Here is a 129,388-nt window from a genome sequence, read left to right on the forward strand (position 1 = left end):
AACAACAAAACTGCAAAAAGAAAACATATACATTTGTTAACAAAACAATCAATTTACTAGAAACGACATGTATAATGGAATAAATTATGCATACTGTTTGTTAAACTTCATAATGTGTTAGAAGACAAACATAATGTTAGTTCGAATCACAAGGTCACTGTTATGTGAAAAAATATGTATAATGTGCAATAAATTACATATAATTTTTGGAACATTTATTGTACTATAAATGACAACTGTTTTGTGAAAAAAGTACGCGTAAAGTACATGTACTTTATATCCAGAGAAAACAATGAATCTGAATATAGGTATGTTTGAGTCCGTCAGTGAAGATGAATCTGATCTGAAAAAAACTTCAGTAATGATTGAACGAAAATCTTAAGATACATACCACGAAAATTGAAAGATATAGAACATACCTAGATTCAATAAAACATTAAATATGATATAAAGATCAAAGATTTCATTATTGATATTAAAATTTTAGAGAGAGAGAGAGAAGTTTAGACTTCAATTTCAGATCTATCAAAGATGGAAATATATATTATGAGAAAGATCTACAATTGCATCGTTTTTTCAGAAATAATACATAACAATTTGATACAGTTTAAAAAATTAATTATTAGATCTTAAAAATGAATCTAAATACAAAACAGTAATATCAAATACATGAAAACAAAACGAAATCTTACAAATGAATGTTCTCATTATGATTTTAGCAAAAATAATTACCTTCAAGAATTGATCTTCGATAAGTTTAATGGAGATGAATGTAGAGTTCTGATGTTAATAGTGGTTAAACAACTAGGTTAATGTTCTTGAAAATGAGATATACTATATTACGGTTACATATTAGATTTGTTAATATTTCTTTCATTATAATTCTGATTGGAGAGAGAAAGATGGAGACAATTAAGGAAATGATATATACATGATTATTTTGACAAAAACGGTTACAAAATATATGGAAAGGTTATAATAGGTATTAATAAGGATTAAATATTATAGAGATTTGATATTTCTCTCGAGATGAATACAAATGGACTAGATCTCTTTTATGATGATTAATTTGGTTTTTAAATCCTTTTTAGGATTATAGAGGATTAAATCTCCTATTAGGACCCTATTTTTGGTCTATAGACTCAAAAATTATTAATTTTGATATATTTGATATGTGATTTCCTACTATCTTTGACTTTATCAAAATTAATTTGGGGATGCACATTTTCTAAGCATTTCCAAATGATGCTATATTTTTCATAAAATTTAAATTATATTTAATTTTTGTTTTCCAGTTGCTTTGGTTTTTTATTTGTACTCGTAGTGGTAATTTTGGCTCGGGTTTATACTTGAGACTTGTTTGAGCGAGACTTGGATCGAGTTTCTAATATAAATTATCACGACAAACTCTCACTAGGAACACGAGGCGTTTTGTCCATTACCCTTAACATTTTGTCGGTCTTCTTCTTCCCTTCCCACTACAACTACCAACTCCGACACCACCACCCGCTCCATCTCCTTTTGCCATCATCATTTTTTTCCTCTTTCTTCCTCTTATCTCTCTCTCAGCTCCTCTATCTCTCTTCTCTCTTGTCTAATCCAGTGAAAGAGTAGTCCTGAGAGCATCTCCAAATGCAACAGTCAAACTCTAAATCTTAGAGCATCTCCAATGCAACACTCAAACTCTAAATCTTAGAGTGCCACATAGGATTTTTTTTGAGTTTTTCTCTAAAATCCATCTCCAATGCAAAACTTAACATGAATCTCTAAAGTGATGTGTCAAGATTCATTTTAGAGATCCTTAAGAGGACACTCTAAACTTAGAGTGCCCTCTTGAGTTTCTCTAAGTGCCACATAAGCAAATCAATTAGTTTTAAACTAAAATATAGGTTTTTAGAGTTTCTTTTGAGTGTTGCATTGGAGATGGTTTTGGAATAGAGTGTCTCTAAATGACCAAATAGGAAAGAGACCATTTAGAGATACATTTTTCACACTTGACACATAGGATTTTTAGAGTTTTTCTTGAGTCTTGCATTGGAGATGCTCTTAGAGTGTCAAATAAGATTTTTTTAGAGTTTTTCTTTAAAATCCATCTTCAATGCAAAACTCAACATGAATCTCTAAAGTGATGTGTCAAGATTTATTTTAGAGATCCTTAAGAAGACAATCTAAATTTAGAGTGTCTTCTTGAGGATCTCTAAGTGCCACATAAGCAAATCAATTAGTTTTAAACTAAAATATAGGTTTCTAGAGTTTCTCTTGAGTGTTGCATAGATTTTGCAATAGAGTGTCTCTAAATGGTCAAGTAAGAAAGCGACCATTTAGAGATCCATTTTTCACACTTGACACATAGGATTTTTAGAGTTTTTCTTGAGTCTTGCATTGGAGATGCTCTAAATGGTCGTTTCCGCGATAAAATAATATGGGGAAAACTAGATTTTTCCACCCAAATGGTCTTGCTACCCGGATAATAGGAGTAGTTTTGTTTTTCGAAACCCCCACCATCTTTTTTACATCGAAGACATTGATAAATTGATACGATGTGATAGACACGATAACTGTCGAATTACTACTCGCTTAAAACCCAACGAAATTAAATGGGTGAAGACGAAGTTAAATGGCTAAAGCTCACTTTTGGATCTCGAACACATAGATCACAAGATCTTTATATTTTATGCTATTTCGAGCTTTACTTGATACCTACTTCTTTTATATTTGGTAAATTCCCTCTACCACCAGAAACTCTCTCTCTCTCTCTCTCATCACTTCGGCTTCCGGTGGATCTCTCATCTCTCTCTCTCACCACTTCTAGACAAACTCTGGTCTGAAAGAATATTCATAGAAGGTAAAATTCATCTCTCGAACTCCGATTTAATATGTTATTGAAGTTAATTCTACTTAAATTTGTATCAATGCACAAAGTTCTTACTATATGTTTTCTTATTTGAAGAAGAAATCTAGTTTCTAGGGTTTATTTAAGCGTATACTCTCTTAATTTCTACGTTTACTACTTTATTGAGTTCATTGCATGATATTGATTGTTAGATGCTTTTGTGTTACTTGAATTTTAAATTTTTACTTCCTTTTTCGTTATTGGAAAAGATTGAATTAAACCAAAGGCGGCAACCCAATTTTGAATTAGGTCACTCATACAAAACCAGAATGATATGGCAGAGAATGGTTAGGTGGTATTTGTTAATAGTGCAGTTTATTTGATGCAATTGGAAACCCTAGATCTTACTTTCTAGTTTCCCTTCGTAATGGATGGAAAGGGTTGTTGTACAAATATTCCAATTTGGCAAATCTGTACATCTTAAATGATGTTCATAGAAGGTAAAAAGTTACTGATTTATGGGGTCAACTATCAGACTTCAATATAATAAGGAATTCCCTGATGTCAAGGTTTTAGTAGATCATGCCATCCATTCTCCAAGTCGGTGCGCCATTATTTATATGTTGCATTTCTGTTACCAGTATAAATCTTTCTTTCAATAAGGATTGAAGTATTGAACAGGAATCAGGATATTGATTGAGTGATGGATTATCGTTATCAAGTGATTCAATCCTTATCAAGGCGTCAAAAGTACTTAACAATCAACTAGACATTCAAACTTGAACCATGAATGCAACATCTTTGTCATCTTTAGCTTCTATTCAGTTTATTTACAAATTTTTAAACAGCACACCTCTTGTCCTTGTTATGTAAGTTGATCAGAGTGGTTTGAAGCATGATATTAATGGTGTATTACGATATTTACTCCTTCTGATTTCTGTACCTCAATTATGTTACAGGTGAATATTTGTTGGACGTTGCTTCACTTGACGGCAGTTGGACTTGCTGATGCAAGATTGTTTATTCACTTAAATATGGTTCCTGGAGATTTTATTGATCTCAATGCATCTACTTGCTCTGGCAGTGGAAATGAGGATAATGAATTGGGTAATTTAAAATGTGATCCAAGGGAACTTGAACCTCAACCTAGCGATTCTCGAGATAAAGCAAACTCCATTGACGATGAGAAACCGGCAGAAGGCAATGATGGAGGGGTTATAGAGGATCTTCAGGTACAGGAAATGGAACTTGAGGAGGATGACGAACCACTCATTTTACCAAAGAGTATTAAATTAGATGAAATTGTGATTGCCTCAGAGAAGATTGACAAAGACAACTCTTTTATGAATTGTGAAAACGGCGCTGCTGCAGCCCAGAATGAAAGTGAGATCAATGACCATACCGTGCATAACAAACGTATCCTGTTTAAATCCATGTTCGCCCTGTTGACTACTTTTTTGTTGTATCAGGGACATATCATTTTTTGCCGGCTGGTTTGAAATTGTTCTTTTTAAACATTAGTATGGGCTCTTTGGCGTTTTTAAATCTATATATGTAATTTGCTTTCTGGTTTTTAGTAGTACAACATTTAAAAAAACATGGGTTTCTATGTTTTCTTTTGGCGTGTTTTCCATGATCAAGTACAATCTAGCTATATCAGGTATTAAACGTGCTAGAATTGCTTATGATGATAAAGAACCTTCTGTGCGTGTCATATATAATTCCTTGACAAGGTCTGTAGCAAAATCATCTTTTATTTGTTATGCAACAGTAACTTGTATATTTATAGCTCGTTCAGATCCAATTGTCGCGACAAGAATTGCTTTGGTTTTTCCCTTATACGTAAAATTTATCATCTTACTTGATTTCTTACTGTATTTTTCAGTGCTAGCAAAAAGAAACTTAGTGAACTTTTGCAGCAGTGGTCTGAGTGGAATACTCAACATGATTCCTCAATTGAGGTAAGCCTCAATCTGAAGTTCATTTTCATTCTTTACTTAAAGATAGTAGGTGAACTATTACCATTTCATAGAGCGGTTAGTTCAGTTAACGTACATGACTAAGTTCTTTGCTTTCGTCCTATCAGAAGCCGCAGGAAGCCCTGGTATCTGGTGAGGAAACTTACTTTCCAGCATTACTTGTTGGCCTAAAGAGCTCTTCAACAGTGGTAAGTCTTTTTTGTGTGCTTACTGCACCCATACTTACATATTGGATTAAACAATGTGATACTCAAAATTTCTTTTTGTCTCTGTTAAACTACGGGTACTCCTTTTCTGCATTTCTGGTTGCCGCGGAAATTGGATACTCTTGTCGGACACCCGTAGTCACGTCAACAGTATTATGCCGTATTTTGAATGTACATTTGTGTACTTGCATACAATCTTGTCAAAATCATAAATTACTACTCAAGATTAATGTCTTCATTAATAATATTATAATATAATGGTTGGTCGAAAAGTAAAAAATAAATACGTAAAGTTAAAGCAGTAAATGTACACGTGGTGGTCTGTATTTACGATTCAGCCTTTTTGAAACACCGTAGTGATGTCTGATATTGATACCCTTACGTGCATTATAGCTTGCATTTGCATTGATTTCTACTTTTTGGTGTTTCTGTTCTTACTTGCAAATTGGTGGCCAGTTGAGCATTTACATTTATTTGGGTAGACTGTCTTATAGTATTTAGTGATATTCATAGATGTAGGCACTCCTTCATTTTATATATGCTTGGCTTCTTTAATTTTCTGGAATTGTTATTTTATAGTATCTTCACATTTTTCTTGTGGTTATAGCATTTAAACATACCGTGAAGCTCTTGAGATACTTCGATACTTATATACCTTTACTTACTACTTACTAAATCCTTTTCAAATTGAAGTCCTTTTGGATGGATAATGAAACAAGAAAAGAGCAAACTAAGGAGATCATTCAATTTGATGGTGAATCCGCTCCTCGTTATGATCGTGAATATACATTGGGTTTGACTTCTGCGGAAGGTTCAACTAATGTAGAGAGGTACTTGCTTTCAGTACCTTATTAATGTGCAATTTCTTCTACTTACAAAACGGACTTTAGTCTGTACCATGTACTGTGCCTTTCATAGATCATTTTAATACTTTTGCTTTGTACCTATAATTCTCATTCTCTGTTGTATCCTTAATACTCGTGTCTTTGTTATCGAAGAAGCTCATGATAACTGAATAGATGCTCCCACTAAAAGAAATTGTAAAGTTCTTGTTCATACTTATCTGTTGAAAACTTGGAACCATCTTTACAGAGCATGTGAATCTATTACTTTCTTCACCTCCATTGCCACCTCACTTGCATTACCCTTAATGCTGATCTATAACCACTATAACAGGGATACCCATTATTGCACTTTTACCATGATATGACTTCTTTCCCTTCAAAAAAGGCAAGAGACATGAAAACTATTAACATGTTAAGAAAAGAGGCATAAGAATCGTGTTCAAAACCTGATTGTTTTGAACTTGAGCTATTAGGAGGCATAGCATCAAAAAGTTCCTGCTTATTTGGCAGATAATGGAGCACAGGCTGAAGAATTGTTGACAAATCTTTCCTTTTATGATTGTTTAGCTAATAATTGCATTATTCTCTCCTCTTAGAGTCAGAGATCCATCCAAATTTTATACTTTACCGTCATTTTAATATTAAATTTCATTTTACTAATTTGGTACTACCTCCAATGAATCTCTTTTTTTTATTTGCTTTTTACAGGGGGCTTGAGATAGAAGCTTCACGTTGTTTCAATTGTGCTTCGTACAACCATGCACTGAAGGAGTGCCCCAAGCCTCGTGATCATGTAGCCGTAAATAATGCTCGCAAACAACACAACTCAAAAAAGCCCCAAAATGCTGGTCCCCAGAAGCAAACAAGGTATTATCAGAATTCATCTGGTGGAAAGTACGAGGGCCTGAAACCAGGCTTTCTTGGTCCAGAAACAAGACAAATTCTCGGTATTGGGGTAACGTCTCTCTCTCTCTCTCTCTTTCACATACACTTACCCAAACACACACAGATGTACTTCTTTTAGCCTTATGGTTGAGACACGTTTCATGTTTCTAAGTACTGTTTAGAGTAAGATCTTTTTTTGTTTTACCCAGGAGTTTGACCCACCACCGTGGCTGCACAGAATGCGTGAAATTGGGTATCCACCAGGATATCTTGGTAATTGCCATAGCTCAGAATTTCTAAAAATAATCTTCTAGAAAATTGTCTAATAAATTATAATCATTACAAATTCTTAGATGTCGATGACGATGGCACGACCTCTGGAATTAAAATATACACGGATGATGAGACTACGAATAAAAAGACGAAGGAAGACCAGGAGGATGGAGAACTTTCAGAAACAGAAGAGCCAGAACCTGAACCTGAACCTAAGAAGAGGATGAGTGTTGAATTTCCAGGAATTAATGCTCCAATACCCGAAAATGCCGATGAAAAACAATGGGCATCTTCACGAGGAACTTCTAATTTTGATCCATACAGACTTCGGTTTAACCCGAATTCAAACCGTTCGTCTGACACCATCAACAGAGAGCACTATAGTGACAATAGGCGATCTCGGACCTACAAAGATGATGCCCCGCCAGGTTGTGACACCCCATCTTACAGTGGTTCCGGCACTCAGAGCTCTAGAAATCCAAGTTTAGGTAGATATGTATCTAATAGAAGTAGGACGAATCATGAAGGTTCACCTCATCAGAGTCCTTATAACACTTTACCATACTCAAATTCAGATGATCGGTACTCACCAAAAAAATACAGCTCCGACATTTATGAAACTCGGGATTATAATAGGAATCCTAGTACGAATTCAGAGTCTTCATCAAAGAATGAAAGGCACAGTTACCATCATCGTCATACTAGGAGGTAAACAGCACAGGAATACATAACTCTCCATCCAGGTATTTTATGTCAGCTATATTGATTTTCTCATTATCATCAATGGATGCTAAACCAGATATAGAGATGGGTTCCTGAAGTGATGTATGCCCGTCTGTTTTCTTTATGTTGTATTCAAACTTCTAACTTCACATGAAGGTTTCGTTGTTGTCTAATAGTTATGTAGGCAGACATTAGCATATTTTCGAACAGTTTCGCATTGGATAGTTAAACAGACGTTCTATTTATTTTAATTTTCTGTAGGAATTGATTAATGAATTTGCATTTGAACAATGATTTCTAATATTTGTGCTGATTTTGATACTTCGTATGAGTGAGAATTCACCCATACTTGCGATAGGTACCGTTTTTTGTTCAAGTCAGATCTGAGGTCTGAGTTGATTGGAGTAGGATTTTTGAAATCTTTTTGTAGGACTCGATTATTTGGCAGTCTGCTTGTTTGAGCTAATTTTGAAGTAGGAACACTACCTAAAATCCACCTTATGTTATTTAAAACTTATACGAGAGAAATTCTTTTATATATATGCTGGAAGCACTTGTGTATTTTTTCACTGGGCAGAATCACTTAGCAGGTATATTCATATTTCATACTGATGATTAGTAGATGTTAGTTTATAAGTAGGTTCTTATTAGGACCCATCATGGGATTAGGTTTTCTACTTTACTTTCTAGTACAACAAACAAACTAATCTGCTTGGAGGGGGAACAAGAATTAGGGTTTCTCTGTTACCAAAACCTGGTGGTTGTGGTGGTGTGGTGGACCTGGTGGTAGATAACTATTTTTTTTGTTGAACTATGGTGGTAGATAACTAGGTACAATATTTTTTGCTAGTTTCTCAACCGCATAACTACAAACGATTTTCTCGTTTTGGTTCCACATATTTTTTGCTAGTTTCTCAACCGGAATGGTCACTAGTTTCTGGTGAGGCTCCCGCCTTATCCGTTAACGGTTAGGAAGTGAAATTAGCTCGTTGACGTAAGTAGATCGGGAACGGAAAAGAACCAAATTTAGACACCTCTAAGTATTAAAACATTGGTTCCAATCCGGTTATTGAACTACTTAGGAACCGGAATTCTGAAAAAATAGTACAAGAATCATGAAATTAGGTTTTTATTGAGTTGTGAAATTAAACTGACAGCCTTTAACACCTCACTAGTGCTAGTAGTAATTGGGGTAGTTGGGGTAGATATAGCTTTACCAGCAGCTTATAACTGTATTTGTTTCCATTACCCAATTGGACCCCACTTCACGAGAATAGAAATGAAATCGCAGTGTATTGTTCTCTAGATCTCTCTCTCTCTCTCTAGATCTCTCTCTCTCTCTCTCTAGATCTCTCTCTCTCTAAATCTCTCTCTCTCTCTCTCTCTCTCTCTCTCTCTAGATCTCTCTTGCTCTCTCCTTGTCTTGTCTGGTAGTATTAATTAGGTGGGGTTGCTCATCTTCCTTGCATTTCTCTCACTGGTACAGATGGTTGACAAAATGTGGTATTAGTACATGTTAAATGAGAACCACATTTGTCCATTCACAAGAGAAGAAGATAACACACACCCACACTCCCTCTCTCTCTCTACTCTCTAGATTTCTATCCCCATTACCCATCTTCAACAAGTTCCTATATTCTCTCTGAAGATGAATTCAATAATGGCCAAAACTCCCCATGACTCATCCTTCTCCTTCTCTAGTAGACACTTTTGTTGGGTGGTGAAGACAGAAGAGGATGAAAACAACGACGAAGAAATTTTGTCATCCTTCCCTTCGTCACGGATTCAATATATGGATAAGGAAACCGAAGTCGGAAATGATAAGTCTTTAGTTGTATTACCGAAGACGAAGAAGAAAAAACTCCAATTCATCTCAGTTCCAAAACTCAGATCATTCTTTGCTCTTTTCGGAAGGCAAAATTCATACTCTCATGTTGGTAACAAACTAATTGGTACTTTATTCGGGTATCGTCGAGGTAACGTAAATTTAGCATTTCAACAAGACCCAAAATCATATCCAGTGTTTCTTATTGAACTTGCTATGCCAACAAGTGAATTGATTCAAGAAATGGCATCTGGGTTGGTTAGAATAGCATTAGAATGTGATAAGAAAGTGAATCAAAAGAGTCCAAGATTGTTGGAGGAACCACTCTGGAGAAGCTATTGTAATGGAAGGAAATGCGGGCTCGCAATGATGTTCGATTGTGGGCCCGATGAATTGAAAGTTTTGAAAGCGGTCGAACCGATATCGGTGGGTGCTGGAGTTTTACCCGGAAGTGGAGATGGATCAGAAGGTGAACTTATGTATATGAGAGCTAGGTTTGAAAGAGTTGTTGGGTCTAAAGACTCTGAAGCATTTGATATGATGAACCCTAATGGTAATGGAGGTCCTCAACTTAGTATTTATATGATTAGGGTTTGATTTTTTTCTTCTTTACTATTTAGTTGCTTTTGATCTTAAGCTACAAGGTGGAAGTGGTTAGGAGTTGCTCTGTTCATTTCCTTCCTGAGTTATTCATGTTGTGTTGGTTTTGTAGTTCTCCACTTGCTTTTGTTGTTCAAGAAGTTGTAAATTAGTATTTCTTTTTGTTGTTGGGGTTTAGATTATTTTTATGTCGTGTCGCAAAAAGAAGTGATTAAGGTCTTAATATTTCTCTATGTCTCTTTCAACTTGAATATCATGTATATATAAAATTTATCTCATTTGGCCAAAACTAAATTTGTTTGTTCAGATGGTTTAACCTTGGTTAGTAAGTCCATAGATTTTCACTTTCATTATCTCTCAGATAAGGAAGTGAGTGTCTAACCACTACACTAAGTAATAGTTGACAGTTTTATATGACACATGTTTATCCTTTTGGCTTCTGCTATATTATATTCTTCCCCTTACAGATTACAAATATTATCATGTCACCATTAGTTTTGAGAGCAAAATTAGATCCTTTAGGATCAAGTGTCTTTTGACCCAAACGCCTATTGCCACCCGGGTATAAAGGATGTGGATCAGCCATCTGAAAGCTAAAGCGGAGGCTCGGACTCGCACCTGTCTAAGGGGTTTTTCAGACTGACTAGTCTGAAAGTTCTCGTACTAGCCCAATCTGAGCCCTTGATTTGACTTTCGGATTGGACAGTCCCGAGACCAGTTTGAGGGTATTTTAAATTCTTTTGTTTTGTTGAATTGTCACCAAAACTTCAACCACAAAATCAAATAGAATCAAGGTTGACTTGGAATTAAGGTTTGGAATCAAAGTGCTTGCCATCATAGTTGTACTCTCTTTCTCTCTTTCTCTTCCTAAAAACAGGTTCCTTCTCTCTCTAACTCTTTGGGGATCGATGATGATGGTTTGGAAATAAGGTTGTTTCCACGATGACGTGATGATGATGATAGACAGGGAAGAAGAAGAGACTAAGAAGAGAATGAAACAGAAAAGAATTAACGCAAGTGAAGAGGAGGCGCTCGAGTACCTCCCCCACTAGGCACCCCGCCGTACTAGGTTCTAATAGGTACCCGACATGAATACGCCCACTGCGGGACCCAAATTTTAATTGGCCAAGGCACCCAAGACCTTTGGTTGACCACGTATCATTTTTTTAAATTTTTATTTTATATGCTAGATTAGTACACATTAGTACACATTTCTAGAAATCACAATATACTATGTCAATTTTATTACAAAAAATATAATATGTTTGCAAATCACCCGTAAAATTTTTATGCAGTTTGTATACATTGATGTAGACTCCCAAACTAAACAAATATAGGCACGTTCATTTAACCAAGAGCAATTGAATATTGGATTTTTCGAACCAACAGCTTTCATTTATTAAGATAACGAGTTTGTGGACCTTGTGAAAATGAAATTAATGAAACTCATAAATAAACACTTTAAATCGGCTTAAATACATCTTATGTGATGTCTAAATCATATACTGCATATAATGTCAATATCCAAATCTATGTATCCCTCAAATAGGGCTTATAGATAATGAAGGTCTATCAATAACTGAAATTTTGTCTCCCTAAACATGGAATGGTATCGGCAACATCAAATTTTAAAATCAAAAAATATGTTGATTTAAATAAAAATTTAAAAGACAGGAGATTTGATGAGTTAATTGTTAAATCATTAATATATTTGTATTGTTAAATCATTGTTTTTAATAAGTCCACTATTAGCGGATTCACCAATGTTCTTCTTATCAAGTTCTACTAATGCTCATTTCATCAAAAAAAAGTTCTACTAATGCTCTCTGTAAAATATCTCCAAATACTCGAGGACAAACATTATTGATATTCCTAGTCAACCCACTTAACTAAGCAATTCGATTTTCATATAAAAACTTCAAATTAAAGTTCTAATGACTCAAAACAAGTGAAGTCTTTGAGAGTTCATTAGTGAATATGGGTGGTTGTTGGGAAGTCATGAAGTTCATAATGAAAATAGCTTTATTTTCCAAACTGTTAATAAACATATTGGCCAGAAATTTCATCCTCATGACAATACTGGGGAACTTATTTCTTCTAAGGCAAATCATAATGCCATAACGTTGAGGCGCACTCGAATGGGTTCCTAAGTAGAACAAAAACCAACCGGGAGTACAGCTACCCATCTTCGATGTGGAAATCGGGAAGATCGTCGACGGTAACTGGGTTGTTGACGATTTGATCCTTAGGGGGTCCATTGAGTGTAATATCGTTGTTTTAGACCTTGAAGACTAGAACCAACTAAAAAGAAGGCCAAAAACTAATTTACTAAAAATTGAGGGCTAAAAAAAATGATCACATTTATTAGGGGCTGAAAAGGATTAGCCCAAAAAGTAATACAAAAATAGGGATCTTTCCGCCATATTTAGTGGTTAGGGTTGATTTTAGGGAGAAAAAAAAGGAGGGACCAATTTAAATAAAATGGTATTCCTTAGAGCATCTCCAATGCAAAACTCAATCTTAGAAACTCTGAGTGCAACATAGGATTTTCTGAGTTTTTAAGAAAAACTCATCTCCAATGCAAAACTCAACTACGATCTCAAAGATGATGTGTCGAGAGTGGAATAGAGATATCTCAAGAGGACACTCTGAAAATAGAGTGTCCTCTTGAGATATCTCTAATTGTCCAACTCATCAATATTTAGATTTCAACCAATAGGAATCAAGTCTTCGTATATTTCCAAAATAACAAATTATTTTTTTACAAAAAAAACCATAACAAATAACTAAAATAGAAGAGTTTAGAGTGTTGCATTGGAGACATACAAAAATTGAGGATCTCTATTTTCGACACCTAGGAGTGAGAATCTCAATTGGAACTTGACAAATAGGATGAATAGAGATTTTTTTGAGTTTTGCATTGGAGATGCTTTTATCTGAGTGAGTTAGTTAGTAATAACCCAAGTTCATATAGAACTCGTAATAATAATAATAATAATAATAATAATAATAATAATAATAATAATAGTCATCTTGATCAAGTTAAGTTGTTAATATAAATCTTAATTAGGGTTTATTTTCACAATGTCAAACAAAAATTTCTAACCCTTTTTTTTCAGTAACACCGCACCTTGGTGAAGCAGAAAATGTGAGTTTTAATCTTTTTCATCTTCCTTTTATTTAATGTTCATGTTGAGTTTTTGATCGAATTCTTTTTCGCTGTTATTCAAAATTAAGCTCTCTTAATTATCTGAAGTTGGAAACAGAGTTGACTAGATTGTCAAGTATATTGGAGACACTATGGGCAAATCACTCTATTTCACTGGTAAAATTTTGATATTCTGTTTTTGAAATTTTAGGTTAAAACTGAATTTTGTATTATTTTCTTTGTGGGGTAGGAGAATTATATGAATTTAGAAGAATTAGATGATTTCTTGGAATGCGTGATCGACCGCTTTCTTGCTTTCGAAACAACATCCTTTCTTCTTTCTGGTCTGCAACCACCAGTAGACAATGGAAACCAATTTTATGGTGGTGATCTTTCGTGTTTTGGATCATTCCGTGTTCCGGTCGGCGTGGTAAGTTTGTTTCTCTTTTGATTCTTTTGCTAAGGATTTTTAGGTTAAAGATTGTTAATTCACCTTACCTTTTAAGATAACATAATCCGTAATCGCATGATGGTAATGTGAATTACCAATCTTTGGTGGATTTAACTAACGAAGAATTCACGGAGTAACCACCTATCTTAGCATTATCCCACTTTATCTGGGCATTAGAATTTGCGAAGTACATAAGTCTTTGGGTCAATCCTTTCATTGCAAGCTAGTTTTCAAGGAGAGTTAGATCCAATAGGCTCTAACATGGTGCCAGGGCTAGTGTGTTAGGGATGGGCCGGGATTTAATAACCTTAGCCCTGAGTGGAGGGACAGTGTCGAGTAACACCATCCAAGGCGTTGAGGGAGGTATTAGCATTATCCCACATCGCCTGAGCATTAGAATATGCGAAGTAAATAAGCCTCGGACAACCTTTCCACGGAAGCCAGGTTTCAAGGAGAGTTAGGGGCTCTAACAACCTTAAAAAATAGTTTTGTTATGAATCTAATGATTGTCGATTTCTATCTCATTATTTGTATATTTTTCGTCCCACGATCTCTGCCTCATGCTTATGTCCAATCATTGTCGAACCCTGCTTCTCCGAATGGAAATAACACAACTTCGAATGATGTAGATGACGCTAATCCTTCTGCTTCCAATCAGTTTACATTAATGGGTGGAAATAATTATGCACATAATACTTATTTTGGTCCTTCTACTTATACTCGTACAGAAACGTCGATATCGCATAATAATATTATTAGTCACCAACAACTGCAGTCTTCCCAACCAGGAGATGGTGATTCTCTGAATCAAATCTCAGTGGATTTACCGCCGTTTCCTGATGACTTGACGTTTACGAGTATGAGAGACAATGGACTAGAATACCAACCACAGACAGAACAACATCATCAGTTGGAAATACAATATGTATCAACACCAAGTAACGATCAGAGGTTCGTATCAGAGACTATCCGGAGGCAAAGTGAGGTTGCTTTAGAACAAAACAATGGTACAAGAACCACTAGATCTTTGCGAAGTCTCTCGCATAACAATGGTTCATGTGCCAACTCTGAGAAGGAAGTGCCTGAAAAAGTATGTACTATTTGTGCTGAATTTCCACATCTCTTTGGGTTTTTTGCGAAGCGAATTCTTCAACCGTTCAGAGAAACATATTGTGAGAGGCAGTTTCAAATAGGAGAGGCGGTTGGTATAGGCGGTTTTTTGGTTTCCATTATAGGCGGTTTAGATGGGCATTAGGCGGTTTAGATGGTTTCTAATTTCCTAAATCCTACTAGTCGGTGGAACCAATTGCCTAATTGAGTCGGCTTATATTATTATATAAATAGGGGTATTGAGAGCCTACATCAATACACCAACACAAGCAACAACAACTCTTCTTTAGAGAGAGCTAAAGAGAGAGAGCAAGTGAGAGAGAAATTTTTTGTTCATAGTTTTGAGCGGTGTTAAATTTCTCGGTCGTCGAAGATTTAGTATAGAAGGTTAATTTCTATACGGTACCATCTTGGGACGAACTTGCGGGTTGTGTTAGTCGTCTTCATATATCCTTCAATAAAGATTTCTTGTTCGCCCAAGGACGTAGGCTTTAAAGCCGAACCTCGTTAAATTCTGTTCGCATATTAGATTTTGACTTAGCTTTTCGATTAATCTTCATAATCGGATCAATTTCTGGGTAGGTTCGATAGCTTCCGCGACTTTTAGTTCTAACAATTGGTACCAGAGCCTTGTTGAGATTGAACGAAGAGAAGATGGGATCGAGAAGTGGTACGGTCAAAGCAGGGAAATATGAGATAGAGAAGTTCAATGGGAAAAACGATTTTTCTTATTGGCGGATGCAGATGAAGAATCTGTTAATCTCGCAGAAATTACACAAGACGTTGACGGGAAAGAAACCAGGAGATATGTCAGATGAGGATTGGGAGGAGTTAGATCTCGAAGCACGGGCTACCATTATGTTGTGTCTTGAGAGGGACGTGGCGTTCCTAGTAGACGGAGAAACAACAGCGGCGGGTGTGTGGTTAAAGCTAGAAAGCAGTTTCATGACGAAAACTTTAACGAATCGGGTCTACTTAAATCCAAATTATTCACATGTAGAATGGAAGAGGGTTCTTCTATTCAGAATATGTGAATAGGTTTGACAGGATTATCTCAGATTTGAAGGATATTGATGTTAAGGTTGAGGATGAGGACCAAGCCCTCATATTGTTACTTTCATTGCCTAAATCCTATGAGAACCTTGTTCAAACTTTGATGCTTGTTGGTGATAGCCTAAGCATGGAAGAGACGAGAAATTTGCTATTAGCGGATGACCTTCGTAAGGTTGCTACTAGCAGTATGGCGTCGGGTGGAGTAGACAAAGAACAAGCACAAGGGTTGTTTGTAACGAGGGGGAGGAGTAATGAAAGGGGAAAGGGAAAGGGCGGGAAATCTAGATCCAAATCTAGAGGCTCTTTCAAGAAAACGTGCTTTAGTTGTGGTGAGCTTGGCCACTTTAAAGCGGCTTGTCCAAAGAGAAAGTTGAAGCAAAAGAACGAAGGCTACAAGGAGAAACAAGAGATGCAAGAGGCGAGATATGTGTCAGAAGAGGCGGATGAATGTTTCTCGGTGACAGATGTGTCTGAGAAAATCTTCGATAAGTGGATGCTTGATTCAGGGGCGTCACACCATATGTGTCCAAATAGGGAGTTGTTTACTACCTATAGGAGTATAGATGGTGGTACAGTTATACTGGGTGATGATAGTATATGTAAAACTGTGGGACTCGGAACAATACGTATCAAGATGCACGATGGAGTGGTGAGAACATTGACGGACGTAAGACACATACCCGATTTGCAGAAAAATCTAATTTCCCTTGGTGTGTTGGAGCGGAACGGCTGTAAGATAATTATAGAGAATGGCTCCATAAAAGTCGTTAAGGGTTCTTTGGTGGTAATGAGAGGTACTCGTTACGGTAATTTATACAAACTTTTGGGGACAACAATTACAGGAGATGTAGCAGTAGGAATCAGTGGAAGGGATCCAACGGCTAGTACGAGGCTTTGGCATATGCGCCTTGGGCATATGTCAGAAAAGGGTCTATCTTTGATGTGCGGGAAAGGCTTGTTGAAGGACATGAAGAAGCCTTGCATGGAGTTTTGTGAGCATTGTGTGTTCGGGAAGGCACACAGGGTGACGTTCTCCACAAGCAAGCACAGGAGCAAAAAGGTGTTAGACTACGTACACACCGATGTCTGGGACCGGCAAAGTTACCTTCCAAGGGTGGTTCCAGGTATTTTGTTACATTCGTTGATGATCATTCGAGATTTGTCTGGCTTTATTTTCTGAAGCATAAGAATGAGGTATTCAACACATTCCTGGTGTGGAAAGCAATGGTTGAGAACAAAACTGGTCGAAAGCTGAAGACGTTAAGGTCGGATAATGGGACCGAGTACACGGATGGGGCATTCAAGGAGTTTTGTAATCAGGAAGGCATTGTGAGGCACTGGACAGTAGTAAACACACCTCAACAGAATGGAGTCGCAGAGAGATTGAACCGTACACTACTTGAGAAGGCTAGATGTATGCGCTCCAATTCGGGATTAGGCGTAGAATGGTGGGCAGAATCTGTTGCTACAACTTGTTATATTGTGAACAGGTCTCCACATTCTTCTTTAGATGGCGGCATACCTTACGAGGTGTGGTCAGGTGAACATGCAGATTACGGGAGACTTAAGGTTTTCGGTTGTACGGCCTATTACCATGTTAAAGGTAACAAACTTGACAATAGAGCAAAGAAGGCAATTTTCTTAGGATATGCTACAGGAGTCAAGGGTTATCGGCTATGGTGTACGGAAGACAAGAAGTTTGTAATCAGCAGAGATGTGGTGTTTGATGAGTCATCTATTGTAGCTATGGCGAAAGCTACGGTGCCTAGTTGTGGTGATGTTGGGTCTACTAAAGCTCAAGTAGTGGAAGTAGAAGCCGAAGACCAACGGGTTTCTAGGAATCATGATCAGGTGGAGCATCAGGATAATACTCAGGATGAGGAAATTGATGAACCCGATCATGAGGAGGTTCAAGGGGAAGGTACACAAGTTTTACAACAACAACAGCAGGATGTTTCGGTACACACTAGGCCGAAACGGTTATATAAGCCGGTACAGAGGTTAGGGTCAGACAAACCTCTTAGGCATTACGGGCAGGAAAATGTGGTTGAATATGCACTCTCGGTGGAAGACGACGAGCCGGTCACCTTCAAACAAGCTATTACCACGGCGGAAAGAGAGAGTTGGTTGGTTGCTATGCAAGAAGAGATGGATTCTCTTCACAAGAACAAGACATGGGAGGTTGTCCCATTGCCCGAAGGTAAGTCTGTTATTGGTTGTAAATGGGTGTACAAGAAGAAAGAGGATTCTTCCGAAATCAAGGGTACAAGGTATAAGGCAAGACTAGTGGCCAAGGGTTATGCACAGAAAGAAGGGGTCGACTACAATGAGATTTTCTCACCAGTCGTGAAACATACTTCTATTCGGGTGCTATTGAGTATTGTTGCTCACAGTGATCTTGAGCTGGAACAACTCGATGTTAAAACCGCCTTCTTGCACGGTGATTTGGAAGAAGAAATTTATATGGCTCAACCTGAGGGATATAAGGTTGAGGGTAAAGAAAATCAAGTATGTCGTTTGAGGAAGTCTCTTTACGGATTGAAACAATCCCCTCGCCAATGGTACAAACGATTTGATTTTTTCATGCTAAAGCATGGTTTTCGCAGAAGTGACTATGATTGTTGTGTATACATCAAGAAGCTTCGCGAAGGTGACTTTATTTATCTCCTTTTGTATGTGGATGACATGCTTATTGCTTCTAGAAGCATGGTGGAGATAGATAAGTTGAAATCTCAACTCAGTCAAGAGTTTGAGATGAAAAACATGGGCGCTGCAAAGAAGATACTGAGAATGGAGATTAAGAGAGAGCGGTCAAGTAAGAAACTTTACTGGAATCAAAAAGGTTACATCGAACGAGTAGTTTCTCGATTCGGGATGCAGAATGCGAAGGCGGTGTCAACACCTTTGGCACCACACTTCAGGCTCTCGGGAAAACAATCTCCCACTACTACGGTGGAGAAGGATCATATGGATCGTGTACCGTATGCTAGTGCAGTTGGCAGTTTGATGTACGCTATGGTGTGTACTCGTCCGGATATTTCACAAGCAGTCAGTGTGGTTAGTAGGTTTATGGCAAACCCGGGGAGGACACATTGGGAAGCTGTGAAATGGGTGTTGAGGTACTTGAAGGGTACCGTTGATACGGGTTTGTGCTTTGGTGGAGACACATGTCAGGTAAGCGGTTATGTTGACTCAGATTATGCTGGCGATCTAGATAGAAGACGATCTACTACTGGTTATGTATTTAGGGTACATGGTGCTCCAGTTAGTTGGCGATCAATGTTACAATCTACAGTTGCGTTATCTACTAAGGAGGCCGAGTATATGGCTATGGCCGAGGGTGTGAAGGAAGCATTGTGGTTGTGGGGTCTTCTGGATGATCTAGGGGTTAAGCAGGAGTGCGTAGATGTATGGTGTGATAGTCAAAGTGCGATCCACTTGGCGAAGAATCAGGTTCATCATGCTCGTACTAAGCATATCGATGTCAGGTATCACTTTGTACGAGATGTCATAGAGGAAGGTGATGTTTCTCTCATGAAGGTACACACAGATGAGAATCCCGCGGACATGTTGACTAAAGTGGTGACGTGTAGCAAGTTTCAGCATTGTCTGGAATTGCTGCAAATCGGCTCGTGTTAAGTTGCCCGAAAGGGCGTAATGATTACAAGATAATCTTTATGTGAAGGGTTGGTAGAACTACGGTAGGCTTGATCCTGTAAAAGGGTACGTAGGCAGCCATGGTCATATGGTGCAGTCGGATGAAGCTACAAGAAGCAGATATATCTTACAAGGAGTATCCCGGTGTTCGTCCAAAATTTGAAGTATATCAAATTGTGTACGAGGTGGAGAATTGTGAGAGGCAGTTTCAAATAGGAGAGGCGGTTGGTATAGGCGGTTTTTTGGTTTCCATTATAGGCGGTTTAGATGGGCATTAGGCGGTTTAGATGGTTTCTAATTTCCTAAATCCTACTAGTCGGTGGAACCAATTGCCTAATTGAGTCGGCTTATATTATTATATAAATAGGGGTATTGAGAGCCTACATCAATACACCAACACAAGCAACATCAATACACCAACACAAGCAACAACAACTCTTCTTTAGAGAGAGCTAAAGAGAGAGAGCAAGTGAGAGAGAAATTTTTTGTTCATAGTTTTGAGCGGTGTTAAATTTCTCGGTCGTCGAAGATTTAGTATAGAAGGTTAATTTCTATACGGTACCATCTTGGGACGAACTTGCGGGTTGTGTTAGTTGTCTTCATATATCCTTCAATAAAGATTTCTTGTTCGCCCGAGGACGTAGGCTTTAAAGCCGAACCTCGTTAAATTCTGTTCGCATATTAGATTTTGACTTAGCTTTTCGATTAATCTTCATAATCGGATCAATTTCTGGGTAGGTTCGATAGCTTCCGCGACTTTTAGTTCTAACACATATCCAGTCTTGTCTAGGAAATTAGATGCTTTAAATTTTCGTCTATCGAAGAACTATGCTTCTGAATGTTCTGTTTACAACAGCGCATTTTATCAGCATTTCCTAGCCTCTCTTCGACTTGCTACTTCTCAGAATTCTGTCTCTGGTTCATCCAAATTACCAACTGCCGTCTATAACGTTCACGACCCAGTACCATTAGATTTTTGTAAAATTTGTCACTTGTAATATATCGTGGATTGATGGTCGAGTACAGACTCCATCGGTGAACTATCAAGCAAGTAAAGACTCAAATTGATCGATTTTCTTCCTAAGAAAGTTCTCTTCAAGTATCAGCTAAAGTTTTGACATGATTCATCCGGAATTAGCTTCTTAAGTCAGCAGTTGAATTAGGAATTATGACATGGCAAAAGGAGATATCATCTTTTCTTCTTTTTTTTTCACAGTTTGTGAACATCAAAATATTGCTTCTAAAACAATATTAATTACTATAGTGTTAAATCACTTGGCTTGTGTTCATTTCATTTACGTTGTTTGTCTCTGCATAAACGCTTTAATGAAATTTTATCATCAATCTGAATTCCATAGTATTCGTACACTATATGGTAGTGTATTTTTTTTCTAAGTCATAATTGAAATCTGACTTGAGGTCTGAATTGACTCGAGTCAGATTTTTCAAAATGTTTCTTTTTGTCTAATTCATTTGAATGGCATATTTGTGTTGATTTTGGGTCCGTTTTAGTCGGGCGATTCAGATTCAGACAAAGATAAAAAGTACAAACACCACCTATGCTTCCATGCTTGCACTTCTCATTTGAGCAGTTTACACTCCAATAAACTACCCGAACTTCGATTTCTCGAAAAGAATTAGTGTTTTCGATCAGACTTTGACTACTAATGAATTGTTCAAGAAAGTTTTTCATTTTTTTCCTTCAATATGGTTATTGTCTTCTGTTTAGGGTGCCTCTATAAGCGCCCCGTCTTTTTGCTCTTGGGGTGCCCCTCTCTTCACACTCTCCGTTGGTTTGGATTGAGCTGAGTCTGTGTTGTTCAAATATAACACGGATTAGGCCCAGTCCATGGTGGTGCTAAGAGTGAAGCTAGCCAAGAATAAAAAAGAGGGTCACCTATAGACGCAACCTTCTTGTAATGTTGGTTTGTCTTTTCCCTATTTTCATCACTGCATCAGTGCATCTATAGACTTGTGTTTAGATTTGTGCAGAATGAGTTAAAACCAAAATACAATTTAATGTCAAATTCTTGGTTAATTATGATCCGAATATTGCAATAACCAAGATTTGATTCTCTGTTATTATCAGTTGCAAAACAGTACCCAATATTCTCTGTGACAATGAATGACAATAATACTTCGAGAATGTAAGAAATGTTTGATATGAATCCATCAATTGATCAAGCCACAATTGGTGATAACAATTTTCGAATACGGTCGATTAAATCCTCTTTCTGCAACAACGGCTCGCTTATCCCCAATCAATTTAGCTACCCTGAGTTCACCAAAAACATGAAGTATCAAGCATTTACTCAATTGGTTTTAACTATATTCTATATATTTTTTGTACCCAAGTCCCATAAAGTAGTTATTATCATATATCGGACAGACCCGTCGGCACCCGTTGCGGGTGAACCATGGCTATATTGGTTGAGTTCATGTTCGACCCAGATGGAACCGAATCAAGGCTGACCCGGATCATGTCACTACTTATCGACACAACGAAAATAATGAGACAAAAAAGAACACCAAAGTCATAGAAGTTATACCTAAAATATGGGGAACTTGTGTTCTCCTGCACAGTCTTCACCTTTGAAATCTTCTCCGCCACGTCCATTCCTTCCAAAACCTTTCCAACTACAAGCGCTGAAGAATCCAGTTCTGGTGAACCTTTAGTACTAATCACGAACTCGGTTCCATTTGGATCAATTCCAACTTCCTCTTCGTCGATCTCCAATTTCCCTTTTCGAGCCACCAGTTTCAACTTTGGTGGTGGTTTTAATGGATTTCTTACAACTAAACTTACAGAACCTGCAAAATTCTTTATCTCTGAACATCTTTCATTCAACTTCTCCCATTCTGAAATTAGCTTATCGACAACTAATTTACTTCCTGTTTGCTTTGCTAGATCAGAATCCACACCAAATGATCTCACTCCTCCATGTTGTATATAAGTTGGCATGATTTTTATAAACTCTTTTCTTCTGTAACTAGTTCCTGCAACTCCACTAAGTAGGCTCGAAAATCTAGCAGAACCAACTGGTACATCAGTTCCATATAACCCGATTATAATTCGACCCGCTGGTTCTCCATTTATGGAGATATCTAGAAAAGCCTTGTCTGTTATAGTGTTATCAATGCAGTTTTTCGAACCTGAAATTTTCTCTTCTGCTTCAATTTTATCTATTGTTTGAGTATTCTCTTCTGCTCGAGCAGACGAGAGATGAAATGGGTTTCCGTATAAAAGGAGCGAAGGACCAATGACGATTGAGAGGTCTCGACGAGAGATCTTAAAACTGGATTTGAAAATGAGAGGAGTTTGATTGGTGTTGGTGGTTGGTAATGGAGAAGAACATGAAGGTTTAGGTATTTGAGAAGAAAAATGCAAGTTTTTAATGGTAAAACTCATTTTGAATATGAATGTTGAGATCTTTCTGTATCATAGAATTGAAGTTTATAAGTCTGTTTTTGTCAAGAGAGATTGTGGATAAGAAAAGTGGAAAACTAATCCATTCATTTTAAGGCCCCTATCTTTCAACAAGATATAAATGTTTATGTCCCATAATGAGACTTTTGTCCCTTTTTTAGGGTTTGAAGAAGAGCATCAGAGCTTAAGTGGTTCTAGTTGAGTACTATTTAACATAGACACTAATACGGATACGAGTATTCGACTTTGCTCGAGCCTCGAGGTGCTGAATTGTTGATGGTTGGAAAACGTCAACATGGAACACAATCGTTCACATCTATATTATTGTTGTTGTTGTTAGGGTTATGAGCTTAAAATTGATAAATTACGGATGAATATATGTAATCTCCTTCTGAACCAAGATTAGCCCCAAAAATTGTGTAATAGCCAACACCTCTTAGCTCCATTCCTTCTAGTTGATCCGCACCACTATCTTTACCTAACCCACCTGCATATTATCAAAGAATATTCTGTAATGTGGGATGCCGTAGGACCATACATCATATAGCTATATGATCGGTGAGAATCCGTGTGGTGAGGGGTGCGAGCCGTGCGCCCGCACAGGGCCTCCCACCACACGGGGCCCATTTTTAGCTTTGAGAGGTGTAGGGAGAAGTAATAAGTAAAAAGAGTGTCATGTTATAAGCATCTAAATGCAAGCAGCTCAGTTGGTTTGATGCTTTATTATCAAAGCGGGAAGTCTCGGGTTCAAGTCACACGGATGACAATTTCAATTTTTTTTTTTATGACGTGTGTTTTATTGCTTCTTTTTAAGAGCAAACCACTTCTTTGCTTTGTTAGTTGTTTCGTATAGTTTTTGTTCACGAAATAAGGATTAGAGACTGTAAATCTCAAATCACTCTTCATCAGTCTCTAACGTATACCTTTCTTAAAAATGTGTCTTTCTCTTGTTCACGGACCTCGCTTCACTTTTAAATTTGTTCTAAGTTAAAATCATAATCAACAGTCACACATTGACAAGATCAATAATTTAATTTTTCTAAAATTTTAGTAGACACCAACATTTGATTATTTTAAGGAAAAAGTTGTTTTGTTATCAAGGAAAAGCAGCAAACACGCCTAAATGTTAATTTTTATTTCCATAGTTTAGTGTTTATTTTTTAAATTTCAAACTAATGTTTTATAAAAATAAGACTCTCGTCAAACCAGAGAAGTTTTACATAAAACGTGTCACGACAATCATATAGTAACATTATACATTGAGTTTGGATTTGTTAATGATTCAATCTTAAGTTTATAGTTAAATCATTTGAAAACAAAAAAGTTCAGATAAAAGAAACTCTCTTGTTTTTTTATATAAAGGGGCCCACTTCAAATTTAGCACCGGGCCCCTAAATTGTCAGGCACGGCCCTGGGTGAGATTCAATAACCAAATGACCATGAAATCATCTATCAAACGAAGTATTTATCTACCAAGAATCATATCGAGTCAAATATTAAACTAGATTAATGGTATGTTTGGATGGCGGAATAATGAATCCGCGGATTCATGAGTCCTTCGAATTCATGATTCCACGGATTCATGAATCCAAGTAATATTTTTTGGTTTGTTTGGCAACTAATAGGAATCCTAGGATTTATTATTATTTGAATATTTTCAAACACTTCTTTCAAAAAAATATTGAATCAACCTTGTTTTCGAAACTCGTTTTTTCAAATATCATTTCATTCGAGAACTCTCCTTTTTCTTCGTAAATTTTTTTCGAGAACCGTTTTTTTAACTTTTTCGTGAACAAATTTTTGTTTTTCAATTTTCAAAAATAGTTTTTTCCGAAAGGCGTTTTTTTCTCAGAAAAAAATTCCCCCAAATTTTTTTTCAAAAACTATTTTTTGCGGTAACCGATATTTTTTTTTTACGAAAATCATTTTTAAAAAACATGTTTGGAGGAAAAACTGTTTTCAAAGAAAAATATGTTTTCAAAGAAAAATATGTTTTCTGGAAAAAATTGGTTCTCGGAAAAAAAAAATTGGGGAAGATCGGTTTTCGGGAAAAAGATGGTTGTCGAAAAAATCGGATTTTGCGAAAAAAAACAATTTTTAGAGAAAAACGATTTTTTGAAGAAAAAAATGATTTTCGGGGAAAAAATTACTTTCGGAGAAAAAATGATTTTCTGGAAAAGAAAAACTGATTTTTGAAGAAAATAACATTTTTAAAATAATTATTTTGTATAAGGAAATATTTTTTTGTTGCTTTAAGTTTATTAATTCAAAATCTTAGCAAATCCTAGGGTGTAGGGTGGGATTTTGCTCTAATACAAATTTTGAAATTAGGAATCCTTAGGATTCAAGAGTCCTAGGATTCTTGGTAGCCAAACAGACCGAGGATTCATGATTTCTACCAAATCTCACTTTTGATAGGAATCCTACTTAAGAATCCTGCAACCAAACACACCATAAAGTACAATTTGAAAATTCTGGGAAAACAATTAAGAAATACTAAAGAGAGTGACTGTTACCCATCTGGACCAATCACAATTCAGTCTTACACGCTTTACAAAACTAGTTATGAAATCACTAATAATTTTAGTCTCTAGTTTCTTTCCAGATATAAAATAGATCTCCAAACCGAAAACAACATCAATCAAAATATTCCAAAAATGTCCATGAGAAACTAGAAGTCTATATAGATTAAGACGAATTCTGCCAATTATGTACCAGGAGGAACCAAAAATCTAGACAAAGATGCCTAATATTCCAACCAGTTATGGGATCACTAAAAAGGTTTTTGAAACAAATGTTTGTTGGGAGGAGCTAAAGGCCCCGCCTAAAATGTTGTAGGCCCCTGGATTGCACATGGGACCCTCGCAATTTGTGTTGGGCTGGAAAAAAAGTCCGCAAATCCGAAACCCGTCACGGGTATCCGAGTCCGTTAGAGCCCGCGGGTACCCGAAACCCGAAGGCGGGTTTAGCCCGACCGATCCGATGAAATCAACGGGTCGGGTACGGGTTTTGAAATTTGTAGTGCTACCGGGCATCGCGCCCGAGCTTGCACGATAATCTTTACCCCGACATAACCCGCTTAATAACGTCATCCATTTATAAGATAATACCTATGCACATTATATGTATGCTTGCTTGTATATATTTATGTATACATGTATAACATATATATATATAGATATATTTTTAAAGTATTTGAAGTGTATAATATAGATATATATATATGCATATATTTTTGTCCAAGTGCGGAATGCCCTTGACACAACATTGTTAAGAGAAACTTAATTAAATTTTAGTTTCGATAGAAATTTCGGTACCATCGAAATAGAAATATTTCTGTCATTTCGACCGAGATATTTTGAAACTTTGGTGAAAACTCGATACTTGACCGTCCGATACCCGAGAAACCCGAAAAGTTTGACGGACTTGGACAGGTTTTGGACACTAGGATTTTTTAAATAACCCGCCCGATTAAACCCGAAAGCTCGAATGAACAGAGAGTTTCAAAGCCCGACCGCCCCGACCCGATAAATGACATGAATCCGACCGGCCCGATCCGGACTGATTTCCACCCCTAAATTTGTGCCTAATCTGGGGTCTACAACATTTTGGGCGGGGGCCATAATATTCCAACCATGACACTGCAGATAAGCATTAGAAAAAATTTTAATACTATATAAATACTTGTCCTGTAGAGGGAAAATTTTTCACAACTCTCTCTCTCTCTCTCTCTCTCTCTCTCCAAACTAGAGGCCAAGTTGTTATGCTCTAACTGCTGAGAAACCATGGCAGCAGAAACCTCGAGATCTACTGGTAGTTCTGCCGATTCTTACGTCGGAAGTTTAATTAGTTTGACATCAAAGTATGAAATTCGTTACGAAGGAGTTTTATATAACATCAACACTGAAGAATCCAGTATTGGATTGAGAAATGGTTCGTTTTAATTTTAGGGTTTTCTCTTCTTCAGTTGTCTTCTATATATATATACTCCTAAGCTTGTAGGATTTGAACTTTTTGATTCATGAGTTTTGGGATCTTGATTGCTGTTATTTTCTCTGGGTTTGCTTTTACAGAATGCATTAAAGTGGAATTTTGGGTTTTTTTTTGTTTCATGTTTGCTTTAGATCTCTATAACAAAAAAAATTAGTACTTTTATTTGATTTTGAATTTAGGACATTGGGTTTTGGGCAACCATGCTTCAATTATATGAACTTTGGGTGTGGCAACAATGGATTTTGCTTCTCGTGCTTGATTGATGTTCCCACTTATGCACTCTTGCATTTGTTGAACCCTAATTTACAAATCTCTTAGTTTGATAGTTTAAATTGGGGTCTTAATTGAGTCTTACACAAAATGTTTGTTCTTTGCTCCTCTTGTGGCAAAAAGAAGTTGCTTTTTTTTTTTGCTGGAAGTCATATGAGCAAACAACTCTTTTTAATCCATATTCATTTAATTGTATTTAAGTGGTAGTACTAATTTCTTACTGAATTTAGCCATTTTCTGTATATTTGTTCTTGCCACTGTGTTGAAATCTTTGGGAGCTTATCCAATTTTAGTTATAATCCATTTCTTATTGTCTCCGCAGTACGATCATTTGGAACGGAAGGACGGAAGAAGGATGGCCCTCAAGTTCTGCCAAGTGACAAAGTATATGAGTACATACTTTTCCGTGGGAGTGACATCAAGGTAGCACTTCATACATGAATACGCCCTATTGGGAATTAAGTTTTCAGTTCATAGTATTGAAAAGTGAAAACTTGCATCAGTCAACTACTGATGAATCAGGGTTGTAAAGTATATGGTAATTGTAATCGAGTTCAAGTCACACTGACTGCCTGTGTTTGTCGAAAACTGATTTAGAGCTGTATTGCTTGTCCATTGAATCATTCTGAGTGCTGACTTGACAAGTTGACATCGACAATGCTATTTGGTCACGGCTTAGCAGCGCGTTTGGGTTTACTGGATTGCTCAAGTCTACTCCGTGACTAAGTCTTGAGAACAAACATCTGTGTGTGTTATTTAGTCCTGAAACTTTGATATATACCCAAGCCAGAGAGAGTTAAGTACAATGAGCCGATATTCAAGATTTGTTGTTATGGAGTTCTGTTGCATCTTCCTCCCCTTTATTTTTTGTGCAACAATCTTGTACGGTTGTACCCTTATCTTATCCTTGAGGGTCTGCAACAAATTAATCCAAGTTGCATCAATTTATATGTATGTGGGAGTTATTCCTGACTGTAATTACTCAAGTGATATAAGAGAAGGATGCTCATCAGTCACCAACACATACTGACACAAAGTTTGCCAGAAGCTTCAATTTTCTAAGGAACTGATCCTTTCACATGAGATGCTGGAAGTTGCTTACTTCAAAAGTTTAACCTCTACATTCGATTTTGGCATTAAATTTTTCTTCTACTATTTCAACTTGAAAGACTTAAAATCATTTGTCATGTGGTTATTCAGGATTTGCAGGTTAAATCTTCCCCACCACCGGTGCAAACAACACCACCTATTCACAATGATCCTGCTATTATACAGGTGCTGCATACCTCACCCTCCAACGTCTTATGTATTGTATCAGTCTTGCTCTATAATTTGACTGATTTTTGTGTTATTTTACTTTTGCGTAGTCCCATTATTCTCGCCCACCTCCTATGCCTACAAGCTTTCCTCCAGCTGGGAGCGGGACTGTCCCAGATCTTAGTTCCCATGCAACACAGATGGGACACCCCAGGTCAACATTCCAAGGCGGTCTTCCTTTGTATCAACCTGGTGGAAGTTTAGGGCCTTGGGGCACACCTCCTCCTCCAAGTCCAAGTGGCAGTGGACTTGCTATGCCTATGTACTGGCAAGGATTCTATGGACCGGCCAATGGATTTCCTCCTGCACAGCAACCTTTTCTTCGACCACCTGGCTTGGCATTGCCACCTTCCATGCAACAGCCAATGCAACACCCAGGCATGAATTTATCTTTAACGACTATGCCTTCGAACCAACCTCCTTCAAGTATGCAACCTCCAAATGTTTCAGAATTGCCGTCTCCTCTGCTACCACCTGTTGCTAGTGGCGCCCTAAATTTGACTTCCAGTTCTATAACACCTACTTTGCCCTCAACCATTGCTGCTGCCCATTCTGCTGCATTATCTTCTGAAACGTCACCAAGTCTGATCACTTCAATGACAATTAGGGCTCCTACTGCTTCTATTCCTACATCATCACTCAGTGGCAGCTTGTCGTTAGTTTCTAATTTGACTACATCAAGTATGGATATAAATTCCAGTGTTCCTCCCATCTCAGACAAGCCTAAGACTATGCCTGGCCCATCCTTGGCATATCAATCTTTATCTCAGTCTGTATCCTCCATTCTCGCGACATCCAGTTCAATTAACCCTGAAAAGTCAGCACCTTCTTTAGTAACACCAGGCCAACTATTGCAGCGGCCTGATTCTGCTGCAAGCTCTTCATCCCACTCTTCACAATCAACACATAAAGATGTAGAAGTGGTGCAAGCACCTTCATCATCTAAACGACCACCATCACCTCCAAAAGAAATTCAGGCACCATTGTTGCCATTGCCTTCACCTTTACCTGTAGCTTCTGATCAAAAGGTATGTTGTTATAGCCTTTAAGTGATATTAATTGCGGAGAAATTTGTCATTGTTACATAGGGATTTTAAGGGAATCCCTGGATACTATTTTCTTGAATTTTAACTCCAAAAGAGAAACCATAGATTACTTACTCAATTTTAACATAGAAATATGGAATATTGAAAATAGAGAAGCAGAAATGTAGGATAAGGATAAATTTTGTTCATTATTGTAGATGGACTTATAGACATTGACCATGTGCTGTCTTTGCTTTACTTGCCTTGATCAACACTGTATTAGTTGTATGGTAATGTCATTATTTGTCACAGTTGGCGGTTTATACTTTTCGACTTAGTCTGATAGTGACTTCGAATCTCCTCTATAAACTACCATGGTGAACCGTAACTTGGAATTCGGGACGTCATAGTTATGTGCTGGTCCTGGATTGCATCCTAAATGATATACTTATCTTCGGGTCCATACCATGTTGAACTCACAAATGTTTTGTCTAGCACATGCCTCGGAAACTGTGAACTAGTAAACAAAACATATTTGCATCGTTAGTGCCATTTAGAAATTTAATACAAACGGCAGAATGTGCTTTTGTTTTTGAAAATTTGAATGAATATATATGTAGAAAAGAGGTGATTACAATAATGGTACTTGCTACGATTTGAATAATGTGCTTTTGTTCTTTATGCTTTCCTTTAGGATATGGCCTCAATACCACATTGTGAAATTGCAGTTTAGTTGTTCTTGTCTCTATCTGATTGTTGTTTTACGTAATTATGCTATTGAAAGCATTAAAGTAATTAAGTAGTTGTAAGAGCTTTACAGGAAATTAAATTTGCAGACATTTCTTTGTTTCTTCTCAATGACACATGAGACATGTATTTCACTTGTTTCTTCATCGAGTTTCTACCTAAGGTATTATAGGTCATCTATATTCTAGACATAAGGTGCTAATGTCGAAGTTCTGTTTCCAATCTTGCTATTTTAATTACTACAGTTCCAATTTGTCATTTAAACATGAGCTCCCCAGATTCCAACACCTGCTGTATCAGTACATCAATAATATCATTCAGCACTGCTTCATGGATCTAACAAAACTTCTCAAAGGTGGTCCCTATGTTGCTTTGCCTATTAATATTTGTTCTTGTTTCCTTCTTATTCTTCCAGCAGAGTGGAGCTGCTCAACAAACTCGTAAAACTCACACTCAGAGTCACAGTCACAATAATGGTCGCAATTACAATCATAGTTACAGGGGTCGCGGAAGAGGAAGAGGAAATGGGGTAATTCTTACTTTCTTTTTATGCTATCTGTAGTTTACTAACTTGAAAATCTACAAACCAAGTACCATTTCCTGTTCTCTTCATAAAAAATGCACTGCAAATATTGCACTAGCGATTAGCTGATTTTCTCCCCTTATTCTTACTTCGCCGCTTCGATTTTTTATCCTTCGGAAGTTGAATATTTTTCATGTTATTGTTAGTTTTGTTGGAAGTCTATGCCAAAATTGTGATACTGACATGAGATAACTGGGAACTTAGTTCTTTTCTCCACTGGCCACTGCAAACATTTATGATATTGAAATTAAATCAACATTAGGATATCTGGGCGTATTTTGCAGTCTTGTCATAGTAGTTGGTGCTGGGAACTTAACATTCATTTACCTTTGTCTTTGTGTAGTACTCACGCCCCATTACCAAATTTACTGAGGACTTCGATTTTGAAGCAATGAATGAGAAGTTCAATAAGGACGAAGTATGGGGTCATCTTGGTAAAACTAATAAATCTCAATTAGGGGACAAAGCAGGAAAAGGGGAAGAAGATGATGGAAATTATTCAAATGATGAAGATGAAGCGGGATCACTTGAGGTCGAGGTTAAGGTGATATTTTACTGTTACAGTATGGTCGTAACAATGAATCTGAAAGTATTACTCGTTTATTCACAAATCATCTCTCAATATGGATCTCTTTTTATTCTTTTGCTGCTTATAGCCCCTTTATGTCAAGGACGACTTTTTCGATTCTCTCTCTTGCAATGCACTTGATCGAGGTGCGCCTAATGGGAGAACCAAGTTCTCCGAGCAATTGAAAATAGATACCGAGGTAACGATCTTCATTTCTTACCCATCAGAGGCTCCGAAAAGATCATTCTTTTCCTTGTTAAATATTCCGAACTTACTGGTTCATTGAGATTCTGCTTTTAATGGGTCTGTGCAGACTTTTGGTGATTTTCCAAGGCATCGTGGTGGTCGAGGTGGACGTGGGCCAGGTAGAGGAGGCCGTTCACGAGGTTCCTATCATGGAAGGGGGTATGGGTATGTTGGAAGGGGTCGAGGACAGACCCACTCTACTTCGGGTCGAGGACAAACCCACTCTACTTCGGGTCGAGGACATGCCAACTCCATGTCGGGTCGTGGAAACTAGTCTATTAGGGTCCCATGATGATAGAAATCGTGGGGCGTATACCTAAATGAGTGTTGAATTATATGCAAATATCAGTAGGAGAAGATAAAGAACTTCAAGTGAGTGTTGAAATATATGCAAATAGCAGTAGGAGAAGAGAAAGAACTTCAAGTGAGAGATGGCTATTATGGTAAGAGTGTCTCTATGATGATAGGTTTATGTCTTGATTGTGGTGCCTTGCAGATAAGCCAAAACTCAAGACTTGGAAGAATTAAAGAGATAATCTCTTGTGTTGGGTATTTTAAAAAGGTTAGGGTTTGTTTTTCAGTTGAATGTGGTTGGTGGTGGGGTCAATAGAAAGTTGTTTGTGTGAAGTTATTTGAGTATTTGTTGATTTGGTTATTATTACCAAACAAAAACTCTATTTTCTGTTTGCAGAGATGGAATATTAAGTTTTTTTTTTGTTGAACTAGATGGAATATTAAGTTCTCTTAACAAAAAAAAAAATAGATGGAATATTAAGTTGGGAACAAAAAAATGCATTACTCTAGTATGCTTTTTTAGCATGTGGCTCGACTTTTGTTCTGTTTTTATGTAGACCATGGGTTCCACCAGAATCGAACATAGGACTTCCAAGGTTTTGGAGTTTATGTCAACACTATCAACCACTTTGATGACCAAGCGTTGGCCAAACTTGATGCACCCGAAAAGGTTACACACCCAAGCGGAGGTATCAAGTAGTAATCCGGCAAAGCCGGGATCGATCCAAGGATAGGAAGGTAGTTTGGATATCGAAGGGTCTTATCCCCCGGTCCATGTATCAAATGCTAACTTAGACTAAATAGGAAAGAAAACAAAGATAAATGGGGGTTTTAGATTGAATAAGTAATAAGAGAAGAAAGCAAACAAGTAAAATAAACAAAACTAAACAATAAAAGTAAACGGGCGAGAGAGATTCGAGAGAAGAGTCGGAGGAACAAGAGTCGGGAGACGGTAAGACTCGATTCGGGCAACAAATAAGTGAGAGAGGTGTCGAAGTCCGGGAATCCATAATGATAAACCTACGACTATGTGTAGTCCGATTTAATATGTCAAGGTAAAATCGATATTCGACTCCTAAAGTAGATGTCTCTAAGTACTACGTATATCCGGAGATCATATTTAGTCAAACAAACGTCTAAATCGGTTAATCCCGAGCCATCGAAAGTGTCGTCTAGTCGCCTAACTATGTGAAGTGCATGACAAGACACATGAAAATATGACTTAGACTATGGTCGATATCGAATACTTCGTTTCGTCTATTAACTATGCGAAGTGTTTGACAAGACACATGAAAATACGATCAAAACGATAATCGAATTAAATGAACATCAATTCATAATCAAAACATCAAATCATATTAAACATAATCACGAATTCATCACATTTCATCTCATATAATCGACACACTAAAGTTAGCTAACATGGCGATTGAAAAAGAAATGGAAAGGAAATGGTGTGAGAATCCCCCTTTTTCGATGTGGTTCGAGGCTAAGATCGTCGGAAAATATGAGTCTTTAAGGTTCAGCCGATCTCCCCTTAGCAAATTCTGGGTTCCCCATAGCGAGCACCATCATCTTCTCCATTTAGAACACAACCTCCATTAAAGCTAACCCTAGCTTTCTCTCTCTAGAAATTTCTTGTCCAAAATCAAATCAAACTACATGGGAAGCTAGCCAAGATGATGGGGAACAAAAGCCCTAAGGTTTCGGATCAAGAAGGTTGCCGGAAAACTCATAAAAATCCGGTCAAAGAGTGAAGAAATCCGGCCAAAAATCAAGATCCGGCCAAATGAGTGCTGTCCGAGCCTTGTGCGCGCCTGCAGATGCGTCCCGGAGCATGTGAAGCTTCCCGTGGACGCGTCCTTGCTGCTGTGGAAGCTTCCCGTGGACGCGTCCTTGCTCCGGTCGCTGTTGCAGGTCACTCCGGTAGCTGCTGCAGGTCGCGGCTGCTGCTGCTCCGTGGACGCGTCCCGTGCTCCACCTTCTAAGATGCAGCTCGGGCTGTTGATGAGTGCTGTCCCGAGCTGCTGTCCCATGCCTATCCTTCCATGGCTGCCCGAGCTCTTGTAGTGCCGGCCTTGCTTGGTCGGCCTAGCTTGGCCGGCCAAGCTAAGGCCGGCTACTCCTACCTCCTTCTTCTCTCTTTCTTCTCTCTAGCAAACCCTCCTTGATGATGAAGAACCCTAACCCTCTTGCCTCTTTCTCTCTCCTTTCAAACTCTCACCCTCACCCTAATGTTTGATTTGGTGAAAAAGATGAAGAACTCTCCCTTTCTCTCTCTTCCTCCCAAGTTTTTGTATTCTCAAAAAATGAAGAAGATGAATAGTGTCTTGGCCCTCTCTTTTGACTCAAACCCTAGCTTAGTCAAGACTTGACTTTGACTCAAACTTGAATCCATAAAAAGGGTGCCTCCAAAATCTCTTCCTTCTTTCATCTTCTTTGGGCTTGGGTTTTGTTCCTTCATATCTAGGCTCTTGGGTTTTAGACTTGGGCTTTAATCTTCACTTGGAAATCAAGGAGGGTGCCTTCATAGAATCTTTGTTTTAAGACCGAACCTCGACTTCTTTCTTCCACAACTTCCCCATCCGAACTCGGAATTGACTTCCGTTTTCATTGTTAGACTCGTCTTTGACTCCTCTTGTCATATGATTTGCTTGAAATCTTTTTCTTTCGTTTTCGGCACATGAAATGATAGTGACAATTCGTTCCCTTTATTCCGGTTTACACGCTTAACTCCAAAATAAGTACCTAACATGAAAACACATAAAATATTATTGATAACACTCGAAAATGACTAATTAGTCTAAGTTAGGCTCTCCAAATGTGACATTTTCGTGTCACATCAGTTTGCATGCATAGAGTCCTTAACCACATCATTACTCTTAACTCTCAAACACGCTAAACCTCTCATGGATATCTCCGGTTCATCTTCTAATCAAGATACTCCGTCACTTTCAAAGTCAGTAACACCCAAATCACCTCAACCTCTACCATTATCTCTCAATTAGCTAACCAAATGGAGAATCATCTAAACATCCCTCCTAATCAAGAACCGGTAGTCTATCTTCAGAAAAAGCTTACCCAATTTACAGACATTATGAACATCAATAAGAAGCTTGTAGGAAGAATTTGTAGCCACCATTTTATACCCATTTACAAAATCCTTAATCAGTTAAAAAGAAAATGGGAAGTCTCTTTCTCATTCACTATAGAACCCATTCCTAACAGAATGAATTGTTTAATCTTTGAGTTCCATGGGGAAGAAGATAGAAACAGAGTCCTCATTAACAAGCCTTATGTGGTGTTAGATTACTTCCTAGTCTTGCATGCTATGGATGTGAACATTGATCCTGCTACCATCCCTCTTCATTTTGACATTTTTACTGTGGTAATGTTGATGCAGGCGCATCCCAAACGGCCCCACAAGGCCACATGAACATGTCCTAGTCGGCCAAAGATTAGCAGTTTAATAAGAGTCCTAATTTAAGTATGATTCATAATGAATCTAGGTTTAGGAAGTTTCATTATTTTTAGTGTTTCTATTATTTAGGAAAGTCCAGTTTGTGTCTATCTAGGAAAGTCTAGTAATCTATAAAAGGGAGTCCAGTCTTTGTTTATGACATATTGAAGAGAAAACCAAATCAAAGTTTATAGTTTCTTAAGTTTATTCAGTTATTTTACCGTTCTTCGTTTACTTTATTTATCGTTTTTATATTTCCGCTGCGTCTACATCAAATGTCCTCTATCCCACCCTGTCTTCATTCTGAATCGGACATTAAAGTCATAGCTAGCCCTTTGGGACATGTTCTTAGATTTAATCCTTCTGAATGGACTACACTACCAGGTAACAAAGTTAAAGTAGAAGTTGTTTGGAACGTTACTAAACCTTGCCCCACAGGTACTACAGTTCAATTAGAAGGTGCCACTGCTAGAATCGATTATAGGTTTTTTCCCTTTCCTAAATCCACCTGTCTGTACTGTAGGATTATTGATCATTCACCTTTGCCTGTTACCCTTGAATCTTTCGTAGGTTTTAAACCTAGAGGAGAAGGGAAACTCCCCAGAAATCAATTCAAACCTTTAATCCCAACCACTGTTACTATAGGCACCCAATTGGCTAGTAGTTCAATTCTTATAGGCACCACAAAATCTACCAATCTAACCCCCCTCACTCAAGTTTTCGAACTTCCTCTTATTATTCACACCATCAAAGCAGTATCTAAACCTCAGTCAATGAAGTCAGTAACTGCTAATTGGACCAAACAGTTCTTGAAAAACCCACATATCGAAACTAACAATACTTCTCAATCCAAAGGAATAATAATCAATAAACCAATTGTCCCTAGCCTAATACAAAAAGAACCTGTTTTGGATCCTAAGGATAAAGGAAAGGGTAAGATGGATGCTATAGTTAAAGGGAAGGATGTAAGAAATACATAATCAGATCTGAATACTACAGATATAAGCAGAAGGGATAAGAGAAAACAATTCCTTGATGATGAAAATTCAGTTAAATGTACTATTTTTGATGACTCAGACTCCTTGGTTGAGGGTCTTGAACATTTCTGGAAAAGGTATAAGGAAGATAAACACTTGGGCTGCTCACATGTATGGGATGAAGACTTCTGTCAACATCTTTCTGCTCCTCTTACTTCCCCTATGATAAATGTCAACTCTCTCCCAAACATACCCACTACTTTCTCAGAGAATATAAATTTTGATTCTATCTTTGGTCCTTCTGAGTCCCATAAAGGCCAACAGCGAAATAGGATACAGAGAAACTTCAAGCTAAAAACTCAAGTTAAGGAGACTGCCAACAAAGAGGGTATAGCTAACAAAGAGGGTAAAGTCAAAAATGTGAATTTTTCAAATCAGACAAATCAAAATTCAAGTAATAACCAGATTATGGGAGGAGCTACTCAAACTGTAATTCTTCAAGTACTATCTGCCAATGGACAAGCCGATTCCCCACCACAACAAACCAATAAGGTATATCTTTCTATTCATACCTTAAGTTCTACTTTTGTTATATCTATTATGTTTTCAAATTATCCTATTACTGTCTTCAGCTGGAACTGTCAAGGTCTGGGTACTAAAACTACTAGATATCATTTGAAACAGCTTATAAACAAGCATAAACCAGATCTCTGTTTCCTTACTGAAACTAAACAATAAGATAATTATGTTAGATTTATTATGAATCAAAACCATTATGATCAATGTGTTATTCAATCCCCTTTGGGTCTTGGTGGTGGGCTTAGTGGTAGCCTCAAATAATATTTTTTCTTTGGAGATTATATCTCAAAACAACAGATGGATTCACCTCAACATCACAAACCCAACTGTTGAAACAGACTGCTCCATCATCTTCACTTATGGTGAGCCAGATGGAAACAAAAAAGATAGCTTCTGGGACTCTTTTCAGGCTTATTGTGATTTGAACATTGATACCTCTAAACCTTTTCTCATCATAGGAGACTTAAACATCATTCTTCACTCTTATGAAAAGGTGGGAGGAACTCCAGCTGATATTTCTAAACTTAAGTTAAGGAACAATCTTATACATAACATAGGTTTACTTGAAGTTCCATATCAAGGATCACCTTTTACTTGGACAAACAACAAAAATCAAAATCTCCTTGTCCAACAATTGCTTGGCAGAGCTTTAGCTTCACATTCTTGGTTACAGAACTTTCCTTTCACCTCTGTTACTCATCTCCCTAGATTAGGCTCTGATCACAATCCTATTATTATGAGCACAACTAGAAATTCTAGCTATGCTAGAAAGCCTTTCAAGTATAACCCAACCTGGTATAAGGATGGGGAACGTTCAAACATTATAGACAAGCACTGGAATAAGATTAGCTATGATCACCCTTCAATTCTGGTCCATAATAAGCTCTTGGGGTCTGCAACCTCTTCTCTCCCATTGGAATAGAAATCATTATAACCAACTCCTTACCCAGATTTGTCAAACATCTAACATGATAGAAAATTTTCATGACAGTTCTCAATACTCCTCTCTGTTGAAAACCCTTAACCACCTGTTGGAGGAACAGGAGAAATACTGGAAGCTTAAATCTAGAGACCAGGCGATATCTATTGGGGACAAAAACACTAAATTCTTTCATGCCTTAGCTTCTTCTAGACAAAGAAACAACTATATAAAAGGTCTCAAAAATAATTCAGGGGAATGGATTGTGAACCAGAATGAGATGGGAGACTTACTTCAAGATCATTTTAGAAGCCTCCTCTCCACTTCATCACCCCCAGAACCAACCTTTCTAGATGATATTTTCCACCAGGTTATTGATATAACTACAAATAATAAGCTCATTTCCATCCCCACTGCTGATGAAATAGCCCTTGTAGTCCATTAGTTTAAGAGTGATAAATCTCCAGGACCTGATGGGTTTTCTCCTTCCTTTTATCATCAGAATTGGGAGACAGTAGCTGGTGACATAACTTACATGGTCCAGGATTTTTTTTTCTTAACCATCAGACAGGTCATCCCATAAACCAAACTCTCATTGCTCTGATTCCAAAATCCAAATCCCCAACTACTCCATCTGACTTTAGACTCATAAGTTTATGCAACACCACTTATAAGATCATCTCAAAAATCCTTGCAAATAGATTGAAGTCTCTTCTAGATAATATCATCAACCCTTACCAGAATGCTTTTATCCCTGGTAGGAAAGGAACAAACAATATCATTATAGCAACAGAAATAACTCATACCATGAAACATATGAAAGGGAATAAAAAATACTTTGGTTTAAAGCTTGACATGTCAAAGGCTTTTGATAGAATTGAATGGAGCTTCTTAATAAGCATTCTTCTAAAGCTGGGATTTTCAGAGATCTTCTATGATCTCATTAAGCAATGCATTTCAACAACAACTACATATGTTCTCCTTAATGGACATCCTGGTAATTTTTTCACTCCCTCAAGAGGACTTAAACAGGGAGATCCCTTATCTCCTTATCTTTTTATCCTGTGAATGGAGGCATTAAGCAGATTATTACATAAAGCTAACTCCAATGGTCTTATACAAGGTTCAAGTTTCCAAACTCTTCAGAAATATTAACTCATCTGTTCTTTGCTGATGATTGTTTGCTCTTTCTTAAGATGGATATCCCTGTAGTCATCACCTTGTGGATATTCTGAAACTCTTTGGTGATGCTTCTGGACAAGCTATCAACTTCCATAAAAGTGGAATTTTTTCCACTAAAAATGCCCCTAGAAAGTTTTGCAGAATAGTGTCTAGAATTTTGAAAGTCAGGGACATAAACAAGGACAACCAATACCTGGGAGTTAATATCTTCATAGGTAGATCTAAGATCAAGCATTTTCATGTTGGGATTTACACCCTTCTACTAGTGTTTATAGCGGAAATAAGACATCTAATGTCTACACTAGTATTCCCAGGATCACATGCAAAACTAGTAATTAAACTAACGGAGATAGTAGATTACCTTAATCGCGTTTCCCTCGAACTAGTTGAATTGATTGAAGAAGACCAAGAGCTTCAAGTGTAGCTCCTCTACTTGGGACACGAGCAATCAATTTGATCTCCCACCTTGTTGTATAGCTAGCACACCAATGGTGGTTGGATAGAAGAACACCTTCTTCTTTGACTAGATAGATAGTTAATGGGAATTAGCTCACTTTCTCCTCTCTACTTGATGTGGTAGAGTAAGAAAGCTTGGAGAGAAATTCCACACCTTATTCTCTGCCCTAAGAGTGTTTATATAGAACCCTAATGAGAATCCACCTCCTTTTAGGTTTCCTAAAACACCCTTTAGAATAAGATTTAGGGAAATAGTCGAAAATAGCAACTATTGGTATTTTCTCAATTACCTAAGGAGATGACGTCCAAACCCAGCCAAAATTGGCATATTTAATGTTCATAACATAAGGAAACGTCCCTTCAAAAATCAGCCCAATCCGAGCCCTAAAAGTGTCCGAATCGGCCTAGGCCCAAAAACCCTGTTTTTGGCCCTTTTGTACTATCTTTGCCTAATTCCTTTTTAGGCCTATGATATATGTTTATGGGACACTCCCATGATTATATCTCACTCCCACTAGTCATATCCTAGATCAATTTGTCACTCTTATGTGTAACCCGTTGTAGGATCCGATCGAAGTTAGCCGCGAATTACTTCGTAATTCGACGATCGTAGTTGGTCTCTAGCTACAACTCTACGATCCCTAAATCAACCGGACTTGATGATCTTCCACATCAATTGTCCTATCCGACAAATTTTTCGCATTGTCACCTTGGTCGAAGGACATCTCCTTCAACTCCTTCAGACTCCCACTTGGACTTAGAACAAGTGCAATGCCTCGATTCTCATGTCAATTTAGTATCCCATCTGATACGTCACGTCATTCAGACTTTCTTGATATCCGAGTACAACTGTAAAAGACAAACGATTAACTTTTAATCCGTTTGAGCGCGGCCACGCATTTTCAGTTGCTACTCATCAAGTGGCCTTGAGACACTTTGTACCTAATGTGATTAGGGTGACACAATCCATTCTTGCGCTCCCACTTAACTTCATGTCTATCCTGTCCTTCCCAGTATCCGTCTTTATAACCTCCTTTTACGGCGCGGCGTTTAACGGAACCAAAGTCGGGCATTCCTTACATAAGATGAGTGGAGCACTCATGTTTTGAGGAATCTCTCCAATTGTCTTTATGAGAAGTATTGACGTTCATCACGAGTGATGTACTTCTCATTTGAGGGTTATCCAGTGTATAAACCTTTTACACACCCACGTAGTCGAATAGAATATACCATTCCTATAGCCCATGAAACTGCGCTATCCCATCGACTCCCGTGCTAGTCTTCGTGAGTCATTGTTGTCCATGCAATGACCTGGACCAGGGATTTGATAATAAATATTCCAAGTTCACTTAATAGGGTTTCATTCATCAGATCACGTATCTGACAAACCTATTCGGAATGTTTTATTATCGATGGACTGTCGTTTAAATACTAAACCAAATTTAGACAACTGGTGAAATAACTCTATTATTTCTGATAACGAGAGTTGTAAATCTGAGCCTCTTCCGTAAAACTCTTTTTACCCACTCAGTTTTACTCGTCGAGGTTTAAAATTATACCTCATGCCTTAGACTGTGTATGAATCTCATACTATGTCTTAGGTGACAGTTCAGTTTGACTACCGTGGTAGTCGGTTTTAAACTTTGCTAATTATCAATTAATTTGAAGACGGTTATCTTCAACCTTGATAATTTCTAGTAATCTTTTACTAGAGTTAAGGCCTTTAATTCTTTGTGTAGTATTTGCAACAGTTCCCGGCTTAAACACTTTTAGCCTACTTTCCTTCCATGTCTGAAAGTTTGCTACGATGACATGTTCAATTTTTGTACTACTTCATCCTTTAGCCTTCTAGGATGTACTAAGTAGTGTTTCGGTTTTCTAATCCGAATTCGAATGTTTAAATGCTAATCATGTCCAACATGATTGACTTTATGTTTTCGAACATAAATGTCCCTCTCATGCGTGCTAGCTCATCGGTGTCTTTTCAGACTCCGAGTTTTGCAACGCCCTCTGTCATGAGTTTTTGGGTCGAAATTCTTTTAGACTTTCCGAGTCTTAGATTTTCTGTTTCGGATCTCAAGCATCTCAGCGTACTGAGTCTCTCTAATCCTATCATCCTTTTGATCTATGCTTATAGATCTTCAGATGCCCAAAATGGCATTTTATCCTTTTGTGTGTGGTCCTTTATTGAGTCAGTTCGTTACTGTTATACAACATCTTATGTCGTACTCAATCTTTTGTATGTACTCAGCATACGGACCCGGAAGGTTTGTTTCTCCCACTTACCTTCTTGAAACTCGTGATTCAAGATTTTCTTCATTCCTCAGGAATCAAACTTCTTTGATTGCCTTTTGAATCGAAGATTCTAACTCTTGCGTGCTTTTAATCCGTTGATAGATTTTTGAAGCATGCTTATGGACATAACTTGATTGGAAGAATCTTATTCTTCTTGTCTAGTTTCGGGAAACATGAATGTTTCCATCCTTCTCAGTTTTCTACTTTGGAAAACCAATTTAGGTCTTCCGTTGACTTAAATTATCAAGCTTCATGTCTTGACGAGATATGGATTCCATGATGATTTTGGATTCTAGCCAAAATCTAGAGTCAGTTTCCGTTTCTGCGCAGGTCTTTTATCTCTTCAGAAATAACCTTTATTTTCTGAGTCTTTGAGATTTTACCTTTTAGGGCTTTTGAACAACAACTTGGAGTTATCTCCACTACTTTGAGATATTCCTTTAGAGACACTTTCACTCTCTTTGAGAGTTCTCCTGCGAATGACATTCGCTTTTGTGCGGTGGGTTTACAAAATCATATCTTTAACCTTTCCTTTTCCGAGGAGCCGCAGTTTGTTGCTTTTGGTCGAATTTAATCGTCTTGTACAAGTTTTCATGATTGTTCTTCATGACTCTTCATGATTTTTCTCATGATCGAATTAAATCGACTTGTACTTTTCTCCCACTTATTCTTGTAATAATTAGTGCTTTTCTCCCAGACTACTAGGTGTGCTAATTATTAGGAGAATACTATCATGAGCAACAAACACTTTGTTCTCTTGATTGCTTGTGGAAAAAGCCCAAATTTCTTCTAAAGAAATTGCGTCAGACTTTAGCTAATTTTGTAATGCTTTTACAAGCTTAGCTGTTAGACGGACTTTGGTAAGTGTGAAAAAAAACGTTTATAGAATAAGTCCCAAAATATTCGGAAGACTGGCTTAAACCCATCTTTGATCGAATTATGCATAGCAATGTTCGATTACTCCCACTGAATCCACCATCCCTCAGATGTGTTCCATGGAGCGAGTTGGGAAACGGTTTCTCAACTCCTTTGATGGTTATCAAGTATTTGACTCAAGTTTTTACCACTCCAATCTAATCGGATGACTTAAACTCTCTTGTCAAAATGATTCTTTTACTTCGGTTTGTACTTTGTTTGAACCTTTCAAACATTTCGACTTATACTTTATGATTTGTACGTTTCCATACTTTATGAAGTTGTCAGAGTACGTATTTAAAGTTTCTCTCGTTAGCTTCTGCAAGTAAACTTATAGGTCTACATAACACTGTATGAGTCCTAATAGATTACCAGTCTCTATGCCTTTTGAAAAGGGTGACTTTGTCAATTCAGTCCTTAAGACCTAATTGACAATGTTGAAGTTTAATGAGTTTGAATCTCTTGATTTTATCCATTATCAATGTTAACCTTCAGTTAATTTTACCACTGGTTTAAAACGTCATATATTTCTAGAAGAACAAAATAATCACTATTAAGTTCTAAGCTAGATCAGTGTCTAAAAGAAGACTTTGATCCCTTTCAGCATCCCCAGCATTACTGCTTCTGCTCCCTCTTGGATCTTTACTTCTTTCAGTCAAGTATGTAATTCCCTTAAGCTCCCACTGAGCCGCTCATCTAGTCTTAAATACCTGATGAAGGAATTTTACGATACTTGTTTTTAACTTTGTTAGCAAGGATACGGAACCGGAATTCATAATTCCATTCCTTTTGTCCTCCAGGTGCTAAAGGTAGTTTCCTTTTAAATGGTCTAGCCATTGTTTTAGAAACATTCACAGTAATGAGGAATACTCTTGATCATGTACTCGGCAACTGCTTTTCTTTGATCAAATGTTTGTCTCACTTGACTGATCCTTTTGCCCTTTTGAATCTCAAGATCTCTTTTTTAGATTCTTTGTACCAATTCTCAAGAACCTTTCTTAGACTGGATATTCCCGTATGTTCTCCTCAGTTTGTTTGTAACAACCTGAATGACTCATCTAAGGTCTTTATCAATCTTTGTTCAATCGATATTGAATTGGGTGATAGATGTATTCTGTTGTCTTCCCTTAGCATGACTTTCAGATTGCCTTGGAGGTCTCGTACCTCTCCATTTATGACTTCTGTAGGAATTTCTTCCTTAGTTTGTCTTAATGGTTATGCTAGCATTCATTACTCTTCCAAAGAGAATGTTATACGATTGCTTGCAAATGGCTTTTGACCTTCTCTTGTATGAGTCAACATTGGGATTGGGTATTCTAGTGACCTTCCTTTTGAATCTGAGAACTATTCTCGGATTCATTCTTCCATTCTAGGAAGTGGATCAGCACCTCCCCTAGGTGTGATTCAATGTTGAAATCGTTTGTGTCATCTTAAAACTACATAAAGAAATGGCAAAGTTTTAAAACTCGTTATCGTTTTTGAAAAACTTAGTTTTCCCACATTATTCAATAAAAATCGTCCCCGATTGAATAAGTGATTCCAAGACCCCAGTTCTTCGGAGTAAAGCGGACGAAGGCCCTACCCTTTGACTCCGTCGTTCCGGGTGAGTGAACTACTTCACTGATCATACCTTATGACTCTTGGTTGATAGATTTCATTAATGAATGACTAATCTATCCTTTTGCCTCGAGTATCCAAGACTCTCTTGCTGATCTCGTTGAGTAGAACCATTTAGACGTGTAGGCCTCTTCTATACACCTACCCGCATTGTCCCAAGGTAGAGGAGGTACTCTGCGAAGGCCGACCCACCTTCCTCGAACAAGGGCGCAACGAGTGTCTTAATCTGGATAGGCGATTACTCAAGATTACGTTTTGGGGACTTTTACGCTAGTCTGGCGTTTGTTATAGTGAACTATTTAGCCTAACTAACATCCACGACATAAAGCGTAAATAAGTAAGTAAATGCGCGCGAGAAAGTAAATCAAGCAGACATGGATCCTAGTATGGCCCCTAACCTAGAAGATCTAATCTCCTTTGGTTTTCTTCTTGTTTCGCCTTTTGGTTCGTCTAGATCTCCATCTTTGAACCTCCATTGATTTCTCCCACTCGCCTTTGGATTCCATCCTCGAGTTTCTTCAATGGACTCATTGACCCTAAACTCTAATTACAAGACTCTAACGATTCGCAGATCGTATAAACTTGAAATTAAAATTAATTACAAAGCATGCACCCATCCGTGCTTAAAACAAGAATAAAGAAATAAATCTATGGCCATACTAGTTTCCCGCATTCACATCACATGCAATCATATAATATATCAAGGCTAAGAATTATATATGCATGATTATCTTGGGAGATACTTTTGTTGACATCACATATCACATTACGGACCTTAAGTTTAAATTCGAAGAATTCAACTAATGGTGCGTTCCGGTTTTATCTTTTATGATTTCTAAAATCATCTTTAAGAAAAACTCCGTTTTGGGCTCGAGAAAGCCCGGGTCAATTTCGGAAAAAATATTGGTTCGATTCTTAATGATTTCATAAATCGATTTAAAGAGAAATCCGTTTTGGGCCCTTGGATGGCCCGGATTGATTTTGGAATTATTTGGTTGGAATCGGAAGAAATTTTGGCAAAAAATCCCACTCGAATGATGGTCCCTTTTCGTGGTCCGAAAAGCCTCGGAAAAGCCCGGGACAAGTCCTAGACAAGTCCCGGCCCAAGCCCAAAAAGGGCTCGGACAAGGTCCGGACATAGCACGGCCCATAGGGCCGGCATGTCCTGGCCGAGGCCTACCAAGGCCTGGTCTCGTCCTGGCCCGGAGCCAGGACGCTAGTCCATGCACCGGACGCGTCCTAGACGTGTCTGGTGCTGGACCGGACCAGCACTAGGTGTCTCGGACTAGTCCGAGACACCCAGAACCTCCCAGACGCGTCTCCAAGACGCGTCTGGTCGAGTGCTCTGGACGCGTCTGGCGTCCAGGAAGCTCCCTCCGCAGCTGCTGGTCGCGTCTCCAAGACGCGTCCCAACAGCTGCTCTGGACGCGTCTTCAAGACGCGTCCAGAAGCTTCTGTTGCAGCTGCTGGTCGCGTCCTAGACGCGTCTCAGCAGCTGCTCTGGACGCGTCCAGAGGACGCATCCAGGAGCTTCTGGTCCGGCCAGGAAGCTTCCTGGCCGGACACTAGGGTTTTTCAAAACCCTAGTTTCCAAAAAAAAAAAATTTTTGTTGTGCAAATCTTATTTGCTAACTTCCAATTTTAAAACTTTTCTAAATTTTGAAATCTTTTAGAACACTTCTAAAATTTTTACAAAACTTGTAGAAACTTTTAAAATTTCCAAATTTTGTTTTGAGAGTTTCCTAAAACTCAAAACACTTCTTTTAGAACACTTCTAAAATTCCAAATTTTTGTTTTTCAAAAGTTTCCAAAACTTAAAAACAACTCTTAATCAAACCAATTTTGGATCAAAGTCTAGGTTTTTGAAATTTTTCAAAGAACAATTTTGAAATCTATTTGAAAAATTCTTGAATCCCATTCAAAATCAATCAAATTCTTATGTTTAAAACTCTTTTAAACATAACTATCAACTTAATCAAGCATGGATTAGTCCGAAATTCAATCAAATTGAGACTTTTAAAAGACTTTTAATCATCAATTTGATTCTCAATTTGAAATTCATTGAGTCCCATTCAATAATATCAAATTGTGAGTTTAAATAATTTTAAAACACTTTTAAAATACTTTTATAAACTTAATTTATCAAACTATCAATCATATCTAATATGAACTAGTTCGATTTTTAGCAAAAACTAGTTAATTGCAAGAGGCTCTGACGCCACTGTTGAGATTTACACCCTTCTACTAGTGTTTATAGCGGAAATAAGACATCTAATGTCTACACTAGTATTCCCAGGATCACATGCAAAACTAGTAATTAAACTAACGGAGATAGTAGATTACCTTAATCGCTTTTCCCTTGAACTAGTTGAATTGATTGAAGAAGACCAAGAGCTTCAAGTGTATTTCCTCTACTTGGGACACGAGAAATCAATTTGATCTCCCACCTTGTTGTATAGCTAGCACACCAATGGTGGTTGGATAGAAGAACACCTTCTTCTTTGACTAGATAGATAGTTAATGGGAATTAGCTCACTTTCTCCTCTCTACTTGATGTGGTAGAGTAAGAAAGCTTGGAGAGAAATTCCACACCTTATTCTCTGCCCTAAGAGTGTTTATATAGAACCCTAATGAGAATCCACCTCCTTTTAGGTTTCCTAAAACACCCTTTAGAATAAGATTTAGGGAAATAGTCGAAAATAGCAACTATTGGTATTTTCTCAATTACCTAAGGAGATGACGTCCAAACCCATCCAAAATTGGCAGATTTAATGTTCATAACATAAGGAAACGTCCCTCCAAAAATCAGCCCAATCCGAGCCCTAAAAGTGCCCGAATCGGCCTAGGCCCAAAAACCCTGTTTTTGGCCCTTTTGTACTATCTTTGCCTAATTCCTTTTTAGGCCTATGAGATATGTTTATGGGACACTCCCATGATTATATCTCACTCCCACTAGTCATATCCTAGATCAATTTGTCACTCTTATGTATAACCCGTTGTAGGATCCGATCGAAGTTAGCCGCGAATTACTTCGTAATTCGACGATCGTAGTTGGTCTCTAGCTACAACTCTACGATCCCTAAATCAATCGGACTTGATGATCTTCCACATCAATTGTCCTATCCGACAAATTGTTCGCATTGTCACCTTGGTCGAAGGACATCTCCTTCAACTCCTTCATTTCAATCTTTGCTTGAAAAGCTAAATAATAAACTTAGTGTGTGGAAGAAAAAGCTCCTATCTCAGGCTGGTAGAGGGGAACTCATCAAGTCCTCTTTAGCAGCTGCCCCTAGATACCAAATGGCCATCTTTGATCTACCCAAAAAGATCAAGAAGGACATTACTTCTCTTCAGAGAGAATTTTGGTGGGGATCAAAGGACAATAAGAAGAAGATATATTTCAAGAAATGGGCAACTATCTGTAGACCAAAAGTTCTGGGAGGAATAGGTCTTAGATGTATTAGCAAGGATAACCAGGCTCTTAGAAGTAAACTTAATTGGATCATCAAAACCAAACCAACAACTCCTTGGGTTCAACTGATTAAAGGTAAATACTCTTCTTTCAGACACCCAAAAACTCCCACCTCCTGGTTGTGGAACTCCATTTCAAAAAACCAGGAAAATATAATTGATCTCATCATGTGGGATATAGGAGATGGTCTTTCAGTCAACATATGGCTGATAGCTGGGTTCTAGGAAGTCAAAGACTAATCAAACCAGATAATACTCAAGGTTTCAATACAGTCTCTCAACTCATTACTGATAATCATACATGGAACCTCCAAGCTCTTCAAACTCTCTTCACTGCAGATATCATACAAAAAATACAAACTATTCCTCTAGATGTAACTCATGATAAACAAAAGTGGGTAATTTCAAATTCTAGAGACTTCTCTGTCTCTTCCCTTTATAAACACTTAACTTATTCACAATATCTGGTCACTACCCAAACAACTCCCTTTCATTATTGGAAGGAGCTTTGGAACCTAAGAATTCATCCCAGAGTCCAGCTCTTCCTTTGGAAAATTGCTAATGATATTCTGCCTCTCAACAAACTTCTATCAGGCTATATCTCAGAGATCTCTCCTTTATGTCCTCCCTGCTTAACAGAAGAGGACGGTACAATCCACTTCCTTTCTAACTGCTCAGTGGTTACCAATCTTCTGAAGTTGGTCTTAGGCAACAAAGTTCCATCAACTCCATGCTCAAATTTTCAGGAATGGTTCTCTCATTATAATGACATCTCTAAAATTGATAACAAGGACCACAAGTTAAGGTTGATAGAAGAAATATCTATTACTTTTTGAGTCTTTGGCATATTTGGAAGTTCAGATGCAATAAAATATTTCAGGAATCAGATCCTCATATACCAACATTTATCATCCAAACTAAGAACTTCATTCAAGCTCAGACAGAAATTTTAAGAAGTTATCCACTTAGTGTTTTATCAAACCCAAATGAATGGATTCCCCCACCTATAGGAGTAATCAAAATTAATTATGATGTTTCTTTTATGAAGTCTTCTTTAACTTCGGCTCTGGCTATTATTATCCATGATCACACAGGAACAGATATCGGAAAAGAATCCCTCCTCACCAGCTCCAGATCTGTAGATGAAGGTGAAGGAGAGGCAGCCGAGCTAGGCATTTTGTGGTCACAGAAGCATGGGATTCATAAACTCATTTTGGAGGGAGATTCTGTTAATGTTAACAACTTTTTGAATGGATTAACAAACTCTGTGCATTGGACTGCCAAACATGTACTCAAGAAAATCAAGCAATCATCTTCCTCTTTTGACTTGTTAAAATTTTTGTATGTACATAGGTCCTTAAATGAGAAAGCTAACTCTTTAGCAATCAGCACTAGGAAGAGTGAATCAAATGTTACTTCTTGTATCCCTACTCTTTTAACTTCTCTTCGTAGCAACAATGTAACTAATTTTCATATGAATGAATAGATGCTACGACTGTTATAAAAAAAAAAAAAAACAAGCTTTCTTCTTGAATAGTCTTAATCTTAAAATCCATGGATTAGAGGGGAGAAAGTTGGAACAACCGAACAAGAATGAAAAAAAAACTACAAAGTTGATACTCCACCCTTTCCCAGCATGCAAATGAAGGAACGGGTCTCTTTTCTTTAACTAAGGCTACCAAAGGAGCACACGAGCCCACCCAACCGAAGAAAAAGCTAACAACTCTACGGTTTCCCATTGGCCGTTAATGATGCCATGGAATATGCCAAGGAGTCCTCAATCATTTTTTATTAAGTTATTAAGGTTTTAGGTTCAACAATAATTGCTTTTTCTCTCTAAAGAATAAGAAGGTATGCGAGAAGCCGAGAAGAAATAATCAGGCTTTGTTGTGCCAACAATCAATCCCACATTGGTGGTGAGACGGAGTGTGGTGCTGCTATTAAGAAGTTAAGCACCCTTTCCTAGTGAGACCTCTTAAAACTGTGAGGTCAAGGTGTGTCAAAGCGGACAGTATCACTAGCAGTCCGGAAGGTTGCTCCGCACCATCTATAACACGTTACTAGCACGATTCCCTCTACTATGATGTGGTCTTGGGAGGGTGTGTTGTGGCAACAATCCCACATTGGTGGTGAGACGGATTGTGGTGCTCCTCGTAAGAGGTTAAACACCCTTCTCTAGCGATGCCTTTTAAAACCGTGATAATATCACTAGCAGTTTAAAACGCTGGTCCGCACCCTTCCCTAGACATTTCAAGACATTTCGGGACATTTGCCTGTAGACAAAATGTCTCTATGGACATTTTAAGACATTTGAGTTATAGACATAATGTCTCTATGGACATTTCAAGACATTTGAGTCATAACAAAATGTCTCTATAGACATTTCAAGACATTTCAAGACATTTGATTCATAGACATAATGCATTTGAAGACATTTTGTTTATGAACAAAATGTTTTGGAGACATTTCAACCTATTGAATCCATGGATAATTTTGTGTAGTGTGAGTGTTGAAAAATCCCTTTTTTTTAGAGGGCATTAGTCAAAATGAGGAGGCCAGGCACTGGTTCCAAGGTTTTCCATGGCAGCTTCAATATACCCATAGACCAGAGAGAGAGAGAGAAGGGTAGGAATCTGGTAAGAGAAGGGTGGTTAATGTTATTAGCGTTTTTCATTAGAAAATTGAAAATTAAGTCGAACCTCCCACCACGTGAGTGAGCGAGTGAATTGAGTGAAACTCCCTTTCCCGTTGAATATAATGAAACTTATATATTCTACAAATAAGAGAGAGGGATCTGATAGAAACCCTAGTTTCTGATTTAGAATAAATATTCAAACCTCCAATTGAGTAGTATCTGTATCATATTCTAAAATGGTGGTTCCCATTGTTGGATTTCGGATCGTTTTTCTGGTGCGGATGATTGAACTGATGGTTTCAGCTATGGTTCTTACCTGGACTTTGTATTATAGAGGAGGATTAGCCCTAAACTCTGATATCAAAACTCAAATATTTAACGTAATTCCCCTCTCTCTCTCTACCATTTTACTGCTTTAATTTGAATGTCTTGTTGTTGGTTGAAAAAGGGTTTCTTTTTATGTGTGGTAATTGAAGTGTGAAAGAGGGGATACCATTTTAGGTTTCAATCCTTAGATGTTTTTCATAATTTCAAGTATATATGGGAAATTGGCACCATTCATAGTAAAATTGATTAAATTTAGCAGTGGCATTCAAATTGGCACAGAGTTTTGCCCTCTATTTTTGCCGGAACGATTTACGGATTTATTAGTTGTCCTAACTGTGTATCAAGAGCAAAGTAAAAAAAACATGTACTCTACAACAAAAAAGAGAAACAAAAGAAAAAGATATGCATGTTAAAGACTCTAATCGAAATGTGTTTCCATTGTTTGTTCTCTAAGTTGATTATTTAGCAAGTCCTTACTGTGATCGACTTTTAATGTGGTATTTGAGTGGGGGTGTAAGAACTTCATATTCACGTCCACGGTATCTAGGGCTGAAATCTTATTTCCATATGGATTGCAGTTGATCATCCTATATAGCAAGGAATGAGATTTCGGTTTCGGTGGAAATTTCAGTAGACATGGAAATATTTCAGTCATGTCAACTGAAATATTTCGAAATTTATTTTCTTGAGAAGCCATTGTCAAGAGAAACTCAGTTAAATTTCCGTTTCGATGGAAATTTCAGTAGGCATGGAAATGGCAATATTTATGCCATTTCGACCGAAATATTTCGAAACTTAATTCCTTGCTATCTAGAATATGCTGATTCCTGCAGTTCAGTTTTTATCTTTAGTCAATAGTATTGTGCCTGATCCATATGACCTACAAATGGCTGAACACCAAGCGACTGGCAATCAGATGTTTCATTTTGTCCATCTCTTTTTGTGCACATCTCAAGTAGGTGATAACTCAGGACAAGAGCCTTAGGTCAATATTCTGGTTCAGGTCAGGCATATGATTTGGGCACACTATACTTTCTCATTATAGTAAGACTCATAATGCCTTTGAGAACCACCACCCTCTAAGCCGGAGTTTCGCCTTTTTTTCCTGGAGACATTAAAAGGATTACCATGAACCAGATAGCGTAGTTGTGAAAGAAACTAAAAGAACTATATAAACCAGTTTCTATTAAGCACACATTTCTTTCATGGTTCTGCTGCATTTGAAGTGGGTTTTATACTCTTGTGTTGTAATCTGAACCGGAAGAGTTACTGCATGAGTAGAATAATTTGAAAAGAAACGAAATGCTTGCGTCCTGAAAATAGTTCTTCGTAAACTTATTTGTTCGTTGCATCTCTTACAGGTCCATCCGGTACTTACAGTGATTGGGTTCATAGTAATGAATGGTGAAGGTATAATCATTTTATTTGCTTCCCGTAAGCTTATTTATTTGTCATTTATATGAGACACCTTCCTTCTTGTCAACCATAGAATTCCAAGGACTTTTCCCCTACCATCCTACTCTACTAGATAGAATACCACACGAAATGCCTTAGAAGTATCATATTTTTTCGCTCGGATATGTGGAAGTAATCCGTAATTCATTCTTTAAATTTTAAATACATACATGTTACGCAACAATATAACATGATTCTTTTTCTTCTATTACTTGATTACTTTCATTGGGTAATTGCAGCTCTTCTAGCATACAAGACAATGCCAGGGACAAAACGATTCAAAAAGGCAGTTCATCTCACACTGCAGTTCTTCGCTTTCACTTTGAGCACAATCGGTGTATGGGCTGCTTTAAAATTCCACAACGAAAAAGGAGTCGATAATTTTTACAGCCTGCACTCTTGGCTTGGTCTAGCTTGTCTGTTTCTATTCTTCATTCAGGTACACCCTTTTTAACTCGACAACTTCCTCAAAGCTTTACCCATTTCTTCCCGTTGAGAAATGTTTTAAGAATCGCTATATTATTGTAGGGAGCATCTGGATTTGCCACGTTCTGGTATCCTGGTGGTAGTAAAAGCAACAGAGCATCACTAATGCCGTGGCATGTATTCTTTGGAATTTACATATACGGCCTTGCTGTCGTAACTGCCGCAACGGGTGTGTTAGAAAAGGCGACGTTTCTTCAAATGCACAAAATTATAACAAGATACTCAGTGGAGGCAATGTTAATAAACTCTATGGGTATGTTAATTGTTATTCTAGGTGGTTGTGTTATTCTTGCTGTTATAAGCCCTACTAACGATGGAAAGATTGATACTTATAGAGCAATGCAATAGAACCATAAGTAATGGTTAAAGAAAAGTTCACCGAAATTGCAGTTTTGTTTTTTGTAATTGTGAACAGATTTGTCTGAAATTATTCCATGAACTTTTGATCAGAGTAATTGGGGCATGCCAACTTTTCATTCTTTTGCTAGTGAGTTCTCCAATTTCAAGTGATAGGAAGGGATGAAGGGCGGGCGAAGGCCTTTGAGTGGTACAGAAATATTCACTTGACCGGAAAGTAGGGTGAAATGCTAGGTTGGCTGACCAGCGCGAAGCTGGTCATACTCTGGTGGAAAAAGTAGCCAAAAGTAGGCTGAAACGATAAGGTGGCTGGCCAGCACAAGCCAGTCTATTTCTCTCTCGAACTCAAAGATGGAAAGCTCATCCTGGGCATCCACCAAACATTTTCGCCCTACAATTAATCGTTTCTGAGCCCAGAATTAGGTCAGACGAACAAATAAATAATATTATAAATGAACAGTTCGGATCTTAAAACATTTTCCAGGAAGATGGCCCTCAAGAATACAGCAAGTACTTGGAAAATTAATAGTCAGGAAAGTTTGACAATGTTAGAAAGTAGAGAAAATGAGAAACTCAGTTATAACAGAAAAATTAACACCTAACAAAACTGACCATGACAGGCAAAGAAAATTGCACTTGTCAACTAGTCACTCAAAAAAAAGGGATCAAAACTAAGTCTCTGTATGATATGAAGATTATCCGAAACTTTCGAATCATACAATAACAGAGCAGGTAATATCTCAAGTACCCGAAAAAGAAAGAAAAGAAAAATAACTCCTTTTTCACTCAATAAAGCCTTGCAGTACGCCGAGTTTTATATCCAGAGTTCTTCTCTGCCGTATTCTCTCACAATAACGGCTACACTTGTCGGTGGGATCTGTTAGAACCAAATGAAACTTCAGCTAATGAGAAAGCAAACGAATAAAGGCATTCGATTGTGTATGAAGGAAAAATCTAGTACGTAGGGCAAAATCCATGAAATTTCAAGACTGTTTGTTGTTCGGTTCTTTTTGTATTTGGAAATCTATTAACAGTTTCAGTGACGCTTATATAGCAAATTCTAAGTGTCAAACTATGCAAAGTCTGGAGGTATAGATGTCTCTGTAAATGTCAATTTTACTCGTCGCTGTAAAAGTCAGAGAACAGCTTCATTTGTCATCAACATTAACATGAAACAGGACAGTTAATGGCTTCATAGTTCATACCAAAGATAATGATTTAAAATCAGGAATATCGATCTTCATAATGAAGAGAACACTAATAATAATAACTCAAGATCAAATCATCAAAAATCGACTTACCATGCCATAGTCTGTGACAATCATGGAGACATAATCGGAAGGCGTCGCGTCATATCTGTTACCACATTGTACAAAAATAAGAGTTTTCCTCACTGACTCACACGAGGTTAAAAAAAATACAATTGGATAAATTCTATACTTACATAAGATTCAGGAGTTGCAAATTTTCATTCTTAGACCAATTATCCAGGAAATTTATGTCCTGCCTTCCAGCAACCTTTGCAACTGAATCTGGATCACCTGCAAATCAACAAAAGTTATAGCATGACATCATAATGGGCCAAAGCACTACAGAGAGAGAGAGAGAGAGAGAAAGAGAGAGAGAGAGAGAGAGAGAGAGAGAGAGAGAGAGAGAGAGTCGACCGTCAGCTGTTTGGAGGAAACACTCACCGAGTTCATTAGAACAAATGGAATCAAGCTGTACCCTCTCGTGAAACTTGTAAGCTTCACAGCAGACTAAGACTGGAACACGAAATGCATGAGCTACCATAGCAACACATGAAGTTCCCACCCTCGAGTAAACTGTACCGTTAGATAACACCGAAGAAGCCCCGAGAAAAACCCGTGTAACTTCATGCATGATATATGAAAGAGCATTTATATGGGTATACGTACAACTAAGGCCCTTCCCTATTAACCTACGAAGTAATGCTTGTCCTTCGAGTTTTGGGCGTGAGTCAACAACCACGACACGGAACTTTTTTCCATGTTCATGAGCATATAATAATATCATTTCAACAACTGTGGGTGATCCATATGTTAGTAGCACATCTCCATCTCTAATCTTTGTTGCCGCATGCTCCACTATCACATTATCTGCGACTATAATCTTCTCATATATAAAACGATCAATGTCTGACTGAATAGTTGCTTTTGCTTCAGATTCAGAAAGAGTCAAAGGTAATTTTGAGATCCGTTTCTTCAAAAACTTAATTGCATTACCCATGCTAATAGAAAGGGGCCTACATTCTATCAGAAAAGAAACATAACTACCTATCCTTGCAGTTAAATCCCTAATAAGATCTTTTTCAGGAGGAGTTGAGTAATCTCTAATAGCATCTTTGAATGCTTCAAGCATTGCAATACAACGTGCATTGCCGCCAGATATATCCCCAGCTAAATAACGTAATCCAACCTGATCATCATTATTAGAAAGATTTCAGAGGTGGCATCTGAATCATGTAAAGATTGAAATAGACAAGCATTATCTGAGGTAAGTGCGTATTATGTTTAGAACCGAATGGAGTACCTTGTATACAGCAGGATGCATTGGATCAAGTTGGAAAAACTTGGATTCGAGATCAGGAAACTGTGTTCCGTGTTCATACTGAGGCAGATGCCTAAATAATCCAACTCTATTTCTAGCTTCGATTTGGTTAACAACAGCACGTTTTTTGGCTTTCTCCACACTTTTTTTGTCATCAAACTGCATACGTGGATGAGGCACATCTTTCTTCCTATCTTTCTCTGCTGGACGATCATTTCCCTTCTTCTCAGAAGCTGCAACTTGAGCATTCTCTTTCTTCTGTGTAGGTGGCTTCACAGCTTTCGTAGATTTTCCACTCACAGAAGCTGCTTCCCCTGTAGTAGACTTACCTGCTTCAGCTGAAACCCTTAATGGATTAGAAAATTAGAACTACCTTCGAATTTATAGAATTAAATAAGAAGTACTTACCTTTGGCAGCTTTTGCAGCTCGCTGGGACTCCTGAAGTGCACGCCTCTCAGCTTTTGACATTTTCTCTTTCAACGGAATTGAAATTGGTGGCCTGTCATTTTGTACTTCTACCACTCCAACTCCTATTTCTGTAGGAATATCATCTAGTCAGTAAAAATACTTTTAACTTAGTAAACAATTTATACTGATGATTATTGATGTACAGCTCAGAAATAGTTCATCTGAGACTCTACCCCAGTTATTAGACTGAAGATTTACATCGATATAGGCATAGCCTCCCATTTCAAAATGAAACCTCTATACAACACCAAAGCTGTCCAACATTTCCACTTGGCGAAAAAATATAGTAGTCGTAGTATATTCACTTTGATATGAGGAAACTCTATCAGATTCCCTTTGGATATTGCTCCTCCATTCCTTGATTTCCAAACCCCCCCATATGACCACATGTGATATTAGATTGCACAAATTTTCTTCTTTTTATGCACCATTACCATTTGGCATGAATGGAGTAAGTCATTTACGCTCTGAGGAGCACACCATGCCACATTTCCAACACCAAGAAAAAGATCTGAATTCTCCACACCATTGGACAATGTATAAATAAATGCCTTGTTGACTCCTTCATCAGCCTTGCATAAAATAACCCCTATTTGACATACTACACACCCTTTTCCTCAAACTATCTATAGTAGGAATATTCACCTTTAATGGAACCTTTCCATATTCGCTGACATCAAGTATGGCCATGTGAATCAGTCAGTAAATGCTGCAATCCGTTACAGCCTTTTAGCACGAAATTTCCTAAGTGGACATGCTCGTGGACGTGGGGGTTAAGAATTTAGATATACAACTAACTATATGTTGAAATTCTTGAAAACGACAAGTTTCGACAGAACAGTAGAAGATCTTGATTCTTGACAATTTTGTAAACGACAGAAACTGAAAACACTACAATCATTTCCAAAAACATGAAGCTTTGGACCATGCTGGTAATACACCTCAGTCCAAAGGATGTTCGAGACATGACACGGCGCCCAACAATCTAATGCGAAAACTTACTACCCCACAAACTAAATTTGTAAAGTACCTTCTTCCTCACGTTGGTTCTATTAAAGTTCACTAGATTTCCTCTCTATTCCCTTCACTACACCCATAATCAGAGACAATAGTCCACTAGATTTCCTCTCTCATCCCTTCACTTACTCATAGTCATAAATAGGAGACAGGAGAAAAAAAATATACTGAATAAGAAGAAAACCAAGTAGTACTTCAAACAAGAAGCAACCATCTTACTTTCAGACAAGTTGTCCGATAATCTTAGAAATGCTTCAATGCACGAAAAATACTGCTTAAAATGCACTCTGGGTTTCATCGATAAAGCTATATTAACAAGACTGAAGTAGATTCAAGGTGAAAATGCAAACTAAAACAGTATGCATGAAAACAAATTAGTTTTTCTACTTCAATTTCAAGATCGAACCAGGTTTAATACATGCAAATGCTTCTAAACCTACTATGAACATGGAAAAATCAACTCAATTCCCCATTTGTTTAATTGTTGATCAAATGCGTTAAATTCTTATAAACATCAAAAATCAAATGAATTCATAGAAGACTTAATCAGTTAATCATCAGCTTACCAGATACTCCAGGGAGGGTTTTCACAGAAACAGTAGTCAAATTAGTTGGTGCCGGAAAATGACTGGATCGGGCTCCAGCCATTACAAATCCTCCACTAGGTAAAGAAGAAGCTGCTTTTCCTTTACGAATCGAACCAGGCGATGACAAATCCTCCGTGAAATCACCATCACCGATCTTACTTGATCGTGAATGTGTTGGTGATGATCTTAAAACTGATTCCGATGGATTATAACTACCAGTGATTATGTGTTCACCAACTGAAGGTCTTCGAAATGGTAATGTAGGAACAGGAACAAATACAGGACGAGATAATTGAGAAACCACAGATGAAGAAAGATTATCAGAAGCATGTCGAGGCGGAGGAATCATAACAGGAGAGAGAGAGTTTCCGGAAGGAGACATGCCAGAAACTGGTGGAGAAGTCGACTCAACGGGAACGGATTGTGACCTGTCTGGAGGTGCGCCTGGAGTGAAGAAACCAACTTGCCGTACTTTCGGATCGATCACCATTCTTGATGCTCGGCGTGCGTCCATGAGATGAAGAAGAAACCCTAGTGTTTAGAGGGTTTTGGTTTGAAATGGAGATTAACGATGACCTTATTGTCCATTACAGATTTTAGAGAGAGAGGGAGAGAGAATTAGAGTCTACCTTGAGTTTTATAAGATTTAGGGTCTTGGTGGGTAACAGAGAAAGTGGGAATTGGGAGAAGCTAGGGTTTCAGGAGTTGCAGATGTTCAGTCATGGATGCCGTTCTTCACCAAATGACGAAAACATTTTAGAATCTTTTCTTTTCGAACGTATTTACGATTGAGCCCCCATAGTCCATAGATAAAATTTAGTGTTGCTTATCGATCCACCAGGGCCCGACCCATACGGATATGTCAGGCCAGTCCGGGTCGGGCTTCTAAAGGAGCCTGATGGGTCCACCAGTCTCGGTAGAATCAGTTTGTCATCAAAATTTATCTCATGTAATTTAAGTTATAAATAAAGTAAAATATTGTAATAATTTTGTCGGGCTTTAGACCTCTTTCATTCATGGTTTAAATTAGGCGGTTATACGGTTATCGTACTTATCACATCTTCATGATGTATCCATGTCTTGTAACGACTAATGTAGATAGTAGTCGAATTCTCAACAAAAAAGGACTTTGATGGGCCAGTCTGACATTGAGTTTGGATTTTTTTTAAAAGAACAAATTAAATTAATAATGAAGAGTACAATTACAATACATAAAAATATTGACGGCTGAGATATCATTATAAATTTTGTCATGATCCTGTCTTCTTGCCCATTTAGGTGTTGTTTGGCAACCAAAAGTATAAGTACTTCTACTTGTAGTAGAAATTTTTTTGCTTCAAAAAAGTAAAAAAATTATCATAAACATGTGTTGACAAAAATGTTGCTTATAAGTTAAAAAGTTAGTTTGCTAATGTAATTTTCTTTTTCTCATTCAATTTATTTATGATTTTCATGATTACTTTTTCGGAAGAGTTGATAGTGATATTGGTGGTAGTGGTGGCGGTGGAGCCTTCGAGGTATGGTGTGGAAGCAGTGGTGGTTGTGATGTGATTGAGGTGTGATGGTGGTTGTGGTGGAAGTTACGACAGTAAGGATATGGTGGCGGTGGAGGTATGATGGTAGGGATATGGTGGTGGTAGAGCTATGATGGGGGTGGCGACAGTGCTGGTGGTGGAAGTACGATAGTGGTGGTCAGGGGTATGGGATGGTGGTGGTGGATGTATGGGGATGGTGTTGCTGGAGGTACACGGCGACGTTATAGCTACGTTGGTGGTGGTGCAGGTATGGGATATTGGTGGATGTATAATGGTGGTGGTGGTGGAGGTTCGGTGGTGTATGTACGTTGGTGGCGGTTGAGATACACATGGTGGTGGTGGTTAAAATACAGTGACGATAAAGGTGTTGTGGTGGTGGCGATGGAGGTTTGAGGTGCATGGGTTGGGGCTCCTAACTTCGAATTTGGGAGCCCCAGTCTAGCCTTTGGGCTCTCCAACCCGAGAGCTCCCTCCCCCCCCCCCCCCCCCCCTCCCCCTCCAGGCTCTCTCGTTTGGGAGCCCGGGCTGAGGGGATCCCTGCCCCACCTTTGGATTGTCCCCAAACGCTCATATTTTGGGTGGTTCCCCTTTTTAGGTGATCCACCCCATTTTGTTTTTTTTTATTCATTTATATTTTAACTGATTTGTTAATAATTTTCTTATTGTTTTAAATTCTTTTTTTTAATTAGTTTTCTCTAATTTGTTTTTTTACCTTTTTAAAATTTCATCTCTATAAAATGATATCAAATTTAAATTTTATATTTGGAAGGAGTAATTTATAGTTTTTTTTTTTGAGAAATCGACTACGATCTACGTTAGTCGTTATAAGGCATTGATACATCATTAAGATGTGATAAGCACGATAACCGCCTAAGTCAAACCAATAATAAGAAGATTAAATCTATATCCTCAAGTCCTGAAAATACTTTTTCAAACCCAATTGAGACTTCCCGTTCCGATAATGGAGGGAGGGGTTTATCCAATGATCTACAAACTTGGTTTCATTCTCATAGAATTTTTCACCAACGAAGTCGCGTCCACACCTTAACAAAATGGTGTAGTTGAAAGCAAACATCGTTATTTACTCAATGTTGCTCGCCTTACGCTTTCAGGCACACCTCCCGAACATTTTCAATCTGCTTACAGATCGAAGGTTTTAAGCAAAAACATCTTTTGACCATTCCTTGTTTTTTTCTTTTTCGATGGTTCTGTTGCTGCATACGTCTTAGTCTATGTGGATACCATCACCGACAATAATGCCTCGAAAAATTCTACTCTTTAACAACGCCTAGAGAAACAGTTTTCACTCAAAAACCTTGCCCGCCTTCAGTACTTCCTTAGAACCGAAGTATCTCGTTCTCCAAAAAGATTTTTCTTTGCCAACTCAAATATTAACAACAACAATTACAACAAAAGTTATAACAGTTCAACAAAAAAAAAACACAAAAGTTATAACAATACAATGCACAAAGAACATAACACAAAAATAATTTTGCAAGGTTACGTCTGTATGAAGAAGAAGATAATACATAACCTATTAAAGAAACTGACAAAGGATTAATACATTATGATGAAGAAACTTTGTCGACGGTAAAGTAGCTCATATGACTTTGGTAGTAATAATAATAATAATAATAATAATAATAATAATAATAATAATAATAATAATAATAATAATAATAATAATAATAATAATAATAATAATAAGGGAAGTTTTATAGGGTCTCCCCAATTTTGTTAAAAGGCCTTCACATGAACCATTTCACTTGGTAAATAATCATTGAGAGCATCTCCAAAGAAGCTCAATTTGTCCTATGTGTCAAGGCTCAATTGAATTTTTCTTTCCTAGATGTTAATATTGAGATCCTCAATTCAAAAGACGTCTCCAATGCAACACTCTAAAAACTTAAAAATGACTTAGGTGTCATTTTCTTGATCACCCATTTGCTTTTAATATTGAGTGACCAATTGAGATCCTCAAAAGAAACCTCAAATATTGAGTTTCTTCTTGAGATATCTCAACATTAAATGATGTCACATCATTTTGGGATCAAAATTGAATGTTGCATTGGAGAGAGTTTTTACAAAAGAAACTCAAAAAATCCTAGGTTGCACTTTGAATTTTTCAATTTGAGTGTTGCATTGGAGATGCTTTGAGGGCGGCACTTTTAACAAAAAATGAGGGAGTCGTCCACCACCCTTTGGTGTAGCGGTTGGACACCTCTCTTGAGCCCATGAGATCGTGGGATCAAGTCTCGGTGGAAGTAGTTTGGCATCAAGATTTATCTTATGTAATTTAGGCTATAAATAGTGTAATAATTTGTCGCGCTTTAAACCTCTTTGTTATTGAACTTTAGACCTCTTTCATTCTTGGTTTAAAGTAGGCGGTTATTGTGTTTATTGCATCTTAATGATGCATCAATGCCTTGTAAAGACTAACGTATACCGTAGAAACAAAAATGAGGGAGCCCCTTTAAAATCTCCTTAATAATAATAATAATAATAATAATAATATCAATAATGATAATAATGATAATAATAAAAATAATAATTTATAAAAGTGGGGGAGGAATTTTGGGGCATAGCATAGCCGCATAGGACACCCGATTGAGAACCACAAACCAGTGTTGGGTTTGGGGATAAAACTTTGGCTGCTCTTGGAGTGGTGGGGTCAATGAAATAATGAATGACCCAAGCACAAAACCTTCTCTCCTCATTCCCATTTTTTTTTTGTTGAAAGCTCCTCATTCCCATCTTGCTACTCAGCCAGGCACAAAAACCCATCCATTCTCAACGAAAAAAAGGTTGAGAAACTACTAGAGATCAATGGGTATTATTGTATTAACATGCCAATTATTACTATGCAAGTTAGAACCAGAACAGAGTAATCTAGGGAAATGCTGCAATATACAATGTTTGGTGTGTAAAAACTAAAAATACAATTTAATTACGAGAAATTACATTCTAAAATAGTGTAAGATAGGTAACTTTTCATTAGAAGTTACATTCCCATAGGGGTAGGATTTTTTTAGAATCCAAACCCAAGGGTGTATGTAATTGTGATTCATTTCGCTTGAAATCGCACAACAAATAATTCATTAATAAAATCAATTACTACAAAGTACGTTACGAGATCATTATTCTTTGTAAACTAATTTTTTTCTCACGCACAAAAATAACATTAGTATTTTGTACGAAGTGTCACCTAGAACAATGATGCCTCTGCTTTGAATTAATGAGATTTTTTAAGAACAATTTTGAGAAAATATGTGGTTTAGGAAGATAAGGTCTTATTCTTATTTTCAAATCCACAAATGTTTAGGCATGGACTTGAAAAATTGAGATCAGATTGTACATTAGATACAAGTCCACAAAAAATATAGATATTCAAGCCAGATTAGAACAGAGACATTCCTAACTTTTAGCCAATGTAAGTAGTAAATTGTATTGGTAAAGTGGTTTTGTGTTTGTGCAATGGCCAGCCGTGCCTCCATGGATTTTTTAACATCTTGAGATAGAATATCACTTATAAAGTTCGTTAGTGTTTGGTGTAATGGTGGAAGACCCACTCAATATTACAAATAATAAAACTTCAATCATTTCGATTTGTATGATGTTCAGACTTTTGAGATTTAATTCTTAGTAAAAAGTTATAATCTATGATTGATTGAACTTGATTTATTAAAGATATAAATAAAGTAAATGTAAGAATAAACAATTTTAGGCCCCATGTAATGGACTTAAGGGTCTTCGCATGGTCTTTAAAGTCTAAAATGTCTTTCACGGTTGTATAACTTATTCAAATTCATGATGTATCTACAAACTATATAATTATGATGTATCCACATATTATGTATTCATGATATTTCCGAATTTTAGTTGGTTTGTAATAGACTCTTTTATTTAATGGTATTTCTCTTCATCAAAAAAAAAAAAAATCATGTATCCACATATTATGATGTATCCACATATTATGTATTCATGATATCTCTACTATATAATTATGATGTATCCACATATTATGTATTCGTGATATCTCTACATATTAGTCATGATGTATCTATATTTAATTAAAATAAACAACACTTAATAAAAGTGTTTGTTTTTCTTAATAGGCGTTTAATTTTCTTAAGATATTTTGGTCAATTGAAATGTTTAACGTTCAAGAATGAAATACAGTTAAGACAGAAAACATTCACGAAAATGTGATTCTTATTAACGTTTTTAATCAACGAATCCGAGAAAAACAGAATCTCCAACCATAGCACCATAGAATTTGGGACTTTTTTTTAAGGAGAAATACTACTTTCTTCGGGGATGTTTCATGATGCACTCCGGTACACCAAATGCAATTTTAAATATTGAAATTTTATGTATTTTAAGAAAATATTAAGCTTACGATGCTTTAGTGTCTACTATCGTTTTTTTTGGAAGACGACTACGATCTACGTACGTCGTGATATTTGACATTTTTTTTGTTGATTACGCTATCTCCATTTTGTTTTTGAGACTCCCTATCACCATTTATCTCCCTATTTATTTTCTAAGGGGTTCTGCATGGCATACTTTTTGTGCCTAAATCCAGTTTCTATTTAAATAGAAAAAGTCTTCAAATTGCTTTTTCTAATAAACTAACTTATTTTTAGACAAGTTAACCACTCCCTCGTATGCAACTTTACCGGACAAGAGCATAACAAACTTTTTCTTTTTCTTATTTGTTTTTGACATAAATTCTTTTTCCTTATTTAAGTGTCTATAAAAGTCTTTTTTCACTTTAGAGCAAAGTCAACTTTGAAGCCTAACAATGAATTCTTGGTTGTCTAACTATCCTAACTTCAGGGTTCAACATCTTCAAGGGGTCGGCTCGGACCACCTCCCTATTCTGCTATCCACCAATCCCCAAAACCCTAAAGGCGGCAAACTTTTCAAATTCATTAGAACATGGATGCCCCATCCGGACTGCAGCTCCTTCATTCGTGATAACTGGCTGCCTCTTTCCTCTCTTATTCAAAATAAACTCAATCTCTTGGCCATTAAGCTTTCCCAGTTGAACAAGACGGTTTTTGGTCATTTGAGCAAAAAATCAAAAACCTCACCTCTTCTATCCAATCCACCCAAAATCCTGATATTTTACTCACTCTTACTACTCAGCTGGAAGAGGCTTATAACCTGCAAGAGAGCATTTGGAAAGAAAAATCCAGGGTAGCACATATCCAACTGGGTGATCGTAATACTAAATTCTTCCATGCCAAGGCGATCACCCGGAATCGGAAAAACCACATTTTTCAATTAAGAGAGAGGATGATTCCTGGTGTTCTGACCCCTCTAAGAGTTCCCATCTCTTCTCCAATAACCTGCGACTCATTTCCACAGCCACCTCACCTGGAAATTCGGACATTATCCAAAATCTTTTCAAAAGCCAGATCACTGAATCCCAGAATCTAGCCCTCACCAACACTCCAAATGAAGATGAAATTCGTAAGGCTACTTTCTCCCTTAAACCAGAAGCAGCCCCTGGCCCAGACGGTTTCCCCCCTTCTTCTACCAATCTAACTGGGATACGGTCAAAAATGACATTAGTCAGATGATATCTAATTTCTTTCAAACTTCTATTCTCCCACCTCATACCAACCACACTCATATTTGTCTTATTCCCAAGTCTAAGTCCTCTCAAACCACTTCAGATTTCAGACCTATTAGCCTCCTTAACACCACATATAAAATCATCACCAAAATTCTGGCTAATCGCTTCAAAACCACGTTATCTGATATCATCTCGCCATTCCAGGCAGCTTACGTCCCTGGTCGTTAAATCACGGATAATATTATCATTAGCCAGGAGGTGTCCCACTCCTTCAAAACCAAACGCGGTTCCAAAAGCTTCTTTGGTCTGAAGCTTGACACGTCGAAAGCTTTTGACCGCGTCGAGTGGTCTTATCTCGAAACTATCATGTCTAAACTGGGGTATGATCACCATTGGATTAAGTTGATTCACATGTGCATATCCACTTCCTCGATGGTTGTGCTCATCAATGGCTGTCCGGGTTCTCCATTTAACGTTTCTAGGGGCTTAAGGCAAGGTGACCTGCTTTCTCCTTTCCTTTTCACCTTGGCTATGGAAGATCTGAGTAGACTGCTTGATTCCCCCGACAACCCTTACAATTTTATTGGGTTCTCCATCCCTCGATCCTCTTTCACCATCAACCATTTGCTCTTTGCTGATGATTGTATTGTATTTGGTCGCAACACGCTTGATAATATCACCACCCTCATTAATATTCTCAATTCGTTTGGTAATGAGTCCGACCAGATCATAAACTACAACAAATCCACCATCTTCTTCTCTAAGAACACCCACCCCAAGTTCAAACGCATGATCATCAAATCCCTCAAAGTCCATCAAGCCTCTTCCCTCGACAAGTATCTGGGTACTAAACTCTTTATTGGTTCTAAGAATAAGAAAGCTTTCACGTCTCTCATCGACCAAATTCAGAATAAACTCTCCAAGTGGCAGTCCAACCTCCCCTCCCAAGCTGGTCGCTCAGTAGTCATCTCGACTGTTGCGGCGGTCGTTCTCCGATACCAGATGCAATGCTTCGCCATCCCTAAGGGAGTCAGTAATTGCATCGAGACCATTCAACGGTCCTTTTGGTGGGGAAAAAACAAATCGATTCATACTATCAACTGGGCTACGATCTGTCGACCGCGTAAGTACGGAGGGCTAGGTCTTCGGATACCTCTCATTGATAATGAAGATTTCCTTAGTAAACTCAGTTGGCGCCTACTCAAATTCCCAGATGCCCCTTGGGTGCAACTCCTCAAAGCTAAATACTACCCGAAAACTGCAAAACCGTCTCAACCCAAGCACAACCACTCCTAGATTTGGAAATCCCTAGCAGCTCCTATTGGCAAAACTAACAACCTTATCTTTTGGGATGTTAACAGAGGTACTAATATTAATATTTGGGACGACTATTAGATACCTAACCATAGACCACCGATAATGAATTTTAATAATTGTCCTTTTGATTCTGTGGCTAATTTGATCTCGAATAACACCTGGAATACTGACCTGTTAAATGCCTACTTTACTGATGACATTAGCAAAGCTATTCTTAGTATTAACCTACATCTTCATGCGGATGACTCCATGATCTGGACTCTGACCAAATCTGGCAAATTCGCTATTAAATCTATGTATCTGCATTTGAGAACCAGAGGTTATAATTATGAAATAACAAACTGGCAGTTCATTTGGAACATTCAAACCATCCCGAGGATTAAACTATTTCTCTGGAAATGTTGTACTAATAGCCTCCCGGTCAGGGACAAGATTGGTAAATACATCGGCAATAACTATTTTGCTCTTTCTGTGAGAATAGAGAATCTATGTCGCATATTCTTCTTCACTGCAACTTTGCCCGAGCCATTTGGCTCCACTTTAACATCAGAACAAACAAATTCTCTACTGTGCTGGAATGAATTTTATATTGGCAAACTCTGGAGGAAGCGTACATGGCGCTTCTGGCTAAAATAATGTGGTTCATCTGGAAAGCACGGTGTGAGAAAAGCTTTGGCAAGCAAGATTCAACACCCGTACAGGTTATTCGTATGATTCAGTGCTACGCAACCAGCTCACATGAAGCAAAGCCACCCAAGAACAAAGCCCACAAACCAACATGGCGTCCTCCGACACCACCATTCCTCAAAATCAATGCCGACGCATCTTTCATCAGTTATGCAGAACCAGCTGGAATTGGTGGTATTATTCATGATGAACATGGGGACTTCATAATAGCCTTGGCCGACAGCATCAGAGAACAAACAGCGGAGCAGTGTGAATGTATAACAATTCTGCAGGCAGTCCAATGGGCATCAGAGCTCAAAATCTCTCATCTTCTAATTGAAAGCGACAACATCAACCTGATTAATCACCTCAAGGACCAGAGACATGATATCAACTGGCAATCAAAGAACCACATGGAAGGAATAAAATCTCTCAGTGAGGGCTTCGAACAAATCCAATTTCAATACGGACCGAGGACGATCAATACTCAAGCTGATAAATTGGATAGGTGGGGAAGGAAAAATAGAGTCAGGAGCACATGGTATTCAAAAGAGGCGATGACGAAGGACTTGGGCTTGTAGTTTTGTTTATTTTCTTTCTTCCACAAAAAAAATAAAAAATGAGAATTCTATTTCTCAGCGGGAAGGCACACAATATCCCGCCAATGCCTCCCTAAAATGCGGCGCATTGGGTTGTTTTGCTCTGAAAATAACAATTTTTTTCTTATTTAAGTGTGCACAAAAGATACTTGCTTTTGTTCCTGTAGCGCCCCAAATCCCAAATCTCAAGCTAACCGCCTTGAAATCAAAGATTTGAGACCTTCAAACTGGATCCACGAGCAACACCTACCATGAGTGCACAATAATTACCTGAAAAACAAAATAGCTGGGTTAAAACCCAACTGCAGTAGATTTCCTCAAACCTAAGTCTCGGGTAGGCAAGCTCAATCCCCAATCAAGGAAGCATTGCATTCATATTCATTATTGGCATTATCTGAAATTTAACGGTGAATACTAACATAATATATCAGATTTATCCAATCCCTCTCGAAACTAATAATTTATGTCATTTGATTAATTATTAGGTTTTCCGGTTCTCGTATTAGTTTAATCTAATACTAACCCTGATAATACAACGATCTTTTTTTTTCAGCAGATAGAAAATATCATGCCTTTAACTAAGGTAAACCTTTATGGCCACAAACTTGACATGTACGTCGACCACCACATTATGTCGAAAGACACAATCATCAAACTCTTGTTCAGGTATCTCAGACCAATACACAACAAACATTGACTCTTATCAAGACTTACAAACAAACTCACCAAACAAACTCACCAAACAATTCAAGTCAACAACACATGACAAGTCAGAAGGGATGATGCTTATAGTAGATCCTCACGTGGATCGCAATCTCAAACAAGCAAATAAAAATATTAATTAACAAACATAGGATCACCACTAGAAGGTATCTACCTAGGAGATACATTGCCTAAAGAACAGAAACCATGTGAATTATCTCAATAAATTCGTCCATCGGAGACTGTTCTGACACCTTGTACGAAAACAAATATAACTTCTCACTCGAAAATCGGATTAATGAACCGTTTGAACTAATAAAAAGTAGACGAACAGACCTTTCCAACCGTATAAGAATCAAACTTAGATTAATTATATATCTACACCAGATTTAATTTTAATATAAACCGACGTGCAGTAGACACTGTTCTGACACCTTGTACGAAAACTATCGTAACTCTTCACTCGGAACTCGGATTAACGAACCGTTTGAACTACTAGAAAGTAGACAAATATACCTTTCCAAACATATAATAATCACACTTAGATTCATTATATATCTACACCAGATTTAATTTTAATATAAACCGACTGCAGTAGACACTGTTCTGACACCTTGTACGAAAACTATCGTAACTCTTCACTCGGAACTCGGATTAACAAACCGTTTGAACTACTAGAAATTAGGCAAATAGACCTTTCCAAAAGTATAAGAATCACACCGAGATTCTTCATATATCAATACCAGATGTAAGTTGAATTTAGACCAAAATACTGTCCTCTCTATATGTTTTATGAAATTCTAGATAAAACTAGTCTCTAAGCCATTTAATCGTTCTTTCATGTGATTAACAATACTATGCCTATCATGGAATAAATTGAAAGAGCCTACAAAAAAATTAGGAGATAGGAAATCTACCTCTTTTCGCGTTAGATGACTTTAAGACCACAACCATGGCTTGTTCTCTCACTAGAGAACTCTATTTCCATCACTTTTCTTCTTTATTCCTCCTCCCATTACTAAGGAGCGGCTGCACCCTCTTTCTTTTCTATAGGGTTTCCTCAAAAGTGAAGAGAAATAGGGTTTTAAACTCACCAGTATTTCATCTAAACAAAACTGACCTAGACTTTTATTATTTCCACCCAATTTGGTATATCAAGAAAATAGGGGTGTTACAATCTTCCACCCTAAAAAGAGGATTTCGTCCTCGAAATCAAACATACCACAATCACAAACAATATGCAATCAAGTGTAGCAAATGCTAGAACATAAATGTTATACAAGCACAAGAAATACAACACAACTGAAGTCAACCTGTTACACGGTTGAAAAGATTCATACAATACAACTTCCCTTTTGGAGGGGCATAACCAATTTTTGAGGTCCACAAGATAGCTTCACTTAGCATCCGTGTTTGCATCGACTTAAACCTCTCAATAAACCATTGATACCTCCCAAAGAGGGGATCCGTGCAACACGAGCACTTTACATATGAGCAGGAGGCGAGCCAACCTCTAGTTGGTAAATTACTTCTCAAATTAGAAGTATGTGGTCCACAAGAATGAACTTGTGTTTGCATCGATCATCCTGTCGAGCCAACCACCTATGGATTACAACCGTCAATCCATATTAGAACCCAAGCCCCTGGTCCACTAGGTTGTCCAATATCACATTGACAAACCCGTGTTTGCAATCGACCCACATGTCGAGCCAACCAGTCTTAGTTCAATTCATTACTTCTCAAACTAGAAGTATGTGGTCCACAAGAATGAACTTGTGTTTGCATCGATCATCCTGTCGAGCCAACCACCGATCACTTATGGAGTCAATCCATAATAGATATCAAGCCCCTGGTCCACTGGGTTGTCCAATATCAAATTGACAAGCCCGTGTTTGCAATCGACCCACATGTCGAGCCAACCAGTCTTAGTTCAATCTATTAACGAAACTCAAGATCATGGTCCACCAAGTTATCCAATATCGCATTAGTAACTAGTGTTTGCAATCGACCCACATGTCGAGCCAACCATTCTTGGTTCAATCCAATAAGTAGAACTTAAAATCATGGTCCACGAAGTTGTCCACTATCACGTCAACAAATTCGTGTTTGCATCGACCCACATGTCGAGCCAACCATTCTCAGTTAACATTTTCTCATCGAAACAAATTTTTAAGTTGATTCATAATCAACTGATACACTATCACCCAACACACATTCAAACAACCCAAAACCCCATAAAAGTAGGGATTTTCAGTACACTCATGTATATCATAAATATATGTATTGCTACAATCACAATCACATACCTTAGGTTTGACATCACGGTCAAATAAGACATTTACTCGCACGCATCACAAACAAAAAGTACATCACATCAATAGCCATTATCCTTCCCATGGAAAATTTGCAATCACAATTTAGATTCCGAAAACACAAAGACAACTTCTTTCAAGTTTTCACAGCAAAGCAATTTCAAAAGCACATTCTAGATTCAACCAGTTGTGCAAGACACTAATTAAAGTGTTCATAACAATGACGTGTCTAACGACGACAATCAAACCCACAATACAACCCTAGGACCACTAAACCTAGAGCTCTGATACCACTTTGTAGCGCCCCAAATCCCAAATCTCAAGCTAACCGCCTTGAAATCAAAGATTTGAGACCTTCAAACTGGATCCACGAGCAACACCTACCATGAGTGCACAATAATTACCTGAAAAACAAAATAGCTGGGTTAAAACCCAACTGCAGTAGATTTCCTCAAACCTAAGTCTCGGGTAGGCAAACTCAATCCCCAATCAAGGAAGCATTGCATTCATATTCATTATTGGCATTATCTGAAATTTAACGGTGAATACTAACATAATATATCAGATTTATCCAATCCCTCTCGAAACTAATAATTTATGTCATTTGATTAATTATTAGGTTTTCTGGTTCTCGTATTAGTTTAATCTAATACTAACCCTGATAATACAACGATCTTTTTTTTTCAGCAGATAGAAAATATCATGCCTTTAACTAAGGTAAACCTTTATGGCCACAAACTTGACATGTACGTCGACCACCACATTATGTCGAAAGACACAATCATCAAACTCTTGTTCAGGTATCTCAGACCAATACACAACAAACATTGACTCTTATCAAGACTTACAAACAAACTCACCAAACAAACTCACCAAACAATTCAAGTCAACAACACATGACAAGTCAGAAGGGATGATGCTTATAGTAGATCCTCACGTGGATCGCAATCTCAAACAAGCAAATAAAAATATTAATTAACAAACATAGGCTCACCACTAGAAGGTATCTACCTAGGAGATACATTGCCTAAAGAACAGAAACCATGTGAATTATCTCAATAAATTCGTCCATCGGAGACTGTTCTGACACCTTGTACGAAAACAAATATAACTTCTCACTCGAAAATCGGATTAATGAACCGTTTGAACTAATAAAAAGTAGACGAACAGACCTTTCCAACCATATAAGAATCAAACTTAGATTAATTATATATCTACACCAGATTTAATTTTAATATAAACCGACGTGCAGTGGACACTGTTCTGACACCTTGTACGAAAACTATCGTAACTCTTCACTCGGAACTCGGATTAACGAACCGTTTGAACTACTAGAAAGTAGACAAATATACCTTTCCAAACATATAATAATCACACTTAGATTCATTATATATCTACACCAGATTTAATTTTAATATAAACCGACTGCAGTAGACACTGTTCTGACACCTTGTACGAAAACTATCGTAACTCTTCATTCGGAACTCGGATTAACGAACCGTTTGAACTACTAGAAAGTAGACAAACATACCTTTCCAAACATATAATAATCACACTTAGATTCATTATATATCTACACCAGATTTAATTTTAATATAAACCGACTGCAGTAGACACTGTTCTGACACCTTGTACGAAAACTATCGTAACTCTTCACTCGGAACTCGGATTATCAAACCGTTTGAACTACTAGAAATTAGGCAAATAGACCTTTCCAAAAATATAAGAATCACACCGAGATTCTTCATATATCAATACCAGATGTAAGTTGAATTTAGACCAAAATACTGTCCTCTCTATATGTTTTATGAAATTCTAGATAAAACTAGTCTCTAAGCCATTTAATCGTTCTTTCATGTGATTAACAATACTATGCCTATCATGGAATAAATTGAAAGAGCCTACAAAAAAATTAGGAGATAGGAAATCTACCTCTTTTCGCGTTAGATGACTTTAAGACCACAACCATGGCTTGTTCTCTCACTAGAGAACTCTATTTCCATCACTTTTCTTCTTTATTCCTCCTCCCATACTAAGGAGCGGCTGCACCCTCTTTCTTTTCTATAGGGTTTCCTCAAAAGTGAAGAGAAATAGGGTTTTTAAACTCACCAGTATTTCATCTAAACAAAACTGACCTAGACTTTTATTATTTCCACCCAATTTGGTATATCAAGAAAATAGGGGTGTTACAGTTCCGAAGCCTACCAAAGAGAGTTCTACATCTCAACTCTAATAAGTAACTCCAATCACTTTTTTCTTTACCCCTAGTGACGTGGGACAAAAAATGTGAAGAATACAACTTATTTTTGTTATAATTAATTTCTTAGTCACAGACTATAAACTCTTTGAGATATAAAAAACCCAGAGCTTTATAAATAAAAAAAATATAAGTGTTCGTCTAATAATGCACAAACTCAAGTGTGCAACCTAAATGCTAACCTTATTAGTTAAATCAAAACTATTTGTATACAATCAAATTTCCAAAATGAGTTATATATCAATCTGTGGGGCTTTGATCAGGCTTCATCAGTCGGATTTGAAATGAAGGTCGGTAAGAGTTTTCTGTACGTGTTCGTCCGCCTAACGTTGGCGGTCCATCTCAACATCGGCACCCGCTGACACATCGAGCTCGGGCAGTTCGCAGGCGGATCCAGGTCATGGGCTTTTTTCCTCCCCTTACCCTAAACTCACTGGGGTCTGGGGCTAAACAACTTTACATTTCTTACGTTTTTTATTTTTATCTTTATTGTTCTTGGTGCTTTTGCTAGTTTATCAACCAATTCGAATCAGTAATTTGGTACATAATAAAAAGAATTTGTGAATGTTGTACATCTTAATTTATATTGTGGAGAGTCACTCTGGTTTGTTAGAGACAATTAGACAAAGTTGATGTTGCGCCATAAAGCTCATTTATGTCGATTAATTATAGATTTAGTTTTGCTATTAGATCCCTTCAAACAAGTTATTAAGATTCATTTTAAAAAAAAAAAAGTTATTAAGATAAAAACCAAACGGGGGATGTGTTTTAAGTCCAAAATCGCATGATCAATGTGTCTAGAGACCAAAGATAATCTGAAATAGAAAATAAATCCACTCAAAGTAAATTACATGTCTATCCTCTCATTCTCTTTTACTGCCTAACCTATCCTAAGTTAAAAAAAAATAACCTAAAATAATATATACCATAATATTTAGAGATTCATTAAATGATTTCCTCAAAAACAAACTTTCCTTCCGGAAAAATAGTTGTCTTTACCGTTTAGCAGAATACTTTCTTTTATATTTCTATTGGAATTGGGCAAAAGCAAACCGAAGAGAGAGAGAGAGAGAGCATTGTCACTTTCTAATATATGAACTAGGTTTTGATTTCATTCATCATCGACGCCCAAATTAAACCGAGTGAAAAAGGTGAAAGCATCGAGTGGGAGAGAGAGAGAATCGATTGATGGTTTCATTCATCATCTACAGTATTGAAGAGTAAGAAAAAACAAACGTTAAAATAAAATGTTAAAAATGTTGTTAGACTCGATAAGATTCTACCAGCATAAAATTTTATTAGAATCAACCTATTGTAACAAATTCATATCAAATGGTAACAGAATCAAGAAAATGCTACTAAAATACTGAAAATGTAACAAAAACAATTTCACATAATATATTTTAATTACTAAAAAGTATTTGTTAACCTATTGTAACAAATTCATAAGATGCTAGCAAAATATTCTTGCTGCTTTTGAAACTACTGTATTCAAATTTATTTAACCGATGCTAATAGAATGTAAAAGTTGTTATTAGAATCAATAAGATGCTAGCTAAATAGTAATTGCTTTTTAAACTACTTTATCAAATTCATTCATCAGATGCTAGTAGAATGTAAAATATGCTAGTAGAATCAGTAAGATGCTAGCAAAATAGTTTGCTTTTTAACCTCACAAAAGAATTTGTAGATGTTTAATTGGATCGAGGTAGAGATAAAAAGCAAATCACAAATTCATACTTTCTTGAAGTTCAAAGAACATAGAGTTACAAAGAGAGAAAATCGTTTTTGGGAGAGAGCATCTCGTTTTAGGTAAATATTGGTTGAATTGGTAGGTTAATTTAGACAAATATCAATTTTGGAAATAATATATTTTCTTGAATTCAAAGAACATATAGTTACAGAAAGAGAAACTCGTGTTTGGGAGAGAGAGAACTAGTTTTAGGTAAATATCCATTGATTTGGTAGGTTACTTTAGAAAAATATAAGTTTTGGAAATAAAGATTAACATTAAATATCCACCATAAATATTCTTTCATAAAATTACAAAAAAATATTTGTTAACCTATTGTAACAGATTCATAAGATGCTAGCAAAGTATTCTTGCTTTTTAAACTACTGTATTCAAATTTATTCAACCGATGCTAATAGAATGTAAAAATTGCTATTAGAATTAATAAGATGCTAGCTAAATAGTATTTGCTTTTTAAACTACTTTGTCCAATTCATTCATCAGATGCTAGTAGAATGTAAAATATGCTAGTAGAATCAGTAAGATGCTAGCAAAATAGTTTGCTTTTCAACCTCACAAAAGAATTTGTAGATGTTTAATTGGATCGAGGTAGAGATAAAAAACAAATCACAAATTCATACTTTCTTGAAGTTCAAAGAACATAGAGTTACAGAGAGAGAAAATCGTTTTTGGTAAATATTCATTGAATTGGTAGGTTAATTTAGACAAATATCAGTTTTAGACTTAATATATTTTCTTGAATTTAAAGAACATATAGTTACAGAAAGAGAAACTTGTGTTTGGGAGAGAGAAACTGGTTTTAGGTAAATATCCATTGATTTGGTAGGTTACTTTAGAAAAATATAAGTTTTGGAAATAAAGATTAACGTTAAATATCCACCATAAATATTCTTTCATAGAATTTATGGAAAGAATAATTGTATTAACTCAACCATTATAAACCTTTGGTTTACCAATGGTTAAAAAATATTTATGAAAGGGCAAAATTGAGAGAAAATTAAAGGATTGATGCACGGGGCCCACCAAATAGTGAATTTTTGGACTTATTTTACATTTTCGGTTTATTTTGGTTTTATTTTATTTATTGATTTAGGAGTGGATATATGACTAATTACCCCCCCTATTTTTGGACCTTAAACTCAAAAATCCAAAACCAAATTGGGTAGTTCAACAAAAAAAAAAAAAAAAACCAAATTGGGTCCCATCAAATCACCTAAACTTCAGTTTTCTTTGTTTCTCCTTGTGGTTACTATAGTTCTACCTTTTTTTTCCACCTTATCTGTATTATCCATTTTTGACCCTACACGTGTAATAATCACAACACCTCATACATTGAATGGACCCTCTCTATTAATGGGCCCAAGACCTTTTTAGATAGATGCCACCTTCAAGAATTGAATGGCTAACCAAAATTTGGTTTATATAAGCTGAAAAGCTGTCTTTTTGTTTGTACTGATAAGTCTTAATCAGTTATTCTGGTTATAATTTTGTGAATGTGTAAGAATTCATAGTAATGAAGTCGACCCACTTGTAGTAAAAACTTCTATCTATCTTGAGAAAGTTTGTCCACTAATTTTATTGGTGGTAAGATTTGTCTCTTAGTATGAATTTAAGTGTTTGATAGAAGTCCTCAATGAAGGGTGTAACGAATTTTGATAAGATTATGATAGAGATAGGTTGATGATATGAAACTTTGTGGATGTTAAATTTGGATATTGTTCTTGTTTCTGTATATTTATCCTGTTTTCTAACTTGGGTTTTGTTTAGAAAATTCAACTTCGAAGTTTTTGGTTAAGATTTAGAGCAATTTAGAGTGGGACTTAATGGCTTGAAGAAGCAAAAAATATGGAGAGTGGTCAGTAATGGGGTGCTTCTTGAGTTTAGGATTTGAGTGGTTGAAGATGAATAAATGGATAAGAAATAGTTATTAACAATATCTACATGATAATCAGAGTAGGATTCCTGGTTGCTGCTTCACTTGCAACCTATGCAGTTAAGCAGGTTAGCGTAAAGAAGCCGAGGAGACCGAGCTCTCTGGTTAAGCCTTCAGGTAGTCATTCTATACAATCTAATTCCCAAATCCCAAGTATATGTTCAAATTAAGAAAGTAGCTAGTCCATGTACGTAAGAAATCGAATTTCAAATTATAATTGTGTTGTTTCTTTTGAGAATTTAACTTGGGTTTCTTTCATTTGTTTCAATGATGAATTCTGAATTTAGAGAATGGCGAACCAAGCTTGGAACAGCATGACAATGAAGGAGAAGAGATTATTGATTTTACCCCTGAAAAGGAAGTAAGTATTTAGTTATACAATGAAGATTTGTTTGGCAATCTCTTTTTACGTTTTAGAAGAGATTAATTTGTTTTATATGTAATTAGGATTAGTGGGACTTGGTTTTCAAATAGGAAAGAATTATCTTATCTTTTTGCAGGAAAAGGAAGAAGAACAAGAACAAGAACACAAACAAGAAGCAGAAGAGGAAGAGGAGGTTAAAAGAATTAGCGGTGTCATAAACCCGTCTCTGAGCAATCATTCTCTTCTTGAGGATGAAGATATGTTACCAGAGTTTGAAGATCTTTTTTCCGGAGAAATTGAATTTCCATTACCCAATGATAAGTACGATTTGAGACGCGAAACCCAGGTGGAAAATGAAAAACTATACGAACTTGAGATGGCTAATAATGCAAGCGAACTTGAACGACTAAGAAACTTAGTAAAGGAATTGGAAGAAAGAGAAGTGAAGCTCGAAGGTGAATTGCTTGAATATTATGGTCTAAAGGAGCAAGAATCAGATGTTACAGAGTTACAAAGGCAGCTAAAGATAAAGACAGTTGAGATAGATATGCTTAATCTCACCATAAATTCGATACAGGCCGAGAGGAAGAAGCTTCAAGATCAATTAGAACAGGGGGGTTTGGTCAGAAAGGAGCTTGAGGTAGCTAGAAACAAGATCAAAGAGTTGCAGAGACAGATTCAGCTTGATGCAAATCAAACAAGAGGACAATTGTTGATGCTTAAACAACAGGTTACTGGTCTACAATCAAAGGAAGTAGAAGCCTTCAATAAAGATTCTGATGTCGAGAAAAAACTTAAAGCTGTGAAAGAATTAGAGATAGAAGTTGTTGAGCTTAAGAGAAAGAACAAAGAGCTTCAACATGAGAAGCGGGAGTTGATTATGAAAATGGACTCTGCTGAAGCTAAAGTTAGATCCTTGTCCAATATGACAGAGGTAAAGTTTTTCGATTTGTCCTTTCTGTGTATCTTTCTTTCCTATGCATGTAAAATGCAGATAATGTTGTGTTTATGATATTAGTTTCTCGCTAATGACGAATCAGAGTATTTAAAATACGAGTGATAGTTTCAAATTTGTTTGCTGTCCTGTTACGATGCCTCCCAAACTGTTACGATGCCTCCCAAACACAAAAGCTTGTATTAGTTTTTCTACTAAGAGGAATGTATAAATGAATGCTTCCATAGATTCAATCGTGGTTTACCACTATAGCTTGCCCACCTGTTCAGTTGAGATGAGCTCCAAGGTAAGATAAAGAAAGGACACGAGACAAAGGAAAGCCGGTGGTTCAACCAAGCTTTCTCAGGGTTCTACCCCGTGGAAACATTCTTCAATGGAACTTTAGCTGGTTGTGTCCAAGAAAGTGAGGAACCACCGGTTTCGCTTGGTGGGCCCGGAACGGCTAACTTATCAATTTGTGAGGTAAACTACCCGGGCTCACATAGCTCGTGTTGGATTAATCGTATTCTAGGCTAAGTTCTGCGAGAATATTAAGGTCTCCATAAAGGTTTTGCAGTTCTTGTGATTGCAATGTTGAGTTTTCGGGTCACAGAATTAAACCTTTTTTGTACTTTGATTCCTTGTGGTTACCCTCTATTAACCATTTTGGGGTTCCCGGTATTCAAGTTTGTTCTAGTTTCTACTCGGTTTGATTGTTTAGCTAATCTAAATGGAAAATAAGTTACTATAATGACACATTGACAAACAAATCGAGAACCTTTTCATGCAATACTTGAATCGGAATTCTTAATTGGTTTAACCATATGGGAAGTTCGTCCACCTGAATAAATATTTGTATTGTACTTTTACAGACTGAACTAGTTGCCCAAGCAAGGGAGGACGTTAATAGTTTGAGGCATACAAATGAAGACCTTCAAAAACAAGTGGAAGGACTTCAAATGAACAGGTTTAGTGAAGTAGAGGAACTGGTTTACTTACGTTGGGTCAATGCTTGTTTGAGGTTCGAGCTTCGAAACTACCAAACACCAGCCGGAAAAACATCTGCTCGTGACCTTAGCAAAAATTTGAGCCCAAAATCTCAAGAAAGAGCTAAACAGCTTATGTTAGAATATGCAGGATCTGAACGTGGACAAGGAGATACAGATCTTGAGAGTATTCCTTCTCAGCCATCATCTCCTGGAAGTGAAGACTTCGATAATACTTCCATAGATAGTTCAATGAGTAGATATAGTAGTGTAAGCAAGAAAACTAGTTTAATTCAGAAACTTAAGAAGTGGGGCAAAGTTAAAGATGATTCAAGTACTCTTTCATCACCAGCAAGATCATTCAGTGGAAGTTCAAGCAGGAACACCCGAGCGTCCATGTCTAGAGGTCCATTGGAATCTTTAATGATAAGAAATGCTAGTGATAGTGTAGCCATTACAACTTTTGGAAAGGAGCAGGATTTTACTGGTCAATCTCCAGAAACACCAAACCTTCGAAGTATTAAAACACGGGTTCCTTCCAGTGATTCACTTAATAATGTAGCATCATCATTCCAACTTATGTCCAAATCAGTTGGAGTTGTAGAGGAGAAGTATCCTGCTTATAAAGATCGACATAAGTTGGCATTAGAGAGAGAACAAGCGATCAAGGAGAAAGCTGAGCAAGCAAGAACCGAGAGATTCACTGGAGTTTCAAGTTTTGATTTGAAAGGCAAGGTGGAGAGAGACGGTAGGCCTGCCATTTTGCCACCAAAACTTGCTCAAATAAAAGAGAAAGTTGTTATTCCTAGCGGTGGTTCAGGTGAGCAACTAGATAGCACCAATAAAGTAGATACTCAAGGTGTAAGCAAGATAAAATATGCTGATATCGAGAAAAGACCGCCGAGGGTACCTAAACCACCTCCTAAGCCATCAAGTAATGATCCTAGTGTCGGCAGTGGAACTACTAGTACTTCAAGCGGAATACCACGACCACCTGGTGGCCCACCGCCACCACCACCACCACCCGGTGGCCCACCTCGGCCACCTCCTCCTCCAGGAAGTTTGCCAAGAGGGGCAGGTTCCGGTGACAAAGTTCACCGAGCACCTGAGCTAGTTGAGTTCTATCAGAGCTTAATGAAACGTGAGGCAAAGAAGGATACCTCATTGCTTATATCTTCAACATCCGGTACAGCAGATGCTAGGAGCAATATGATTGGGGAGATTGAAAACAGATCGACATTCTTATTAGCTGTGAGTATATATTTTCTTCATACCCTTGATCTTCTAGATAATAGGTTGAAAGATAGCATGAGTTCCCGAGTACTCTTGAAGACAGAAATTTGTGTTGTGTGTTAATCTAGGTAAAAGCTGATGTGGAGACACAAGGTGATTTTGTTCAATCACTGGCAAGTGAAGTTAGAGTAGCTTCTTTTACCAAGATAGATGACCTGCTATCATTTGTAAACTGGCTAGACGAGGAACTCTCCTTCTTGGTATGTCTCATTAAACTTCATTTGTTATCTTCCTAGATACCTACTTGAACTATCAATCATAGTATTGAACATTATCTTTTTTCCTGTAGGTTGATGAGCGAGCAGTTCTCAAGCACTTTGACTGGCCAGAAGGAAAAGCAGATGCATTGAGAGAAGCCGCTTTCGAATACCAGGATCTAATGAAGTTAGAAAAGCAAGTGTCTTCCTTTGTTGATGATCCCAAACTTCCATGTGAAGCTGCTTTGAAGAAGATGTACAATTTGCTTGAAAAGTGAGTCTTTCTTTTCTTTCCTCCCCATTTTGCTTGTCTTCCACAAATTGATTTTTCTTCCATAGTTTCGTCTCTTATCATTTATCATCGTTATTTTCTTCTTCAGAGTGGAATCAAGTGTCTACGCACTCCTTAGGACTCGAGACATGGCTATTTCTCGATACAAGGAGTTCGGAATACCTGTTGATTGGTTGATGGATGCCGGCGTTGTGGGCAAGGTATACTTAATATCCAACTCTAGTTCGACATGGTGAAGGGTTTCTCTTGTCATCGGCCCGGCCAGACCATGTTAGGCTTCCCCATTTGACCAGTTTAGGTGCCAAACACACATCACAAGTTGCTGGCTTACAACCAGATCCCGGAAGTTTTTTTTAGCGATATGGAGCTAAATGAAATGAATACTAGCCTTTCCTAGCTCATATCACAAATATAATCTGTTCATAACTGCTTGATTAAAACTTTATCTTATCAACTGAATACGAGAAGATTTGGCAGTGACAATGTTAAGATCTTGTAATACCTTTCTCTTGCAGATCAAGCTCTCATCCGTACAATTAGCAAGGAAGTACATGAAACGAGTAGCATCAGAGCTTGATGCCTCAAATGTTCCTGAGAAGGAACCAAATAGAGAATTTTTGCTCTTACAAGGTGTACGATTTGCCTTTCGAGTTCATCAGGTAATATCCATTTCTTATTATTAATATGATAACGATAATACATAAAAAGTAAACCCAAAATCGGAACTTATGTTTTTTCACAACTACGTATTTAAATGGCCGAGTGGTTTCTCTGTAACTGATTGCATTTTCATTAGTTACACAAAGCAAGCTTAAATTGAAATCCTCTATCTCATTTATCTATAATTTTCCTAAAAAGAATGAGAACATATATGGATAGTTGAGTCATTTATGGAGTAACATGATATTAATAATGTTCTAATCTTGAATTGTTCCCAGTTTGCTGGAGGCTTTGATGCAGAGAGCATGCAAGCTTTCGAAGAACTTAGAGGTCGTGCTCATGCACAAAAAGCCGGCGAGCAAGATAAGCTTGAATCATGATCCCCTTCCTCTCTCTCTCTCTGTTCTTATTTATGTTGTATAGCATTCATGGACTGATTTTTATCTAGATGATGAGTAAGTGAAGCATTGTCAACAAAGTAAAGATAAGTGTGGTTTAGTCATTCAACCTTAGAACTATTTCCAAGTTGGTTTGCAAATGCATTGATACTAAAAATAGTATTGTACCTTCAACAAAGTTAATGAATCTTACATCTTTCACTGGAAATTCAGATATTCCTGAATTCAGAATGTGTTAACTGATAATGATGAATCAATAGAGCTGCTCTCTTATGGAACTGACTTAGCCTATGATCCTTAGGTTACTTCAGTCATTATTGATTTGTTTTGAGTTGGTAGTGTGTGCAAACTTTCCCTAGTTATTGATAAAACAATTCAAGAGTTATTTTTTAGTCTGCTTTGAGGAAACCAAATCTTTTTTGGAGGGTACAAAATTTTGAGTCGAAAAAGATCTTGTTTAGCTATTGTTTCCCCTAAATGCCCCTACCATCACTTCTTCACGTCGATAAGATTGTTGTCAAACTGTCATTGTCGACGACCCTTCAAAAAGAAAATTCTTCTCTCTTGTATGGCCATATAGAGAGAGAGAAGAAGAAGGAAGAGAAAGAAAGAGAAAGAGGAATGAGAAAAGAGAAAAGAGAAAAGAGAAAAGAGAAAAGAGAAAAGAGAAAGAAGTGGTGTCTGATTTTTTCGTTCAAAAATTTATATTTCAGAAAATTTTTTGTGTTCGTCAGTGACACTGAGTCATAACCGTGTTTCTTTCTTGGGGCGGTTGAGCCCGAGTCTGGTGGTGTGTAACTATGCATCCATAAACCAACGTTACTAGATACTCTCCTCCACCTTGCGTACCGCGTACTCGATTTTCGTACTCTTTTTGGGGAGTTCGCGATTCAGTATCCTAAAATTAGCGTATCCGAATTTTTAGTATTAATTAACTTAAAATCTTGTATAAAACTATAAATTCGACTTGTTTGGTAGTTAATACAAGAATATTTTTTAAGTAGTTTGTTAAGTTGTAATTTTTAGCAAAAAAGATGTCTCAGAATGGGTGTATATATTATAAATGCATCATAAAGAGTATATATTGCCTAGGAAAATAGTCCAAAACGAATAGAAAAATGTACCCTTAACGTACCCAATACTCACATGGTAACGAACCGCGTACTGGTACCACGTATCCAAGCGATCTTTCAGTTTTGCTTTCAAGCCGTAAACTTGCTTTGGCTTAAACGGGAGACACAACTTGTCAGACTTTCTATTTTTCTAGTTTTGGAATAGTGTGATTTGTATGGTTTTATCTAATGATATCTACCCACTATCCATTCGCAATGTATTCATGTTATGTAATGAATGCAATGATCGTAAAAAATAAAAATAAAAAAATAAGAAATAATGAAGAGATTAGGAGAAAGATAATTAGATAAACAGAGTGTTGATTTAGGTTAACCCACGTTTTGGGACTTTTTTCAAGTTTTATGTAACCTACATTGGACGTGAGTAATATTAACCAGATTGTCTAATTGGCTAGACTTATAACAGTCTTGTAACACCCACTCTCTTCAAGTACGTGTACAATTGGCATAATAGTCCACACACGTGTACAAGTCAGATCACCTCGTAAATCTCTCCAGTCTCCACCCACACTTTCATTTTCTATCTCTTCATCTACAAGACAACAACAGTAGAGTTCAGAAAAACCTCAACTACCAATCCACCACACAACCACCACTAATGGCAGATCGAACCCCCGGCCAACTCCAACACCAAAGACCCACCACCACCCTTGGCGGGGGAGGAGGAGGAGGAGGACAAATAATGGGTATAAAGACATTAATAATCTCAGGTGGAATATTACTAATCCTCACAGGATTAACTCTTACAGCAACAGTTTTAGGTCTAATCTTCTTATCTCCATTAATCATATTAACAAGTCCAATTTGGATACCAATTGGGACAATTTTGATGATAATTTTGGTTGGGTTTTTATGGGTATGTGGATTTGGTGTGGCTACTATCTTGGGTTGTACTTGGATTTACAATTATATAAGAGGAAGACATCCATTTGGATCAGAAAGGGTTGATTATGCAAGAAGTAGAATTGCAGGGACTGCTAATCAAATGAGAGATTATGCTAGGGAGTATAGTGGGTATTTACAGAGTAAAGTTATTAAAGATGTAGCTCCTGGTGCTTAATTGATTTCAAGTTAGGGTTTTAGCTACGGTTTTTAAAAGCGTTTAATATTTATAACCACGGTTTATTTTGTGTTTGTTGTGTTGCTTTTTGTAGGTTTTGATTTTGTGGTTAGTTTAAATTTTGAGTTTTTTCTTGGACTTCTATGTATGTATGTATGTTTTTTGTTTGTTTTCTATTTTGAGGTGGTAGTTTGAGATTGATGATGAACATTTGATGCTTTAGGGTTTATATCAATTATTGGTTAATTGAGAGAGCCCATTTGTGATGAGATGTATTCTTCAATCTCTCTCTCTCTCTATAGAAATTTACTAGATGTGTTTCTCCTTTATTTCTCTCTTTAAAACTAGAAAGAAAGGTGATGAATTTGATGTTTGGGAATTATGATTCACAAGAATTGGAAATCCATCTTTTATTTTCTCTCTAGGTTAAATGTAAAATGTGTGCTTGATGGTGTTGGTACTTGTGAAAATATCATATGCAACGTCAACAGTTGGTATCCCAAGTGGTTCCAGGTGTTGACATAAACTCCAGAAATTCCTGGAGGTCCCAGGTAGAAGATTATTTGAATTGGGATTATTAGGGTGTAAATAATGTTGTTGGGCTTTAGGCCATGTCTTGTTGGGCTATAGGCCTGGTTCTGTTAGTGTTTGAGTGAGCGGTTATCGAACTTATCCCATCTATGATGTATCAAGTGTCAAATGTAATGACATACGTAGATCGTAGTTGACTTCAAAAAAAAAAATATCATATGCAACTAAATTTGATAGAGTTGGTCCTAAGACCTCCAAAAATATTATATGGAACTAAATTTATACTAGTATTTATATAGTATTCAACAATGAGAGAGTAGTTACCAAGTTGGTTTCGTGCTGTAGAGTCTTGTCTTCTTAATTGTAACTTCTAGGTCCAAATTTCGAGATTCAGTTTATGACAGTTAGATCTTCTAATATTATCTCATATATCCATTTAACAGTTGATTAAAAGAGTAAATCAGACCAAGCAAGAATCACCCATAGAAGTCCTCTTAATTACTAACCGGAAGTGCTACATATACAAGATCCTTGACAAAATTTGTGACTTAATGACTCTTTTTCACTAAAATACAAAAATTGATCAAAGTTTTTTAAAGTTTGACTTTGATTGGGACCGTTCAAATGGCGTTTTGTCAGAATCTTGTCAAGATTCTTTGTACATTTAGCATTTCCCATACTATATTACGGGATACCCTTCCATGTCTCTCGGACTCTCCCTCGTCCATCTTTTTACTTTCTTTCTCTTGTTTTATGCTGACTTAATTGTAATTAAACTACTTCTCTCATTGAACTGTTTGAGAACCAATGTCATGGCCCAACCAACCATTAGACATGTATAGCCATACCGTGATGTTGGGTTGGATTCTACCTCTTTTAGAGATCAAACCTGGTACCTCCAGGGGCTTGCAGTTTTTGTCAACACTTTAAATCACCTGGTCAACCAAGTGTTGAGAGTTTGTGGTTATGGTTAATAAACTAATAGTCCACTTGGTCAACCAAGTGTCGACAAAGGGAGTTTGTGGTTATGGTTCATAAAGTAATAGTCCACTGTTGTAGTTGCTAAATGGAATAATAAAAAATTCACCTCCAATTGTATAAGAGCGACTCCAACCTTAGCCTGTCTCAGGCGTTAAAAACCACTTTTTCACACAAAATTTACAATCCGGGCTCATCCCACAAAATTCAGCTCAATCATCAGTCTCTCTTGGGATCCTAAAATTTGAATTTATTTCTTTTCTACAACCATTGTCGAGGGACCCTCAATGGGTCCGGTACATCGCGGAGAATCTTTACCAGACGAATAACTTGACCGTATGGGTCGAGTTAGAAGCCACGACATCCATACTCGGTTGAAGGCAGATCTTGTTGAACACTTGTGGAATACGAGATCTAACGACAACAAATAGATTATTAGGTTTTTAAGTTTTTTATTAATGAGTTGGATTATCAATGTAATGCATTTTAAGTTTTTTATTAATGAGTTTTTTTTTTCAAAAAAACAAAAAAAAGGTTGTTGGATGTGATCCCCCAAGTGACCGCCCCAACGGTCACAAGGGGCCCTCAGGCTAGCACCTCAGCCGACCCCTAATTAGGGGCCGGCTGAACCCCCTGTCCGGCTGGGGTTGGACCTGGGGAGAGGTGTCCTAAATTCAAATTTAAGACCCCTCCAGCCCCAGGTTGGAGTTGCTCTAATAAGATCAAACATAAGTTGATTTGGTCTTCTTTATTTGTTTTAACATTTCAAATCTTTGAAAGGGATTTATAAAGTATGGGGTTATGAATCCACAAAAAAACAAAAATTGCGCCACCATCTTGTTCTTAATCAATTTTTTAGTGTTGAAGGTACACAAATCAACCATTATAAAACAAAACTAGAAAGAGAGAATGGAGAAAAATAGTGCGAGTCCAAAGGATAAGGGAAAAGACTGGGGGGCTAAATTTCTTGGCGTGAATCTCCGCCAACCGTTGCATTCATGTCACTTTCTCTCTCTTGATGAAATCAAAATAATCCAACCCCTTAGATGGTGATTCACGCCACTTTCACGCCAAAGATGTCGCTTCCCCTATCACTGCTGAAGGGATAAAAGATACATCTAGTAATTAAAAATATTTGTAGTTATTATTTATTAGTTTAACTTATTTCTTAAATCAAGGACCTAGCTGTTATGGTATGATCTTGAAAGTTCTAAGGGTCGCGAGCTCTAGCTCATTGTGAACTGTATGAGCTTGAGTCCATTAAATCACGGCTGAATCCAAAATCGCACGAGGGATTGTGATCTTTACATATTTTGGGTAAAATATTATCCTATCCCTAGTTATAGAAAATCAAAACCACAATGGTAGGTAGTGATTAAGGAATCTATAACATAACTAATTTAGTTGATGGTGTCTATCGTTGTGGGATGTCCATGTTCTATTCTTGTTGATACGTTACCACTCAATCGAAGTGGGTTTTACAAAAGAGCCATGAAACAAGAAATCGAAGGTATTGAATTGAAAAACTGAAAGTTTTATTCATAAAACTAGGGTGCCTTACATTTTACTTCATACAGGTCGGATTCAGAACTCATCACAACTCTGCCTACATTTTCTTCAAATGGGAATTGAAAATAAACAATTACAATCAAGCACTAATTTTTGGCAACGGTTTTAAGGAAAAAAACTGTTGCCCAAGTTATATCTTTGTAAAACTGAAAGAAAGACTTCTCCAAGCAAGAAAGCCCACATGGACACAAAACCCACAAAGAATTTATTCTTCGAAATCGTCAATAAACTCTTGATCAAAGTTCGCTGAAAAATAATCTTCGTCCCCGCCACGACCATCTCGTGGTGACCATGGCGATTCAGTAAGCTGATTTCCTTTGCAATCGTAGTAAATTAAACCTGAAAAGTTTAGTGGGTCACATTTTTCACCCATCAAAATGTTCTTTTGCCATAAACCACTTCCATCTTTGGTCTTCAACCTAAATCTTTTCTTCCATACTAATGGAACTCCTTTCATCTTGACAGTAAGAAGCTTCTTTAGCGACACAAACAACGATTTTGGATCAAAATCTGGATTATCCTTGTGGGTTTTGATTGTTTTCAAAACTTGGTTTATTTGTTTGTTCAATAAAGTTGCTAGAACCGAAGCGGAAACAGATGTACCACGACTAGTACTGCTCGACCTCTCCATGTTTATCATGTTGAAAACAAAAATGAAATTGTATTGAGAATGTGAGGTATGAGATCACCTCTTTAGAGTAGTGATCTTGAATCCCAAGCCCCATGGAAATTGTGTATTTATAAGCTTATGAAGATATAAAATATGAATCTCAAAGTGCATGTAAGAGATTTTATTCTATTATGAGAATTGTCATAGAATTTTGATAAAGATATGTATAAGAAAAAGATTTAAATCTCTTCCTACATTTTTTGATTGGATGGTCGGATGATGTTTTCTAGTTAAATGACCCCCAAAATCTTTGGGATTTGTATGAAAATTATCCATTCTTTGGGATTTGGATGAAAATTGTCTATAGCAGTTTAAGATCGTATGGTATTATATATTCATGGTAAGAAAAGATTTCATCTTAACTTATAGCCTATTTATAGCTTTGTATTAATTTTGACCATTACATACATAAATGGATCCGATAAGATTTTTTGATAGGCTCATCATTTTTCCTGAGTGGTTTTATACTTCTTATATTTGTTGGTTATCGTGTTTATTTGTGTTTGCATGATTTGCACACGACAACAACAACGATAGTTGTTTTTCGTATCTTATAAGTTAACTAGCAATATTGTTTGTAAAAGGACTAGGTATGGCCCGTGCCTCCGACACGAGAAACCCGACTGGTGCATTGATTTCGTTAGCAAAAATGATGGTCTAGTACATTTCACTTGTAATAAAATACTTATACTGTATCACTTCTAAATAATTCTAATTCATTTGAGTGAAATCATTTATCTCATGATGTATTGAATAAAAAGACAAACTGAATACCTTCGCTTGTAATAAAATACTTATACTGTATCACTTCCAAAAAATTCTAATTCATTTGAGTGAAATCATTTATCTCATGATGTATCGAATAAAAAGACACACTGGATACTTAAGATACACTGAAATACTTATTGTAAAGAACTCCTTAATAATTTAGCAAAGGAAAAAGAGACGAAAAAAGATATTCAGATTTGGCACTTAATGTTCCCAAAATAAGAGAGAATCGGTAGTTAGACACTTAGGGTCCGTTTGATACGTGTGAAAATAAGCTGAGAAAGTTGATTTTCGTAAGAAAATGCATTTTCCGCTGTTTGGTAAGGCCAAAAGCATGGGAAAGTCGTTTTCAGTAGTAAAATAAAGTGGGAAAAAGGCTTGATATATTTTCTCATTAAAAAGGTGAGAAAGTGGATTTCTCACCCTCAATGACGCGCTCTCTCTCCTCTCCGTCACAAACTTTCTGAGTCCCTCAAATCTATTTCTTCCTCTATCTCTTCTTGGCAAGAACACAACTGTTATAACTAAAAGTCGCGGAAGCTATCGAACCTATCCTAGAAATTGATCCGACTACGAAAATTAATCGAAAAGCTAAGCCAAAATCAAATATGCGAACAGAATTTAACGAGGTTCGGCTTTAAAGCCTACGTCCTCGGGCGAACAAGAAACCTTTATTGAAGGATAGATGAAGACGACTAACACAACCCGCAAGTTCGTCCCAAGATGGTACCGTATAGTAATTAACCTTCTATACTAAATCTTCGACGACCGAGAAATTTAACACCGCTCAAAAACTATGAAAAATTTCTCTCTTACTTGCTCTCTCTCTAGCTCTCTAAAGAAGAGTTGTTGTTGCTTGTGTTGGTGTGTTGATTACAAAGCACTCAACCCCTATTTATATATATCATAAGCCAAAAAATTGGAAACTGCCTATTGAGCCAAAAAATTGGAAACCATCCCAATTTGGAAACTGCCTATTGCTGCCTCTTAAACCTCCTCTTCAATTTTTAGAAACTGCCTCTTACAATTCTCCACCTCGTACACAATTTGATATACTTCAAATTTTGGACGAACACCAGGATACTCCTTGTAAGATATATCTGCTTCATCCGACTGCACCATATGACCATGGCTGCCTACGTACCCTTTTACAGGATCAAGCCTACCGTAGTTCTACCAACCCTTCACATAAAGAAAACCTTGTCGCCATTACGCCCTTTCGGGCAACTTAACACGAGCCGATTTGTAGCAATTCCAGACAATGCTGAAACTTGCTACATGTCACCACTTTAGTCAACATGTCCGCGGGATTCTCATCCGTGTGTACCTTCATGAGAGAAACATCACCTTCCTCTATGACATCTCGTACAAAGTGATACCTGACATCGATATGCTTAGTACGAGCATGATGTACCTGATTCTTCGCCAAGTGGATCGCACTTTGACTATCACACCATACATCCACGCACTCCTGCTTAATCCCTAGATCATCCAGAAGACCCCACAACCACAATGCTTCCTTCACACCCTCGGCCATAGCCATATACTCGGCCTCCGTAGTAGATAACGCAACTGTAGATTGTAACATCGATCGCCAACTAACTGGAGCACCATGTACCATAAATACATAACCAGTAGTAGATCGTCTTCTATCTAGATCGCCAGCATAATCCGAGTCAACATAACCGCTTACCTGACATGTGTCTCCACCAAAGCACAAACCCGTATCAACGGTACCCTTCAAGTACCTCAAGACCCACTTCACAGCTTCCCAATGTGTCTTCCCCGGGTTTGCCATAAACCTACTAACCACACTGACCGCCTGTGAAATGTCCGGACGAGTACACACCATAGCGTACATCAAACTGCCAACTGCACTAGCATACGGTATACGATCCATATGATCCTTCTCCACCGTAGTATTGGGAGATTGTTTTCCCGAGAGCCTGAAGTGTGGTGCCAAAGGTGTTGACACCGCCTTCGCATTCTGCATCCCGAACTGAGAAACTACTCGTTCGATGTAACCTTTCTGATTCAAGTACAGTTTCTTACTTGACCGCTCTCTCTTAATCTCCATTCCCAGTATCTTCATTGCAGCGCCCATGTCTTTCATCTCAAACTCTTGACTGAGTTGAGATTTCAACTTATCTATCTCCACCATGCTTCGAGAAGCAATAAGCATGTCATCCACATACAAAAGGAGATAAATAAAGTCACCTTCGCGAAGCTTTTTGATGTATACACAACAATCATAGTCACTTCTGCGAAAACCATGTTTTAGCATGAAAAAATCAAATCGTTTGTACCATTGGCGAGGGGATTGTTTCAATCCGTAAAGAGACTTCCTCAAACGACATACTTGATTTTCTTTGCCCTCAACCTTGTATCCCTCAGGTTGAGCCATATAAATTTCTTCTTCCAAATCTCCGTGCAAGAAGGCAGTTTTAACATCGAGTTGTTCCAGCTCAAGATCACCGTGAGCAACAATACTCAATAGCACCCGAATAGAAGTATGTTTCACGACTGGTGAGAAAATCTCATTGTAGTCGACCCCTTCTTTCTGTGCATAACCCTTGGCCACTAGTCTTGCCTTATACCTTGTACCCTTGATCTCGGAAGAATCCTCTTTCTTCTTGTACACCCATTTACAACCAATAACGGACTTACTTTCGGGCAATAGGACAACCTCCCATGTCTGGTTCTTGTGAAGAGACTCCATCTCTTCTTGCATAGCAACCAACCAACTCTCTCTTTCCGCCGCGGTGATAGCTTGTTTGAAGGTGACCGGCTCGTCGTCTTCCACCGAGAGTGCATATTCAACCACATTTGCCTGCCCGTAATGCCTAAGAGGTTTGTCTGACCCTAACCTCTGTACCGGCTTATATAACCGTTTCGGCCTAGTGTGTACCGAAACATCCTGCTGCTGTTGTTGTAAAACTTGTGTACCTTCCCCTTGAACCTCTTTATGATCGGGTTCATCAATTTCCTCATCCTGAGTATTATCCTGATGCTCCACCTGATCATGATTCCTAGAAACCCGTTGGTCTTCGGCTTCTACTTCCACTACTTGAGCTTTAGTAGACCCAACATCACCACAACTAGGCACCGTAGCTTTCGCCATAGCTACAATAGACGACTCATCAAACACCACATCTCTGCTGATTACAAACTTCTTGTCTTCCGTACACCATAGCCGATAACCCTTGACTCCTGTAGCATATCCTAAGAAAATTGCCTTCTTTGCTCTATTGTCAACTTTGTTACCTTTGACATGGTAATAGGCCGTACAACCGAAAACCCTAAGTCTCCCGTAATCTGCATGTTCACCTGACCACACCTCGTAAGGTATGCCATCTAAAGAAGAATGTGGAGACCTGTTCACAATATAACAAGCTGTAGCAACAGATTCTGCCCACCATTCTACGCCTAATCCCGAATTGGAGCGCATACATCTAGCCTTCTCAAGTAGTGTACGGTTCAATCTCTCTGCGACTCCATTCTGTTGAGGTGTGTTTACTACTGTCCAGTGCCTCACAATGCCTTCCTGATTACAAAACTCCTTGAATGCCCCATCCGTGTACTCGGTCCCATTATCCGATCTTAACGTCTTCAGCTTTCGACCAGTTTTGTTCTCAACCATTGCTTTCCACACCAGGAACGTGTTGAATACCTCATTCTTATGCTTCAGAAAATAAAGCCAGACAAATCTCGAATGATCATCAACGAATGTAACAAAATACCTGGAACCACCCTTGGAAGGTAACTTTGCCGGTCCCCAGACATCGGTATGTACGTAGTCTAATACCTCTTTGCTCCTGTGTTTGCTTGTAGAGAACGTCACCCTGTGTGCCTTCCCGAACACACAATGCTCACAAAACTCCATGCAAGGCTTCTTCATGTCCTTCAACAAACCTTTCCCGCACATCAAAGATAGACCCTTTTCTGACATATGCCCAAGGCGCATATGCCAAAGCCTCGTACTAGCCGTTGGATCCCTTCCACTGATTCCTACTGCTACATCTCCCGTAATTGTTGTCCCCAAAAGTTTGTATAAATTACCGTAACGAGTACCTCTCATTACCACCAAAGAACCCTTAACGACTTTTATGGAGTCATTCTCTATAATTGTCTTACAGCCGTTCCGCTCCAACACACCAAGGGAAATTAGATTTTTCCGCAAATCGGGTATGTGTCTTACGTCCGTCAATGTTCTCACCACTCCATCGTGCATCTTGATCCGTATTGTTCCGAGTCCCACAGTTTTACATATACTATCATCACCCAGTATAACTGTACCACCATCTATACTCCTATAGGTAGTAAACCACTCCCTATTTGGGCACATATGGTGTGACGCCCCTGAATCAAGCATCCACTTATCGAAGATCTTCTCAGACACCTCTGTCACCGAGAAACATTCGTCCGCCTCTTCTGACACATATCCCGCCTCTTGCATCTCTTGTTTCTCCTTGTAGCCTTCGTTCTTTTGCTTCAACTTTCTCTTTGGACAAGCCGCTTTAAAGTGGCCAAGCTCACCACAACTAAAGCACGTTTTCTTGAAAGAGCCTCTAGATTTGGATCTAGATTTCCCGCCCTTTCCCTTTCCCCTTTCATTACTCCTCCCCCTCGTTACAAACAACCCTTGTGCTTGATCCTTGTCTACTCTACCCGACGCCATACTGCTAGTAGCAACCTTACGAAGGTCATCCGCTAATAACGAATTTCTCGTCTCTTCCATGCTTAGACTATCACCAACAAGCATCAAAGTTTGAACAAGGTTCTCATAGGATTTAGGCAATGAAAGTAATAATATGAGGGCTTGGTCCTCATCCTCAACCTTAACATCAATATCCTTCAAATCTGAGATAATCTTGTCAAACCTATTCACATATTCCTGAATAGAAGAACCCTCTTCCATTCTACATGTGAATAATTTGGATTTTAAGTAGACCCGATTCGTTAAAGTTTTCGTCATGAAACTGCTTTCTAGCTTTAACCACACACCCGCCGCCGTTGTTTCTTCGTCTACTAGGAACGCCACCTCCCTCTCAAGACACAACATAATGGTAGCCCGTGCTTCGAGATCTAACTCTTCCCAATCCTCATCTGACATATCTCCTGGTTTCTTTCCCGTCAACGTCTTGTGTAATTTCTGCGAGATTAACAGATTCTTCATCTGCATCCGCCAATAAGAAAAATCGTTTTTCCCATTGAACTTCTCTATCTCATATTTCCCTGCTTTGACCGTACCACTTCTCGATCCCATCTTCTCTTCGTTCAATCTCAACAAGGCTCTGGTACCAATTGTTATAACTAAAAGTCGCGAAAGCTATCGAACCTATCCTAGAAATTGATCCGACTACGAAAATTAATCGAAAAGCTAAGCCAAAATCAAATATGCGAACAGAATTTAACGAGGTTCGGCTTTAAAGCCTACGTCCTCGGGCGAACAAGAAATCTTTATTGAAGGATAGATGAAGACGACTAACACAACCCGCAAGTTCGTCCCAAGATGGTACCGTATAGTAATTAACCTTCTATACTAAATCTTCGACGACCGAGAAATTTAACACCGCTCAAAAACTATGAAAAATTTCTCTCTTACTTGCTCTCTCTCTAGCTCTCTAAAGAAGAGTTGTTGTTGCTTGTGTTGGTGTGTTGATTACAAAGCACTCAACCCCTATTTATATATATCATAAGCCAAAAAATTGGAAACTTCCTATTGAGCCAAAAAATTGGAAACCATCCCAATTTGGAAACTGCCTATTGCTGCCTCTTAAACCTCCTCTTCAATTTTTAGAAACTGCCTCTTACAACAACAATGGGCAAAGAATAGTCAACGAGGTAAGTCTCTTGATGAAATCGTTCTTTTCATTGAATTTGTTTCGAATGGTTTAATCAACTATTGATTTGATTATCTTGATGAAACCGTTATCTTGATAAAATCGTTCTCTTGATGAAACAGTTCGGTTACCGACACCTAAGCTTCAGCCATTATTGATGATTCTACTTAAATCCTCTCATCATAAAGTCAAGCTAAATGAGTCATCTTTGTATCCATTACTGATTGATCTCCGTGATGAAGGTTTAGCCTCAAGGATGAAATTTGTAAATTTGATGATTCTAGTTAAACATGTAAAATTTGTAAATTTGTTCTTCAATTCAGTTTTGCCTTAAGGATGAAATGATTTACATCAACCGATCAATTAAAACCAATAAGAAGAAGAGAAGACGAAATTTCTAAAGGACAAAAGAACTCAACTCTAACCTCTCTCTCTCTCTCTCTCTACCTGTTAATCTAATCAATTTGGGGTTAACTCTAAAATAAAAAAAATCGATTTGGGGAACAAGGGTTTTGGCCAATTTGGGGGAAATGATAGATCTGGGCCATTTGGGGGTAATAAGACACGAAATTATAAAGGCACCACTGACAGTTCATAACCTTTTTAAGGCACTCACTCAGTTTTCCTACATTCCTACCAAACACTTAAACTTTGATTTCACATGTGAAAGCAATTGGTTTTCTTTCCCATTAGAAAAAGGTTGATTTTCTTACTCACGCATTCTGACGTATCAAACGGACCCTAAGATTACTAAATATTTCTCTCGTCCACACTCATTTTCACCCTTCAATTCTACACAACCATCCACCGATGTCACCAATCCTGCATCCACCAATGACATTTTTTTTAGAAGAAAACATAATGAAAAACAAGAAAGTTAATTAAGTAATACAGGTACGCTTACTAATAGTTCAAATTTTGTGGTTTCAGATTTAAATGGGTCTAGAAGTTTGGTAATACTTACATAGATTCGAAGTAGTTATTATAAACTAAAAGAAGCATAAAAAGTGTATACATTCTAAATTATTGAAAAAACAACGCGATAAAGTATTTTACCAAAATGTTGCGATGATAAGGAAAAATCTGTGACATAGAATCACAACTTTGTAGAAAATTTGTAATCAATTGAACAGAGTTCAAGTAGAGACTTACTCTGAAGTAAGGACCCAAAAAAAACCTTTGAAAGTTTTTTTTACTTTTTACTCATCTATTCAAACATATTTTGGAATTAAAAAAGAAAAACCTAAAAGAAATAGGAAGAGTAAGAAAAAAACTATAGACAAGAGAAAATTGAAGAAAAATCTTACATTTGGTTTCAAAGTGTTATTAGTTTCTTTCATTGTCATAGACTTATAGTCCTGGTAAACTTGTGATCTTGAGTGATGTAATACCCACTCAAGAATCTGCACCATAATAAAATGTCGAAGATGCATTGAAGAACATACCAATATTGAGCAAAACAATTATTGAATAACAATATAAGCATATGTCAAACAACATAAAATAGTTAAAGCAATCAACTTTCACACGAACAATTTCATAACACACATTATGCGAGTAAGTATTAGCAGAATCGATCATATCATATAGTCGAACATAAATAACAATGAAACATGCATTATGGCTATTGATTCAAGTACAATAAAAATAGCACACAAATTCATTCATCATAAGTTCGAAATGATGCTTCTTACATACCAAAAATAGGCATTGATTCAATCAACATAATACACATCATATAACATCCCAATTAATTCTGAACCACCAGAAATGTTAGTTATTTGCACATTTTGTTGGCGAGGGTTGTAAAGCTAGCTCATTCCATTAGAGTACAAACTCCTTGCTTTCAACCTAAAATTCTGAATTGGCCTAAGCTAGCAACAAAAAATGGTATATTACATTGAAAAGAAAATATGAGAGGTGTGGAAGAGAAAACAAAAAGTGATTTACCTAAAGACATGAAATAAGAAATCTAAAACTTGAAAATAACCAAATCAAAACTTGAAAATAACCAAAGAGAAAAGTTAGATCACCACTGTCAGGGGATAACCATTATACTCCTAATCTGTAATATTGATATGAGTCCTATATGAATATGTGATTATCACAATATGAGTGGTGATTCCATAACTATAAACTGAAAAATGGCGACACAAGAATAATTCGGTTTAATTTAACAAAGAAAATTGAATATCTTATTTTGCTTGTTATATATATACGTTCGAAGGGTTGCAATAACCATAAGCCATCAATCGTTGAAATTATAGCTAACCACCTATATGTTTATATTTTAGATTTGTTAAAATGGATGAAATTAAATGCTTTAGAGATCTTGATCAGATGTAGTTCCTAATCTATCAACTATAACACAAAAAACTGATAATCCGATGAGTTCATCTAAGAATTTTATCGAAAATTTAGTGTGTGTCAACCGTTTGAGTTATTACGAGCATACAATATCTTACCAAGTACAATTGAAACATTGGCAGTCTTGACTAAATTATATTAACCATTTGTGAAGTAACTTGGCGTAAAATTTTCCTTTTTCAACTTAAATAATTAATAATAAACTAATGATACAATTAAGACATTTACCTGATATATTGCTATGCTAATTGGGCTATAATGTGTAATCTCATCAGTTCCTCCGCTAAATGATATTGCACAAAAACTTTACTCCTTCAAATCTCCTTGGAAAAGCTTGGTCGTTCTCATTGTTTGAAATCATATGTGAGAAAGGAAGAGGTAAATGGCGTTTGCTATTTAAATGTATAAGAGAATTATAAGAGATGATTCGTTTATGGTGTAATAAATTTGAGTTATGGTTTACAATTGAAAGAAGACATTCTAGGGTAACGGATTGTGCAATTGAAGTAGATTCATGCTACGAAGAGATTGAGAGAGGGTGAGTTTCATCTAACCATAAGATTGAAAAGGGAGATGTAATTGTAAGACGTGTAAAAATAAAATGAGGAAAAGAGGGTGAAGCACTTAATGGGAGAATTACTAAAACCCCCCACTTTTAATAATGCGTTTACTGAAACCTCCCACTTTTGATAACGCGTTTACTGAAACCCCCCACTTTTGATAATGCATTTATTGAAACTCCCCACTTTTATTAGTAATTACTGAAACTCCCACTTTTTCGTTAGATTTAACGGAAAATCTAGGTTAGTGCTTGTCTATTTACTTCACTGCCCTTAGTGCTTGTGTATTTACTTAACTGAACCTCCCCCCCCCCCCCCCCCACTTTTATTAGTAATTACCGAAACCCCCCACTTTTATTAGTAATTACTGAAACCCCCCACTTTATTTAGAGAGAAAGAGATAATTTCGAGGTGTCTCTCTCTCTCTAAAGATTGTCGAATCCAGGTAATACGTCTCTCTCTCTTTCTCTCTCGTACGGATGAAACTACCCTTTAATCGAATTGGGGTTCTTCGAATTAGTGGTGAAGTCAATAAACAATATCTGCTTATCGAACAACTCTATTTTTGGTACAGGACCAAGAAACTTAACGAAGTCAACAAAAGGAAAAGGCAAGGAGAGAGAACTTATTGATGAAGATGAATCTTCAGAGTCAGATAATGATGCACTCTACTTCTAGAGTGTCCTCTTGAGATATCTCAACTCATTAATATTTAAATTTGAACTTGACACATAAGATAAATATAGATTTATTTGAGTTTGCATTGGAGATGCTCTTATAGATAAGCTTCAAAATAATTTTATTTTAGAATTTTTGGGCTTATAGTCCAAAAAACGGGTCCTAATAGTAGATATAATCCTCTCTAATCCTATAAAGGGTTTTAAAACCAAAAAAATAATATAAATGGATATCTAGTCCATTTGGTCTCATCTAGAGAGAAAAGACAAATCTCTAGAATAAATATTATTTCATAATCCCTAATCTAACATTTTCATATTTTATAACTGATTTATCTCCGAAATCTATGCATATCTTTTTCCATATTTATCTCTCATATTTCTCTCCAATCATGTTTCTATTCAAAGTAAGGATATCTTCATTATTATCTCCCATATTTCTCTCCAATCATGTTTCTATTCAAAGTAAGGATATCTTCATTATTTTCAGTAACGGAAACTCTTTATTTGATCTCTCTAAAACCGATTTAGTTGACAAACCTCCATTAAACTCAGAAAATTTTCTTCTTCTACATTATATTGCTGTCCAAATTCATCATTTATCAGGTTTAATACTTTCGAAATCTTTATAAACACCATTGTTAATATATAATATTTCTTCTTATAACTAAAACCCTAATTATTTCGCTCTATTAGATTTGTTTACTAATTCATTTACTTCGAATGTATGATGTTTATTTTCTCTCTCTAAAATTTCATAACTGTTTAAGATCATTATGTTTATTCCTTATTCAATGATTCCTTCGAAGTTAGTATGTTATGTTTGCATCCAGTGATAATATCATATTTTTTTAGATCTATGTTTAATCTTCTGTTGTTTCTGATATTTCGTGAGATCAGATTATCAATCATCAATCAAATGTTTGATGTTTATTTTCTTTCTCTCTCTTAAAATTTCATTTATGTTTTTGATCTTGATGTTTAATCCTTCAACTCGAGTTTGACATTATTGCAATCAATCATCATAGCAGATTTCTTTAGATTTGTAGTTTAAGCTTAATGATATTCTCATTTTTTTTCTTCAGATCTGGTTTTCAATCCGTACGGATTTATGAAACATTTGTTCTTTCGTACGGTTACTCATAACAAAATTTACAGTACATGTACTTTATCGTAAATTACCACAATTTATAGTAAATTATGGGTAATTTATAGAACATTACTCGTGCTTTAACACCAAAACAATACTCATTTCATTAGTAGAAATACTTCGCTTTACTATCAAATCTCGTGTACTTTGCAGTAAAGTATAAATAATTTACGTATATCTTCATGTTCTTACCATTATGTTTATAATTTACGTATAAGTGCACATAAATTGTGTATTATTTATTTACCATTACGTGTACTTTTTACCCAAAACAGTAGCCTTGATAAGTTTACCAAACTACTCAAAACCTTCAAATGTTGTCAAAATTTGACAAACATTATATATAATTTACGAAACTGTACATGTAGTTTATAATACAATATATGATTCTTTTTTCTTTAATGTATGTGTATTTATGTGTGTAGATTTGATATACCAGATGAAATTTCAAAGAGAATCATCAAATCAAAGTGAGTCAAGGAAACTAATGGAGAGTACATGGATGGGCACCATTTTTGAACCAAAGAAGATTTTGTACTTTTTTTTTGTAACAGAATGTAAAGGTTGTGTAATGTAAAAGAAATTATGTGTAATGTAAAAGAAATTATTTGTAATTTATTGAACAAGACCCACATACATTTGATAAATTATGTTGTATACTTGACAAATGATGGTTTCCTCGTCATAAATAATACATAATTTACGTATTTGTTTCATAATTTGTATTCTATGTGTATTTATGTATGAGTAAAAACGAAAACATATGTTGCTTTAATGTTCCTAGACAAATATGCTATTTCCAAAACTGAAAGTTAAGTGAGAGAAAGTGATATATATGTTTTGTATATTAACTTCCAAATCATGCTAAATTGACCCTAGAAAATATACTATTTCCAAATCTGAAAGTTAAGTGAGAGAAAATTGATTTGAATCGAAAAAAATTTACATAGTAAGAGAGAGAAAATTGATTTGGTTTCCAAATCTGTAAAGAGAGAGAAAATTGATTTGGTTACGATTTTTGTTTTGAATTGATTTGGAAATAGATTTGCTTTCCAAAACGGTTAGAAGATAGAGAAAAATCAATTTCGGATTTATAAGTTAGTTGCTTTAAATCCCCTAAATCACGCCCACATTAGAAACATTTCAAATTTACCCTGGAAAATTAAAAATCCCGTGATTTTTGTAGGAGGGACATGGACAGTAGTTCTCTCATAAAGAATGGGTTATTATGTCCATAATGTAAAAGGACTAAATATCCATGTTTTGGGAAGATTGGATCATAAACCTTTTTTGAATATTATTTTGGTCTATATACCCACGGACTCTTTATTTTATTATTAATTTTGAAATATTAAGTTTATGTCTCCGTATGCTTATGATTGGTTTTTGTTATTATTTTTAATATGAGTTTTTCGATCCACGCAAAAAAGTACCGTAAAAATAATTGAAACAACAAGTTGCGATTCAAATTTTTCAGTAAAGCAAGTTGAATGAGAATTAATTGTTCTCTAAATGTTATGTTTGCACAAAAAGTTGAGGGTCGAGCTCTAGTTTACAAAGGGTCTGTTTGTTACGTGGGAAAAATTTGTGTGTGAAAACCAACATTTTCCAGTCGAAAAGAAAATCAAAATTTTCATATGTGAATTAAGTTTTATAGTGTTTGATAAGGTTATAGAGAAATGATGTTGTACCTTTAAACAATCATGGACTCTTCTTTTATTCACCAAATCACTGAGAGTGCTTTTAAAATGTGTGATCATCTTCCTCCTGTGGCAGCATGCAATTTCTTTAGAATTCTTCTTTTATTCACCAATTTATTCCTGATCATCACCAAATCGTCGTTGACAATCTGATATTCAATTGTTGAAATTCGAGATTGCAATTAGTTACTCTCTTTTAATTATCTGTTGAGGTTGAGAATCATGCTCTCTTCTTCTATTCTCCTAGTCACTTTGTTGTGAATTTCAATTAGGGTTCATAATGGTTTCCAATTCCAAATGAAGGTTCATACTTGTAAGAAATCTTAACCGTAGATTTCATCCTAATTCAGTTTCTTTAATCCCTTGTAAGATAGTAAACAAAAGAAAGTAAATGATGATCATAATCACAATGATGAGAATTTTAAAGTAGATGTTGTTTAAGAAGATATATTTCATCTTTATGTTAATGATGAGGATAATCTGCTTCAGAAGTCGATCAATTGTCCTAGAGCATGGATGAGGTTTATGCAAGAACTTTTCAAGAGACCTATTGAGAAAGAAAGATTAACCTAGGTTGCAGAAGATTAAGAAAACGGGAGACATGCGAGCAACTTGTACAAAAATTGAAAGAGAGAGGGAGAGAGAGAGAGAGAGAGAGAGAGAGAGAGAGAGAGAGAGTTAAAAGAGAAAGTCTGAGAGATAATGAAGGGAAAAGATAGAGTGAGTGTGAGGAAAAGGTCGCTGAATTTGAGGGTGGGAATTTGATTTTACCACCTTTTTGGTGGTAAAATTTTTGGACTTCTTTGCCTACTTTCTTTTACCACGAGAAATCAATTTCGCACCCATTCGGCCCAATCAAAAACTAAAAAAATGATTTTCCCGCGAAAATGACTTTCCCAATCCTATTTTCACACCAATCAAACGAACCCTACATATAGAAATAGGAAAATCATCACCACTATCACAAGCTTATTAGGATTGCAAAAAGATTTGTCAAATATTTCAAAGGTGGCCAATACGTGGACAACCAATTTTTTTTATATGGACAACTATCTTATGTGGACAACCAAAAAAGTAACTTTTTTATATAGACACTAGTTTTTAAGGGGACAACTCTCTATTATTTTCACTAAAGTCCTTTTAGAATTAGATATATTATTTGGACACATCCCTCTTTTTTCCATAAATCCTAATTTAGTTTGGTCTTCTTCTACTACTTCATCTTCTTCCTCAACACCCAAATTTCTAGAGAGAGAATTTCTTTTGGAGAAACACCATTGTTGATTATGGCATCAAAAAAGGGAAGGGAATTGTTGAAGAAGCTTCCCAAAGAGAAAGGTAAGATCTAAAAACCCTATAACCCCTTGAACTTGTAAAACCTAGAAATTAAAATTTTGAAAACCCTAGAATTTTTTTTGAAACTATAGATCTGCTTGTTTAGGCCCATGAACTGCTATTGTTCGTGGGCTTCAAACTTCCGAAACAGTAGCAGTGACTATTTATATTGGTTTCGGGTATTTCGCCCAAAATCATACTGATGCTTAGAGGTTTTGATCTTCAAAGCTGCGACTGTTTCGGGGATTTCTATTGTGATGCGACTGTTTCGAGGATTTCTATTGTGATGCTTAGAGGTTTTGAATGTTCGTGTTTATGTTTTTTGTTCTTCATGTTTATGGGAAACTATGTGTTATGGAAAAATTTTTCGGGGATTTCAATTGTGATGCTTAGAGGTTTTGAATCTTCGTGTTTATGTTTTTTGTTCTTCATGTTTATGCGAAACTATGCGTTATGAAAACTATGTATTTCCGCGTTCTTCATGTTTATGTTTTTTGTTTATTCTTTCGCTAATAGACCTCGTGTTATGATAACGTGTAGTCGTATTTGAGTAAATCGGGCTACGGGTTTATGGAACTTAAATGTACAGGAGGAAAAAAATAAAAAAAGGGATAATATCCCAACCGCAGCAGAGAGAAAAAGAAGAGCAAAGATAAGGTCGAAGAGCAATGTCGACCGAGCAACGTCTGCGACCAGAGAAATTATCCCAAATCGGACTGATCCAACGTCAGATGAAGACATTGATCATAATAATGATAGAACGAACTAACAAATTCTTGAGTCTGAAGAAGGATATCCAATAGAGAGGCATATAGAGAATCGAATATGGAATGGATCAGTAAGTCGTTGACCTTTTAAATTTGGTTTTTTATTATTAAATTTTAATTGTAAACGTGTCGTTAAATTATTTCTTATACTTGCAGATCACCGAGAGATTATTAAAGGTTAAATCGCCAGTTAAATGGTTAGACAAGTGGGACTTGGGAGAGGAATGTATGGACGTACAAAAAATGGTGAGTGATTGATGGTTCCTTCCTTTTATTGAAACTGTTCATCGTAAGCTTGATGTAGTCCTCATCTCTGCATTTGTTGAGAGATTTTACCCAGAGACAGATACTTTTCATCTCCCATTCGGAAAGATGATGATTACTGTTGAAGATGTGAAACACATCACGGGTTTGCCTATTGAAGGACTAGCTGTAACTGGCACATCTAGTGGCAAGTTGAAGCTCGAAGGAGTTCTCAAGTTGTTGAAGGACACACTCGGACTCGCCCCAACACATGCGAATATTGACATCTTCTTTGTTTTATAGAAAGTACGAGACAAAAAATTTGCTTCCACACTTAAAACCTGCGGCGGAGGTGAAGACGCTTCTATCAATCCAACCATAAAGAAGAAGATGGTTCTGATGACCGAGAAAATCGGAGAAGATGTGGACGAGGAATATAGATTCGTTGGTTCCTGTTCTAAAGAAGATGGTGCAGAGGAAGATGAATCTGTCGATTCGGGTTCTGAGGAGGACGACGAAGAGTGATATGAATTTCAGTTTTTCTAGTGACAATATTTAATTTCTGTTCGGATAATGTTACTTACTTTACGGTGATACTATGTTGTTACCGAAAATATTTATTTAGTGTTTGGTTTATGTTTATGACTTGACTTTTATTTAATTCGAACATCTTATTCACTAATCCTCCTTCTAATCCACATTGTTCTCATTTTCTCTAAAATACGTTGTTCAAGTCCGAAATAGATTAAAGATTCAAAATGTTGCAAATTTAGTTGAATCTTAATCTCTGACTTTTGTCAAAAAAAATGACTTGCCAATTTCAGAGATTTTCCATGGTGGTTTTTTTTCGGAACTTCTGCTTGAAAAAATGGCAATACATAAGTATACTTGCCACGAAATCTGGCAAGTATACCAATGTTGCAATATTTTCTTGGGAAGTGATGAGACATGAAAATGTCTCATCTGAATCTCTTAACTCGGGTCAGTTAGCCCATTTCGAACAGTTACTTTGATGAATTACTTGTTTCTCTTGTCCATATGTCTTCTACAGAATTGAGCATCGAAGGCGGATAAAAACGGGAGATAGTGTAGTGCCCCTATTTATCTAGTGGGTGCCTATAGCACCAGCCCATAAACTAATTAATAGGCAAAAAGAAACCCTACTGCCCATTTCTTCTCCACCTTCATCCCCAAACCGTGAGCTAGTGAGAGAAAGGGAGTGGGGGTATTGGATGCTCTTGTGAGTGGAGGCCAATAAGAAGAAGAGGAAGATCAAGGTGTTGGTGGCTTTTATTTCTTTGGTTCTTAGTGTGGGAGTTCCAACTTTCTTCATCTCTTCATTTTCTTATTGTAGCCATTAGTGCTAGAGAGATGGAGCTTGGTTCTAGAGAGGGAAACTAGGGCAAGTGAAGGGAAAAGAAGGAGGCATCAAGCTTGGTGAATTTTCTTTGTTGTTCTTGGGTGAAGCTTGGTTTACTTTGGATCTAAGGTAGATTTCTACTCCTCTAGGGCTTGAATAGCCATTTTTATAGAAAACCTAGACAAACTAGATAACACCACAAACCCTAGATTTTAGTATTACTTGAACATAGATTAGGGTTCTTGACATGAATATATATGCTAGAAGTAGTAGATCTATATTGGTACAAACTCTTTTCTTGGTCACTTTGAATCTCATCTATGTGTTAGATTTTGAGGATTTTTGCTATAATGACATACTTGATGAACCATACAACCTTCATTTACATTTCCATGCTAGATTCATGTATTACAATGATATTTAGGGCTAAACCTCTCTATTTGCCATGATTTTAGTATATAGCTCTTAAAATTATATGTCTCTCACTATTGGACAACTTTCTTTATATAGATACATGAACATGCCCTAGAACTCAACATGATATGAGAATTTTAGGCTATTATCATCATTGATTCATTACTTGCAAAATTACAAATATGGAACTCGTATGTCGTAATATGCTATCGGATATGATTTTGATTTATGTATGTTGTGGTGTGATGCTATTATATGTGTGTGATGTGATGGAGTTGGTGGAGAGTTGTGAGAGTTTTGTGGTTGGTTCGACCCTCTCTACCGGATGTGATATTGGTATGGAGCGTATGGGGTCGGCGCTAACACAATGGATGACCTTGTGGGCCACACTCTCATACAACGTGGATACCAACTTGTCATATTGCTTTTGGTTGTTTATTATAAATGGTGTGATATTATGTATGTGTGACGTGATGGAGTTGGTGAAGGGTTGTAAGAGTATTGTGGTTGGTTCGACCCTCTCTACCGGATGTGATATAGGTATGGAGCGTATGGGGTCGGCGCTAACACAATGGATGACCTTGTGGGCCACACTCTTACATAAGGTGGACACCAACTCGTCATGTCGCTTTTTGTTGTTTGTTACATATGTGGTACATTTTATTTCTAATGGTCACAACTCGGATACTATACTTGGACATCTTCTCATGATAAGTGGTTGTCTATTTGTTTTGGTAGCTCTTGAAACTGTCTATTGAGGCATTAGAGGTTTCGAAATCTACTTGTTGGGGTCTGACCCAACCTTTTATTTTTCAGGACAAGGAAGTCGGGAAGTGCCGCCTGCTTGAGTCATAGTTAGCCTTGGAGGAGTTTCTTTAGTGATTTTCTTTCTTTCTTTAGGTAGTTATTTGGAGTTGTATCTCCTAAACACTTGGTGTTATTTATGTTTTATCTTATCCGACATTTGTGTCGATGATTTAGAGACATCCTATGAGTTTTGAGAAACTTGGTAAAATTTTATTAGATGATTTATTGTTACTTTTTGAGCTTCATGTTCGATACTATTTGTCTCCTTGATGAGTATATCGTATATGTTTACTGTTCTGCGAAGGAATGCTTTAAGTTTAGGTTTTCATGGCGGCCGACGTGGAAATCTGGATTTGGGGTGTTACAGATAGACACTCGAGGGGCATTTTGGTTATTTTCTGAGTCTGGTAATTTGACCAAATTGATACTCAGATAAAAAGAAGAGTTGGAGACGAACCCAACAACGAAAACATAAGTTAAATCGGAGTCCGGCTGAGAGATATAGACCAGGTCAAAGTTTGGTCAAATTAGAACTTTCAGTGACACGTGGCGCAGACGGGGACGTTAGTATAAAGTTTCGGTACAATGGTTGGGCACTAGCGGAAAATTTCACGGATACTCTTGATGTAACGCCCCAAGCCTTAGCAGTTGCCGATATTGTCCCCGCTTTAACCACCTCATATAGGTACGGGGTTTTGTCCTTGGCGAAGGCACCACAAGCCCACCCAAAAGGCCTCGGTAGTTACTAAGCTTGAGCTTACACATATAGCCCAGTCTCTGGACACTCTTGTGAGCAATGTGGGACTATTACAATCCCCCACCCTCAGCAATCAAGAGCCGTCCTCGGCTCTGATACCACTTTGTAACACCCCAAGCCTTAGCAGTTGCCGATATTGTCCCCGCTTTAACCACCTCATATAGGTACGGGGTTTTGTCCTTGGCGAAGGCACCACAAGCCCACCCAAAAGGCCTCGGTAGTTACTAAGCTTGAGCTTACACATATAGCCCAGTCTCTGGACACTCTTGTGAGCAATGTGGGACTATTACACTTGAGGCCTTGATTCCATGTATTTCGTTGCAAGATAATTCACCGTACCCTCCAGATCTAACGACTGAGTCAGCACCATGTCATCATTGAGGTACGTTACAACTTTTCCTTGATGGTCCGCGAAGCACCGAGTTACCCCTCTCTTCAGCAACCACACGGGATTAGTTTCCACACGTTTTGGAAGTTATTCTTTCTTTTCTTCTCTAATTTTATTTTTAGAGAGAAAAAATGAAAGCTGTGAAAATTAGATAATGATGGGAGAGGAAGGTCTCGGGTATTAGTGAAACAAAATCTAGACAGAGGGAATGGAAGAGCGGAAACAAAAGATCAGAGCTGTAAAGATTCAGTTACGGCTGAAAGTTATATTTTACAATAGAGAGAGGGTGAACCGAGAAGGAAAGGGACTGAATGAGAAAGATGATGGGCCTAGAAAGGTTACCCTAAATAGATCTACACCCGCAAGTGCACGGGTGTCAAGTTGTAATTTCCGGTAAGACCGGTTCGTTCCTCAGAGACTAAGTGAAACCTATTCTAAGACTTGAAAGTAACTCGGTTTTTGGTTTTGATGAGGTTTTGGTAATAAAATATATAAAATATTAAAACAAATAAAAAGATGAACTCAAATGGGGGGAGAAGTCTAGGGGTTTCGAATCCATCCTTCTAAAAATTCTAACGACGATTTGTTATGATTTAATTAGCAAATTCTTTATATAACTCAGATTTTAGTCCATGAATGGTCTAAAAATCCGGAAGATTTTATCATGAAAAACAATAAAAATTATTAACAAATCATATCGATAAAATTAATTTTGGACTTCATCTAAACCCTAGATAGACAAGATTTTAGCTAATCATGCTGGAAGAGATAAACATTTAAAGTTATATAAGTAAAAGAGGAAGAAAACATAACTTTTTCGCTATTTCAGAACCAAACAGGGCCTTAGGGAAAGATTTTCCTTCTGTTTCCCAAAATTCTGCCAAACGCACCCTCAGGGAAAACGATTTTCTCGTCTTCCCGGAAACGGATTCCCTGTGGGAAAATTATTTTCCACTCTCTTTTCTCGTCTTCTCCAACTCTTTTTCCCTCTCTCACTTCCTGTTTCCTTCTTTATCTCTTATTTTAATCTCTCTCTCTCTCTCTCTGTCTCTCTGTATTCTCTCTCTCTCTCTCACCAAGATAAAGAAAACAAAAAGATAAACAGAAAATAAAATATTCAAACCGAGATATGATAAACTCTGTTTTAAACTAAGAAGAACAATCTGTTTTGTTTCTCTCTCTCTCTCTCTCTACAATCTCACTCTCTGTTTTATCTCTCCATTTCTCTCTCTCTCTCACTAAGAAAGACCAAAGACAAGAAATAAAACAAAGGATCACCTCTTTCTCTCTCTAGAAAAATGATCAAAAACAGAAAATTGAATCTAACTAGCTAACTCTCTCTCTCTCTGTTTTCTCTATAATGGGTGATGATAATGGTTCTTTGTTAGCCGTGAGATGATGATGATGATGATGATGATTCTCTCTCTCCTCTTCTCTCTCTCTCTAATATTCTTCTGTAATTGAGCTTTTTGACCCCAAAGATGAGATAATCGTTCCTTGTTCTGTTTCTCTGATTTATAGATAGAAAAGAAGAAGATGAGAGTCCTCTGTTCCAGCTCTTAATTTCTCTCTCTTTCTCTCTAGGAAATAATCTTCAGCCAATCCCAACTTTCTCTTTTTACTATTATCTTCCCCTTTTCTTTTCTCTGTCTAAAAATTATATGTGAAAGAAGATACAAACCAGAAGAATCATGTAGCAGACCCTCCTCGAATCTCTTTATCTCTGTCTAGAAATCATCTTCCAAATCTTTCTTTCCATCTCTAAATCTCGGTTCCTTGCCTTTCTCTTCATCAATCTATTTGATTCTCTCTCTCTCTCTCTCTACAACTATATTATCCTTACATCTTACCTTCTTCACTTTTCAAATATCCTTACTGTCAGAGAGATAGAGAGATGATTCTTTCTCTCTTTTAGAAAATAACTTGCCAAAGTAGTTAGGAGATAAAGAGAGAAAGATGGCCTTCACCTTCAAAGTTTCCATTTCTTCTTTTTTTTTTTGAATAAAAATGGAAGGCAATATCATCTCTAAGAAAATCATGATTTCCAGCTATCTCTTTCTAAATTTCTCATGAAATCCTTCCAATCTTTCCTTTCACAATCTCTTCAGTTAAGAGTAATATACCAAATCCCAACTTAGTCGAATCCCGGCTCCTTAGAATATCCAAGTTTTGATTCTCCCTGTTTTGAAGACAAAGAAATCTCTTTCTATGATGATCCCACGCCCTCAGTTGACTTGGTTAACCGATTTTGAACCAAACTTTGACTGACTACAGTTTTGTCATCCGTGCTCCGATTCGACTTCCGTTTTCGCCACTGGATTTGTCTCGGACTCTACTTTCATCTGAGTATCAAAAATTTCCAAAATCAGCAAATGACCAAACTGCCCCTAATGTGTCTTTTACCCGTTTTTAACCATTTTTCCGCACCAAACTCCGTAAAAGACATCTGAGAAAGAAAACACAAACAAATCATCAGAGTAACCGCTCGAATTTGACTAACTAACTCAGGTTAAGAGATTCAGATGAGACATTTTCATGTCACATCAAAAGATAAATGGAGATACTCGATTGAAGATTTTAGAATTGTTTAATGATATAAGTAACTAGTTGGACATCTTCACGTGCTAGATGAAGAAACAGTTATATATTAAGAGAGACAAAGGTATAGATGAAGGGAAACATCAGAGGGAGAGTTGATCAAAACGAAAACAAGGAATACCATTATCATCATCATCTTCTTCTTATTCTATTTTCTTTGTATTTCCTTTTTGTGAGAGAGAGAGAGAGAGATTTTTGTAGTGAGTGAGGATTGTCTTTCAATTTCTAATCTTATATAATCTTTCTGTTCAATTTATTTGGTGTTTGATTTCTGGATTGAAAAAAAAAAGAATCAGTAGAGAGAGAGAAAAATCCTGTTGTTAAGGAAGAAGACCACGTTTGGTTCATAGTTGCTGCTGGAAAAGGATTTTCCCACACTGCTGGAAAGTTATTTTCTCCAGGGGAGCGTTTGGCTGCCGAAAGGGAAGTAATTTTCACTGAGATTTTTAGTATTCCAAATCATGTGTGTCGATTTTCTTTCAACTTTTATGCTCAATACTGATTCAAATATGAGTAGCTAAGTTCTTTAAATCTAGGGTACTAATGAAGCCTTAGTTGTGTATGATGAAATGACTTTTTTTTTTACGATAAATGTCTTTGATAGATAAATTTAATTTCTTCGCACCTGTTTCATAGTATCTTCTTCATTAATTATGCTTACAATTTGATGTTACATGTTTAGACTTAGAGTCTTTAATGTATCATGCTTAGGGTTTGATAAGTAATAGTTAGAGCATCTCTTGAATATTTGTCTTGAAATTAAAATACTAAGATGTTTATATCGTTTTAAGAGATTATGATTTTTCGAGGTTTAGTACTAATGATTACCCTCCCTTGAGTTATAAAAAAGATTAAAGTCGCGAAGAATTAAGTCATTTTACATACATGTTAAGGTGGATTCCGAAACTCTAGATTTCTCCTTTATTGATCCTTTTACTATTATTGTCTATGTTCGTCGATCGTTTGAATTATCTTGTTATTTTTATTTTTCAATTTTCTCATCACAAAAATCAATTTCAAAAGAAAACCTTATTAGTTATAGGATTTAGAATAGATTAACTTAGTCTCTGCAGACCGACCCCGGTCTTATCGGGTTTTTATTACTTGACACCCGTATACTCACGGGTGGAGACCTTTTAAAGAAACTTTCTAGGCCCATTAGGAAGTTACCTTCTGTCTTGCCAAATTTTCATGGGAAATCTCCGAAATTGGGAAGTCATTTTTTTTTATCTAAAGAAAAAGTAATTCACTTAAAATATTGAAATTAGGATTATAATTCAACTAAAACAATGAAACGTAAACATACGATTTTATCTAGAAAAAAATAACTAAATAATATTATCATTGCAAGTTGCCTTCTCTGATTATGACGATGGCATTGTCGATCTTCTCTTTTGGCATCATTTCTTCAAAATTTTGAAATTTACCTTCAAACTTCTTGAACCATAGATGAAAATGTGAACCTTGCACCTTCTCATAATAAGCCGCTTGTGGCACGGGAGGAAGTGGACTGTGTGGATGGAGCTTCACTGAAACGTAGACGTGGTTATGATTTACGTGACACATTACCACTATATCATTTCGCATTTCATCTAGAGGATTCATTACTGGTAAGAAAGTGTGACTCATTGTATGGGATAGCAACCCAACTAGAGTTTGAAAAGCCTCCGCTATAACATGCCCCATTTCCGGCATGTACATCCAATATGGCTCCTCCGCTCTTTTATCATAGCAACTTAAGGTAATTTTCAAATTACGCACATCAACTGCAGACCACATAAACAAATGGTATGGCCTCGTCTCCAAGCGATGATGTTTTTGAGTCAAATTGGGTGCTCTATAAGACAATTTTAAAGAATAAACAAATAGGATTGGAAAAAATAGGATACCATTATGATTTTAAATGTATTTTGCCAATTTCGTGGCAAAGTACAAGAAATCATACCAGATTTTCGTGTGAAAAACCCAGAACGGTAGAAAATTTTCGGAAATTTCCCACGAAATTCTGGGAGTTTCTGCTTCACCTCGAATTTTTGCCATGAAATCGTTTTGTGTTCTTCCAAACTGGAAATACTAAAATACAAAACAACATTATAAAAGTTATAGTTTTACCTCATCGATGTCATTAATTCGTATTATAGAAACGCCGTGAAAAACGTCTTCAGGTGGAGATTGAGGGGATTTATCTTCTTCATCCATTAGGGTTTAATAAAAAAAAAAAAGGAATAAGAATAACACTAAGAAGAAGAAGGAAGAAGAAGAAGATGTTGATGAAGAAGACAGTTAGGTTTTCTATTTTTAATTATTGTTTTTGTTAATGGTCTACAAATTCGTAACTGTTAACTTTTAAGGCTTCATGAAGTTGTCCCCTTATTAAATCAAAGTTAACTAAGTCAAGCATAGTTGACTTGTACCGGGTCCGAAAATAGTTGTCCATATAAAAAAACGGTTGTTCGCGCATTGGCCACCTATTTCAAATCCTAAACAAGTAACTGAATCTAACTACTACCATACTTCTCTTTGAAGTTGCTAACCCACCCCTCACTGAACCCCAATTAATTTTGTTCATCCCTTTTTTACTTATTAATTAATTGTGGGTTAACTCAATAGTCCCTCTCTCTCTTTACTCTCTCTCTCAAGAGTTTAGGTCAGAGAAGAGCAGCATTGGTTCTTGTGCTCTAAATTTCCGGGTTCTCTCAGACTGCATCAACTACTATAACTAGTAGTACTATAATTACTAGTACCCCTTCCATCAAATAACATCATTTCACTTGTTCGAAATGACACAAGATTACTAGTTATACTGTTTAGGGTTTACCTTACTTTGACAACCACCAAAGTTTTCTATCAGTATTTGATTTCATCTATTCATAACCCTAGTCAGTGTTTGTTATTGAACTGGGTGGGATATGGCAAGCTTCTAGTTTCTTTTTCCGGCAAAGACAAAGGTGAGAGAGCAAGAATATTGTGACCAACCTTGTATTATATATCTTTCCGGGTCAGTCTCTCTCTCTCTCTCTCTCTCTCTCTCTCTCATATGTCTTTTTAACTGCATGAATCTTGTATTAGGTTCTACTAGTACAACCTAAGGACTATGTGTTAGTCTTTTTTAGGCTTTAATAAGATCATGGTTGAAGAGAGCCACCAAAGAGAAACATAAGAATCATTACTCCAAAAAAAAGATCAAAAATACATATTACCTACCATAGATATAGATTGTATTCAAGAGTGTGCAATGTGCAATAAAACTTAAAGAAAAAAGAATAAGCTTGATTTTGCTAAATATCGACTCAGTTGTGATTCATTTGGGTCATTTAGGATAACCCCAATTGCGTATTGATTTTTTTTTTTTTTTCGTAATATTGATTTCAATGATAAAATGATGACATTGAGTCATTAAGTACAAAGAAATAATCCCATAAAAGGGAGACAATTACATCGAAATTAATTAAAGAAAGGGAGAGTATCAAGTTTATAAAAGCTATATCTCTCACAATATTATCGGATTCAATCAAATCATAAGTTAGATGAGAGATACATGGGATATAATGTTAGTGAAAGTGGGATCCACGGAATGGTGGATCCATAATTGCTTTCCTTTCTCACCATACCTCCAAGTTGACTGCCCTTATATTTCTCTTTAAGGTCTTCCTCTACAAAAACAATTCACTAAAAAGAGAACAAAACCATAGATGAAACGACAATGAGTTGAGAAAACTAACTGTTTTGCAAAAAGGCATAAAGGAAGAAATTACAAGATGCCTAAAGCCTTGGCAAAACATACTAATTACTCACAAAGTCGGAGAACACTAAAGATTTGATCCTAGATTACTTTCTAGCCTAGTAAAAGATAGAAACTCTGGATTGGATAACACTTCCTTTGAATGCTCACAAAATGAGCAACTTAAAAAAGAAACTAAACAAGTATTTCAATATGAAAGACTTAGGTCCACCAAAACAAATTTTTCGTATGCATATCTCTTGTGATAGGAAAACTGAAAAACTATGATATCACCAAAAAGATACATTGAGAAGGTTTCAGAAAGGCTCAATATGGACAAGATAAGACCAATGAGTTGTCCATTAGTCAGTCACTTCAAGTTGATTCGTGATCACTGCCCATCAACTAGAAGTTAGAAAAAAGAATGGAGAAAATTCCTTATGTTCCAGCTCTAGGAAGCTTGATCTATACAATAATGTGTACAAGACCTAACGTTGCATTTGCAGTCGGAGTAGTAAGGATATTTCTCACCAATACGAGCAAAGAACAACAGTGAAGTGGATTTTATAGTATCTAAATGGTACGTCTAAAGCTCGTATATGTTTTGGTAATGATAAGCCAGTATTAGTGGTTACACAGATACAGACATGGCAGAAGATGTAGACTCTAGAAGGTCCATATTAGGCTACATATTTACATTTTTATTGTGATAGTCAGAGTGACAACCACCTCAGTAAGAATTCAAGTTTTCATTCCAAGTCCAAGCATATAAACGTGAGATATCAGTGGATCCAAGATGTTCTTGAAGAAAAAGTATTGAAAGATCAAGAAAATCCATATTGATAAAAATGGTTCAGATATGATGACAAAACTTGAAAAAGATAAACTACTGTTGAAATAAACAGCCACGATCGAGCAATTTGTGTACATTTGCACCACACATGTTAGTAGAGTATGGACGTTTAGGGCGTTGGTGGCTTTAGTGACGTATTGATGAAGATGCTATGACTTTCATAAAGCATGCCTTCTTTTTGTCCATCAAACAACATTATATTTCAATCTAATAGTTCCATCAAAACATTGAGGATCATTTTGATACGTGTCAAAATGTTTGATGTGAAAACATTTTTTTCCTGATGGGAAAGAAAACCAAGTTTCTCTTACTGAAATTCAACTTTTTGTGTTTGGTATACCACGAGAAAATATGTCGAGCGCCTTTAGAAGTTTCCAAATTAACTCTTCCTCTCAAAATCGAGCAGACCAACAACTTCACCTCCATCCTACAATTAGGCTTACGTGAAGCAAATCAGAACCAGTGGAAGTTCGTCCAAAGATGAGCTGAGATTTAGGACTAGGTAAGAAGTTTCTTCAAGCATATTTTACTTAGCAACATTAGGTGGATCACAAAGAATCTGACTTCTTTACATTGTAATTTACCAAGCATGACTATAGTGATTGAGAGAAAGATAGAGCCATACATAGATTAAGAAAGACAAAGAAAGAGCGTAAGAATGAGAGAATACATGAGTTCTTTAGAGATTGAGAGAGGGTGAGATCCGAGAAGAGAGGGAGAGAGAGAAAGAGATAGTTACGGGATGAGGAGGTGAGAGAGTGTGTTTTTTGTTTTAGTGCGGGAAAGACGTTTTCCCGTCTTTCTTGTGTGAAAATATTCTTGACTTTTTTTTTCTACTGTTTTGTTACGAGTTTGATGATCCAAATATTGGTCATCAGTTGACTAAGTTAATTATCAATAAAAGACCAAAAAGCAAACAGGTTAACCCGTGTCAAGTTAACAGGGAGGTGAATTCAAATAACTCTGCCACTTAAGCACAAAACTAGTGGGGGTCGGTACGAGTATCCTAGGCGCCTAACCCTTCTTTGGCTCTAAATATAATCAGGTCTATCCTGGATTTCGTAGAAGTAAGGGAGGGATGCGGAAGTAGGGTTGATACCTTAGAATCCTGAAATACAGAAGGGTGAAAGTGTGCTTAATACTTTCCCAACGTAAGCCCAAATCCGATCCAAGATTCAGGACATAACATATCTTATGTATCTAAATAACTTAGAAAACAAGAGTCCCTTGATAAGAAACTTTCCTTATGGAATCTACTAGATCAGCAATACGACCTATCTAAATAGGAAATATACTCAAACAAGAAAGTTAATCCCGTTACGACTAAAAAATAGTAGTTAACAAAAGTCAGTGGATCTTCACCACCACGTCACGACCACTCATCTACAGTTGGCTGAACGAGCCTATATAAAACAAAAGGTTCACCCTAAATTGCGCAAGCAATCGAGCGACAATTAAAACTCTAAATTTATCCTGTTAGGACTAAAAAACAGTAGTTTTGAACAAAAGCCGGTGGATCTTCACCACCGCTAATCTGCAGTCGTCTAAACGAGCCCATATAAAACAAAAGGTTCACCCTAAACTGGGCAAGCAATCGATCGAAGATTAACTCTAAACTCGAACTTTCAACTCAATTATTTAACTGGAAGAACACCTTACTAACTTGAGTGTCAGAGAGATTTTCGAGTTTCTTGCACGTTTTGCCCCCGAATCACACTAAATGATAACCTAAACCATTTTTGGACATCATTAAAATTGATTTTACTTTGTTGTGGTCCAAGCAAACAATGGAAAATTGATTTTCGTAAAAAAATAGCTTATATAGGGCCAAATTCGGCACCAGACCCCTAAGTACTCAGTTGTGTTCGTGCCTTGTTTGCAATCAATGATTAGAAGCTTACTAGCATATGATTGGGCTCAGACATGAACAAAATCTAACACCATGTAGTGATGTGACTCGTGTCTAAGAAAAAACAATATTGTCTACTGGGTCGTATTTGTGTTCCACAAGATGGCCATGATATTGAAATTGATCAAAGAAATTGTTTTATTCCTTGATGGATTACAAAAGAAATATAAGACTCTATTTATAGAGTTACAATACTACTAGTTTCTAACTTTACTAGTTTCTAATATTTTACTAGTTTCTTAATAGTTTATACTAATATATTTACTAGTTCCTAATTCTTACTAGTTTTTAATATTTGATATTTCCTAATATCTATTATATGATATATCTTAATATATAGAAAGATATTTCAACACTCCCCCTCAAGTTGGTGCATAGATATCGCACATGCCCAACTTGTCTACCATTTTCGAAAATATTCGACTTGAAACTGCTTTGGTAAGAACATCAACCAACTGATCTTCAGATCGGACCTTTGGTAACTCTACAATGTTGTCTTCCAACTTTTCTTTAATAAAACATCGATCCACCTCAACATGCTTTGTGCGGTCGTGCTGGACTGGATTGTGAGCAATATCACATGCTGCTTTATTGTCACAATATAATTGAATTGGTCTTTCAGAAGGATATCCTAAATCATCCAACAGGAGTCTTAACCATAACGCTTCACATATGCCATCAGCCATTCCTCTAAATTCAGACTCTGCACTTGAACGTGCAACAACATTCTGTTTTTTACTTCTCCATGTAACAAGATTTCCACCAACAAAGGTAAAATATCCTGCAGTTGATCGCCTACCATTTACTTCACCGGCCCAATCTGCATCAGTATATACTTCAATAGTTCGACAACTCGAATTTTTAGTAACCAAAATACCTTTTCCAGGAGCCGCCTTCAAATATCTCAAAATGCGTAAAACAGCATTCATGTGTTTTTCACCGGGATTGTGCATAAATTGACTAACAATACTTAACGCATATGCAAGATCTGGTCTCGTGTGCGCCAAGTACATCAACCTTCCAACCAGTCGTTGATATCTTCCTTTATCAACTGGTATCTGATTAGGCTCCACTGATAACTTTAATCCTTCTTCGACAGGTGTATCAATCGGCTCACAGGCTGACATACCCACCTCATGTAACAAATCTAAAGTATACTTTCTTTGGGATAAGAAAATTCCATTACTAGATCGAGATACTTCAATTCCAAGAAAGTATTTCAATGGACCAAGGTCTTTCATCTCAAACTCTTTAGATAAGTAATTTTGTAAAGCCTTTCGTTCTTCAGGATCATCCCCAGTAACCACCATGTCATCAACATATACAATAAGTGCTGTGAGTTTTCCTTTCTGCCTTTTTGTAAATAAGGTATGGTCAGAATTGCTTTGGTGATAACCGAATTCCTTCATAGCCTTTGTAAACCTTCCAAACCACGCTCTTGGTGATTGTTTTAATCCATACAATGACTTTTTCAATCTACATACCTTCTGGCTATGTATTTGTGGTATCTTGCATCCCGGTGGAAGGTCCATATAGACTTCTTCTAATAGTTCCCCATGCAAAAAAGCATTCTTTACATCAAATTGTTGTAGTGGCCAATCTAAATTTGCTGCTAACGATAACAAGACGCGAACAGTGTTGATTTTTGCAACTGGAGCGAATGTCTCTGTGTAATCGACTCCATAAGTTTGAGTGTAGCCTTTTGCCACTAATCTCGCTTTGTAACGTTCAATTGTACCTTCTGCTTTATACTTCACTGAATAAATCCACCGACATCCCACTGGATTTTTATCTTCTGGACGATCAACTAGCTCCCAAGTGTCATTCTTTTGTAAGGATTTCATCTCCTCATTCATAGCTGCTTTCCATTTTGAATCAGATAAGGCTTCCTGTACATTGTTAGGAATATATACAGTAGATAATTGATTTACAAACGACTTATTTGATTCTGACAACCAATGATCTGACACATACTGACTCATAGGATATTTGACTCTACTAGACAGCTCAGGTTCATATGTCGGTTTAGGAATACCTCTGGTTTGACGCGACGGTAATATTTTCCTAGGTGGTTCGGAAGGTGCTTCAGGAACATCCTCGACAACTGATTGGTTTGGTGTATTACTAACCCTTGGTTCAACGGCTTCAGTTGGAGGTGAATCCACAATTTGTTCAACGATTTCATTAACACTTTCTTCCATTACCGATTCAGGTGTTGGTAATTCTGGAATTTCAATTTCAGCTCTACTTATTTCTTCAGGAATCAAATTTACTTCAATATTAGATCCAATTTTGTTCTCTTCTACATGATTATCCGTTTCTTCATAATCAAGAGTCAGAACTTCCTGCTTAGTTTTCTCCCCCTGAAGTTCAGACTCAGGTGAAAAATACTTAGAATCTTCATGAAAGATAACATCCGATGTAACAAACATTCGTTTAGTTGGAGGATGATAACATCTGTACCCTTTCTGATTTGCACCGTACCCTACAAATACACATCTTAATGCCCTTGGAGTTAATTTTGTACGTTGGTGCTCATGAAGATGAACAAATGCTACACACCCAAAGACACGGGGAGGTAAATTTGAAACTGTCGGAGAAGTTGTAGCATCCGATAGAGCTTGAAAAGGAGTCTTAAAATCAATAGTACTAGATGGTACTCTGTTAATTAAATAGGTTGCAGCAAGAAGTGCTTCTCCCCAATAAGATAATGGCATATGTGCTTCGATCAACATAGCCCTGATAACTTCTAACAAGTGACGATTCTTTCTTTCAGCGACCCCATTTTGTTGAGGGGTATTTGGGCAAGTAGTTTGATGAACAATACCATGAGAAACCAAATAAGTTTGAAGTTCATGATCCATATACTCTCCTCCGTTGTCACTACGAAGTATCTGAACATTTGCGTTGTACTGAGTACTAAACAGTTTATGAACCTTCTGAAACAATAACTTTACCTCACTTTTAGATTTCATCAAACACACCCAAGTCATCCTAGTACAATCATCAATAAAGGTAACAAACCACCGAGCCCCACCCAAACTAGGAACCTTAGATGGACCCCAGACATCGGAATGTAAGATCATAAAAGGAGTTGGACTTTTATTTAAATTTAACGGAAACGATGCACGATGACTTTTTGCAAGTGCACAAACATCACATTGAAAACTTGAAACATCGCATTTAATAAATAGCGATGGAAATAACTTCTTAAGGTAACCAAAGGAGGCGTGCCCCAGACGGCGATGCCATAACCATATTTCATCTTTATTTTTTATTTCAGAATTGTTCACTACTAATGCCTGACGCAATTTATTAGAGCTTTCAGATACTAAATCCAAGTAATACAACTTTCCTCGCCTAACACCATAACCAATTGTTTGCCTTGTCCGGATGTCCTTAAAGACACAAAATTCAGGCCAAAAGATGACAACACAAAATAGAGTGGTGGTTATTTGAGACACTGATAACAAATTATGATCTAAAGATGGGACAACCAAAACAGAGTCTAAGTTCAATGTGTTCGTTAGAGTTATAGGTCCTTCCCCTACAACAGGGGCTGAGGTGCCATTGGCAGTAGAGACATATTTATGTTAAGATTCGTTTATGGTTGAGACCTGTCTAGAATCAAAAGTCATATGATCTGTAGCACCAGAATCAATTATCCAAGTACTATTCGAAAATTGTGTAGACATATTTAAAGTCTTGCCTACATTACCTGTAGTGGCTATCGTCGATGAAGCTTGCTTAACAGTTGGATCTACAAGGGTCTTTTTAGAGTTTTTCTTTCGATTATGATCCCACCATTCTGGATAGCCTAATAGTTCATAACAATGACTTTTGGTATGACCAATTTTGTTGCAGTGTGTACACTTATAAGTAATTTTGTTAGATTGACCAACAACTTTAGCAAAATTTGAATTTGCCTTATTGAGAGTCATTATTGCGGAAGCATCAGTTGCCCTTCACTTTAGCTAAACCGGAAAAACAAGATGAAGATGAAAGGCTCTTCTCTTTCAATCAATATAAATTCCCAAACACAAATTTAAGACTTTTGGCTCTGGTACCAAGTTGAAATTGATCAAAGAAATTGTTTTATTCCTTGATGGATTACAAAAGAAATATAAGACTCTATTTATAGAGTTACAATACTACTAGTTTCTAACTTTACTAGTTTCTAATATTTTACTAGTTTCTTAATAGTTTATACTAATATATTTACTAGTTCCTAATTCTTACTAGTTTTTAATATTTGATATTTCCTAATATCTATTATATGGGATATCTTAATATATAGAAAGATATTTCAACAATTGAAACCTTGTGCAGAGTGGGTCAAAAAGATAATAAGCGTTTATAGTCTGAGCAAAAATTGAGGGGGGGGGGATGTGGGGAGTAGAATACACAAGGTTTCTGTTCAAAGTGACTTGGAATGAGTCGATATCTTACCCGGTTTGCGGGTCTCTGCGGCTCGGTGCTAAATTTAAGACATGTTAAGCGAGGCTGGTCTCAGAAGCAGCGTGCCCTTGTTGTCCGCGAAGCAGATTTGACCTTATTGTCTGCAAGGAAGAACTTCTTTTCAAGGCAATTATTAATGTTAGCGGTATCCATGTATATCTTGGTTTAGAAATAGAAAGGCGGTGGGATTAGGGTTTTAGTGGGTTATGTATAAACTGAAACCGATATCTTGTAACTTTTTGGAACTTATTTTTCATTCAAATCATTGCGTCGTTGTTCGTCGTGGAGTAAGTCTCACAAACCGAAGCACATAAATCTCTTTATGTTTTGTGTGATTGTTTGATCGATCACTTACTTTCCTGATTAGTTTCCTTTGTTACTTAGACTCGTCACAAAAGTTTCTTTACGGGTCTTGAGAGAGATGAGATGATTTCAGACTTTGGAAGTATCAGTGAACTATACAAGGTCTGTTTCAAGTTTGATTTCTTTCCATGGGGCTTGGGTTCCTACTTGATTATTTTTTGCTCTACTCTACCTGAAAAGATGAACTCTCTACTCGCATAATAACATTGACGACTCCGGCAGAAGCTACCCAACACCTTATACAGTACTAGTTGATTAAGACATATAACCATCTATCTCTTTCTAAGTCTGGAGTTCCCACTTTTAATTTTCTTCTATTCTCGTTACAAACCCTAGAAGATTGAGTTATCTCTAGGGTTTCCTCCAAGTACTTTTCTCTTGTTCAACTACTATTTTCCAATTGCATGACCTATACATTTTCAGGTCAATCGGATATCATTTCTCTCTAGTCTCTAGTGATTATGAATCTAGAATCGAATTTTTGGACAAAATACAAAGAGGTGTGCTTCTTTCACCTGCATTCAGATACACCATTTCCTAATGTGATTCCTGGTAATCACATTTTATTTTCGTGCACCAAACATAGCCGGAAAGTACTACAGTGAGACTGGATGCATGGTATGTGCATCATACCATCTTTTTATTTTAGAAGAAGCAAAATAGTTCATTAAGAAACAGAGTAATGGTAGCCGAGTGCACCATACCATCTGAACGAATGATTTAGTAAGGTAGAGGAAGTGACAAAACCTGAAAAGCAGTAGTAGCACACTAGCACTGACCTAATTTTCAGTCCTCACTAGGCCCACAAAAATAATAACTTTAGGGTTATTAAGAGACCCACTGAAAAGATTAAAAGAAACAATCACTTAATACATTGATAGCTTTACAATTCTTATCCTGAAAACAAATTTCTGCAAGTCCTCAGCATATGAAGGCTATCAACTTATACTGAAAACTGTTTGTTGCTCTAAATGTTTATACAACTGAGTTAGAGGAGAAGAGGTTGTTTTTACGTAAAAGCCCTACTTAATCCTATCTTTCAAACCCAAACTTAAATCGTCAAATGCTTTAGGTGGTGGAAATGATTATACTTCATCGACTAATGCTGCTTATAGTTCTTTCAGTGATCTGAATAGGTCATAACCACTTTCGGCACCTCTGGAGACCACCAAACTTCACCCTAATGTGTTTTTTAGCAACAAGCATTAGCGGTGGTCCTATCAGAACCTATGACTACATCACCTACAACATGATACCTACATATATAGCTTCCACTACCTCGAAGGAACAGTTTTGGCTTTTATATGTCCTGGACAACAGCTATCTCAAGGTGAATATGGAGCACCGGGGATTGGAGAATGTTTCGCCGAGCCTGGGCAACAAAACAAATATGGGAAAACAAGCACAAAAAATGGATGTTTGATTTCTATTTCAACTTGACGAACAACATGATCATATTATATGCAAACATGTCAACCAACAAAGAGCACACATGATCAAACCACAGTTGGATCAATGTGAGCTTATCACTGGAAAACCTTAAGCAGAAGGTTTAGGAGTTCCAAAAAATCATGGGCAGACAGAGAGAGAATTGCACACAATAAAGAAGAGCGAATGTATCGTCAAGACCCAAAAAATTAAAACCAAGAGAATTTAATTGTGCATCTTTCCGTCTATAGCTCACATTTTCAGCCTACCATGAGTCCATGCGTACAGACGAAAGTCTTTCTTAACCATCTCACAAGGGTTGGAAAATTTTCTTTGAAGTAATGCTGGTAAGGAGGAGGACAATGTAAGATGGCTCACATGTTAGTTTTCCACATCCTCCCTCACATAGTTACAATATGTTTTAGAGGAAAATAGACCTCGGGATGACCATATGGTTGTTTCATGAAAAAAAAATAAGAACCGTAATGAGAACCCTATTCCTTCTTGGTTGGTCACATGTATAGGCTGGAATGTACTTTGGCCGAGTATTTGAGATTCAAGCGAGTATTTAAACACAGAGTCTAAGAACATGCTGCAGATTCATCATCGGAGCATGAAAGAAACCTGCCTAAAAGTGAAAAACTACAGGTAAAAAGATTGAAGGACGGCATCAATAAACTTGTTCAGCTTAAAAGAATAAGTTCGTAGTCTTCCAACCTTGTATCACCTGACCTATTGCTTGCAGGATTAAATAGTACTTTTAGAAAGGGATATTCTCCTAGTACATATTATTATTAGTAGTAGAGCAACCAACAAAGACGCGTTAATTATTCCTTCTTAGATATTACTGAATAAGGGGAAATGTGACAACCAATCGACTCCCATATATAGTCTGCTTAGATAGCCAAAATGTTCTTTATTTCTACAGCCTTAATAGTGGATGCCCCTTACTAATATGAGGCTTAAGTTGTAGCTCAACAATAAAGTACCAACAAAAACTAGTTGATATGCCTTTAGAATGCAGACATACTGCAAAGGTAGAAAACGATATGTCTTTAGTCAGACAAACTAACATCTACTTCTGCGCAATAATTAAGTCTAAGAAATCTGCATAAAATAGAAGTAAAAGCTTTCTTTCATCTCCATGAGTAATGAAATTTAATACATATTGCAACTCTCTGCATCTTAATTTTCTCCCACACTTTTAGTTACTTTCCAACCATACAATACTGTATGTAAGAATCATGTTTCAGGTGTACATGTGAACCAAATATGCATTCACCCCAAGTTATATATGGCTCAACGCTTTATGTCTCGATATGATAGCTAGCTAGTTTGATTGATAAATTATTTGCAGGTCATGGACAAGAGCATACCTCTGATAGCATGTTAACTTTGTGGTCGTCCAACTCAAAACCAATTGGAATGAGTGGAGATGACCTATATATTATATTCTTCGTTACTAGATCACTCTTTTCCCATGTGGGGCTATTCTCATGACTCATGAGCCACCTCATGTGTCCGTTGTTTAAGATAATATGTGTCTTTTTTCCTTAATTTGCGATTGACATGGATCTCGTGTGACTTTTAAATATGTCACGTGTGGTCTAGCTTTGGTACCATGAAAGAATTTGGTTATCGATAGTTTTAAGTATATTAATATGATCCACCTAACATCTTTTTTCTAGTGAATGTATCTCATAAAATATGGAAACATCTGAAAGGTAGAACTAAAGATATTTAGAAACTAGAGAAACATTGGAAACAAATCTACGAAAATATTGGTTTCCTCTAGGTCTCATTTTCGTCTTGCTTCTTATACATTATTACATTTTAACTCAAGATGAATAAGTATTGAAATACCAATGATATGTACTGTCTTATTTGTTGAACTAAGCATATACTGTGAACCCAATTTAGCATTTATTGCTTGCTCTTCAAATTAAGTATTTGGTCAAGCATATGTAGTAGATACATACATCAAACAGATCAAATGGATTAAGACGAAATCTACATGAAATAGGAAACGAACAATACATTGAAATTTACAACTAGAAGAATAATGCTTACATTCTAATTACTGTGGAAGACCTTAACAATAGTGGGTTTACGAAATCTTGTCTAGGTATGGAAAATCTTCGAAAATAGATGGTAAACGAGCATCCAACATAGTTAGGTGAAATGGGTTAGTTACGGAATGAAGAATGTTACCTCTTGGTGGATTTACGCTCGTCTGTGTAGCGCAAGTTCTCGAGTTAGCACTAGTCCCCTCAACGTCCCAATTTTCAAGAAAAATGTTGTTTCTGTTATTGTTGTAGTAAGAGTCTTTATTGAGGTTTAGCCCCTTAGATGTTTCGCGCTCTTGTTTATGGTGGAAAGTATGGGAAACACTTGAGTTTCTGGTGCTTACCAATCGCTCCTCTAATGAGTGAGAGTTGAGCTTATCAGCATTGGGTACCACTTCCGAATAAGATGTTAAATTTAGGTCACCTGTAACTTTTAACCCAGTAGGATGATAAGAAGACCTTAATTGGTTCAGGTTGTTCTTGAAGTGGTTTCTTTGAGTATACGGCGAAACAGATCCATTCCGAAACTTTTCGATAGTCCTTTCCCTTGCCCTAGCTCTTGCCTTTGCCCTAGACTCTTTTGCTTGAGGATGAACAACAGGCCTGCGACATGGTCGACTAACCCTTTTGTCATTCTTTGTATTACTTGAGATGTTATTGTTGTTGCCTTGTTGATTCCCATCTTGATTATTACTAGTAATAGTCATGTTGCAATTTTCGACTTCAGATATTATTCCACATGAGTCGGATATAGGCGAATTGACACTCTTCAAACCACCATCACCTCTACAACTTAGAGATAACTCCTCGATAGCATCTTTCGAGTTAAGCATAAGCCATTCAACAGTTTTGCTTGCTTTGTCAAATCCAAGCATGTCTTGAAGAGTAAAGAAGGGACAAGCAACTTTAAGTGACAGTCTCATCCTCCTGTTTCGGGGACCTTGAGCTGTAACAATCTTGCTATGACGGTCTTTCTTCGATGTATTTGAACATCTCTTAATATCATTCGAGCTGATTTTCTCTTCGCCACGACATCTTTTACCACCTGAGTCCATATTTGTGGCATCATTCTCGATCGCGACCGTCGTATCTAGGTCCGAGAAGTCTATTTGATGACCATGAAAACCTTCAAGTGGTAAATTTTGGTTTCTACTAGTAGTGTCATCAGTTAGGGTGGTAAAGAAGTCTTGTTCTTGTACATGGAAATTGTGACTTAGAAACTCTTGGTGGTTTTGTAAAACCCTAGCTACTTCATTTTCATGGTCATTGTGGTCAATACTAAAGGTGGGAGAGCAATGGAAGAAAGAAGAAGATGTCTGGGGAGGAAGAGTAAAAGGAGAAATATGTGTCTGTTTGAAAAAGTTATTGTTAGGGTTTGCATCATTTAAGAATGGTAATTGATGATCAAATGTAGTGAAAATGATAGTATTGTTACATAAATTATCAATGTTGTTTGAGTGAATCATCTGTTTGGTTTATAAGTTTGGAAATAGGCAATCCCTTAGAAGAACTTCTTCACTAATATTTAGATGAGAGAGAGAGAGAGAGAGAGAGAGAGAGAGAGGATGGGTTATGAGAGAAAATGGAGTGATGTAGTAGAAGTAGGAGCAAGGTATTATTGCAGGTAAAGAGATTTTTTATTGTTCTTTTTGCTGAAAATAAATCTTGGGGAGGACAAACTAGGTGTCATACCATGATTGGTAGCAAAAAATTGACATGGCAGTAACTTTACTCCTTTGGAAGGTGGTTTAGCAAATTAGATAGTGACACGTAGTTTTGTCATCCCTAGATTTGTTGTTTTGTTCTGTTACTCTATATATGGGGGAATCATTTGGGGGGTACTATTGTAATTGAGCGATGAGTTTGGAACTGTGGATTTCTATTGGAAGTGAGTGGATATTGGAACACTGGTAGTGTACGGGTTCACGTGGGAGCAGGTGAAGATTGACAGCAATCCGCTTAGTTTTCAACATGTAATATTTCTTTTTTTTTTTTTTTTTTTTTTAAGAGAAGGCAATATGTTAACCAAGAACGACAAGATCGAAACCCCAATGAACACATGTGGCGCCCCAAATCTTAGTAGTTGCTCATATTGCGTCCGCTTTAGCCACCTCACACAGGCACGGGGTTTTGTTCTTGGCGAAGGCTCCATTAGCCCCCTCAAAAGGGTTGGGTATGGGTGACGACACAAGATTCGCTCGACCATCAGAGTACGCAGCGACACCATTGACCCCCCCATAGCGATATTGTCTTCACTTTAGCCACCACCTACAATGATATGAGGTTTTGTTCCCACTAGAGGCCTCGGTACTTACCAAGTTCAGCGTACACCTATAGCCCAGGCTCCGGACACTCTCGTGAGCGATGTGGGACTATTACAACACATGGTAAAAAAAAATATGTGATTTTTGTTTGAGACATTTTAAAGGTTCTGAAATGTCTATGTTATCCGTTTTCAATGTTTCAATGAGGTTTTCAATTTTAAATCTGCCATATTTGTTTTATGATCATTAGGTTAATTCTCGTTTGATTATACAAGGTTAGAATTGTCGGAGAATGAGGATCGCTCCGACTATTTTGTCCGTAAATTCATTCCTCTAGGCAATTTAACATTCTATCGTTTTCTTGTCTGAAACTAAGTTATCCCTGAAATTTTCAGATATGTGGATCCAAAAATTGATTTATAAGAATTACTTTATTGTGCTGACAGTTAGTCTCAGTGTGGGCCTTTGATTATTATGGGAAGATGTAGTGAATATTGAAATTATCTATTTTTCTTCAAATCACATTCTTGCCAGAATAAGTGAAATCGGTCAGTTACAAAAATGGTGCCTATTATCAGTTTACCCGGGTCCCCCTTGAGTCAATGATAGAGGTAAGTTCTGGGATTTTATGAGAACATTCAGTTCACAAATTTTTGAGCCTTGGTGTGCTACGGTTGATTTTATCCTGTAACTTCAGATGTAGAAAAATGGGGAGGTACAAGTTTTAATAGAAAAGCTGCAGAACAATTCTGTAACAATATGATTATTGATTGTAACTTGTTAGACGTTGGGTATACGGGTCCGTCGTACACTTGCGCTAATGGTAAAGGGTTTTAACAACACATCACAGAGAGGCTAGATAGAGTGCTCGCTAGTCCAGATTGGAGGGTTAGATTCTCGGATGCTCGGGTTAAACACCTACCATCATTCAATAGTGATCACGCTCCAATTGTTCTTAATACTACAAAGCCAAAAATCAGAGGAGCATTACCTTTTTGCTTCGAAGCTCGTTGCGCTATACATAACGAGTTTGAGAATATGATGAAGGATTGTTGGAGTCAGACTCGTGGAGGATTTATTGAAAAATTACCAACAATTGCAAAAAGACTTAAAAGCTGGAGCAAAAGTCGAGTTAGACATCTATTCAAGCAAATTAAAGAGGACGAAGGTCAACTCTTAGAAGTTGAAAATCGACCACCAAGTGTGGAGTATATTAATGAAGAAAAAATAGTTGCGAATAGACTGTAAACTCTAAGAAAATTGGAAGAAAGTTTTTGGCACCAAAAGGCGAAGAAACACTGGATACTTGATAATGATATAAACACCAAATTTTTTCATTTATCGGTTCTGAATCGAAGAAGGAAAAATAGTATCAATGCAGTAAAGTTGGCAGATCAGATATGGTCTACTGACCCAAAAAACTGCTAACACTTTCATTGATCATTTTTTCAAGGCTTCTAGAGTAGAACCGGTCTCAGACTTCTCAGATGCAATTTTCCTTACAGATAATCCTCTTTCAGCTTTAGAGAATATGATAATTTCGACCCCCTACCAAGGATGAAGTCTGGCAAATATTAAAAGAAATAAAGGCTTGCAAAGCTCCGGGGCCTAATGGCTTTTCGACAATATTTTATAAGAAGGGTTGGGATTTGATTGGTGATAATGTGACAAATCAGATTCAACAAATCTTCATGGCGGGTAAACTACCAAGTTCTTCAAATCATACATTTATTACTTTAATACCGAAGGTGCAGATCGACTACAGGTCGATTTCTCTATGCAATGTATATAATGGTTATGAAGATCCTGACGTGTAGATTACGTCCATTCCTGAAAAAAACTCACATCACCTGTTCAGAATGCATTTGTCCTAAGACGCCAAATATCGGATAACATCATCGTGGCACAAGAAGTATTTCATTCTATTGCTCACACCTCGGCAAAAGACTGATTTTTCGCCTTGAAAGTGGATATGGCGAAACCCTATGAGGCTATGACCAAGTGAATTGAAATTTTTTAAGCGATGTTCTTAGAAGACATGGAATTATTGCTCATACCCACTTATTAATCATGAATTGTGTGTCAATTGCGTCCTTCTCTATTTTATTGAATGGTAGACCCAAGGGTTGTTTTCGAAGTGAGAGGGGACTTAGACAAGGATGTCCATTTATCCCTTATCTATTCATTATGTGCTCTGAAACACTCACGAAGTTGGTTGTACAAGCTGAAAATATTGGGTTATATAATGGGCTTAAGGTTAATCGGTTGGCTCTGAGTATTAGCCATCTTATGTTCGCAGATGACCTCTTCTTCTTTTGGAAAGCATTGGAGACAAATATTTGTCAAATAAAAAATATTCTGGATGTATATGTTAATTGCTCACGGTAGTTAATTAATTATCATAAGTCTTCGGTTCATCTTAGTGCTAATTGTGATAAAGACAGGAAACATATGGTGTTAAATACCTTGGGGGTTAAGGAGATGAAGAAGGATGACACATATTTGGGAAATTATTTGTTGAAAACATAAAATGTCAACGTATGATTTTCTTCTGTAGAACATTGAGAAGAATTTGTCGGGTTGGAAGAGAAATACTCTTTCCTATGTTGGATGAACGGTTTTATTGAAGAGTGAATTGGCATCTACATCAATTTATTTCCTGTCAGCTAATTTGGCTCCAACAGGGTTGTTGATAAAATAGAAAAACAACAAAGAATTTTCTGGTGGGGGCATGATACATACAACTTTAAAATGCACTATATAAATTGAAAAAAATTGCAAGCTACTCAAAAAGGTGGATTGGGCAGATCAAAATATGCATGGGTATAGTCAATAAATCTCTGGTCGGAAAGCTAGTTTGGCGTTTCCATACGGAGCCTGAGGCACTATTGGTGAAACTTGTAAAAGTGAAATATCTCAAAATACGAACTTTTTGACGTATGCATCTAAGTCACCCATGACTTTTACTGGGAGAAGTATGTTAGAAATGAGACATGTTATAAAAGAAGGCATGTGTTTCTCGGTTGGTGAAGGGGCAAG

The 129,388-nt window shown here is 36.9% G+C and overlaps 7 protein-coding genes, 2 long non-coding RNA genes and 1 pseudogene across 14 annotated transcripts; 6 read left to right on the top strand and 4 right to left on the bottom strand.

Annotated features, from left to right (window-relative positions):
- The first annotated feature begins 2,458 nt into the window (after positions 1-2,458).
- Positions 2,459-8,035, top strand: LOC147548079 (uncharacterized). 2 transcript variants are annotated; one of them, XM_086667615.1, is made up of 9 exons: positions 2,459-2,845; positions 3,793-4,249; positions 4,485-4,566; positions 4,719-4,794; positions 4,920-5,000; positions 5,712-5,848; positions 6,572-6,818; positions 6,958-7,021; positions 7,102-8,035. In XM_086667615.1, the coding sequence occupies exons 2-9, from the start codon at positions 3,868-3,870 to the stop codon at positions 7,731-7,733; spliced, it is 1,701 nt and encodes a 566-aa protein (XP_086523741.1). In that variant the 5' UTR covers positions 2,459-2,845; positions 3,793-3,867; the 3' UTR covers positions 7,734-8,035. The 2 variants fall into 2 exon arrangements, with proteins under 2 accessions (XP_086523741.1, XP_086523742.1); XM_086667616.1 differs by having other exon boundaries at positions 2,561-2,845; positions 4,494-4,566.
- Positions 8,036-9,258: 1,223 nt separating this feature from the next.
- Positions 9,259-10,288, top strand: LOC147548080 (protein MIZU-KUSSEI 1 pseudogene; annotated as a pseudogene).
- Positions 10,289-20,782: 10,494 nt separating this feature from the next.
- LOC147548081 (uncharacterized) lies at positions 20,783-23,181 on the top strand. Its single transcript, XR_015238491.1, has 2 exons — positions 20,783-21,401; positions 21,454-23,181. It is a non-coding gene; the product is annotated as an uncharacterized LOC147548081 (long non-coding RNA).
- Positions 21,641-23,007, bottom strand: LOC147548082 (Cyclophilin-like peptidyl-prolyl cis-trans isomerase family protein). The gene is made up of 2 exons (XM_086671521.1): positions 22,138-23,007; positions 21,641-21,863 (listed from the first exon to the last, which is right to left on the bottom strand). The coding sequence occupies exons 1-2, from the start codon at positions 22,995-22,997 to the stop codon at positions 21,761-21,763; spliced, it is 963 nt and encodes a 320-aa protein (XP_086527647.1). The 5' UTR covers positions 22,998-23,007; the 3' UTR covers positions 21,641-21,760.
- Positions 23,182-26,634: 3,453 nt separating the features above from the next.
- On the top strand, positions 26,635-32,486 carry LOC147548083 (protein decapping 5-like). 2 transcript variants are annotated; one of them, XM_086666463.1, is made up of 8 exons: positions 26,635-26,948; positions 27,601-27,701; positions 28,479-28,553; positions 28,646-29,623; positions 30,786-30,896; positions 31,294-31,494; positions 31,607-31,717; positions 31,832-32,486. In XM_086666463.1, the coding sequence occupies exons 1-8, from the start codon at positions 26,801-26,803 to the stop codon at positions 32,036-32,038; spliced, it is 1,932 nt and encodes a 643-aa protein (XP_086522589.1). In that variant the 5' UTR covers positions 26,635-26,800; the 3' UTR covers positions 32,039-32,486. The 2 variants fall into 2 exon arrangements, with proteins under 2 accessions (XP_086522589.1, XP_086522588.1); XM_086666462.1 differs by having other exon boundaries at positions 26,665-26,948; positions 30,783-30,896.
- Positions 32,487-50,424: 17,938 nt separating this feature from the next.
- On the top strand, positions 50,425-53,281 carry LOC147548084 (transmembrane ascorbate ferrireductase 2-like). The gene is made up of 4 exons (XM_086666465.1): positions 50,425-50,944; positions 52,253-52,301; positions 52,586-52,785; positions 52,875-53,281. The coding sequence occupies exons 1-4, from the start codon at positions 50,801-50,803 to the stop codon at positions 53,178-53,180; spliced, it is 699 nt and encodes a 232-aa protein (XP_086522591.1). The 5' UTR covers positions 50,425-50,800; the 3' UTR covers positions 53,181-53,281.
- A 410-nt stretch (positions 53,282-53,691) lies between these two features.
- Positions 53,692-58,560, bottom strand: LOC147548085 (NagB/RpiA/CoA transferase-like superfamily protein). 4 transcript variants are annotated; one of them, XM_086666461.1, is made up of 8 exons: positions 58,119-58,560; positions 57,810-58,085; positions 56,166-56,294; positions 55,740-56,095; positions 54,881-55,625; positions 54,634-54,730; positions 54,491-54,545; positions 53,692-54,066 (listed from the first exon to the last, which is right to left on the bottom strand). In XM_086666461.1, the coding sequence occupies exons 1-8, from the start codon at positions 58,342-58,344 to the stop codon at positions 54,004-54,006; spliced, it is 1,947 nt and encodes a 648-aa protein (XP_086522587.1). In that variant the 5' UTR covers positions 58,345-58,560; the 3' UTR covers positions 53,692-54,003. The 4 variants fall into 4 exon arrangements, with proteins under 4 accessions (XP_086522587.1, XP_086522586.1, XP_086522585.1 ...); XM_086666460.1 differs by having other exon boundaries at positions 55,740-56,071; positions 57,810-58,560; XM_086666459.1 differs by having other exon boundaries at positions 55,740-56,086; positions 57,810-58,560.
- A 12,041-nt stretch (positions 58,561-70,601) lies between these two features.
- LOC147548086 (uncharacterized) lies at positions 70,602-72,574 on the bottom strand. The gene is made up of 2 exons (XR_015237011.1): positions 72,478-72,574; positions 70,602-70,949 (listed from the first exon to the last, which is right to left on the bottom strand). It is a non-coding gene; the product is annotated as an uncharacterized LOC147548086 (long non-coding RNA).
- A 3,625-nt stretch (positions 72,575-76,199) lies between these two features.
- On the top strand, positions 76,200-81,820 carry CHUP1 (Hydroxyproline-rich glycoprotein family protein). Its single transcript, XM_086666457.1, has 9 exons — positions 76,200-76,605; positions 76,776-76,849; positions 76,989-77,786; positions 78,659-80,023; positions 80,134-80,265; positions 80,355-80,536; positions 80,643-80,754; positions 81,070-81,213; positions 81,493-81,820. Exons 1-9 carry the CDS (start codon positions 76,497-76,499, stop codon positions 81,592-81,594), a joined length of 3,018 nt encoding a protein of 1,005 aa, XP_086522583.1. The 5' UTR covers positions 76,200-76,496; the 3' UTR covers positions 81,595-81,820.
- Positions 81,821-123,927: 42,107 nt separating this feature from the next.
- On the bottom strand, positions 123,928-125,673 carry LOC147548088 (uncharacterized). Its single transcript, XM_086671698.1, has one exon. The coding sequence runs from the start codon at positions 125,549-125,551 to the stop codon at positions 124,127-124,129; it is 1,425 nt and encodes a 474-aa protein (XP_086527824.1). The 5' UTR covers positions 125,552-125,673; the 3' UTR covers positions 123,928-124,126.
- Between the last annotated feature and the right edge of the window lie 3,715 nt (positions 125,674-129,388).

Source organism: Eschscholzia californica, unplaced genomic scaffold (assembly GCF_041429995.1).
Source record: "Eschscholzia californica isolate CP2 unplaced genomic scaffold, dmEscCali1.0.p SCAF_3, whole genome shotgun sequence".
Classification (NCBI taxonomy): domain Eukaryota; kingdom Viridiplantae; phylum Streptophyta; class Magnoliopsida; order Ranunculales; family Papaveraceae; genus Eschscholzia; species Eschscholzia californica.

Coding starts and splice junctions, on each gene's coding strand:
- LOC147548079 (XM_086667615.1), top strand. CDS start 3,868: ATGGTTCCTGGAGATTTTATTGATCTCAATGCATCTACTTGCTCTGGC. Junction 4,250..4,484: donor CCATACCGTGCATAACAAAC/GTATCCTGTTTA, acceptor AGTACAATCTAG/CTATATCAGGTATTAAACGT. Junction 5,849..6,571: donor GGTTCAACTAATGTAGAGAG/GTACTTGCTTTC, acceptor TGCTTTTTACAG/GGGGCTTGAGATAGAAGCTT.
- LOC147548082 (XM_086671521.1), bottom strand. CDS start 22,997: ATGAGTTTTACCATTAAAAACTTGCATTTTTCTTCTCAAATACCTAAA. Junction 21,864..22,137: donor ACAAGTTCCCCATATTTTAG/GTATAACTTCTA, acceptor TGGTGAACTCAG/GGTAGCTAAATTGATTGGGG.
- LOC147548083 (XM_086666462.1), top strand. CDS start 26,801: ATGGCAGCAGAAACCTCGAGATCTACTGGTAGTTCTGCCGATTCTTAC. Junction 27,702..28,478: donor TCCGTGGGAGTGACATCAAG/GTAGCACTTCAT, acceptor GTGGTTATTCAG/GATTTGCAGGTTAAATCTTC. Junction 28,554..28,645: donor ATGATCCTGCTATTATACAG/GTGCTGCATACC, acceptor ACTTTTGCGTAG/TCCCATTATTCTCGCCCACC.
- LOC147548084 (XM_086666465.1), top strand. CDS start 50,801: ATGGTGGTTCCCATTGTTGGATTTCGGATCGTTTTTCTGGTGCGGATG. Junction 50,945..52,252: donor TCAAAACTCAAATATTTAAC/GTAATTCCCCTC, acceptor CATCTCTTACAG/GTCCATCCGGTACTTACAGT. Junction 52,302..52,585: donor CATAGTAATGAATGGTGAAG/GTATAATCATTT, acceptor GGGTAATTGCAG/CTCTTCTAGCATACAAGACA.
- LOC147548085 (XM_086666458.1), bottom strand. CDS start 58,344: ATGGACGCACGCCGAGCATCAAGAATGGTGATCGATCCGAAAGTACGG. Junction 56,295..57,809: donor AACCCTCCCTGGAGTATCTG/GTAAGCTGATGA, acceptor ATATTCCTACAG/AAATAGGAGTTGGAGTGGTA. Junction 55,626..55,739: donor TGCATCCTGCTGTATACAAG/GTACTCCATTCG, acceptor AATGATGATCAG/GTTGGATTACGTTATTTAGC.
- CHUP1 (XM_086666457.1), top strand. CDS start 76,497: ATGATAATCAGAGTAGGATTCCTGGTTGCTGCTTCACTTGCAACCTAT. Junction 80,537..80,642: donor ATGTACAATTTGCTTGAAAA/GTGAGTCTTTCT, acceptor TTTCTTCTTCAG/AGTGGAATCAAGTGTCTACG. Junction 80,755..81,069: donor ATGCCGGCGTTGTGGGCAAG/GTATACTTAATA, acceptor TTTCTCTTGCAG/ATCAAGCTCTCATCCGTACA.
- LOC147548088 (XM_086671698.1), bottom strand. CDS start 125,551: ATGATTCACTCAAACAACATTGATAATTTATGTAACAATACTATCATT.